This window comes from Scomber scombrus, chromosome 3 (assembly GCF_963691925.1).
Source record: "Scomber scombrus chromosome 3, fScoSco1.1, whole genome shotgun sequence".
Lineage (NCBI taxonomy): Eukaryota > Metazoa > Chordata > Actinopteri > Scombriformes > Scombridae > Scomber > Scomber scombrus.
This window is the reverse complement of record NC_084972.1, coordinates 26,334,242-26,464,897: the sequence shown is the minus strand read 5'-3', so window position 1 is coordinate 26,464,897 and position 130,656 is coordinate 26,334,242. Positions and strand designations below refer to the sequence as shown.

The following is a 130,656-nucleotide window of genomic DNA, read 5'->3' as shown; positions in this document are numbered from 1 at the left end:
ATTATTATGTTTCTCTAACCTTTTAGGTCAGAACTGCAGTATCGGTCAGTCAGAAACTAACTGGCTCCAAAATCCCATTTATTTGACAAAGGGCACAAAACAAGAATAGTTAACATCTGCCCACTGTCTATGATGAAGCTCTGCCTCACTTCATTCACCCTCCCCTAAGCTCTGCAACCAGAGCTACTGCAGGACAATGCCAACACGTCTAAAATTGGGACATCTGCTTGCCTAATCTCTTTTGTGACGTGCCTATCAAAAAGGACTGATAACCTCATCTGTATGTGCGCACACACTCACTCATTTCTATTTAAACATGTAATATCACACACACTGATAAACCTATCCACTGTATTGTCACATACCTTCTAGGCAACACAATAGGCAATATCTACAGTCAACATGAATATATATTGTAGTTTAGGACTGTCTGCTAGATTTACCTTTGCACAGTGCATTCCTTACAGATTAAAGGACAATGGTTATTCTGGTGGGAAAGGTAATAATGAAGAACAGCCAGGGGCAACATGGAATAAAAGACCTGAGCCCTGATTATGAAAGTTATGTGACTTACATTTCATTGCAAGGAATGCTTCACAGGGGTTTGAAAATCCAGGTGGGTTAGGGTTAGAGTTAGGGTTAGGGTTAGCGGAGGCCACCTCCTGTTGGTAGTGTTGCTATTCTTCACATCACTTACATCATCCAGTCAAGAGCCACTGACACAACAACAAACTAACAGTAACTGCAATGTCATCATTAACAAGCACAAATGAAAAGCCTCAACCACAATCATAGACTCTAAAATAACAGACTCCAATGCATAAAAATTATAATCAGTGTTAGCATTGTATTTTTGAAGTTGTTTTTTCCTTGCTGTTTAAACTCTACATAACTTTATATGATGCAACGTGCATTTCAGCTACAATGAGTTGTGTAAGTTGTGTATCTAATTACATTTGACAGAGCATTGTGCTGATGATTACTGATAACCTTTTACCCACTGACCTCTGCCCTTGGCCTCATCTGAAAATGTTTATATGCTTTCACAGCTTTTAAAATAAAAATATTACGAAAAGAATGCTCCAAAAAAGCTCTCCTTGATTAAATCCTCCACTTCTCTCAGAAGTGCCTCACAATTGAACCTCTGTTGTGACCTTCTAAAGCTGCATAAATCTGAATCCCTCTCAACTGCTTATAAATGTGGCCCTCTTCCAAGAAGCCTATCCCGCCACATTCAAGCTAATTCAGTTTTTAAAAATTACTTTTCTAAATTGATTACTCCTCCAACATTGGGACAAAGTGCCAACGGGGTTTTTCTGCTAAATTTAGTGAAAAGGAGTTTGTGGAGAGAAGGAGGAAAAGCTGTAGATGTTTCGACAGGTCTGCTTTGCTTGTTTGTTTTCATGCTAGTATTATTTGAGTGGCAGGATTAACACTAAATATGTTGCACAACTGAGTTGGAATTCAGACTTCCAGGAAAACAATATAAGCGTATGTTCACCCAGCTTGTGTGAGCAGCGATTCATTATCAGTCATTAGTTTACATGAAATTTAATGGTTAAATGCCCAGCTTGTTGTAACACCCAAGTGATTCCTTTCATACATAAACAACCACTTAAGTCTCCACATTCTCGCTGTCTTCATTAACACTTGTAAAGCAGTTAAGCACATCTGTAATTGAGATAATGGTCTCATTTAGGAGAGATGAGTTAAAGCATGAGCATGCATTGATTTTTATTACTTGTGCCAAAGCCATGGTTTATGACATAAGAGGGCTTAAAGCTGTACTTGGCAGAGTTTCTGCTCTCTCTTTTTGTTGAAAACAAATGCCAAGTCTTTGCTCAGTGCTGACTAACCCACAGTCAGGTGATTGCCTGCTGGTTAGACTAGGACCATTTTAAATGCAAGGAGCTGTCAGATTCATATTATTGTTTTAATCATTTCCATATTTACTATGCTTAACAGGAAACGAGTTGGGTGGTCTGTGAGCTTAGCAGCAGGTACTGTATGTCCAGTACAGATTAGTCAAATTCAAAGTTAAGCAACTCCCAGGAAGGCCCCCAAGTGGCCATCAAGTTGTATCTTCATCGTCTGAAAAGGGGTTTTTCTATTTAATATTAACTACTGACAGAGCACTAAGTGGACAAATACAAGAAATCTTCCATATTTTTGTTAGTTATTCCCATCAGGGACAGTTGTGTTGAACTTTGAGACACAATTTTATAACATTTGCTAATCCTCCTGGCAGTGCAATCTTTTTTTCTCAGATCTCAATCTGAGAAAATGCAGAAAAGCATACAATCTTTATAATAGCCCTGCCTATTCATTCATTTTCCTGTAACCCCAAACGTTGCTCTGCTGAATAAGAAACAACACAAATAAAGCATTCTTCTCCATGTTCATTTTGCCACAAATAAAACCTACAGTACTGCATGATACAGAAAGGGCAACTACATCACCATGTTTCCAGCACCGCCTATTTAATCCGGACTCGCCAATGAATTTCACCTTTTGATGTAACAGGCTACTAATGCCGTTGTGTGCTTTATTCACGTGTAGGTGAGAGGCTCAAAAATCGGAACTATGAGAAGCATTGACGTGCATGCTGTTGGAAAATCCAACCCACAAGCCATTCTTTAAGGTAAAAATAAGCAACTAAAACATATTTTTGCTATGTACTACAAGGAAATTTGGTATATTTTATTTGCATTTCTCTATTTTGCATAAATCATCCCAATATTTGACAAGAAAGGAAAAAGAATCTGTCAGAGGACTCATTGTTTTCTATTGTTACTGGATATCAGATGCTGTAATTCAGCTTAGGTAAAGGAGCAGCGTGGACTGATGAACATATTCACGTGGCAACACATGGGCATTGTTTCAGTATTTGTTTACTCCATGTCTGCTAAGCTATTTTCTCACTAACACAGAGAAGGTTTTTGTCCTCACACATTTGTTTAAGTTTCTGAATAACTGTGGATACAATCTCTTTACACTTGCTGATGGTGGTTAATGATGCATATTAGATACAAAAGAAGAGTGATTAACATCTACAGTAAAGGGACCAGGGAGTAGTTCTGTATATTTGTTAAGACCTTTGGTAAGTTTTTACACTTTGGTGCAAGAAAGCTGACATGTCACCCAGAAAGTTTCAGACCACTTTCCCCAGACTTCTGTCCCTGCTGTTAATATAGCGATTCAAGAGCCAAATAGTAAATGACCTATCACACAGCAATAAATTGCGATGTTCATAGATAAATATCTGTAATTATTATTTTTTATATACTGTAAAACCAAAACTGTCCTTTTCCCCATTGTTGGGATACTGAAGCATGACAGATTATCCTGACCACCTATTCTCAAACTTTTTTACGTCAAGATCCCCTAAACTGATATAAATTAGACCATGGACCCCCATTTGATAAGATTTTGGTAGAGTGATTAAACTCTAAACGCCCAATGAATGAGTGGCTAAACATCACCAATAAAGACTATCAATAGCGCAAACTGAGGAGTTTTAAGGTTAGTCAACACGTTTTAAACAGAGTGCATCAGTTCCTCATAAATAAAGTGTTCTTACATTCATGATTGAATCCTGGTTCAAATACCTGACTGTCAATCTGTTTATCTATATCTTATCTATGACAAAGCTGCTGAATGAAAGTCAGATACATCAGTCATCACTTTCAGCTCCTGCCTTTAGGGAGATGGTAAAGAGTCCTCTTTGCAAAGAAAAAGATCTATAAAAGATCATTCAACCCACATGCCATACATGAGCTAAACCAGTAATTAATGGAATAACATGCACCAGGCCCTTTATTTTTTAAATTGGTTTTAAATTATGTCAAATTATTTTAAGCAATTTATTATTATTTTCTTGTGTAGTTGCATCTAATATAGTGTCAAATGTGTTTTACTTACTGTTTTTGTAACATATGATATGAATGTTGCCATATTGGTGTTAATTATCATTCAAGCTGGTGGAGAAATTCTACTTTAGGCAATAAAGGTGGGCAATAAAGTAAAGTTAATAAACTTTCATGCCACATTTGTATTCTTTATGGAGTTTTGTGTAGCATTTAACACATATTTTTCAATCAAATAACACCACCTAGAAATAAATGGATGTATGAATACTGAATAAGGAGTATGCAGTGGTAATTATTTTATTGTGGTTTATCACCAGTGCCTATCATCTTAGGCAGTGAACATTTAAATAACAAGGCAATTCATAGGTGCTTCACATTGAACATAAAATCATCAAGAAAAAATATAAAAGCCACACAATGCATATACAAACAATAAGTATAATTAAAAAGTACTAAATACGAAATAAAAAATAAGGTGAAATTGTATGAGATTAAAACAGGAATAAAAGTTACAATGCAGTGTAAGATATTAATCAATAGCCACAAACGAAAGGTAAACACAATCGACTTCAACTGTGATTTAAAAGAACTGAGAGTTGCAGCAGGCCTGCAGTTTTCTCAGGATTTTTTTCCAGATATGTGGAGCATAAAAACTGAACACTGCATCTCTATGTTTAGTTTTGACTCTTGGGACAGAAAGCAGACCTGTTTCAGGCGACCTTAAAGGTCAAGATGGTTTATAACATAGCAGCAGATCAGATATGTATTTTAGCCCTAAGCCATTCAGTGTATTTTTAAAATGAATTATTAGATAGATGGGAAGTCACTTTGAAAATCAGAGAATTGCAGCGATAAGATTCACTTTCTTGATCTTAGTGAGGGCTTGAGCATCAGCACTCTGAATCAGCTGCAGCTGTCTGATCGACTTTTTAGGAAGACTTCTATATATTCCTAAAGTGTTAGTACGTTGACTTTGTAAATGTCCTTATGTGGCTGTTTTTTAACATTACAGATTGACTGTGAATGTCCTCATTCGTCCAGGTCATAGTTATCTCTGGGCAATTGAATCGAAAGCAACTGGACTTTTTATATGTCTATGAAGACATTTCACCTCATATGTGTCTATCTATCTTGTAGTCGTACACACATGAACTGATGAAGCCCCTTGGATAAGAGGCGAAGTAGTCCCTGCTCTTTAAGTAGGAGTCAAACCAGTTTAGTACTGTGTCAGTTTCCACCCAGTTTCCAGTCAGTCCAGTAACATGTTATGGTCAACCTGAAATTCTGCCACTGTCTTTTGTTTAAGTAACATTCAAGACCTTAACAAGAGCAGTCTCAGTGCTGTGGTGTGGTTTAGTGCCAAGTGGTTTAGTGCCAACGGCTGTTTTTCAACAGCCGTTGAAAAACATCTTTTTTATTTTACTTAAAACAGGAGGTTTGATATAGGCCTATAATTGTTCATTTGTGACGTGTCTAGATTGTTTGATGTTTGATTGTTTGGCCATGCAATTTGAAAAAAATCTGATAAATCCTGTCGGAAGAACATCAAGACAACAGGAGGAAGATTTCAGATCTTGTAAAATATCCTCCATGGCTTTGTGGTTGATAGGTTAAAATTGTGGCATGCTACTTGTACACATTTGAAGTGGACAAAGGAGACAAATTCATTGCAGGTCCTGGCAGATAGAAGTTTAGAGACTACTGATACATGAGGGTTTGTTGGCCTGTCGACAATAGCAAAAAAGGCAAACAGTAATCTTAAGACAATAATATAATGATTAAAAATCAGATCTGTTTATTTGCTCATTCTGTGAAAAATATTTACTTGTTTAAGTGTAATGAAATAATCTCCAAACAGTTTATGAATATCAAAATGTTGGTGTTATATAATTTGTATGGAAGCACAAACATCTTGAGAAACAGGTTGTGCGAGATGCAACTTGTGTGACACATGAGGTGTGGTAAAAATTAACATGCACACCTCAGCTCAGCAGAAATAAATAACACCAAAATTCACCAAGGCAACAGACAACAGTGTGATGCAGCATGCCAAAGTGTGTGGAGGCCTCTAAAAGAGTTGGCATTTCAACTACAGTCACTAAGGATTTCTCAATTCTATTCATTTCACTTCAACTATAGCCAGAGAGGTTGTGAAACTGAAAGATAAAGCACAGCAGTTAACAAAAGATCATGTGTGGCAAAAAGTCAAAAAGCGCCATTGTGTGGCCCTAACTAGGCCACTGGCCTCTCCCAATCATATCCTTTTCATTTTGCCCCCATGTCTGTTCTACTTTTAACTGGTACGTTCCCTTAATACCCTTGTCCTGTCATCTTTTCAGATATGCTAATTCTGGAAAATGAGTAATAGGAAAGTACTTTACTGTCTGAGGTTTTGCAAGTTGTTGATTTAAAAAAAACAAAAAAAGTTAAATATGTATGACCTTATAATCACTACACTTTTAGAACAGATACAAATTCACATTAACCAGAAAGATTACAATATCAGGTCAACGTATTAGCTGCATGTAAAGTAATTAATATCTTAATATTAATCTTGAAGTATTTTGCACAACTTAATTTTTAACAAAAGGCCTCAATGAAATAACACACATGGAAAACTTGTATTAAATGCTGCTGCTGTCTTGACAACATTTTTATTATTTCATTGTTGAACATACACAATAGAATAGAGAAACTGAATATATAAAATATATTCAGATTAATCAGGAATCAATACAATTAAAATTCAGAAGAAATTAGTAAAACTGATGGTCAGCAATCATTAAACTGTTAGAAAATGCAATTAAAACATCTTTAATGTCCATCTTTAAAAGCATATAATTGGAATAAGTACATTTCCTATGTGGTCTATTTATATTCATGAACATGCACTATCTGAATCTGTGTATCTTTCAACATCACAATAACTACTTATAACTACTTTTAAAATATGTGAAGGCTCCCATGATCAATCTTCTTTTGGTCCACAAAAATGCAGACAGGTGTTTATTTAATCTAAAATTTAACCAAACAATGTGCCAATTTAGATAATAAGAGGGTACTTTATGCCTTTGGAGACTCAGTCCTGCACATGCCAGCATAGCACCAACCAGCCAACATGAAGGAACGGAACAAATGGATTCAAGCATCATTCCTGGCACTGTGATTAACACTGAAAACCAACCAGAATAAACCGGCTGGCTCAGAGGCAGCCAGAATCACAGTGTGGTGACTAAATGTCCATTCTTATTCTCTCCATCTCGCCTCATCTATCTTTGCAAACTCACCTACATCCAACAAGGTCTTGATTCACTGTAACTGCCCCTGTCACTTAGCCAAGTGCCCCTGCTGAAATTCAGTTGACCAGGCAGCAAGCGAGAGGCCAAACCGGGCTGTAGCTCTCTGCTAAATCGCTGACACACGCCTTTCCTTTCTTTGCAGGGCCCACAAAGGCTGCACCCCTGGTGCCACGGGGCCCCTAAGTTGGTCCCGATTAAGACGCCCATGAAGCACTGTAAGGAAGAGGGAGGTGGGGAGAGCTAAATGTGTCTAATCCCACAGTAATTAAACAGCCAGAAACAAAAGACCGCAGTATGAAATATCAGACTTAAATTTAAATGTTAGTGGTAAACTTTCCCATGACCCTGTAGCCATTATTTGACTTTGCCTCTGACATAGATTGCCCAGAATTATTTGTATACATTTACATTTCTCTACTCTACTGTGTATCTGTTAGGTGAGTTATTACAGCAGCTTGGATGGAGTTAATTCATTAGTATCTGTTGAAAAAAAAGGGGGTCTCTACTGAGTATCCCCTAGTGTCAGTTTCATGCATGTAGTCGGGGTCTTGCACACCCACAGTGACACAGAAAACTTGCATGGGAAATATTATTTTCATAGAGAAGAAGAAGAATTTTAAACAGTAGCGCAGCAGAATAAGCTGAAATTCCTCTTAAGTAGCAACGAGGGGCAAAGGTCACAAGCAGAGTGCCTGGAAAACATAGGCCGGCTTAGATGTAAGTAAAAGAGTGAGGGCAGGACGAGAATGGCGTGTTGACATCTGATTTTGTATATAATAATATAATAATAATATTATAATAATATTTTGTGTATAATATTGATGACAAATATATGTGTGATATGTGATATTAGCTCACGTTATTACTGTAGACTGCACTACTGGCAGGAGAAAAGCGGTATGAAGGAGTTAAAACTTGTGCATTGTCCTTTATAAAGAGAGAGAAATGGGTACATTATCTCAAAGAGGGAACCCACCCCGGTCTCTCTTCATCATTATGTCCAATTATAAAAATGTCGCTCCACTACCGCCTCCACAACCGTGCAAAGTAGAAAAACAGAATGTCACATGGCATTAGCTTGGTAATGTAGTGTTTTCTGAAATTCACTGGAGCATCTCTGAGGGCTGCAGGCTGAGCCAAAGTAAGAGTGGAATGAAGCAAAAGAGAGGCCATATAAACCTGCTGTCTTCTTGTTAATCCCTTTTTTGGTAAATCACTGGGTCATGTGACTGTAAAGTAATGTATGACTAATGTCGGTTCCACTGAAAGGTGATGCTGAAGTTCTGTGAATAAAGTTTGATTCTCAAAATAACTTTACAAAGAATGTCTTTGCAACACTGTACTGGTGCAAAAGGGTGGACATAATTTGTCAATAGCATTTTTACTTGGAAATACAGTATTTTCAACATCTCCATTGGTGATATTATAATACATAAACACTGCCTGCATGAAAGGAGAAAATCAAACTATTGTATGTAATATTTATATTATGCATAAACAGGTATAAAAAAATAATTAAACCAATAAAATCAATAACAAACAGGGATCAAAAGTTTGTAGCCTGCTCCTTCATGGATGATGCAGCTTGGATTCATGCTGCAGCAGTTATAATGAACTCAGATGGTTGGGGTTTTTTCACTCATAGATTCTCCGCAATGTAACTAAAAGACAGTATTTATATGTCATGTTATTGTCTCCTCATAGCTCTGAAGCACAGCATTTAGGTCTGGTTGATTTATTGTTGAAGTGAGAATTGTTTGGAGTTACTAAATAGCTGTATATGGAGTTTAATCTTCTGACTACAGATACCATCCTCCATGAAGGAGGAGTGAGCCACACATTTTCCAAGCCTACATGGTGTGACTATTTGATCCTAAAATGACAAACAGCACCACAATGACACAAAAGGGTGGGTGAGTTTAGAGATTAGCCTTTTCCTGGAGTGGGAGTTCATTTATCACCTCATGAGGGGATATTTCCCTGCAATGACGTTAGGAGTGTATGACATTTTGGCGGTCATCCAGGATTCATAGAACCGTAGTTACATACGTAACTTTCGTTCTACTTCATCCTGACTGACCGCCAGAGGCGGTGCTTCAGCACTGGATAACCCATAACAACAAAGTCACGAGGAATGCCAATACATACCTCATTGAGAGGTATGTATTGGCATCCCCATCCACTGGGTGGGCAACAGGACCACACCCAGTGGATGGGGAGTGGCCACATTCACCCGATAGAATCTGGAGAAGGTAGTCGGTGATGCCCACGATTCCGCATCACATATGTCCTCCAGCGGCACGCCATGCAGAGCCACCCATGACGTAGAGACAGCCCTAGTAGAATGGCACCTCACCCCAGATGGCAGGAGGTGAAAACGTATTTTATATGCGTGGGTGATGACATCCACAATCCAATGCGAGAGTTGCTGTTTGGAGAGAGCACAGCCTTTCTTAGGACCACCATAACAGAGGAACAGCTGTTCTCACCGTCTTATGCTTGTGGTCGAAGTTATATAGACTCTTAAAGCCCACACAGGGCTTTGCCGAACACAACACGCTTTGCTGAAGTGATGGCGAGGAGAAAAGCAGTCTTAGCAGACACCCACTTCAACTCTGCCTGTGCCAGGGGCTCAAAGGGAGGCAGACACAAAGCATCCAGCACCAGGGGCAGATCCCATGCTGGAGCTCTCTGTGCCTGTGGGGGTCGTAACCTCAAGGCTCTCTTTAGAAAAAGGGACACAAGTCTGTGGCACCCCACCGTGTTGTTATTAACTCGAGCATGTCGAGAGGAAATGGCTGCCACGTATACCCTCAGAGTAGCAGGGGACCGTCCGCCATCAAAGAGTGACTGTAGGAACTCCAGAATTTCAGGAACCTTTTCTCTAATCAATTTTCTAAGTTATCCAGTTTATTTTATTCCACTGTTTTGGTAACCAGGGGTTATACTTAGGCTACCAAACTTCAAAGCCTATCAAAAACCACAGAAGCATCCGGACCCCACCCAGTTCCCCAGATTTGGGTATACTGGCTCCAAACAATTTATAAGATTTCAACCCTCAGGTTTCAAAACATCCCATTTAGAGACATTTAGGTCTGGTTGCAGGCGGCTCATTCCACAACTTTTGTAAATAACAAGAACAAAAACTTTGCTCAAACACCTCACAATTCAAAAGTGTTGAACAAAATAGAGTCACCACAATACGGGGGATTTTTGTCATGTGTCATCAAGTTAACTCTATAACATTACAAAAACAGGTTGACTGGGCAAGTGGCAAGTAGTCAGATGATCATACAGGTTGCAAACAAACCTCCCAGTTAGCAAAAGTTATTCAGGAAAAAAAAAAACTATAAGACTATGGCCCATGTTACCTGTAATAAATTTCCTGGTTCGACTTATTTTACCTCCAAATAAAGTGGTTTATAATCTGACTAAACTGCTGGTTTGTTTACAATCTGTCCTATCATCGACTAATTTTTAAGGATCCCCTCCAGACATATTTTAAAATGTATATTGTTTTTTCCCCCACAGAAAAGTTCAACTATCTTATTAAAAGCCTTAAAATCTAATTTACCCCTTCTCAATCAATAATTTATAAATATACAAATATATTTCATCTCATTGTATGTACATTGGAGACTTCAAGTTGCCTCATCATATTTGTGTGGGCTGAATATTGTACCTGGATTTGCTCTAAACTAGTTGTGAATCACCTTCACAGACCTGCCGCTTACAATCATGCTTTGAGCGAGCACAGACAAACTTCCAACTTTCAGCAGATGAATGTGAAATCAGCCTCCTGGTGTCAAACTCATCATTCTGCGCAGTGATGCTCAAACACTAAGGAAAAAGAAAAAAAATTATATTTCAAATAATATCATAGGTGACTTAATCATCCTTAGGCCTGATGATATGAAAATATTTGTCACACTTTGCCATGTGAATGGTGGATCATGGAAATTAAAAGGAAACCTGAGGCCGGCTGTTGTGTCAGGATGGTGATGCATTATTTAAACATTGAGAGTAAAAAGGAACCGGTGTAGCAGCCAGGACATTCAGGACCGCACTGCTTCAACCTCACTCACTAGCATGTGACTGTGACTAGTCTCAGACAGCCCTGCCTCTCTCTCTCGTTCTCTCTATTCCCTTTTCTCACTCTGCATTTCTGACTCCTTGCACTGAATTTATTCTTTTCTCATTTAGACCCCATTTCTTCATATTTGTGCATCTGTGTTTCTCCTTTCTCTTAATCCAATTTCTTTGACATTCTCCCCCTCTTTAGGGCTTTACTTACTGTCTTATTTATGAATTACTCTCCTCTGGGGAATCAAATAACAGTGACTGTTAAAGTACTGTGCAGAAGACACTCACCAGCATACATTTCTTTCCCTTAATATTTAGCAAAAAAGGTGGATGATGCACACATCCAAGTACAAAAAACAGCAACGAGGCAAAGGAGATGCTGACCACACACTGAAATTTACAATCTCCCAAGTATTTATTGTAGCATTTCGACATGCAAGGTCTGCATCAGGCAAGCCATCTCTCAGTATTAACAGTGCTTTAAGAGTGTGTATTTGTACATTGGTCATCATCTCCTTATTTGTGCAGCTATGCTCACTCTCATGCCGATGAGGAGACAACCATCATCTTCTGTCGCACCCACATCCTTCAGCCCCTTTCTCTGTGTTTCAGTTGAATCAATTTAATTTGATGCAGCTCAATAAAACAGAGAAACATCTCAGAGCACTGGAATTTGCAGCGAAGGGTGGGAAATAGTTATATCATTAACTACTCTCTACTCTAACTGTGTAGCATTGAGACATCTTTTTCTAAACTAGTGGCTTACAATTATTCTGAAGAACTGCAGCAATTTAGTATAAACAAATACTCTCAACTCTGTGTACTTCCTTGAATCTCATTTGATTAGGAGTCCATGGTAGACGTGCAAACTGCCTCATGTTCACTCTCTCATTCTTTCTGGCTGAGTCACTGGTGGTTGCCAGACTACCTGACACTTCACACTTCTTTTCATTCTGCCTCTTCACTGTTCGCAAGTTGCTGTGGTTCAAATCCTAAACACTCTCTAGCAGTGACAGACTGGAAATAGAAGATGCGTGCGTGCAGACAGGCATGTAGCACTCGCTGTGGAACCTACAACCGACTGCCCTAGTTAACCACTTAACTTGCAGTAGAAAAACTTGGTAGACCATGCTGCTCTTTCAGGAAATGTGATTTGGTTTCTAAAGAAAAAAGGAATTGAGCGTCACAGTGGGTCAAACCACAACATCATTTCAATCCAGAGCTGCTCTCATGCTCCACCTACCGTACACTCTCCCGTCACCTCATTTAACCCCAAGTGCTCAAACACACATGTGAGCATGCACGTACACACACACACACACACACACACACACACACACACACACACACACACACACACACACACACATACAAGAAAAGACTTATAAAATGTGCTTGTTTCCAGTAAAAACAACCAATCCAGATGTCTACCATGTCTAATAGGGCTTGGTTTATGCAAAACAGTTGTCAGTTGTCATTGCCCATACTTGGTTTGTGTAAACTAGAATCAATGAGCAATTTAAAAGTAATGTATCTTTGTTTCCTGCAGTCCCTCCCACTAACTTAAACGTCATAATATTATTTTGGGTTACTATTTAAAAAGATGGATATGTTATAATGAACTGATACACCTACCCACCTTTGATGTGGTCTACAATTATAATATAGGCACATTAAAATCCTCAAACTGTCAAGTTTCATTTTGCGTGCTTGTGTGTGCAGCTTTGATGTATTGCGTTGCTTTTAAATGAAGTTTCATCAGTTTAGATTCAGAATGAGACACCAATCTGCATATTGAGAGGAAATGAGAAATGGGAAACTCTACCACAGGATTTACTTAAATAATAGTGCACTAACAGATTCCTCTTTTTAGCTTGTGTCAAAGCAATTAGTGAATAGCAAGATATAAATAACTCAACCCTCAAACTTATTTAAAGAATGTTATCGCTGTGCAGCTGAGCTTCTTATCGTGACCCTTGCAAGACAACTCACTGAGGATTGTATGAGATTTAATCACCTGCCTTAAGGAACAGCGACATGTTTCTAAATACCACTTGTTGTCATTGGAATGAAGTTGTGCTGTACATGAATATGAATGCCTGGTATTTAACACCTGGGGATGCAGGAAGGAGTTGTGAAAAATTATCATTATCATTGAGTGCTACTTATGTCGTGGACAAATAACTGGGAATAATGTTGTTAGAAATATGCAAATCACAACATTGATTGCATTAATAATATATTCAATTATGCTTCAAATACTGTACATGGCTTACATTCAAATATGATTTGCTGACAACTGCAAGGAGAGGGTTGAGATGAGAGTGAGCTTAGCTAAAACACCGGCACAGGCAGCCACAGTACACAAACAGTTGCATGGGCCATTCATTGGCAGTGAAACACCCAGCAAAACACTGGACCCTTGTTCTTCCACACACATCGCTGCACACCACACCAGCATGTTGTAATTTTGATGGCAAAAATCCTATTATTTTGATCGGGTGTAAGGGAATTGAAGTAATGAGTGCGTTCAATGTACTTGGTCATTCAGTTTCTGCCAAGAAGGCGGAGACACTTTAAGCAGCTGTAATTCAGCTACGGGGGCTGAGGTTTTCCATTAATGGAACTATAAAGGACCACATGGTCTTATGAAAGAAACACACACACACAAACACACACACACACACACACACACACACACACACACACACACACACACACACACACACACACACAAGGAGAAGGTATGAGGCTGCTCAAGCACAGGTATGAGGGACCAGAAAAGGCCACGATGCAGCGGAAATCCTCTTCAACGTTTTCTATGATGTGAGAAAGGCATCTTAATTCATTCTGACATGTGCAGAACAGTGACCGGAAAAAGCCTTCAGGTCATCTCTTAGTTTGTGAGGTTAATTCTGTTCTTGTACGGTATAGGCCTGGCAGTTAGTCCTTTAGTTTTACACTATGAATAAGTGATATAATATTATTGGTAATAACTGTGTAAGCGCACTATGATTAAGTATCCAATGCAGAGGTCAACATACAGGATGTCTGTAATCTCCAAACCTTTTTTGTGAAGTCTGTGTTATGCCGTAGGGAGGGGATGTCTGCTGGGGCCGAATCAGACTAAATATCCTTCCTCACAATAGTCATCCCTGCTGTACAAACACCGAGTGAGACAAATCGGAGAACTACACAACAATGAGGAGAAAACTGAGTAATTCTTGAACTAATAAGCAAACTTTGATGCAAGAGGCCACTCTATGGCCATTCCCAAGCGCTTTCATGCAGACACACAGTTCAAAAAGGCATCAAGGTGGTGGTTTAGACTCTTTGAAGAAAATAATACAAGCAAACACAACAGGATTAGCCAAAGAGGAAGCAACCGCACACAGCCTTTGACTTCAGGAATTTTCATTGTTTCAAGGGAACAATTAATCCCGTTCCTGGATGCTATTTTGAACGCCTTTCACTACCCTGAATGATGACAACTGAGTACAGAATTCTCACAATAATTACAAACTTTAGCTCAAATTTCGCAAGGAACTGAGATTACAGTTTAAACCTTTATATTTTAAATGTGAATACATACTTGAAAATTAAATCTTTACACATCCGTTTTTGAAAACCAAACAAGTAGTATTTTTGCATCTTGTTCACACAAACATTTCCATTATATTTATTCATATTTTTTAAAGACAACAAGATTATGCTTAACTTAAAAAATAATCTGGAAAATCAGTCTTAATCACGAGTGATGGAATACTTTAGTGTCTGTTACACATCTAAGAACATCTCTCTTTTTTCTGACGTCTTTGGTTCCTTGTTTGGATTTTCATTTCCCTGTACATTTTTGTCCTAGTGAGTGTACAGCTTGGCCTTAGAGCTCATAATGTTTGCAGACTGGTAACATAATGGCACCCCCTTGTGGAAAATAAATGCAATAACACAACAGTATTGCATCAAGTGTTACTTGAATGTCTTGATAATTTAGTTAAACAGCATTTGATCATTTAGATACAGCAACAAACAGCAGCAATGAAAAGTTTATTTAACGCTAGAGGGGTTAAAAAAAAAAATCTAAAAAAGGGACAAAAGGTTGTAAAATCAGTAAAGGTTTTCTGTGTTGCCCTTTAGTGAGAGATTTACATTACTGGCCAAGTTGCAGCTGAAAGTATATCTGACCCATATAGAGAGGGGAATTTCTGAAAGGGAGAATGATACGTGCCAGGCTTTTCCTGGATGAATAAAGGTGGCAAATAATTCACCCCTCACCTGTATAGCATACAGACCAGACATAGCCAGGTCTATTGTATTTGTTATAGGTGTGGCACATTTCAGAAAATGAATGTAACGTCACTTCAGATAATCCCAGCCTTAATTTTGACTCAATGAAAGGCGCTGATGTCTCACTCTGTTGGTCATCTGATCAGTGGTGCAGTTGTAAACCTAAACTAACAAATAACTTAAGGACCACATTTCTCATATGTCTGTATTATGGTCTTCAAGTGAAGTGTGGTTACTTAGGGGGATAGGGGATAACTATTTGAAAGATATGCTGTACATACCATCAGTGTACACAGACAGGAATTACCAGAAAGGTCAATCAGTCTGCTCTGGAGGAGTGGCATCAAAGTCTCACTTCTCTGTTTGAATAGACACAAACATATAAAGTAAATCAGTAAAGGTGGAAGTTACTGACTAGACATTGGGGTCAAAGGTTTCTGTGACAAATTATGACACTAAATTTCAAATGCAGTATGTGCACGTAATGGTTGCAGTGAGTTCGATATGAACAGTGAACTATCCAAATGAAGGTCAAGTTATGTCCTCAAGTATGAACATCACATTACCAACCAACAGTGTAAGAGTAGTATGTATAGTATTTCTTTTACCACCAAAATATCAGACCATCTCCAGCTCCAACGTTTTGCTTAAATCTGTCTGACGTGTAACAAAGGAAGATGGAAATATTATTTCCTGTAAACAACCACACAGCTTCCTTTTAAACAAGTGCAAGGGAAAATTACGCAAAAAATGTCTCTTACCTTGCTGTCATGGGGGCCTTTTACTGCAGCAGCACTCTCTGTTGCAAAACTCCATCTTGTGTAATAATATTTATCAAAGATTTTTTTTAAAGGAGAACAAAATAAAAAAGAGAGGAATTAAAGTGGTTTTAGCATCCTGGTTGTACCCATTTCTGTTCACTCACAGACAGTCCACTGTTCCCTTAAAGAGTCCTTTTCCTTTTCCCCCATCAGCTGATTTATTATGTATTTGAAGTCATTATCATGTTTCAGGGAAGAGCTGGCCCATCATGGGGTCTGACTGAGGATCATTTCCTTTGACCTTTACCTTAAGCAATTCAGCGAAGCTCTGACTGATTTGTTAAAGCCCCTCTCCAGTGATGTATGTGCTGAGTTTGACACTAGAGGGCTGTTTTCACATTCATCTACTGAAGAGGTGAACGTTTTTTCTGTGCTCACCTTAAATCTGAGTTTAACATGAGTACCAACAAGCAGGAATTGTGACTTTAATCTGGAGCCAGTAGTGGTCCATTACTCTACTTACACAAGTGTGGGAACTTGAACCCTCCAGTGCACATTCACTGAGAATCTTTCTTAAAAAATATATCAACAAAAATTACTTGATCAAACAGTATTCCACCAGCAGGGGGCTGCACTGTTGTGTAGTCACAGAAATCACTTCCTCAATATCCCACTGCCTCCCTAGAAAATAAATGCTTAAATAAATACAGTAATTTGATAGGCTGCATAACTATACCACTTATAGACTGAACTATTCCATATATTCAGGAAAGGCAAGTTTGCTTATTGGCTATAACACATTTCAACAACAAAGGAAATTCCAATAATTTCATAAAGGCATAGATATTAATTAAGTAATACAGCATAAGATTCAAGATACAAGACTCAAGATTCAATTTTATTGTCATTCAGCATATCATCCAAGATAAAAAAAAGAATAAAACAGAATTCAAAGAAATTTAAAGGATAAATAAATAGATTTATAGAAAGGCACATTTTTGTATCTTCACATTTGAAGATGATCTTCTGGAAGTTTGTTAAAGCTCATTGCAACAAAATATTGAAGTGTAGTCACATAGTTGCTTCCCCATGTTTTGTTGGACTCTGGAGGGTTCATTTGGAAAAAGACATTCAGAAATGTACTTTGGTCGGAATCCATTGTGAGATTTATTGACGAGCAGCAGTATTTCAACAAATAAACCATTTCTCTTTGTATGTGGTTTTGGTTTAAAATAACAAATAATGAGAGGTTTGGGAATTCATTTGTGTATAAAAAAAAACATCCACCACCAACCCCAAAAATAGTCAGAAGTTGCTGGCAGCATCAACCAAGAAAAACAATATTTTCACTTAAGTGCTCAAATTCAATGTTACGCTGAATCCATTTTACTTTTGTGCTCTTTGTGTTCTGTTTAAAAGCAACAAGCAGCGCTGTGCAAATACAGGGACACTTGGTTGATGGGACACAGGAAAACCCCCATCCCTGACTTAGTAGAAACGTTGGCTCAACCAAGCTGAACGGGAGCCCACATAAATAATCCATTAAGATTCTCATGCATTATCTACACACCATTACATTTGGTCCATGATATTGTGTAAACATCAGTTTGAAGGTATGTTCCAGCCCAGCAGAGCTGTGTTCGAGTTCAGGTTTACCTTTGCTGTACAGCATTAATATCGCACAATCTGCCTGGCCGTGAGACCATAATGTGTCTCTAGGGATTAAAGTTACTGGAATGATACTGTGTTCATCCTGATGCTACGAGTGAGGTGTCAAGGGAGCTATGAAAGACCACATAATTAACTCAGGGAGCCAACCGAATAAGTCATATTCTGATAAATTATTCAGTATTTGCAGGCAGATGAATGCACTCCCTCCTCATATTACAGGCAACACAATAGCAACTCCCTGAAACATTAGCAATTCATTGCTGTCCATTTTATTACCATGCTGGGTCATTTCCATTTGTATGTGCATTATGGATTCAAAGCTTGTACACACTAGTCTGGCACAGTTTGAAGATTATTGAGATCTGATTAGTGCATTGTAGAAAACCACCCTAAACTAAAATGAGAGAATAATTTTAACTTCATTAACTCTGTCAGCTCAAGTTAGCTAATTGTACCTATCTCTCTTTTTTTCCTGTAGATTTGTCATTATCAGGAAGATCTTGTGTTACCTTGTGTGACCTCGTCTCCGGTTGTCATTTTTGGAATATCCACCTGGAGGTTTTCATGGAAAAAAACCTGAAACAAAACAAAACATGGTAGAGAGTTGTCAGGCTGTGGGCTTATATTTCAAACTGGAGGCAGACACTTGCAGATACCAGTATTTTTATTTTAGGGGGACTGATTTCAAAGACCCTTTGCTCTGTTTCTGTATCACATCGACTGTTTTCTGATGCTTTCACAAGAAACTTTGAGTAGCTTCCTTTCTGGCAAGAACTTATTTATGCATATAGTTACTAAGATTCAGGAGCTACATTAATTTTAATCTTGGTGTGTCAATATAGTTTTTACTCCAAAATGGGTGAAATTGAAGAGATAAAACTAGAAAAATGTCGAAAAAGAGACACATATATCTAATCTGATGTTAAGGGGGTGTATTTATCTAAGATTCCCTGACATCTGATTTTAAGTTTGAAAGTTCACTGTGTATTTTTTTAATTTGCTAAAATACATTTGAGTCACTACTATACTATTAAAGTTTGAGGTATATGGAAAGCCATCATTATTTGTGTTTATGAGATGGTAAGAATTCAAAATATGGGTCTGTTTTGGTGCAAATCTTTCTACATATGCAAATTTCTCATTTCTTCCATCACAATGGAGCATTTGATTTGTCTAATGTTTGTTTGAAAGACCTTTCAAAGTGTGACAGTACATGCTATTTCTGTGTTATGAGTTTTGGTGGAGGGACTTTTATTCGCTTTTGAAACATATTATGATTCATCACAGATTATGCCTTTAATTGGTTGCATTTGGAAAACATGTTTTTCTTGTTTGTTGTCACCTAAACATTCCTTTCCTACATTTTTAATATAATAATGGCTGCAGTCCAGTTGTAGAGAGCCCCTTGTCATGCATGTTGCTGTGATATTCATCAAAATGAGATGTGTGTGGGTGACCACAAAGAAATATTTTGCATGTTGACTCGGTAATGTTTTATTGGCCTGCCTTAACGGAAAGGAGTAGTCATTAATGTTATTAGTTCCACCTGTGTTTTTCCTGCTGTGACTATTCAAATGTTTACTGAGGAAAAGGTCTGTAGAGCCATTTAAATATTTATTTTCTCAAAGCTTGTTGAAAGTGGAAGATTATTTTGAAAACATAGTGAAGTGGACTTTTGAGTCAATGTGGTGTCTTAGTGAAACTGCTGTAATGCAATAGCAGTGCTCAAGGCTGTGAGCAAGAGTATATTTACTGTATATAGTCACAATTCTACCTCAAAAAGGCCTTAAGAATGTACTATTGAGCGATGACTTCTTCACATGTAGGTTTTGCAATGTATCATGCATTCCTTACCTCTTTATTTTGTTTTATTTACCCATCCCACATCTTTAGATGGTTTTTCATACCGCTATGACATATTAAGCTAACCTTTGGAATCACCAGTCTTGTTATACAGACTAATAGATAATAACTTATTATCTAACTTCTTATAGTTATGGTTATATTTTTAATCTCTGTGCTATTTTTATTTATTCTATGTATTGTTTGTATTTGAAATTTCTATTTAGTTAGCCTTTAATTGTATGTGTTTCTTTTACCTACCTCATTGTATTTCTATTTTGATTACATGTCAAGTGGTTGCTGTAAGCATTTATCTATTTATTTTATTTCATCTTATTGTATATTATTTTTCAAAACCTACAGGGAAAATACTTCAGAGTTACAAGTGAAAGTTAATAAGCCTTTAAGCTGGCAAACATCTGACCTGCAGAGGTGCCCTTCAACAAATCTCTACCAGCTCCAGTGGTGTTGATCCTGACCTCTGACCTCTCCTGAAGGAGACAAGTACAATGGCATAGCATGGTTTACAAAGGGGACAATAAGGTGTTACATTATCTTTGAAAGTGTTGCTTTGGTCCTCCCGTAACACTATCGAGGATCAATGGGATGTCGGTGAGCCGCAGATTGAACCACTGTTTACTGTAGCTATGGAGCGAGAGAATACAGTGGTCACTATTCTTGTCTGGCTGTTAGACTGATGCTGTCCTTACTATGAATTTACCAGGAACACTGCACACGATTATGCATATAATCTCACTTCTGCATATTACACATTTATACACATGGGCCTAAATTGTGTCACAGTACCAATTAAACCAATGCCAGACTTTTGACTTTTTTCATAAAATATCTTTATTTTATTTTCCAAAATCTACATGAACTAATGAATACATTTTCAAATGAGTGATAAATCTTGCTATATAGCAAATGATCTCACTTATAAATCATGTCAGTTACCATGAAAAAGATTTTTTGTAACACTTACTGCAACAGTTAGAATATTAGAAAAGTAATCAAAAAAGTAATCAAATGTAATAAGTTACATTACTTTGATTAAGTAATTGAAATAGTTACATCACTTATTACATTTTAAACAGGGTAACTAGTACTCTGTAACCTATTACACTTCCAAAATAACCTTCTCAACCCTGCTCACTTGAAACGTTGTGTGGGTTAATGTTATTATTATTATAGTCATACAAATCTCGCGAGAGTTTACTATGGTTACCATCTAGACGTGACCGGATACAGCGCAGGTAGTCCTTGTTGTTACCATGGAGATCAAGACAACGGTCGCAACTTGACAGCAGGCGCGTGGAACGAAAGACAAGAGCAGGGGGGTGGAGTCTAATGTCATACTGTGCGCTGATTGGTTAGAATTCGCACCACGTGGTCAGTTTGGAATGCAAATGAAAAGAGTTGCTATGGCCCGCCCCTGCTCCGCTCTGGTCTGCACTGCACTCCTCTGCTCTGTCGGATACAGGCAGAAATGGTGTAGTATATCAGGAAAAACAACGAGGGGAGAAGGGCCAGAAAAGAGAAGGCGAGTCTACACGGCTTACGGCAACGGTATGTGGACGACTAAACTGCCTCTCTTGGCACGCTGTGACACGCTTGGCACCAGTGTCAGTCACCGTGTGTGTCGGAACGTCGCACTAATGTTAGCTAACGTGTTAAATCAGGCCCCGAAAACAGCAGCAGGCATTAGTTTTTTAGCTGGTGTGCTAACGCTGGTGTTTGTTTAGGGGCTAACTTTAGTCTGCAGAGCTTCTACAGGCCTAACTTAGTTAATGAAAACAGCAGTATAGTGACAAACAACAACCTACTAACGCTAGTCGGTGATTTACCAGCATTCACTACCTGCTATTATGGTGAATTTAACTATGAATGAACATTAGCGTGTGAGCAAAAACGTCTATATGAACTGTTCACACAAGCGATAAGTGTCTGTTCTTTTGGTTGTAGCTTTTTCTAGGTTTTGCATTGGACTCGGCACCCTTGAAAGTGTTGGCTAAAGTTAGCCAGGTGCTTTCCTGAGGGACTTTGGTCCCATAGGTCATGACCTTTTGACACAGAGTAGGAGTTATTTTGACAAGTGTAACGAGGATAGCCCCTAATCCTCCACTGGCGCTGGAATTATGTGCCCATGGCCTCACAGTGACCCAGATGTGGTCAAAATAATACCACAGTTATAGCTAGTCTGCCCTTCACTGTGTGTGTGTGTGTGTGTGTGTGTGTGTGTGTGTGTGTGTGTGTGTGTGTGTGTGTGTGTGTGTGTTCAGCCACACTGTGTGGTCGTGTGTGATTGACTGTACACACTAGAGGTTCACGTAACTATTGTTTTCATTACTGATTGCACGTTTGGTCCATAAAAAGTCAGAAAATAGTGGGAAATGGCTGATATTTTCCAGAGCACAATACAACACATTCAACATGCTTGTTTTGTGCAACCAATAGTCCACATTACTCACATTTGAGAAGCATGTGAGAGCAGTTATGTTTGGAAAAAAAACCCTAATTATCAAAATAGTAGCTTATTTAGTTCTCTGTCAATTGACTGATTAATTAATCTTTTCAGTACTACACTATGGGTTGCCCTAAACATCACACGATGTGTAAAGCCTTAAAACTGCAAATAAAATCCAGATCGAGTGGGTTTACCCAAACATATTTTACTCCCAGGCTGCTGTCACTTGCACAAAGCACACTTGGATGCTGGATCAGTACATTAGAAGCTATTTAAATAAGTCGAAGTGCAATGCACCGGACCAAAAATGCACATTTGATCCAGACAAACCACGCTAGCTACCGGCTCTCACACCAGAGTTATAATGCTGTCCATTGCCTGGCATTGCCGGTATCACTTGGCAGATCAGTGCAAGTCAACACAGTTTCCATCTACGTTCTTTTAAAAAAATGTTTTTATTGAAATATATCCAGTTCTTCAAAATGTCTGATTGTTAATGAACAGAGTGAGTTGCTGTTAACTCACTTAGTTTGCAAAGGCCTTGGTTTGGAAGTTATTGTGTGCTTGTTTAATGTGCATTCCGTAGAGCCAAATAGAGGAGCTTTGGTTCATGAATTAATGTACAATTATGTGCTTTGTATCAGTGTATAAAACCAACGACTAGTCGAAACCTACAAGGGTTAGAAAACATTGAGAAAGTTGGAGGTTAGCTAGTTCACTGTGTCCTATCCACTATTTATCTTCACTGAAATAAACAGTGGAGAAGCTCATAGATATTTCTCAAGGCTGCTGAGGTTAATTGCAGTGGGATGATTGCTTTATTTGCTTTAAAGCATGGTATACTATTATTATAGAATAAAGGGACTCCTTTTAAATCTTTGATGGCAGGGCCCAGGGACGATTTATTACATGCACATCTATCCCTATCGCAGACATGGTCTAATGTGGGGATTTGATATTCAAATGATTTGCTCTGTGCTATTTATCTTATGAAAAGGCTGATTTGTTTATTTCATCAAAGAGTTAGAGTTGCGTTATTATGTTTTGTTAAGATATGTGATCATTTACATGTGAGATGGCCCTAATGCTCCGTCATCTATATAAATATTACTTTCATGTGCTTTATTCACAGGATGTTTAGGGAGAGCAGACAGAGGTAGACCTGTTGCTATGTGCTGTGATCAAGCAATCATACTTTATTTATACAACACCTTTCATACAGGCTAGTGTAATTCAAAGTGCTTTGCAGTTGTTTGACAAGCTGATAATATGACAGAACAAGTGACAGCATAAAGAAAAGGAGTAAAAAGGATGGGAGAACAACAATAAAGAACAAATTAAAAAACCAAAATTGAGACCAGTGTATGCAAGAGAAAATAAGGATGATAAAATGTCGAGAAAAAATTTAGTAGGTGAGTAAGTAAAATAAATATATATAAAATAATGAAACAAGTAAAATGAGAAAGAATAAGAGAAATGGTTTATTAAAAGTTAGATTAAAAAAAAAAAAAACTAGGTTAAAATAGATTAAAAAGACAACAGAAAAGTAAAATGACATAAAAGATATGAAGGTGGACTAAAACTAGGTTAAGAAGAGATTAAAAGACAAAAGAAACAGATGAATAAAATCGATAAGAAGATAAAAGTTATAAAATGATAATAATAATAAAGTAAAAAGGAAAAAAAGATGTAAAATAAGTCTCTGATCAGAGTCTCTGATGTGAACAGAGCAGCTGTATTGATGACAGTCAGCTGACTCTAGCTGATCAATAATGAACTTTAAACTAACTTCAGTACGATGTATTGGATGAAACATGTGGCCACTGGCCAGCTGCTGATTATCTATATAACTTCAGCCTTTTACATTCCCATCTGACTGTGACTGACTGCATAGTACATTTATTTATTAATTTATTAATTTATTTGATCACTTTTAGATTCTTACGAGTGTCGTCTTAATGATTTGACTTTTGACACACTGCTAATGATGAAAATCATCTTTTTAGAAGCCCTACTGTTGTGTTAATAGTCTATGCAGGGGTGTCGAACTCATTTTAGTTCAGGGGCCACATGCAGCCCAATTTGATCTCAAGTGGGCCAGACCAGTAAAACCATTGCATATTAACCTACAAATAATATATGTGTCATCACCATTCAAACCTATACAACCAGTAGTTAAATTACTAAAGCACTAAATTGTCAAGAGCAAATTGTTTTTTCTATATATATATATGTAACCTCTTAATTTTGCTCTCAGAGTGCACCAGAATAATGCATTTGACTTAAAAATGTGCCCCCGGACCCCCCGGATGGTCTGACTGAGGGCCAACCACATATAGTCTCTCATAAGTCTGTGGGAAACACTGATACGATATGTATAATTTTACTATAATAAACCATATAGTTACTCTGAGAAATGAGTGCAATTTCAACAATATTCAGTCTCAGTCTTTCACAGATTATTTTGCACAAAGCTGCTGATTGATGTTCAATATATGAACGGTTTAAATACGACCACAGTATGTATTCATTGTTTTTTCTGGTCAGGGTGGAAAAAAACCCCAAAAACCTCTGACGCAGCCGAAAAATTGGATTGACTTTTCTGCAATTTTTATCCAGTGGACCGAATTGAACCCCTTGGTGGGCTGGTTCTAGCCCACAGACTGTATGTTTGACACCCCTGGTCTAAGCAGTGGCCAACCTTTTGTACCAGGAGGATACCACCATCATTTTTATTTTGGTATAAAAAATAATATATGAGCAAATTTAAAACTCATCTCATCATCAGGTGAGAAGAAATTGAGTGTAGGCTTTTTTAACCTCATGAAATAACTCTATGCTACAAACATTTTGGGGTCATTAGTCTATAAAAGTGTAATAAAGACCTATTATCCTGCACATACCACAATGAAGTTCCCCAAGCCACTTAAAAGTTATGTGTCCGCACTGCAGCGACCCCGAGGCTTTTCAGCTCTCCTTTGGATTAGTGGGAATTTTAATGACTGGCTTGTCCACTTGTGGCATTGATATAAATTTAAACTGCTTGTTTCTGATGAAAGTAGCGAAGCAGCTCATCTCATCTCATACCTGACCTATTTTTTTTTCTTCTCTCTCGTGGTGTGAGCGACGACTGAGATTGATGCCTCAGAGACCGCCCCTCTGATAGGAAGATCTGAATTGAAGAGAGTTGCTAATCAGCGAGCTTTGCCAGAACTATTAGACTGTAATATTTATAGATTAGAGTGAGAATCTGTCACTTTTCTGTCAGCCCCTCTCACAGTGTGACTCTGTGCTTTTTTTTCAGTTTGCTTCTCCCGTGTTTATTTTGGGAGTCATTAACAGTCCGGGCAATTTTTAGCATCGTTGTTATTCTTGCAGAGCGACTTGCACCGATACAGGCTGGGGGCCCTCGCTAAATGAAGCTGAACGGTAAAAGACCACAGTCCTCTGGGCAGCGTCAAGTGAAAGTGTTTTGTATCATCACAGCGAGAGGCCACGTGTGCTGGAATGACACACACACACACACACACACACACACACACACACACACACACACACACACACACACACACACACACACACACACACACACACACACACACACACACACACACACACACACACACACACACACACACACGAGAGCTCGGCACACTTAACCTGGAAAGCAGCCAGAGTGTCTTTGTGCTGGTCTACTCAGCTGCGTAAGGCGAGGTCCATCTGAGTCAGATGGCTCAATTACGGCCTCCCGACCAATCTGGCCTTCGGGATCGTGTGGAGGGGGGTATCTGTCTTACACACTCTCACAAAGGCGATGCCCTGCTTTACTGTGTTTGGACAAGACCCATCAACCATCATCAGCCTCAGGGGATGACCTCAGCATCACCGAACATCCCTCGGAGGAGATGCTGATCTGTGAGGCGCAGGAAGAGGGTGCTGACGTGTGCTGTTCAGACTCACGCAGCAGACGCTGTCAGCTATTAGATATCTACCAGAAAGTGGGTGACATGCCGCGTTTTCTGATAGTAAAAGATTTGAGACGTGGATAGGACTATTATTAATATTAGTAGTAGTATTTATTATTAAATATTATTAAAAAAATAACTTTTAACTATTATTCAGTTATTAAAAGTAGTCATTGAATAATTTTCTGTTAATGAATAATCAAATAGCTCTGAATCGATCCTAAGGTCATACAAACATGGTCGGTCTTATTGTTGTTTTATTCATTATAATAAATAGTTCCTTTTAAGATTCCTTCAAGGACTTACATGGATCACCACATTAAATAAACACTGACACATCTGCCAGTTACAGTATCTGCATTTTGGAAAGAATAAATAAATAAATCAACCAGAGCAGAAACAATTAGAGAGATTCACAGACAGTCAACCAGCAACTATTTTGAATAAGGTCTCATTGTTTAAATCAGTTTTAAACAATAACTCCAAACATTAAGTTCTTCCAGATTTGCTGCTAGTCTCTTTTTTAATGTATTGTAATAGTAAATTGAATATATGTGAGTTTTGGCTTATTGGTCAAACACAATGAGATATAAAAAAAAATCATCCTGGGTTCATCTGGGAACATTTTACAGACCAAATGATCAATCATATTAGAGTAAATGGAGTAAATAATTTGCAGATGAATTGGAAATGCAAGTAAACATTAGTTGCAGCTCTAATTTCAACCAAATCTGAATACACAGTGCATAGAAAATGATAAATCTGTGTCACCCTCGTCTCCTTTTTAAAGACACCCCTAACACAAAATTAACAGAAGGCAGAAAAAGAGAGACAAACACATCCATTGAATGTAGTCCGCTCCTCGAGAGAAGAAATTATTGGCCGTCATAAAGGATTTGAATGTTAAGCTGTTCATGTTTTAGATATTTTTTGTTTCTTTTCTAACTTCTTAAATGGATCCTAATGACTGGAGTCGAAGTTCGTTTTCAAGGAAAGTTTTTTTTTCTTAGTGCATCAGCTGGTAGCATCTTTGATGTAGAAATCTAAAAAGCTCAAACGGAGCCGAGATCATTTATTTTTATACTGCTGCTCCCTTGAAGAGCTTGTTAGGCTTCAGCGTTCCTGAAATTGATAATAAGCTTGAAATGCCCTTTGAACAAAAAGGTGGGGTTTGTTTGTTTTTTAACCCCCCCCCTTACGCCTGACTTCACTGCGACCGCTCTGTTTACTCTTGTATCTCATGACATCACAGTGTGGGGGTCTTTGAGCAGCTCGTATCAAACTGAATCATCCCATCTTCACCCTTTTCCTCCTTTTTTTTGACCCCTTCTGCTGCACAGCTCTCTCATCCAAGTGCGGGACCCCCTCCTTCCCCCCCTACCCCTCTCCTCAAGGCTTGTGTTTTCTGCCCGTGCTGCCAGCTAATCTATATGCTAATGAGCAGATAATAATCAATGAGGTTCGCGCATGGTTGGCCCCAATCAATACCACATTGCACCAGCAAACGACTCAAATGGCTACATTTCATAGAAGCCGACATTTCGGGTGGCGTGTTAATGTGGTTGGGTCAGACCATAAGTATGCCATTATCCTCTGGTTTTATCTACCCTATTTCACATAAATGAATACTGTTGTCATTAAAGCAAGGTTTGAATTAAACTGCAAAGCTATCCTGTTTCACTTTTTATTAGGGGGATTGCAATTTTCTCTCTCTCTCTCTCTCTCTCTCTCTCTCTCTCTCTCTCTCTCTCTCCCTCTCTCCCCCCCTCCACCCCTCCAATATTGTTTTGTATTTCATTTCCATAACTGCTATAAATAGGTGGTTTGTTTCTTTTCCCCGCTGTGAGTTGGCTGGCATGTCACTCATAGATTCAGATTTATATCGCTAGTTAGAAGCTTTAGTGGCGCCGCTTCACCAGGATTAGGATCACTTTTGGAACAGTTACCTCACATAACACTGCTGCTGCTGTTAGGTTATATTCTTCTATTGGTAGATGACAGCTCCTTTTTTTCCCCCTCCTCGAGCTTCAGTGACACTCACGTCTCAAAACTGGCATTGATTACTGTCCTGCTAGTAAGATAATGGGTTAGATGTTCAGTCCTGCCAGAAGTCGCCGCTCCTGTGCTCTGCTGAATGTTGTTGATACAAAAATTGGCCCACTCGGAGCAGCAGGGTTATTTGTGGAAATGGCACTTTCTATAAATGGTTGAACAGCTCTCCTTGTAGACCTGCAGCCTTCAGATTTGAGGCACTGAAATGAAGCCTTCAGGTTTTTCAGCCCTCCAGACTCAGACCAAGCAAAATAGGAAATACCTCATTACCTCAGATTTGTCTTTAAAAATTAAAATTAAAATTAGGTGATGATTACAACTTACCTTATGTTAGAGGATCTATGCATGCCCCCCGCCCCCCCTAAAAAAAAAAAAAAAAACAGTATTCAAGCAGCAGCATGGGGGGGAGGGGAGAGACCTGAGTAAAATCATTACCATCATCTTCATTAGATAGGATCCTGTCGTCCAATCAGCACGCCGCTCTGCATGGGGATTCCGTAGGCACCCCGTTGGCTGTCGCTAGGAAACCACATAATCAGGAGGCAGGCCGCGGCCTGGTTGGCGGAGAGGGGTGTTGATGCTGGGACGACGAGCTAGCTGTGTGTTGGGGGTAGAAAAGAGGGGGCTGAGCTGAGGGGGTTGGGGGGGGGGAGTTTTTGATAATATAGCAGAGGAACACGCTCGCACACGCTCACTCATTCAGTCACTCAGCCGGCCGACAGCCACTCAGTGAGGCAGACAAAAGAAGGAGCAACATCCTGCAGGAGGGCCGCACGCTCCCAAGGGGATGGGGCATCATACCCCTGCATCGCGTTGGGGGGGCCGGAGGAGGTAGGAACACCACCAGGGTTAGGGGGCTTTGTCTTAGCAGTAGCCGCAGCAGCAGAGCACCTCTCTCCACACACACACATAAACACACAAACAAACACACAAGCTCACATTTCTCCGTGGATGTGCCGGGCAATCGATTTTGTGTAGCTGACAAATGCTTTCTCGTGGTGTTTTTAATTTAAATGCGGGGTCATCATAGTTTTTCCTGCATGCGGACTGATGGGTGGTCACTGATGGAGGCTCCTGCACTTCCCGGACTGTGATGTGAGCTCTGTAGAGACAGACAGTCTGTCTGACAGTCTCTTAACGGCTCTCATCTTCCTGTGGGCTATGCAAATCCTCCACGCACGCACGCACGCACGCACATCTGACAGTGGGATTGTTGCGGTCTTGTAGTGCCAGCACGAGTCGATCAGTTTTGTCCTCTGGAGACGGTTGTAAAGAGCTCAAATTGTGTTATGATTTCGACTGGCTCTTTGCAGTGTAGTACAGGCTGCTGGCGCCGCTTTGATGTGCTCTCAAACACATTGGCTTCACCACTTTTTGGCTTCGTGGGGTACCAGGTTTCTCCCAACTCATGATTGTAGTTGCAGATGTGGAAATGGGATTCAGGAATCGGAGCGGATGAGCCGGGGGGAGGTGGTGGTGTTCTCCATCGCACATCTTCACTGATGGATGCGTGACTCCTCTCAGAAAGACAGGGGGCCAAGGGCATCATTACCAGAGGGGATTCCCTCCCCTCTCTCTCTCTCTCTCCAAACACACACACACACACACACACACACGAGGAGGCAAATGGAAAGCAGGCTCTGGGATGTAGGCTAATGACTGCACACAGGCCGGCAGACAGGCTCTGGCAGTGGTGATGCTTTGTTTACAACCAGAAAGCCACTTTGCCTGACTGGAAATGGCTTTTTTTTTTAATTCAAAGGCATAAATATTATAAGTGATGTGAAGATTTAAATTCACATAAGATGCTGCTGAATGCAAACTCATGATTTCTTTATTTTTATTTATTGTTCTTTATTCTTTTTTATTGATGCTCTTCTAATTGTATTATCTGCTTTGCTGCTGTAATACTGTACATTTCCCCATTGTGGGAGTAATGAAGGAATATCTTCTTATCTTATCTTGTCTTAGTCTTGGGCAATTTTAGCATTTACCTTCATTTTTTTTATTTATTTTTTTTTACTAAATGTATCTTTTATTTTCATTGTGTTTTGCTCTGTTTAAGTCTCAGATTTAATGCAACAAACCTTTAGATTAATGCTCTGATGCTCTTAAATTTGATCTGTTTAATATAAACATATATGTATATGCCGACTGCCTGGTAGGATTGTTTTCTGTCATTGTTAAAAATCATCTTTAGTTTTGTGGTAAAACACACGTCACGCTCCAACTCAAAGTCTCTTTTTTCTCATTTAGTTATTGTTTACTTAAACATCTCAGAGCTGCATTTAACCTTAATCCTATAGATCCTACAGACTGGGGTATCCACAGACAACAGAGGCGTACATTTTATCATATCTCACAGCTGCTTTATTCTATCATTACAATTTTTCACGACTATATCAATCAATTTGTTTTCCTAATTAGTGCTTTTTAAAAAAAAAAAAAATACAAATATATTGGGCTCCTGGGGGATTCAAAAGCATCCAATTCCACTTATGCAGTTTTAATAGATTAAACTATTTATTGTGTTTGTGTGTATTGCCATGAGTCTTAATTTAAAGTATCACACACTATCAGGGGGGTAGGGGTGCTCTTTAAGTCATTTTTAAAGATTTGTTGAAAGATTGAACTTAATATAAAAGCTGCAATTTGTATTAAAGAAAAAGTAATAGTAAGAGTATTTTCTTTTTTTACACAATATGCAAATTAACTGTAACTTTGCTAAAATAGTGGTAATCTTTTTGTTTTATTATGATGACATAAATTGTATAACTAATAATATTTTGAGAAGAAATAAGTTAACATTTTGCTACGATTGTTCCTTCCTATAGACTTTTCTTAAGGGTCTCTAAGGACTCAGACAGTTCTTCTGTGTTAAATATGTTGGTAGGATGAAGGTTTAAAGAAGTAACAAATGGTTTATTAAGATTGCAGTTTGTTCTGAGTCTGCTTTGGAGCATAAGTGGGCTATAGAGCTGTGTTCTGGCCCCTAAGCCGCTCAAACGAATAATGAGGAGGAGGAGGAGGAGGAGGAGGAGGAGGAAATAGCTTAAGAATTGCAGCATGGCAGCAGCATTGCTCCCTTATTTAATTACTTCCATCACACCCTCTTCCCACTCTGACCTATTTAAAATCCTCAACCTGCTTACTCAACCTTCACCCCTTTTCCTCTGCTCTCGCTTGCTCCCTTCCCGTTCTAGCTTTTTTTTTTTTCACCCCCTCTATATCTTAATGCGCACACCTCTAACCTCAAGGCTAGAAATTCCTCCCTCCCAGTTTTGGCCTGTCAGCTGTCATGCTGTTTGAATCCCCCACCACACACACACACACACACACACACACACTTGGCAGGCCCCCTCCTCCTCGACAACACCAGCATCTCAAGTTCTTAATGAGTTCGGGATCCTCGTCTTGTTGTATTACAGCTCAGCTTCATCAAAGACTTGTGAACTTTTATCATCTCCTTCTTAACAAAACATAATCTTTACACCAAAGAAGGATCCTTTCTTCCCACCCCCCCATGCTCTCTGTGTCTTATCGTCACCTGTCACGCTGAGGCTGTCTCATCTCATCTGCCTGGGCAGCTCTGAAGCTTTTCCTCCTCTGCTAATGGATAGCAGAGCATCAGGGGACCAACCTTTTAAAAAAGGCTTTTATGGAAGGGGTTTAAATCATTCGTTCTTTTCTCCCTCATTGTTCATGACTGTCGAGCAGGAATTGATTCAGAAGTCTGAGATGTTGCATGTCATATAGTCCAAAAAGTACAAAAGAAATCTGATTTTTCGTTTTTATTCAATGTAAAAATGTAGCACTTTGGGGGGGAAAAAAGCACAGACGTTTCAGCTAGGCCTTCTCAGTTGAAACGATATTTGACTCTAATCAGAGGAGTTTGAGCAATAATTAGGTCTATTCACATATTAAAGTTGATGACTTGGTGTTTGGCTCGAGGTTCGGATGGAAACGGGTTCATATTTAGAACAGCCATCCCTCCCTTTCCCCAATTAACTTGTGTGTTCTTGTTTATGTGAAATTGCTCCTGTGTTTTTAAGATATAATTTAGGGGAAGCTGCTAATCTCAGCCAGCTAGTCGTCCCTTTTTCTTACTAAATTCATTGGATTTTCTCGAACTTCCCAAATTGCATTTTTGTGTGAGTCTCCAAACCAGCTTTGTTCTGCTTCACCTCACTTTTTGTTTTTTTGCAGGGTGAAGTCAAGACGGGCCATGTTGTGTTTTTGAAAAACCAAGTTTGTCTGTGATGAAAAAAACAGTGTGGGGATAGTTTGGCTATTTGAACAAGCTTCCTAAATTTAGTTTTAATAGTCTGTTCTGAATTTGTGCCTGAAACAGACTTCAAAAGAATCATTTATTTCCCAGCTGACACTTGTCCTGCTGCACATTTTGCATAATGCAGAACTTTTACTTAACTTTAATATTTGCAGCAATGTGGCCATCTGCAGTCATATGGCAGGTCTTACTCTGGTGATAGAGTAGGTGTCATTTTTTCTTTTTTTAGCAAGATAAATAGAGTAGAGTTTAATAAATACACAAACAATCAAATCATCAGATTTCAATTTTGGAACAGAAACAACAAGAAACTTATTCAATATTGAGTATTTGAAGCAGCTAAAAAAAAAGACCCAACACCAACAAGAAGCAAGCAATAATGAATAGCTTTGTGCGGGTCTGTGTCTGTGTCTATTATTGGGACATTGATTGGTCAGATCAGAGCCTGAAATAGATCCAGTTTTTTAGACCATTTTTAGAGGTACACAATACTTTATACACAGTAAATATAATTGATTACAGGTTATGCAGGAGCTTGCATTTGCTTATTCAGAGTTTGCTTACTGTGCAGCATTAGATTGAAATGATTAAATGTTTTATCTCTGGCATGCTCATACTCATACTTCCCACATGCTTTCTTTATCAGATTGAGTGGATTTCTTCATTTACATTTATGTGGGTTGCCACTCTCACTTTCCCCTGAAGTTGATCCATTCATCAACCGTCATATAAGTGTAGTTCAGTTTCAGCTATTGAATTCAGTCGTTTGCTCGTCAGTTGTGTTTTCTAAACTAGATAAAAGTTTTTGGCGCCAAGAGGTATGGCCATTTTTTTCTCATGTGCTCTCCTTTTTTCTGTCTTCCAGGCACAGGAGAGCCATTCAGAAGAGTCGGGGGTCAAAGGTGAGAAGAGCAGAGGGCACCATGAGTGAGCCGGGGGGCCCTGCCTCCACGGCCAGCAATACTGGGACCAGCACCTCCTCCACCACCACCAGCTCCTCCAGCACCACAGCTGCCAGCAGTAATAGTACCTCGAACACTACTTCTACTACTACTTCTACTCCTCCTGCTACTACTTCTACTAGTAGTAGTAGCAGCAGTAGTATTAACAATAGTAGTAGTTCCAGTAGTAGTACTACAACAGGAAGACAGGCAGTGCCGCAGATATCTGTTTACAGCGGGATACCTGATCGACAAACTGTGCAGGTAAGTTGTGGTAACGTTTGTAACATGTGCTGACATGCTCAGATGCCCACAAACCTTCAGACAAAGTTGGTAAAATACAAATACACTTAAGTTCAGCCTGCAATCCTCTGCTCTACTGCCCTCTGTTGGTGCATCTAAAGCCACATACAGACCTTAGATGTGCTCTGCAAAATGTTAAAACTGAAGTAAATGAATGAAATAAGAGGCAAATCTGCTCGTCTACTGATGAAGGAAACTCAAATAAATTTCACAAGATGTGTCCAAGTTGAAGGAAGGAATGCTTTCTGTGCTTTAGTGCTCTTGACCCACTGACCCCAGGATTAACCTCGACACAGGCTTCTCTTCTCTCTGAATAAGATCCACTCAGATTTTAGTGCTGATGCTTTGACAGCAAGGTTTTTTTGTCTATTCAGCCCTCCTTTTCTTGTACTCAATCTGCTGACATTTAAAAGACAAGCACTATTGTCTCCAAGCAGCTCTTTGAGCGTTTTTGTTGGTCATTTATGGTCAGTGAGAGTTGAATGCAAGTAAGTGTCGCATCTCTGCTGATTTTAACCCTAACTAATTTAAGAGTGAGGGGAGTTATTTTCAATGGCAGAGGTTTAGCTCTGTTATAATTTTAAAAAAGACCCACTTATAAAGACAGGCATTTTTATGGTATTATTATGTTATTCTGTTAATATTGCTTTGTGTGAAGCACCTTGTAACTTCGGTTTAGGTTAGGTGCTATAGAAATAAAATGTATTTATTATTAAGGTCATGGAGGAGTCAAGACTTTTCTTGCTGACAGTGATTTGCTCGGTTATTCATCTCTGTCTGCTTGCAGTGATCAGAAGTTTTTAGAGATTTTCAAACACTCGATACGTTTCCAGATGCACAATCCACAGTTACAGAAACGATGCAGATACATTTGTGGTAAAAACAAGTTGCTGCAATTCAAATTCAGTTAAATTCATGGTTAGGAATTGATAGTTACTTTTTAAAATGACAACAAATGAGACTAAAATGAAGCTGATTGTTATTTCAAATGAATCAGAAATGCCCAGTTAAATAGTCATCTGCCACATAAAGACATAGGCCATAATTCACTGGATCACATTTTAGCCAGTCCCAAAGGAGGATGAATTTTCACTAAAATGCTGCCAGCTGGGTCTGTGTCCGTGTCATCCTCATTCATTTTCCTAAAATAAATCCGCACATGGCTTGAATAATTGGAATTAGTTGGGGCCAACTGCAATTAACATGAACATAGTTGCTAATGCTAGAGCTCCTCTGACTTCACTTTCAGAGCACACATCTCCCTCTTATATGAGCAGTGAGGTTTGATAAATCAATTTGTTCTCTGCTAATTTTCATGTAGGATTTGGGACTGATTTGTGGTTGTGTAAAAATATAATCAAATCTCTATCTTTGATTCATCGTTACACCCCCAGTCATCTAAATTTAATGTATGCACACTCCCAGGGTCCACTAGAAGCTTATAATTACTTTTCTCAACCACCTCTTGTCTCTTTCTGTTCTTATTGGCAGGTATTCCAACAAGCGTTACACAGACAGCCTAACACGGCAGCACAGTACCTGCAGCAGATGTACGCTGCTCAGCAGCAGCATCTGATGCTACAAACTGCTGCCCTCCAGCAGCAGCACAACCTCAGCACCGCTCAGCTTCAGAGCCTGCAGGTCAGCACACAGTCATCATTCTCACAGTGAACAGATGATTACTAATGCTGTTATTGTTGACATGCTGCGAGACATGTTTCGGGAAATTGTACACTTACCTCTCTCTTGGCTCACGATAGGCCAGTATTGCAGCTGGCCGGCAAAGCTCCTCACAGAATGGTACTTCATCTCAGCAAACGGGATCCACTCAGGCTACGGTAAGTGCAGTTTTGAGTGTCGGGTCTGTCTCTTAAAAGCCTCTAAAGTTTAAGTTATCTTTGTCCATTAGATTATCATTGAACTATGTTGGTTTTAGCACCAAGATGCTTTGCTCTTATGCACTCTGCTCCTTTTACATTTGAAAAGCTTTAACTTTTTGTAAAATATTAAGTAATAATATTCTTTTGTTTTTTTTGAGAAATGTGTGGTTTTGTGTCTTTAGCATGTCCTTTTAAAATAAATGAGTGTATAGACATCAGAAGAGGAAGGGCAAGTATATAACTTAATTATCCTGTTCATCTTCTCCCTGCAGATCAATCTGACCACCTCCCCAGCAGCAGCTCAGCTGATCAGTCGGGCTCAGAGCATTAGTTCCACCCCCACCAGTATCTCCCAGCAGGCTGTTCTTCTGGGCAGCCCATCCAGCCCCACTCTCACGGCCAGCCAGGCACAGATGTACCTGCGTGCACAGATGGTGAGATTGTGGACACAAGGAGCACAGCCACTGGCACATTTACATCAGCGCGCATATATGCATAAACACAAGCACACACACATACTGCTTGAATAAATAAGCACACTCCAGCACAGATTTTTTCCCTCAAGAGCAGTGGTTCTCAAAGTGGGGTCCAGAGACCCCCAGGGATCCTTGAGGGGTTTGTATGGGCTTCCCAGCAAAAAGGGGAATAATATATTTTCACCATAATTCCATCCATAAGTAACCCAGTGACACTGTGTGACTATTTCAGTCATCTGTTTCATTCATTTTCTGTAATAAAACATTTAAAAGCTAAAATCTTATCAAATGGGGGTCCATGGTCTAATTTATGTCAGTTTAGGGGACCTGGACCAGGGTTATTATAGTTAACTAAGACTAAAACTAAAAGTAGCAGTGAAAAAATAATTCAGTTAACTGTAATAAAAATAAAAATGATAGTTTGAAAAAAAACAACAAAAAAACAAAATAAAAACTACAATGAACAATGCAAACAAACTAAAACTAAACTGAATTGCAGATAAAATCAGCTTAGTTTTCATTGTCGTTTAATTTTTCTCCTTTTTTACTGTGAGCTAACGGGCTGCTTCCAGTAGGTGGCAACATAGCGGATGCCAACTGCCATATAACGCACAAGAAGAAGATGATTACTTGCAATTTACGATTTTCTAGAAAGAAGAAGTAGTTCCAGGCAAAAAACATCACAGCCCAATATGGGAATATTTAGACTACTACCCTGTTGTAGATAAAAGTAAAAGTGTGGTGATGAAGAGTGATGGGAACATTTGTGGGATACAAGTAGAAGGGAAAAATCCCACTAATGTGGTAGTCCACCTTTGAAGCTCTGACAGAGAAACTCACATTGAGCAGGAGACCGCTGACGTAAGCTCATAGTCAGATAGCTGCACCACAAATGGCAAACCATACCTAAATGTCATTCATTTGTTCATCCTTTTCAGCTTCTACAAATCAAGGCTTTCTTCCTAATACCTGAAAAACTAAAATTAGACTAAAACAAAAATAAAAACTAAACTAAAACTAGTCATTTTGCAAAATCAAAACTACACTAAAACTACTTAATAACTTGTTAAACTAACTAAAACTAAACTGAAATAAAAAGCAAACTGAAAAACTAAATAAAAACTAATGAACATTTCTTGAATAATTGTCTTGAATAAGCTCAGAAAAGGTCACAGTCACAAAGTCATTTTTCGGTAGCCAGGCTCATTGATCCACCATTTTGGTACAGCTGGTTGTGGGAAACTTGTCGGTTCTTGTTTGACATCATTTGTGCAGCTGGTACACAGACTGTTCCTGCCACCTCATTATGACAGTACACAGCATTATCAGGTGTGAGTGATGGCAGACAGCAAAACAGGTTTGTCTATTGAGGTTGGCATGGCTATAGTTACAACCCAACTGTTGAATCACATGTTCAGTTCTGTAGACACTTTTTTAAAAGAAAACAAAATAGTTGCACATTATGTCCAAAGAAGCGATTTAAGGTTCTTTTCATTGTTTTTGTATTAATGTGCTTAATGGGTTTTATCATTAAGTTTTGTGCTCTGTTTTTTTTTTTTACCATTACTCACTGAGTTCTCGTTTTTGTTTTGTGTGTGTGACGCTCTCTAGGCCCAGCAGAGCAACCTGGTGCAGGTGGCCAGGAGCCTGGGCCGAGCTGTTCCTCTGTCCCCACAGCTCATCTTCACTCCCACAGCTACAGTTACAGCTGTCCAGTCAGAGAGCTCCGCGCAGGCCTCCTCACAGGTAGAGTTATATCCTAAAATTCGAATTACAAAAAAGCTATCTTATCTAGACTGAATCTGTCAGTCAAGTACAGATTCAAATGCTGAGTTAAGCATAACATTTGGAGATTCAGAGAAAGTTGCTTCAGTGACTGGAAATGATGCTAAGGGGGATGTGAAATTATAATAGAATTTTTTTTTTTTCTTATTTAGAAGATTAATGGTGAACAAAATTGTACCTACTGCTGTGATATTAACAAAATTTAGTTTATATTACTATTATCACACCTTGACAAACTTCTATGCATCTCTCTCCAAGAATCAGGTCCAGAATCTGGCCATCCGTGGCCAGCAGGTGGCGACCACGTCCTCCTCTCAGACTCAGACCCTGCAGGCTCTGAGCCTGAAGCAGAGCCCTGTCCCCATCCAGCCCGCCTCACTGATCAAGAATCCCAGTCAGGGGACCCAAGCCTCTGCAGGAGGGAAGGCCAGCTCCTCCGACAGCTCCTCTGAAGCAGGGAAGAAGGGGGACAGCGCAGCGGTCACAGAGGTCCGAGCTATTAACATGAGCCGCAGTTTCACAGCTGTCAGCGCTCAGCCTCTGATTGCTCCAGGTAGGTGAAGTCTGCAAACCCAAAGCTGGAAACTTAAAATGATGTATAAATCTGAACCTATTGATCATGAAGCTGACAGTGATGGTGCCTTCATCAGGTCAAGACTCCCCTTTAAAAGGGCATTTGGTGTTTGCTCTAGTCTAGGTAATGAAAATAATTAGTAATATGGGTACTAGAGCTGAAAAACTTTTTCGATTGATAGACAAGTTGATCGATAGCAATTTAATAAGAAACTGTTTTGATAACTGATAATGATTTTTCAAGCACAAATGACAAGTATTCCTTCGTGCCAGTAGATTTTGTGCTTTTCTTCACTTTGTATGGCGTAAACACTGAATATTGTTTTTAAATTTTGTTCGGACAAAACAAGCAATTAGAAAACATCACTTTTTCAATCATCATTTTTAATTGAATAAAATCATTGCTGCATTAATCAATATTGAAAATTATCGTTAGTCGCAGCCCTTATGGGTACCAAACCTAAATACGCTGAGCGTTCATCAAATGTGTCCACATAACCGATAAAGATTCTGAGAGGGGCCTCAAAATTCACCTAGATCAACTTTAATTTAAGATATCCAGGTAGAACGTCCTTTAAAGTGCTTTTATCTTCTTCTGTCAGACTCCACACTGGTTTACAGAGTAAATAGTGTGTTAAATTTTCAATATAAAAAATCCACTTTTTATGCAAGGTACATTATTTCTTGTTATTTCTGTGCAGACTAATTCAATGGGAAGTTTGTTTTTGTTTTGCGGGCAGATAAATGAAGCTGCCAAATTGTGCGACAGCTGCTGCATGTTTCTTTTTTGTAACAGATGTACAGTACAGTTTAAACATCAACTCAGCCAGCTGTTATATAGAAATAAGCTCTTGTGCTTATAGTAAGATGTTATATTTTAATATAGTTAGACCAGATTAGATTACGCTTGAACATTTAATAGCTCTTTCTCTGCTGTTATCGTGACATGTCAGGGCCTGCATCACAAACCCATTCACTCACTGTAGGGGTGAAACCAGCCGGAATGAAGACAGAGTGTTGCGTTGTGTCTGGAACAGTCGAGCCGCTTTTGGAACTACAAGCTATGAAAGGCACACTGCCATGTAAGAGGCTCTTTAAACCACTTACTGTGTAATTGAAAGTTCTTTTCAATGTGAATCAGGCTAGTGAATCTTTGACACTCTCACAATCCAATTCTGATTCTTGGTGTCCGATTTGATTCAGAATCAACCCGACTTGATTGAATAGAAAGAAAAGGAGGCACTGTTTTCAGTCTCTGGCTTCAGTTTACTGTGTCCCAAACCATTCACTGGTGCCCTCAGTCCACAGAGATACGATATGAAACATAATTGCAATTAAGATAAATGGTCCGCAGCCTTTTTATTTTAAAAATTAACTGCATTAATTAATGAATGATTTAATTTGAAAGCATTTTACAGTCTCTTGCCTCTGTGAGAATAACAAAATGAGGGGGAGGTGGAGTGCTCTGCTGTGTTATTATTAGCGTTATATCTCTAGCAGTGCAGAGCAGCCTCTCTGCTGCACCGTTAGCTCCGGGGAAAGCCATCGTTGTAGAAGACGCTGAGAGGGTGCAGGGTTTTTGAGGTGAGACAGGCTGAGCACCAAGTTATTTTCTTCACTTCAGAATTGGTTTAAGTTGTTTAATACTGCAGTGTGTGTTGGTCAGCTCATTTTGTTTGTTACTGCTCGAGTTTACTGCCTCGCTAACGTTTGTGTCTGAGTGATGGCGTGGAAAGTTCAAAATATACCTCACTTTCATCTTGCAAAGGTAATGAATGCTTGCCTTGTTTGAAGATGAGCTACAAAATAACTGAGGTTCACCTTTTTCTTTCCCTTTTTTTTCTTTTCTTTTCCAGTATTAACTATTATTTTAGAAAAGTGATTTTGACATTGCTAAATAGATAAGAATCGATATGTGAGCTTACTTTTTTTTTCTCACCCATCCCGAGTGTGAGTGGTTGTTAATATGACAGCAGTGAAAGCTGATTTAGTCCAATTAAGTCCAGTTTGTTTGCAAAATGAACTTGAGACACATGTCTTGAAAATTAAATATTTGTGTTTACGTTTGCTGTGTAACTCTGTGCTAGAGAGTGTACATGACTGTAAACCTCAGTGTTTATACACTGCTGCACGGTGGTGTTTTTGTGTGCCTGTTCAGATTGGAGTGTACGTTTTACGGTGTGTTTGTGTATCATGGAGAGAATGGGGGGGTGTTGGGGGGGGGGGGTGTTGGGGGGGATTATTTGAGCGTGTCAGTGCACAACTGTGTTTTTCTTTGTTGCAGTAATGGATTCACATAAAATAAGAGGGAGGATGGAAGCTGAAAATCGGGCTACAAGCTGTCTGAAAAAAATTAACATGGGTTGCCATAGCAGCAGGCCATGAGGGACAGGTGTGCACATGAGATGCTGGGGAGTTAATACACGGTGGATCAGGGAGGAGGAGAGGCTGTTCAAAAGGCTGATAGGATGCAGATTAGCATAAAAGCTTAGATTCAAGTTGACTCTGACTGGGTTATCATGCACTTTGATTTCTAATCTAAAATCAGAGAAAACTTCTATTGACATGACACTGTAAAATGTACATTTACACTACTTTGATAAATGATTAGTTTCCTATTACAGTGGTTGATTGAATAGACAAATCTAATTAAAGGAAAATTCCAGTTTATGTCAAGCGGATGTATTCCCCATAAATGTGGCTCACGGTGACTCTGGGTCATAATAACTTTGTATTCCTTGGCTCTGTAAAAGAGGGAAAAGGGGAAATGAGGGCCTGCTAGCCTCTTAAGCTTTCCATATAATTCATAATAATAATACTAATAATAATAATTTCTACATGAATCATTTCAAATTCATATCTCTTGCCAGCTAACCATTGCTTTGTCCTCATTTCCTCAACTTAGGATGAAGCATACAGTTAACAATGTCTACAATTATGTGAAATATGTCAGATTGAGATAAACTGGAATTCACCTTTAAACTGACAGAAACCAGAGATTTAGTGGGTGGCTGATACTTTCACAACTTGTCTGTAGCTTTAACCTTAAAGAGAAGACTGTAGATGCACCCAGGTTCTGTGTCTTATTATCATGTTTAGTGTTGTTTCTTGTAATAGGTTGTAAATTAAACATTATTTGTTACAATGATTAGAAGAAGTCCATTACTCTTATTTGGTAACAGTTCGTCACCAATGCACTATTTTACAGTTGTGTATTTGCCCTATCAGCTGTAATAGATTGTGCTGAACTCACATTTATAGGATAAATAAACAATACATCAATACATAAATAGACCTACTTTTCTAGCATAAATGGGTTAAATAATGACAGACAGATTCTTTTTTTTGGTGTCAGTTCTTTCTTTTTGAGACTTAACGTGCTCTGCTCAGAATTCAGATAATTCTGACATAACTTGGAAGGCGAGATTAGACCGGCAACATCTTTTTGGTTATAAAGCACACCAGCTAAAATGATAACGTGATTATTAAAAACTGGAACAGCAATGCTTCACTTCACTAATCCCAACATTGTTAGACTTAACTGATTTATGAACGTATTAACTACACCACTGGATCAAGAATAGATGGATGCAGGGAAAGCATCGGACACGTCTTTGCTTCTCTGGTGTTACTGACTCAACAGAGATTAGTCTGGTCTGATCTGGGAAAACAACACAAACGGTGGAGGTGTGATGAATTGAGGCTCGCTATATTTGGTCATCAGTTTTCATCTCGCTGTCCAAAGGATGGCAGGTAATTTTGGAGCCATGTTTCTGCTTGTGTGAACGCCACAAATATTATGAGTCAGTCACTTTCTCTTGGATAAAAATTGGACTGGAAACAAATGTTACGCCGCTTGGCTTGTTGCAGCGATCACTTGTCATCATCGTCTCCTTGGCAAGAAAGAGCGAGCGAGCACCTTACTATAAAAACAACAGCAGGGAACCCCCAAAAGCCCCATGCTTACAGATGAAAAGAATAGATCTGGACACGATGTCTCTCTTGGCATATTTATGTAGCTACTAGCAATTGTATGAGTTGCCAGCTTCACTTGTCTAATTACATAAAATCGTGGAAGGCAAGAAATGAGATGCTAAAGAAGCCTCTTTTTTTTTTTTACTTGAGCTTTATGCAAAACTTTTTATTGTGTTAATAATTCATCTACTTTTATATCTTTACTTTAGTCTACTGACATTCAGTGTACATATCCTCACTCTAGAGTATACCTCCTACTACAATGCTGAGATGAGTAACTTGGTTTTCTCCCTGAGGACCTGCCAATGTGGTGTTCGCTGTTGAACATGAGACGTGGCCTTGTTCTCTATATGACCAATGTGTATTTAAATCAATCAGCAACTGGATTATTTTAGTTAGTCTTCTTAACACTCTTGCCTTCTTTGATAAAGTATGTGCAAACCAGATTTTGAATTGTGTGTTCATCTGAGGAAAGATGGCGTACGGCCCGCTGTTGCTCTGTTGTTTTTAGGTCGGAATGTGTTTCATGACAGTCGACCACAGCGGCAGCCAGTGGGAATGTGGAAACTCAGGGATTTTCCAGGCCCTGGTGCTACAAACTCATCAGGAACGTATACTGTCCTCATCCTCAGGACATTGTGCAACAGGGTACAACAATAGCGTAAGCAGTCCACAGAAAACCAAAGCGGGGCTGCAGACCACTATCACATACCGAAGATTGTATGATTGCATGTGTGGGTGTGGATGTCTGAACCATTCCGGTCCTTAATCCCAAGACCTTGAGGCAGAATAGCATTGAAATTAATTCCCCTGTCTTCCTGTTCTTCCAAGACTTCTCTCTGTTCCTCATTAACAGGCTTGAGAAAGCTGACAGGATTTATGGGGAGGGCCGCTTGTATCCGGTGTGCACCAATTCAGAAATCCCCCTCCTTTGCTCAGACCGGACCGGATCTTTAGCTACCTCACAATTTGGCAAGATTGTTGATGCATTTCCACTCTGGTGTGGCAGTTTTCCATTGTGTTTCTTACTTTATGATCAGATTTACAACAGCATGAATATTAATCATGAAAAACATCTGATTAATTTTCTCCCTTTTATTATTAATTTCATTAAGTAAAACGTGTCGCAGTTTATCTTCATTCTAATGTGATTTACACTGCAGAAACTCAGGTGTTCACTGCCTAATTCTAAGTGTGGATCCCTCGCAGCTTGTAGTTTAATAACATTATCTAGCAATAACTTAATAAACTGACAATAATCCCAAGTCACAATTTATGTACTGGTTTTTTCCAGTGCACAGCGTCAACAGGTGATGGAGTATGCTCGGTTGTCATGGAGATGAATCTGATGTGTGGGCTCAGTCTCAGTAGCTGTTAGGATTTCACCCATAACACATTTTTTTAGCACTTTTCATCTGTGATGGCTTAAAAGTTATGCCTGATAGTTCATTATTGACCTCGTAAATAAAAGTTTAACAAAACAATCCCAAATAATGATACTCATTTTTCGTGATTACTTTTTAAGCCAACAGGTTAGAAAGAAAAACTAAACAAACTTCATCCACTGATAAAGACTGTATGATAGAAAGCTCTGGAATAAGCTTGTAAGTGGACATTGATCGTTTTGTCAAACTCGTATTTCCAACGTCAAAAATGAACTTACATTGCCTAATTTTATTTATGTAATATTATGTGTTCTCTTCATCTTTAGCAAAGTAAGTACTGCTTTGTATCACACATTCTCTTTCATTTAAATGAAGTTGTATTCATACAGCTGCTACTTTAAAATACCATATATGTAGATTTGTGTATTGATGCTGAGTCTTTCAAGTGAGACCCATGATACATCTAAGAATAGATTATTTTTACTACCTTCACCTCAGATTCAGCAGTGCTGCAAAACTAACAGATGTTATTATCCCTTGAAGTGCCTTTTAAATTGCTTTTTCGAGCATCCACCTCATTGGCTTAAATCTTTGATTATCATACTGCTGGCCGTATCAGGCTCTTATCCATCCTGCTCTGAACACCAAATATTAACCGAAGGTCTTTTCACATACACCATAGCTAACCAGATTTTCTTTTGGTGGGTTCCAGTGTGTCTCACTATGTGAAAAAGAAAACAGTTTTTTAGCGGATCCTGTAGCATTAAAGAGGCTAATGACATGCAAACTCTGCTGGATAGAAACATCTATATTTTCCACAGCAGGGTACAGACTGCGGTTAGTGCCTCACAGGGAAACTTTGAAACCAGATGGAGCCTATCCCACACAAAACATCATGAAAAGAACAGGGGGTGAGGAGGAGGGTGGGGGCAAGGGGGATTTGAGACAAACACTTATGTACTTGGCAGTTTTCCATTCTTGGATTTATTGGAAGTGGGGGTTATTACCATTAGCAAGCACACCTCCATGTTCACACGGCTTATACAGGAGCTACTGCACAGTGCTTCTGTGCAGGAGTAACTCATTTTATGTTTGGGTTAGGGTAATAAGAACGACTCAATTAGTTGTTACTGATTTCCTGGTAGAGTTGTTAGAGATGAAGGAAGCAGCAGAGGGCCCGGGACCTTCTGACTCACCATTAACTTTATGAAGAGTGTCACAGACAGTTGGCTCTGCATACTCGTTCCTGAGGCATTGCTAATATTAGACTAGCCTCAGGCTACTTCCACTGAACACTCTCCCACTCACACATGCTCCCACAATACAAGATTAATGTGCTGTGTCTTGGGCTTCGGGGTAAGTTATGGGCTTAGGATGTCTTTTTACCCACAACATCACTGACAGGTGGTGACAGGCCATTTTTAAACGATTTATGAGTAATGGTAAGGCCGAAACTGTAACAGCATGCCTCTCTGCGCACCTTTCAACAAGCTCTTAATATTACATCCTGTCAACAAGGGGCACACAGGTGAAGGGAGCGCTACAAAACAAGCTGTTTTGTGCAAACGTCTACATTTTTCACTGTTTAAGAGCCTGAGGTGCAGTGTTCATGATGTACACTGAGTCCGGACAGTTGTGAGCATGTGTGAAATAAATAATAAACCAGTTTCTTAATGAGTCAAAGAAGATATTTCTGAATTACCTCATAGAAATAATATAAGACGACCTCTCAGGGCTCTTCCAGGCAAACTATGAGCCAATATCCTCAAGTATAAAAGCTGATTTACACTGATTGAATCTGATCCCCTTCTTGAGCCTTAGTTCTAGGATAAGTTGAGTTTAGATGAATATGCTCCCCGTCTACTTTACCTTTTTTAGAAACTTGCCTATAGAGATGAGTGAAAATCAATTCAGGGAGTGGGACAAATGGATCTCCAGATTTGTTTGGCAAGGCCGGAAACCAAGGATTAAGTATGCCACCCTTCAACTCGGCAAGGAAAGTGGAGGGTTGGGTCTCCCTTTTCTAAGGAATTATTATTATGCTGCACAAATAGCTCCCCTTCTATACTGGTGTAATGAAACATATATAGCTAGGTGGAAGGAGCTGGAGTCCAATCTGTCAAATCAGTTCCCCATCCAAGCTGTAATGGCGGATAAGGGTCTAATGTGTCACTTGGAAAAGTTGGGGAACCCCTGGTTGTCCCACACACTTCAATTCTGGCAGAAGGTAATTAATACTTGTGAGATACATAGAATGTTGAGAATCTTCAGATGGTTTGCTTATGACTCAGATTTTATTCCCAACAGACAAGACTCTAGCTTTAAATCATGGACAATGTATGGTCTCACAACACTCCTTTCACTTACTCAAAGAAACAGTGTGCACAGCTTTGAGACCTTGCGGGACAAACATGGCTTGGCACAGAACGAATTTCATAGATACCTGCAATTACGATCATATATTGATCATGGATGTAAATTGACTGACCTTTCAGATGTTGAATCAGAATTTTATCACATTCTGAAAAATGCCATGACCATGACCCCTTCTAACTCCATTTCAAAACTGTACACAGCTCTTTCCCATGCCAATAATAATAACACTCTATACATTAAAGGTAAATGGGAAAGGGAATCGGGGATTGAGATTTCTGAGGAGGCGTGGGGCAAGATCTGGTCCTTCCAGTGGACAACATCCAGCTCCATGAGCTGGAGAGAGCATTACTGGAAGAATATTATTAGATATTTCAAGACACCGTATCAGGACAGGTATAAAGGTGCACACATGCCATGCTGGAGACAATGTGGCTCGACTGTTACTAACCATTATTGTATCTTCTGGGAGTGTCCCAAGTTAAATGTTTTCTGGAAGGGTATCCAGGCTTCCTTAAGCACGGTCTTTAACACTCAAATACCTCTGAGTTTTGATGTTCTGTACCTGGGTCTTGTCTCTTTTTTGGAACGTAGGAGCGAGATAAAGCTGCTGCAATTACTCCTGGTGGCAAGTAAGAAAACAATTACAAGGAAATGGTTAAGCCCGATTCAGCGTACCCTGGATGATTGGATTGGAATTACTCTAGAGATATTTAGGATGGAAAAATTGACCTATCAATTAAGAATCCAAAAGGACAAATTTTACCAAATTTGGAACAACTGGATTTTATTCATAACGAGAGCAGCCTTTATTTGATCTCACTGGTAACATTGTTTTGTAATTTACGTATTTAATTTCTGACTGGTTATTGATGATTATTTTTATGACAGCAGCAGCAGGCGACCACCCTGGTTTCTGTACATAGTTGTTGTAGATAGATGTAAACTGTTCTACCTTTAATTAAGTTGTATCAGAGTTCTCTCTGAGTGAACATGTGAGCCCCATCTGGCTCTGTTTATCCTGGGCAAATTGTCAGTACTGTCCTTAAGAGGATAATGTGTATCCACTGATGTTACTCTATCACTATTGCTGTGAAATTTAAAGTTATTAGAGTAGAGTGGGCACTACAAAGGACAAGCAAAATCTGATCCACGATCCATGACTATACTTTCTTTGGACTCGTATGCCTGGATGGCCGGTGATGTGCTTTTTCTGGACTCAAAACAAACAAAACTGGAAGGACATTAGTTTTTATTTCTACTAATGTTGCTATGCTGGTGTATTTACCTGTCCGCTCCAAATAAAGATACAATTTAAAAAAAATAATAATATAAGACTGTGGTATGCAATTTTAACTGTGCAGTCTCCAATTGTTAGTTTTCTTACTCATTAGTCTGATGTTTAATCAAAACTGTATCCATAGGCCCAAGGTGTGATGTCTTCAAATTGCTTGTTTTGTCCGTTCAACAGATATTCAACTAACAATGACTTACTAATTCAAAGGCTTTAATTTAAAGGTATTGACTTGCAAGTAGTCACTGGCTGCTGAATTTGGGATACATAGTTATCTGAATTAATAATAATTGGTGGTGTTGATCTTGTTGCAGCGTACACTCAGATCCAGCCACACTCCCTGGTTCAGCAGCACAAGCAGCAGCAGCAGCAGCAGCAGTTTGTGGTCCATCAGAGCCAAAGTTCCCAAAGGACCCCAGGCCAGCTGCTGCAGACAGCATCCATTCAGCCATCACAGCACCCCGTCCCTGTGTTGCCCAAACCTGCCCCACACCAACCCTCGACGCCAAGCCAACAGGCCACCATCTTCCACTCCACCATCAGCCCCCACGCACTCCACTCCTCCCTAAATAATGCCAAAGCCCAGCCCGTCCAGCTCACTGCCATCAACCTACAAATACAACCAACAGTAAGTACCATTTAGTTGAATCAATCTGTCGCCAGCACAAAATAAAAGGGATACAACCATTAGTAAGTCTAAAAAGGAGATCTAATGTCGTTGTTAACGCAGGCGGGGAGATGCACTTTGTCCTTCAGCACAGTTATAGGCTGTTGTGACACATTTGACAATGTTTGGACAGGTAGCTCCTCAAAATGCCCTGCGTAACATGATACTATTAGTTTGTTTTGTAAGGAAAAACTGCAGGAACACGTGAATTTAACATCCTGTTTGTGAAGACAAATATTGGTGCTACAAAGGCATATGAAGGTGCAGTACCATGGTGCCAGTCTTCCAGGGAAGTAGTTGTAAGTTCAAAGCAAAAATTATGTGTTTGGAAATAGTTTGCTTTGTTTCGAACCTTCACACAGGCAAATAACAGTCCGAAATATCAAGCCCAAGTTATTTTCTCAATTAATTGATTAATCTATTTGCATCCGTGGAATGTAACTACTGTAAATGCATTTAATCAAGTACTGCACAATTTTAGGGTACTTGTCCCTTACTAAGTATTGTCATTTTATGCTACTTTCTATATTTTCAGAAGGAAATATATATAGTTATAGTTAACTACTTTTTAGATCAATATTTTATACAGTAAACATATGATCACTTTATAAAATCACTATAAAATAGCATTGTTATAGATTAGACTAACCATCAGTATAAATTGTAAAGATAAGCTCGACCATGACAACCTTAAAATGTTGCTTTCATGTACATGTTGATAAATCAGTATTTATATTTTAATATTTATGATAAATATGACATTTTTAAATGAGGACAGTGAATTCACATCATTTTTTAGGTCCCATGGTGATGTCTTCAGAAGTCGTTTTGTCTGATCAACAGTCCAAAATCATTTTCAGTTTAGTATTATACATTGCACAAAAAAGCTTTAGATCTTCATGCTTCTGTTAGAAGCTGCAACCAGCAGATGTTCAGTAGTTTTGCTTAAAAAAATGATTAAAACAATTATTCAATTATCAAAACAGTTGCTGATTAATCGATGAAGTCTATTGACTAATTGCTGCAGCTCTGTACCTTTCCCACACCAGAGGAAGGCCCATCTCTAACAGTAATCTATCATACATCTTCCATTGTGGGTGTTTTCAGAATCTCCCAATGGATGTGATCCATTTCTTTCCTCAATTTGATTCTAATGGGACGTGGCTTTCTGTCCTACTTCACATACTGACGTCTTTTTTTTTAAAGCTGTAACTAACAAAACAAAAACTGATACTCCGACGACACCCACAGTATCAGTTTGTATTCCAAGACATACATGTTAAAAAAAACACAGGGGTCTTCTGAGTTTGTGATTCCTACTGTAATATTTTCCCAATGGTGTGATATTTTCCAAGTCAAATGTTTTGAGTCACTGACATTCAAGGACTAACAGTCCTTTTATTTGGGTTTTCATTACTGTCTCAGATATCATTTCTCACACTTTCCTTTTGTTCCTTATTCACATCTAAGGCCTCTCGACTGGTTCAGGACAGTAAAGATAAGCCAACCTCGCTGGTGGTGAGAGAGACTTGTCCAACACCAGCCACACAGCAGCAGCAGCAGCAGCATCAACAGCAGCAGCAGCAGCAGCAGCATCAACAGCAGCAGCAGCAGCAGCAGCAGCAACAACAGCAGCAGCAGCAACAACAACCTGCAACATCACAATCGCCATCACAACCTGCCAAGCCTGTCGAACAGCCCAAGGTTGACCCAGTCACACCAGCTGTTCAGCCACAAGGTAATGATTCAGCATGATTTTCTAAGCTGCTAAATTACCCTTTGGGGAGCGCTCAAACATTTTGGTAAATTAACTGTTAAACCAATTAGCCACTGGGACAGGAAGACTGCTAGCCGTTTAAAAACCTTGTTAAGTGTTTACGGCTCCAGTATGCAGCTTTTGACACCGAAAATGTTTCATTGTATCTGCCCTGCTCTCTTGAGGTAGACAGTTGTTTCAATCTGTAATGGAAGAGACGGACAATCAATGCTGATGTTTGTTCATATTTGAGTGCATGTTGTGTCAGAAGCACCTTGAGCTTCACAGTTCTGGCTCTTACTTCTTTGTAGTTATCTTTGTGATATCCCTGTGCTGTGTTAATTATATTGGGGACATTTTGGCACCCTACTTCCTGTGGAGGTGTGTAGTATTAGCTTGGTCGGCCATACAGGGACATCACATACTATGTCCACACACCATTTACATACAGGAAAGAAAAAGTTATAAACTTATCACATCTTGCTGTCTGCAGCCCTTTCCACGCGTGTGTTAACAAAACCTGAACAATATCGAGCAATAACTACCACAGTGTTAAGCTGAAGCCAATGTGGAAGTACCTTAAAGTGTAATACCACAGACGGCCACTAGATACTGTCTTGAAAGAAATCTGTGGCTCCTATAGACTCCCATTCAAAAAGCATCAACTTCTCTCTAGAAATACTGAGTCACTATGGTCTCAATCGCTAAATTTCGTCTTTCTGATAAGTGTGCTGGTGGTCATTTTGGAAGTCATTGCTCCAAAGATTTGAAGACTTACCGTAGCTTTGATGTCTGCCATGTGGATATTAATTTGAGTTTGATGTTACTTGATTATGATACCTGCACCGACCGTAAGCAACAACTCTGGGCTTCAAACCCGCTTTAATGCAAACCAATGGATGGTGTCACAGCTCGCTACATACATCTTTACACCTCACATTAAGAGAAGATTAACAGGTTTACATCATGGCTGTTCTGCAGGATTGAATCAGATTGTACAAGCATACCTTGTAAACTGTAAAAACAATGAATTACAGTACATGGCTACAAAATATCCTGCCTTTTAAAAGTGTTTCCTTTTTTTTTTAACCTTTAACTAAAATAACATTATGAGTCATTTGCAAAGAGCAAGTAGGGAGGACTTTACCATATTCTTTAGTGTCACTTGAAAAACATACACGGCTGTGGATATAATCAATGGTTTTCTACTTACAGAGTAGTATTTGTCCATTAGACAATGTCCGACTTATATGGTCAATACCTTCAGACTCTGTAAGAGGTAGTGTGTCATCATATAACAGCGAAACTCTTCCTGCTGAGCCGTAGCTATTTTGGTATAGTTTATAAATGCTGACATGGATCAGTTTCTATAGTAACATTCCTCCTAAATGGTTGGAAATAGTGCTAATGGTGTGTTTCTTGTAAAATGAAACATTCTGTAAAGCCACAAATGGCTGTTTAAGGGCAGTGATTTGGGTGTGATGTGCAGCGGGGGTGCTCCGTTCACCACCAGAGCAGGAAACTATTTTGGTAATCCACTGACCGCAGAGGCTGATGAAGATATTCCTGAAGTTTTCTGCTTTTTTCTCCTTTTTTTCACTGTAGAAATATTAAACATTTAAGAAAAAAAGCCTTCAGGCAAAAGTTGTTCTTCAGTCAAAGTGATTTATTGATATCACAAACCAGCTCCCAGCCACACAGATTTTCACTACTTTTATTTAGGTTTTGATATACTTTTTTGCTTTCAGAGAATCTGTTTGTTGTCTTTTTAAGTATTAATGTACTTGGATAAACTGTGTAGAGGGAATGTGTTAATACCACTCTAAACACACATTAGTTTCTAGTTCACAATTTATTATAATTGAGAGACTTTGGTCAGATTTGCTTTCAACGTGAAAACCAGGGCTGCAGCTACAAGTGAGGACTCTGAGGTCATGTCCTGTCTTCTCTCTCTGTGTGTTTGGGGTTTTCTGAATTTTAAAAAATATACCCTCCTGGTTAAATCATCAGTGCAGAAGATTAACAACTTTGTGAGAAAATATGCTGCATTTTGGTGAGAAATGTACACACATAAAATATAAAAATCTGTTGTGTGGATGCCACTAATGGCTATTGGAAGATAAAGATTACAGCATCCAGAAAACTTATTTTACAGTTTGCAGTTTTTAAAATATTTACTTTAAAGGTGCAGTGTGTAGAATTTAGTGTAACAGACTTGGAAGAAATGAGGTATAATATTCATGATTATGTTTTACTTTGTGTAAAATCACCTGAAAATAAAAATCATTGTGTTTTTGTAACCTTATAATGAGCCCTTTTTATAGCTACATAGGGAGCGGGTCCTCTTCAATGGAGTTCACCATGTTGCACTGCCATGTTTCTACAGTACATTTCTTATTTTTCGTGAGTTTTGAAGCCATCGTAGGCTCTCTTACACAGCTAGAAGCCCCACTGTACCTTTTTAAAATGTACTTTAAAGTTTGGTAACTATGGCCCAGTGTCTTTTTTACAACTGCGATGACGTAGTGTTTTGAATTTGTAACCGCTCTGATTCGCACCTCTGACTCACTTCTCCACGACAGCAACAGCTGCTGAAACTGAATCTGAGTAATCATTTAAATGGACAGAACTGAAACTTAGTGCAAATAATTAAAACATGTGGCTATAAACACAAACCGGTTACATTATCCAGCAGACCTCTATGTTACTTTGTTAGACCATTAACTATAAAATCAAATAAAACAATTTATAAACTTGGGAGAAACATTTTTTTGGGACATCAGCGGCTCCTTCGACACAACTCTATGAATGTTTTATTGTCCAATCCCAGTATTATACTGATACTGTAGCTGCTACAAGGATTGCTGCTAAACAAAATTTCATTGTATCTCGCTGTGCGATGACAATAAAGCTTCTTATCTTCTTATCTTCTCATTTTTAAATTTGGTATATTTGGTAAATGTTATTTTGCATCAGTAAATAAACTAATAAAAGTATTTCTTCACCATAACGTGGTTTTGTATTTGAAGATTTTAAACCAGTACATTTTGACCTTATTGGGAACAGACTAAGTTAAATAATGACAAATAATAAATTAGGAAACAAGAAAAAAAAGAGGAAAAATTCTAGCTTAATAAAACAATTTGTTGCACTTTTTGGTATGTGGTTACATTTTTATCTCAGGGGGTGAATTGGGGGGCTCAACATCTCTAAAATCTTGGCTACGGCCCTGCTGAAAACCTGAAAACATGGGAGTTGTGTTACTTCTTATTTTGGCACTTCAATGATAGTGATAGTTTTAAAACTTTGGTTACACTGGTTGGGATAAAAGCAGTGATTTTAAAATGATTCACAGGCTGAAACAGGAGGCAGGGTGCGGGATTTAAACATGCTGATGTGGGGACCGAGGAGGACTGAGGAGATAGCTGCTGGGGGAAGAGGGAGGAGGAAGGGAGGCGGATCCTGGTCGCATGAGGCGTTTCATTAACAGACTGTAGTTTAAACCTTCCACTGAATACAGTCCCGAACAACAGCTCGGTGTCTGTCGGATCATTACAACAACAAACACACACCAAAAAACCCGCACATGTTGTCTGCGTGAACAGAGCAGGAAGTTGGCGCGGTAAGGAAACTCTTCTCATTCAGCGCTTTGGTGGCTTCTTTTGTTTTTGTTTTGTTAAGATGACAAAGCATGGCGACTTTTTAATGCGTACTTTCGCTTTGTGGAGGGTTTTTTTTTTTTTTTAGTGAAAAGAGGCGAGGGCGTCCCAGCAATGATGGGTTTTAGTGTTTGTTATTGAGCAGCATTCCGCCTCTGGGTCTCTTCTCATTATGTTGATTTATCGTCGACAAGCAGAAATGATATTTAGATAAGCGGCTGATGAAGATAAAGATCACTGGATACTGGTCTGCATGTAGATAATGTGATCAGTACAGTATGTGTGTGGTTTGCAAACAATAACGATATAAACATGACATAGCCACGTCGTCTGTGCTATAATCTGTAGAAATATGAGGATAAACTATCACTAGCTCTCTGATAACATTAAAACAGATCATATAAATAAAACATTAGCTGTTCGTGCTATTAGTATAATGCATTTCACCAGTTTGATGCTGGTTATCAACTCATATAATTGAATTAATACAAGTAGGTATACAGATTATTGTCAGTGTTTACCTTCCTCATTCCTGGTATTAATATTTTACTGTGGTTTCATTCAAGGCTGCAAATAAGTTATTTCCATTAAAGGTAAATCGGTTGATTATCTTCTTGATATATTGTTTGATCATTACTATTTTTTCAAAAATACTGAAATATGCCCCTCACAAGTTCTTTAAGAAGACTTTTAAGGTCTTTTAATATCTTACTTTGTATGATCAGCAGTTAAAAACACCAGTTTACGTTTATAAAAGAGAAAGAAAAGCAGAAAATAATCACAACTGAGAAGCTGGAACCAGAAAATGTTGAGATTCTTACTTTAAAAATGACTTCAATAATCAATCAATCAACCAGACTTTATTAGTAAAGTATAGCACTTTTCATTCATGGTAATGTAACACAGAGTGCTTTACATGGTAAACAAACAACAACCCCAAAACAAAACAAAAGAAGAAATAAATAAATAATGACTCAATAAAAACAGGAAGAGAAGAAATGATCATCTTTCTAGAGCTTCAACTGACATTTCATATTCATTATCAATAATCTGATGATTGTTGTCTCAATTACATGTTGTTTTGTCTATAGATTGTCACAAATAGGTATTGTATACTTGTTTTGTCCAACCAACAGTCTGAAAACAGTTTCCCATGACATATTACAGGGAAATGAATCATTCCTCACATTTGGGTAGCTTAAACTAGGCTGGCATTGTTCCTGAGAAATGACTCAACAGTTAGTCAAAATAATTGCTGATTCATTTTATGCTTAGAGAATTGGGTCAGCTCTTATTTCAATCAATCTGAACTCATAAGTGACCATCTGGGCATTATATCAATATTATATGGATAACATGATATGAGACCAGATATTGACATATCTTATATTTTGGATATCGTAATATAAGTACAGTAAAGTGATATCATTTTCTGAATATACCAGACTGTTCTAACTGATCTATTGTCTGTTTTTACCTACTTACTCATTATATCCACATTACTTATGATTATTTGTCAAAAATCTCTCTAATTATTTTGTAAAGCACCAATAATCATCCCTTCAATAGTGTCGCAATATCGATATTGAGGTATTTGGTCAGAAATATTGTGGTATTTGATGACCATATCGCCCAACCCTAACAGGATGTTGTTGTATTTATTTCCTGGTCAGGAGGGGGCTCAACAAAGAGGCCGAGCACTGCACCTGGGACCCCACCTCCAGCCATGACCTCAGGAAACGAGAGCGAGGCGCCCACGATAACGGGCAGCACGCCTCAGAACGGAGAGAACAAACCGCCCCAGGCCATCGTCAAGCCCCAGGTCCTCACGCATGTCATCGAAGGCTTCGTCATCCAGGAGGGGGCAGAGCCGTTCCCAGTGTGTGTAAGTACCCCGATCTCCGCTTTACTGGCGGCGAGACATAATAAACAAGCCTGAACCACCACAGTCTCCAGTGTACACGCCTGCAGGGAGCTGTCAGCGAGCAAACACAAAGCCTCTGTCTAGCTGTAGTGACAGCTCACAGCTTCTGTTTGATTCAGCCATTAATTAATGTGAAAGAATACAGATGGATGAACGTGTTTCAGCGTAATGAGCTTCACAGTGCAGTTCTCAGTTATCTCAAAGCACAAGAATCCTTAATCTATACATCATCTCACCTATAATTGATGTTATTATATTTTATATTGTTAACAGTGTATCTGTATGCATGTGTATGACACCTGTATCACCCATCTTTATTATAACAAAAACAAGGCAAAAAATGTCACACTGAACATTTTGAGGTGGAAGGTAATGAGCTTGTTGTCATTTTAAGACTTTGGGCTCACTGCCTCCTACTGGACGTATGCTGTAAATGCACAGTTCATTTACATACAAATAAAACATGGTAAACGTGAGAGAATGCAGTATCTACATTACAAGGATGTTGATGTGGTATTTTCAACTTAAAGCTTTAATTTACTGCTGCTTTTATTTTTGATTACTCCATTGTTTATATGATATATGATTGATCAACACTGTGCAGGATTTTTTGGTTCTTTCTATGAAATTATTTAAAAAGGTGAAAAAAATACTTATTGCAGGTTCAAACAGCCAAAGGTGTATATTCAGATTGCTGTTTTCTCCAAACCGCAGTCCAATATACACTTATTTATACACATTTAAAATGATATCAACAGGGAAAAGTAGAAACTTCTCATATTCAAAAAACTGAAAACAGCAAGTTTTAGCTTCATACTTTACTTCAGAAATAGCAATGAACAACCAAAAATAGTCATCAGTCAGATAATAGATACAGCACTATGTTAATCCATTCATACACCCTCATTTCATCTCATCAATACTGCAGTAACGTGTGTAGCAAAAGGAGATTGATCATTAGCAACTGGTCAGAGGGACACTGCTGGTCTGTCAGGATGAACACATGCAGAGAAGTCTTTACGCTTCATGTTGCTGTTGTGAGCGTGTGACATTTCCTTTTGGTACATTTGTAAATATTTTCTACCTTTACGACAGGTGGAGCGTCTGCCCATTCTGATCGACAGCCCAAAGAAGCTGGATCATCAGCTCTCATCTGACCCCGACAAAACCCCAGTCAGCAATGCGGCAAACTCTGACTCGGAGCCTGAGGACATGAACCAGCCAGGTAAAAAAAAAAAAAAGAAGAAGGAAAGATTAGACAAGTACATCAGGTCTTGTAGCACTTTGCTGGAAGTCAAAAACACCGAAAACTTCATTCAGTCATTTTAAATTAGACTGACACACAATGGTTGATGGGTGTTTGTGACAAAGAATGAAGTTAAGAAATATTGTGAAGTTGTGAATGTTACCAACACGCTGAGTGTCAACCATCTCCATCTGGAGTAGAAGTAGAAATGTCACTTTACGTGATGTATAGCTGTATTTGACACCTTACTTTAATTTATACAAAAGTATTGAATATGCTCATGATTAAATATATATTTATAATTCTGTTTGATAATCACAGACAGTTTAAGGCTTTTCAAAGAGCGAATATTGTACTTACATCTGATATTTTTGCTGTTCACAGAAAAAGAGCAAGAGCCCAAGCTGACGTGTGAATACTGCGGCTGGGTCGACTTCGCCTACACGTTCAAGGGCTCTAAAAGATTCTGCTCCATGGTTTGTGCGAAGAGGCAAGTCACCTTTTTAGTTTACAATTTTTTTAAAGATCCTCTTAAGATGATTTTTAAACAATTGATGCTTCTCCATATATGAAAAAGAAAAGCTCTTATGGACCTTTCTGAACAGGTACAATGTGGGCTGTACGAAGCGGATAGGCCTTTTCCGTCCAGAGAGGAGTAAACCAACAAATCGTTGGCGCAGAAGATCGCAGGGCCGCTCGAATATAGAAGCTAAGAAGCAGGTACAGAGTCATGCGCACTTCTTCACTGTTGTAAAGTTCCTCATCAACACTTTTACTTTCATCAGATACTGCTGCCAATGCACATTTTATACCCTTCACGCCTCGTGCTTCTTAATGAACTAAAGCATTGTTTGTGTCAGTGCTGGATTATCTCCCTCTGTCTTTGAAGGGTCATTAAGTACTTTATGATCTTTGTCAACCTTTATTGGTGAGTGGAGGTAATGGGAAAGCATTAGTAGAGATTTTCTGCCTCCTGAACAAGTTATTTAGACATCAAAAGCAACTTGGTTTGTAGTTTTTTTTGACACTCATCCAAGTCTTTGACATACTTCTTTACAATAGAGGCAAGTACTTTGGATAACTAAAGAATTAAAGCATAAATTTTACCAAAATGTCGAGCAAAGAGATAATATATCACAATACTTAATGCAGAAAATATCACTTTTTTTTGGCTCAAGTCTTTTTATAGCCAGAATATCTTGAGTTATGTCCTGTGGATGGGGCGATGAACATCCATTGGGGGGTGCTTTTGTCTCACATTTGGACCCATAAGGGAGCATTATAATCCAAAGGGCTCAGCACCTGACAAAGTAATCTTCCAGACATTGGTATCGATCCAACAAACCTATCAACTGGCTGCAGGTATATTACAGTCATTTGAAGCTTTTGTACAGCATAAATCTTACTTATTACCCCTTAAATCTTTGCTGCTATTCTCACAATGTCCCAGCAGTGTTTAACTGATGAACCATTCATTTCTCAAATTATGAGCCTTGACGTCATACCTAAAAATGTCCCTTTCCAGAAGCTGTCCCCTTCACCGCAGCAGCCCCAGGGGGGTTCTGTATCCTCACCGCATCCGTCGCAGCCCAGTCAGGAGGAGTCGAGCGCATGTTCGGACATGTCCAGCTACGAGGAGCCACCGTCTCCTCTCTCTGCCGCCAGCTCGGGACCCCTGGCTCCTGCCCCGGCCCCAGCTCAGGTCTCCGTCCATCGGCAGCCGAGCAGGGCCTCGGACCAGGAGGGCTGTGCTGGCAGAGACACACCTTCGCTCTGTCAGCATTTCTTACCAAACGATCCCGCCAAGTGGAATGTGGAAGAGGTGTACGAGTTCATCTGTTCACTGCCAGGTCAGAAAACAGAGACCCCCTGTTGGTTCAGGCAGCACACTCGTAAAGCTTCACGTACTTATTGTGTATGAATCCTGTTTTTAGTGCGATTAACTGCAGCTTTCTTCTTCTGCTGTTCCAGGTTGTCAGGAGATAGCAGACGAGTTTCGCTCTCAGGAGATCGATGGACAAGCGTTGCTCCTGCTAAAGGAGGACCACCTCATGAGCACCATGAACATTAAACTGGGTCCTGCACTCAAGATCTTTGCACGCATCAACATGCTTAAAGACTCTTAACAGGAAAGTGTGTGTGTGTGCCGTCGCGCACACATGCATCGATCTGAGTGCATACTTATTTGTGTGTTAGTGTGTGTGTGTAAGTGTGTGAGAGAAGAGTGTAGGACTTTGGCACAGGGCAAAGGGGGTGTCATCATAGTACTGGCAACACAGTATTAACTGCACTATGACTTCACTTCTCCACACTACTTGACTGGTTTCTTTCTCTCACTCCAGCTGGACTCGACCCCACAAACTACTCATACTCACTCATATCAGCTCTATAACCATGTGATCATTTAAGCTCTATGGTGGTTTCATGTGAGTGGAGCACTTGAATAACACTGACCCACAGTGTGAGGAGGAAGTCTGAGTTTACAGCACTCACAGGAGTTAAGCAGCTCTCTAGGCAGTGGACTGAAATGAAATGAGTAAATGATCCACATTGACAGTGGTGCCAAATTCTTAAAAGTGGATTCTTATTAAATGAGCGAATATATGTGGAAAAGACAAGTGATTCATGGACCCCATTAACAAGGGATTAACATTTATATATCTGGTTAATGTAGGTGTAAATGCACACAGTCGGGGTGGATCTCATTTATGCATATTATTATGCTTTTTATTAGTGAGTCGACAGTTGAGAGATCACCTGAGCTGAGGGGAGAGATGTAAAACAGCTGAGGGGAGAGATGTAAAACAGCGTGCATCAAAGGATGCCGTCAACAGCAAGGTGAAAGATCACCTAACATCACCTGCTATCTCAGGCTGCACATCAGAAAGCTACAGACGACCCCTTCTGAAAAAGGGGAAAATGTGTAGAAGGTCGAGCTGCTTTCCTTTACCTGTCACAGACTGTGCTGTGCACCTGTTTTGCATAATGAAATCCGATCAGAATTGAGAAAAAGATAACAAGCTCTTTATTAATACCAGATATAGATACAGATTCCATGATAATACCAGATGTAAATGTGGTCTTGGATTTGGTTTACAGAAAAATAATCTGTAGAAGTTCAAAGGAAAACAGAGAACAAGCGAGTGTCAAAAGTGTACACTACCTGTTCAATCATGCCTGGGTTGGGTCATACCGCAACGCAGACGTCGCTGAATCGAGGCATTGAGACAAAACATGAGTGAAGTCTAAATTTATTATTTTTATTATATTGTTAGACATGTTTTTTGTACAGTTTTGTTAGCTCGGTAATGAAAGAAAAATGTGTGTGTGTGTCTGGGAACAGAAGATTGCATTCATTAATTTGCTCATTTTTATTCAGCAGATGCTCCTTTCTGCCTTTTTCTCACAATAAGACTCGCACAGCTCTTGAATACAAAAGCTTGAATGCAGAGAAACCATTTAAGCAGCTTCTTTTGTGACATCGATTTTCCTTTCATGGAGGGGGACTCGCCAGTTTTCTCCTGTAGATTTAAACTGCTTAAAAATGATTTATTTTTTTTCTCTGCTGTTTTTTTTACCGAAATGATTCACGAAAAATATGACCATCGATTTCCTGTCTCAGTTTCGTAGAACACCCAAGTTATCCATCCAACAATCTGGACATTGTGCTTTTTTGACACAGCCCTGCTTTTTGGCACTTACTTTCTTTGTGTTTGCTTTAATGTCACGAGGAACTCCAACATTATGTGGGAAATCTGAAAACCAGTTTATATGTACATAGCAGCTCAAGTGAGGAAAAAGACTGAAAGTGTGAAACTGTCTTTTTTTTTAAGTTATCCTTATTATTTTAAAACAAATGAAATGGTGTTTAATATTTTGAAATATGCAAATGTATAAATATCATGGCCTGGGGGTTGTTGTTTTTTTAATGTTTCTTTTTCTAATGAAAGTATGATCATATCTATTTGTGTTTTTGTGGCTGTGATGGAAGATTGACTTTTTTTAGATAATGTTTTGTCAAATGCTTGTATTTATCAAAACAGTTTGTTACACAACATTTTGCAATTATAAATAATTTGCAATACAATTCTGTCTTAGACTTTTTTTCTGTGATTGTGTGTGTGGGAGAAAACAACACCTGTACAATGAAGTGTAGCGTGACTCAGCAGCCCTTCAACAAACAACAGCTGTATGAAGCATCTGTTGATCTATTACTCTGCTGCTGATATTTCTTGTGCTACATTGAAGGAAATATTTGTTTTAGGGCTTCGGAGAGTACTGTATTGTACACTTCTTACATTTATTGTGTTCGCTGTTCACCTGCTGTAGTATGACACTGTCTCTCAGTAGAATTAGAGGTTTGTGGAAAACCAGAAAATTGACACCTCAAGATTAAGTTTTCAATGTTTAAAGATATTTAAAACAAAAAGCAGCAAATCTACGAACCCTGGAACCAGCAAACGTTTGACGATTTTGCTCAGTAAATGACTGAAAACAGTTATAAAAATCTAAGTTTTGTTTGCTATCAATCCATCTACAATATATTTTAGCCTTACGTAAGATTATGAAATCCCAACAAGGAAATGAAAGTGTTAAAACAGCAAAAAGTTTGTTAAACAACTTTTAAAAAGTTACCGTTAAAAAAAAAAGTCTTCAAAAAAGTTTTTGTGAGCTATCAATTGATCTACAGTTTGTTTTGGCGTTACATAAGATTATTAAGTCCTCGCAAAAGCAGCACAGCAGCAAAAGGAAGAACACAAACCTAACCTTTTTAATTGTATTTGTTAAACAGGTTTAATAAAAAGTGACAACATTACAAGAGGGACGGCATGTACAAACAAAACTACTAATGGCAAATAAATTGGATCCAATACAAAATTATAAAATGGAAAAAAAATACCAAATCATGACTGCTTCTTTTAAAAAGGGATTCATCAAATCTGAAACATAAGCAATGCACAGTAAAGTAGGCACATATAAGGAAAAATAGGTGAAAATAATATACCAAAATTAAAAACAGATGTATTACAGGTACCATATACACTGCACCTAAATAGTATTCACAAATAGGTATCATTGAGAAACTACAGATGACTCTAGGTATATGTTCATCTGCAGTTGTAGCTGTATTTCTGTCTCTTCTCGTTTGCATTAGAAGTTCCTGGTTTGTGGGAAATTTCCAGCTGTTAACATGTGATTGTCACACGCTGCGTGTCTCATACAATTGGTAGCTTTCCATTTTGTTCACACTGAAGCACAATATGAGCACATGAACTAAAAAGAGGAAACCTGTGTGGTGGCTACTGGCTAATTTAAACGCAGTGACACGCTGCAGTGTGTGAGCAGCACGGACACGCCCACTTGTTTTGATTCAAGAAACGGACCAAACCACATGAAGCGACTGTCATTTTCCTTTTTTATAAATTAGGATTGAATAAAATATGACGTTTAAAGCATTCATACTTACACGTTGTACCATAACATTGTCCCAAATGTAGGTTTAGATAATGTGTTAAAATGTTACTTATGCGTGATTTTTAAAGCTCCCCCTCCGTATCTCTGTTAAAATGGTTTGGCCCAGTTTGAACTGAGGCTCTATGTGGTTTTTAACGGCAGTCAGTGATCGATACTTTTATAAATACCTTATTAAATTCACCTGCACAGCAGCAAACAGGTAAGCCAGTGTCTTTAAAAGAGTCCTACTATATATTAATTTAACTCTTCTTACCTGCCGTGTGTCTTATGTTGACATTTGGGTGTTTGTTTTGGATGTTTTTCTTCATTTTATGGAAGTTTTTAGGTTTTTTCTAAATCTCATTTAAATCTGCTTTTAAGTGTCATGATGTTACATTTGATGCATTATAATATTTTTACGGCTGCAACTATTATTTTCATTAGATTAAATTGCAGCTGATGAGTTTCTCGATTAATGGTTTTGTCTTTTTAAGAAAATGGGAAAATGCCTGAGAAAGCTTGAAAATATTATAAATATATCATATGTGTCAAAGAAAAGCAGATAATCTCAACATTTTAGAGCTATAATATTAGTAGATGAATTGATCCAGTTATTAAATTAATCACCAATTATTTTGATCATCAATTCATCGTTTTGAGTCACTTTTTAAGATAAATAATGTCCAAATTCTCTTGTTCCAGCTTCTTAAAAGTGAATATTTTGTGGTTTCTTTTGTCCTTTATGACAGTAAACTGAATATTTTTGGGTTGTGGGAAACTGATTGAGATATTTCACTATTTCTGACATTTTATGGACCAAAACAACAATTCATTAATCGAGAAAAAAAACAGCAAACTCGTTAGTTGCAGTGCTATAACATTTAAAAAGCTTGAATGATCAATTGTTTGGCTTTTTTTAAATTATTAAAATGATTAATCTCTTATCAAAATTTAGCTGCTAATTAATTTTATGTGGACTGGCTAATCTATTAATCAACTAATTATTGATGCTCTTTTTATTGGACTTTAGTGGACCAATGAGTTTAATTATTGGGTAATTTATACATCTAAACAGCTTCTGAAATGCCAAATCAAAGAGACGAGGCCCCCGATGATTCCCACGGTGACCTTCCCTGTCTGGAAAAGCTGGACTCTCCTACAGGTATGAAGCTTTATTATAGTCGTTATTGTCTTCAGTAATTGAATTATTACCAGCTTGGCAGGTTGAATTATCTGTGGGTGTGTGTGTGTGTCCTGTCTGTGGGGTCAGGGAGCCCACCCACCTCCTCATTGTCTGGTCTGATGGAGCTGGAGAACTGTGTTTCCAACCTGAGCCTCGCACATGAGATAGTGGTGAATGAAGACTTCCGCTTCAAACCCAACAGCCCTCCCACAGAAAGGCAAGAAAGAAAAAGAAATATGACCTTGCTTATTCTAATTTCCTGAGTGAATGGAGAGTTTCGTATCTATTGAGATGTTTTTTCTTTTGCAGTCTGGAGGGCAGAGTGTCGGAGATTGTTCACCGGGCATTTTGGGACAGTCTTCGTGAGCAGCTGAACAGCGACCCTCCAAACTATGATCATGCTGTCATTCTGCTGCAGGAGGTCAAGACTGTAAGTGTGTTTGGTACTAGGTCAGAGGGAGAGGGTATACTGTGACCTCTGACTCCAGTCATTCTCACATGCTTTGAGCATCACAACCAAAGTGTTTACAATGTCAACAAATGTGAAATAAACACAAACACAACGTCAAATTTCCAGGAGGAAAAGTGGGCGGCTGTGGCTCAGGAGGTAGAGCGGTTGTCCTCAAATTGGAAGATTGGCAGTTCGATTCCCAGCTCCTCCAGTCCACATGTCGATGTGTCCTTGGGCAAGACACTTAACCCCAAAAAATTGCTCCCGTTGCTGTGCCAACGGTGTATGAATTCTCCCTTGTAAGTCGATTTGGATAAAAGCGTCCGCTAAATGTAATTTAATGTAAAAGTGTGATTTCAGACTTCATTAGAAATATGTTGCTGGTTATATTAACACTCAGAACTATTGAATATTTACATCACTAATAAATTCATAATGCTTTATAGTGAGAGAAAGAGAGAGAGAACACAATGTCTGCATTGTAAAGACAATGATAGTATACCTCCAAATGTTGCTTTAACTTATGACTTGATTAATCTGTCGAATAAAGCAACACATACTGTATTTGTGAGGCTGGTACTGATATATGAAAGTTCAAAACATCAGATAAAGATACACTGGCCAATATTAGAGGCTTAACAGATTTCTTGCAGAGAGTTAAATGAGAAGATTAATACCACTCTACTGTTTGTACATTTAATATTAAGCTGGAATTAACAGCCAGTTAGCTAAGCTTAGCATAAAGACTGAAATCAGGGAAAACAGCCTTCAAAAGCTTGATTGAACTTTGATTTTTTTATCACATATCTGAGTATCCCAGATAAAAATGAGTATTTTAAGCACTTTTCATAAAATATGCTCACATAACTATTTCAGGTGACCACTTACAGTTGACTTTACGTATTAAATCCAGTGATTTAATGGGAAATAAAGTGGATGCTGCAATGACATTGATGCCATAAATCCTTTTATTGTGCAGGTTCTGGTAACAGCATGTCAGTCTCTGTATCTGCTTGTGTAGAGGAACCTTGTAGTTATCAAAAAGACACCAACTCCAAACTACATGAATCCAAAATGTTGTATGTGTAAACTACAATAAACATATTTTCCATCAGATGCTTCAGTCCCTGCTGCTGCCCGGTCACGTCAGGCTGAGATCTCAGCTGGACGAGGTCCTGGACATGGATCTGATACAGCAAGAGGTGGATCACGGAGCTCTGGACCTCCACAGACTGGCAGGATACGTCATCAGCACCATGGCGTCTTTATGTGCACCTGTGCGTGACCCAGAGGTCAGGGCACTGAGGGACCTCAGGGCCCCCGTGGAGCTCCTGAGGTGTGTTTGAGTCTTCACCCAGTTTAAATTAAATTGTTTTTTTTTAAGATGTTTTGTTTTTTTGACACATTTTAATCTGTGGTTGATGTATTTTTATATCCTCTCTCCCTGTGTCCTTTTTCCTTCTTCTGTAAATACTTCTTCTGTTTCAAAATGTCCTATATAAGTAAAGTTTGCTCTCTCACTCAAAAGTAATCCCCTCGTTCTTTTCTCAGGGAGATCTTTCGCGTGCTGGGGCTCATGAAGACTGACATGGTCAACTTCACCATCCAGAGTTTGAGGCCTCACCTCCTGCAGCAGGCAGCGCAGTACGAGAGAGCCAAATTCCAGCAGATTCTGGACAAGCAGCCAGGTGAGGAAGGATCCAGTGTTGTCAGTCTCTAACCCGACTGTTACAGCAGGAGAGATGAATGATGAAGGTGACTTTGTGACGTTAGGGTTTATGGTCATTGGATATTTAATTATTTCAATTAAACAATCCATGATCCCCCGTCCTGTCATTATTCAAACTCTGTTCGATTGGGTGAAGAGCTGGACAGCCAATCAGTGGCTTTTGACTCAGATAATCCATCTCAGTACATCTGGCTAATCAGAGTCACTGGCAGAGGACAGAGCGCCTCATGCTGAGATAGTCAGGTCAGCTGGGGTACTAAATATCCTTTAATAACATTTCTAATAGTCATATTTTCCTAGATAACAACTCTGTCTTCAAAATATATGTTGTATTGTTGTTTTTGTTTGCTATCAATTGATATACATATTGTTTTGGCTTTAAAAAAAGATTATTAAATCCATACAAGGAAATTAAAGTGCCACAGCAGCAAAAGGAGCTGATTTTTATATAGGTAAATATATGAATCTTTTGGTGTATAAAATGTCAGTGTGACATCTTCAAATCGCTCGTTTTGTCTGACCAACCAAAACCTAAACCCAAATATTACTATTTAGCAACTATATAAGTTTACTATTGTAGAAGACTATACGGAACAGCCAATATTCACATTTGAGAAGCTTAAACAAAATGAATTTAGGCATTTTTGTTGAAAAATGACCTTTTTAAAGTAACCTAATTAATTGATCATTGACTGATCATTTTGCTCTAAGTAGATTAGTATTATATATGTTTTCCCTTAATACCAGCCATTATGGTCTCTTTTTTTTTTAAACTTATCTTGGAACTGAAACACAAAACTCATAATGAATCTATTTTGTTCTGATACTCTTTAAACACTAAATCCACTATTTACTCTGTTATGTAGGAGAAATCATTATTGTATAGTATTGTATGTCTTTATCACTCAAAATATCTAACCCTCTCATATTTGTTACATTACAGTTCATCTTAATCTTGTTGATTGTTAGATTTTTTGTTTTTTTTAATGTACATGACTTCTTCATTATGTTATTTCTTCAGCCTCTCTGGACAACACCACAGCTTGGCTTCAGGCAGCAGAGTCAGAGGAGGCGTCGGCCGTCAGCTCCCGCTCTGAGTCTCCTGGTCCTGACAGCCGTGGCCCTGTCAGCGCCTCCGCCATCCTCATCCGGGCCTACATGTGTCTGCTACACTGGGATCCGCAAGACCAGAAATATCCAGAGGTCAGCTGCAGCCTGCGACATGACATCACACTGCGCCTTTCATTCGAGCGATATTTTATTGATTAAGTAGAAATGTTCAGCCTCCCTACACACTCGTTCTCACACTGCTGCCTGTTAAAACATGTAACGACACATTAAAGCTCATGTAGTGTTGTAGAATATCCAGCGCAGCGTTTTGTATCCACAACCAGAACGTTGTAAACTAGATATTGATTTTCTTTAGACTGATATTTTTTTTTTTAAAACGATATGGATAATCATGTGACAAATGACCCTAACCTGACCTCCACTTACAGACTGTGCTGATGGACCGGGCCCGTCTGGACGCTCTGGGCCGGCGGCTCGAGATGCTGGTCCTGGAGGCGTCGGTGCTGCTCCTGACCAAAGCTCAGTGTGGGGGCACCGTTTTCTCCCTGCAGGGGTTTGTAGGTAAACTCAGGCAGTCCGTCACTGCCCTGCTGGAGGGCAGTCACACCAGGTAAGGGGAGGATGTGGTGATGCATGTACTCGCTGTCATGGGGAACAGGTATCGTATGAGGAGGAAACCAAGGGGGGTGACAGGCAGCAACCAGCTTGTCAGAACGGATCCAGCTAACCTCATTCTTTCTGTTCAAGAGAAGCACTGTCATGATTAGTGGATAAATGTGGAACAGCAGCTCGTGGCCTGCTCACACTCTGGTCCCAGCTGCAATAATAGGCACAATCTATTTCTCCCCTTAATCACCTTTATTAAAATGTATTTAATCTAAACACCTTCTGAGAGAACTAGATGTTATTAAATCCTCTTATTTATTGACGAGCCCCAAGACCCTTTGCGCTTTATAAATGGACAGATTCATAAGCCCGTGACCTATTACACATCTAATGAAGTCATTAGGTAATTTGCCTCATGCTGCTCTCTGGTGCTACAGGGATGCTGACCTGAAGGGGGCGCTGCTAAGTGTTGGGGAGACGGTACTGCAGCAAGTGACCGAAGCTGTGAGCAACCAGGGAGGAGCAGCGCTGCCTCAGGAGTGCCAGGATCTGCTGAGAGGACAAATATCTGACCTGTGGAAGCACAACAACCCTGTTCGCACACTCATAGGTCAGCCATGAATTCAATGAAGCACAACAAGGCTGCAACTTTCATTTTAATGATCAATTGATTATTTTCTTGATTAATTCATTCATTGTTTTGTCTGTAGAATATCTGCCCACCACAGCTCCCCAGAGAGCAAGGTCACCTCAAAATATTTAGTTTGTTGTCATATAACAAAAAGAAAAGCTGCAGATCTTGGCATTTTAGGAGCTGGAAGCAGGAAATGTTTGACATGTTTTGCTTGAAGAATTACTAATATGATTAATGGATTGTCAAAATAGTTGGAGATTAATTTCCTGGAAACTGAATAATTGTTTCAGCTCTTAAACACAAATATGCTGAAACTATATTTTCACATGTAAGTTTCCAAACATTCATTTCTGAAAACTTTTGGTTGCTCTGGTAACTCTGATAACCACATGGTGTTGATTGTCGTGTTTTCACTTCATTTTAAGATGGGATTTAGAAAATGCTGATAAAAACTGCTCAGAGCTTATTGACAATATTAGTTAAAAACAGTTTTATATTTGGAGATGAACCATTTTCACTGGACAGGAAAAAACAACAAGGCTGCAACTAGTTCTTTTCATTACAGATTACTTTGCTGATTATTTCTCTAATTAAAAATGAATAATTCATTTATAAAATGACAAGAAATGACTGAAAAATGACTATTACAGTTTCCTACAGCCTGACGCAGGGTCTAATTGACTTTACTATCAAATAAGACAAAGAAAAGCTGCACATCTTCACATCTGAAAGGCGGGAAACAGAATATTTGAAATGTTTCTTCAAAAAAGAGAATAAAATGATTCTCCAAATGGTTTCAGATATATCATCTAATTGATCAATTATTTAAGCTCTAGCACTAATGGAGACAGTATTTTATTCTCACACATGAGATTTAAGTTTCCATATTGTTAGATCCTGTTGCTGGTAACAGTTTTCACTTCATTTAAGGTTTGGTTTAAGCACTTCTGACCTTTCAGGCTGATAAAACAAACCTTTCAGACTTTTTAGGAATACATTTGGATTAAAACAGGATTATATTTTTAGTTGACGACTTGGAGATTAAACATTTACTCGACGGGAAGCATTCCTTTTAACGTCATTTAGTTAGTTTAGTAGTCTACATGGATGTTTTTAAACTTGAATGTGTCCTCCCTCTCTTTCTCTCCCTCTTTCATTGGATCGAACATAGGAGAAAGGGTACAGGGCTTCCTCCAGGCCATGCTGGAGGGCGGCCCCGCTAAAAGGAGTCCAGAGCTGCCCGCTGCCCTCAGGCTAGTGAGTGCTGAGCTAGCTGAACTGGGGACGGCCTTTGGGCGAATCACCCACTTCAACCGAACGGTTTTTGGTCCTTTCTACGCACCCATCCTCAGGAAAATACTGTTCCCACAAGGAGAGGCCGAGACCGGGGAAGACTCGCGCTAAGCTGAGGGCGACCTATACAGGAACATTGATGACCTTAACATAAGCTCCCTTATGGCATTGTGTATATATAGCTTTAGAGTGTAAATACATTAAGCGAGACTGCTCGGTAGTGAGACGTCACACCCAAAACATGAAAGTGTTTGCCTCAAAAAGGAAGCTAAATTAGGGAGTGACGTAAGGGCATCTCGCTGTTGCTCCTTTTGTTTTCTAAAGAGACATTTATATTGTGTTTTATATGATTATATTTTTTTAACCGTTGCAAGAGGAAAATCGAACTCAAAGCATGAGGCAGAAACAGTTATTATTAGAATACATCTTAACCAAACATTTGAGCAGAGAAAAACCTCACAGATTGTGTGACAGAAATGAAAAATAGCTTTCACCTTGATAAGAGTAACTAATAGTTTCTGTAGCGTGTTAATGAGGACATTGTGTATGAGTCATATTTAGACATTGCAGGAGACTGATTGTAAATGTTTCTGACATGATCAAATGTTTGGAAAAAGCCTCGGTTGGTTTTCACTCTCAAGATAAACACCCTCAGGAGAAACACAGAGTACCAAAGATAATATGCTAATAGTTTGTAAATAATACTTCCAAGTTTTAATGTGTGGCTGGTTTATGTTCTTATCTGTATGTTGACAGACGTGTTTATGAAACTCTTTCTTTTACCAAAGATTATACGCACTTTTTAAAACTCTTTCTCAAAAGCATTATTTTTCCTTGCACCTTTGATAGCAAACCAAAAATAAACTCAGTGTTTCCCCTGCAGCAGTTGGTATCAGTGGTCGCGGGGCTCATTTGTAAATAAGATACATACCCAATTGATTAATTAAAAATTGTTTGCCAGGCAGTCAAACAAAACTAATGAAAATATAGAATTTCTGTAACAAATCATTGTTCACCTTGCTGAATTTAAGCAGTATTTGGTGAAAATCATTGCTGAATAGATTTAATGAAGTTAAACACAAAAGCACTTTCAAAGGTCAAACTGAAAGCTTAAACAGAGTGCTTCAGAAATAATAATGAAATAATGGTTCAGATGACTGTCATACTGTTTACATTGCAAGTTATATTATTGAAACTAAAAGGGAATCATGAATCCAGAAACAGTTTCCAGCATATTTCAAATTTCTACAAGGCTAAAACTATGAATGGAGCCCGTGATGCGAACACAGCAAAATATTTCTGATGATTTTGTGCATTATTCCTGCAGTTTGATTTGGTTTTCATGTATTTTCTGCACACTGTGGAAATTGTTTATCAGTCTCCCTAAAACATATAATGTGTAATCTATGACGGTGTGAAGTCTTTTGTAGGTGTTACATTATCATTGTGATGTAACGCAGTGTAAGACAGTTTTTTTTAACAGTCTGCGCTGCATCATTTCACAAAGATAATGTAATTTAGACAAAAAAAATGCTGCAGACTTGATGTGTGCTGTGAGGGATTACACAACTCCAGATATTTTCCCAGAGTCAGTGAACATATTTTCATGTTGTGCACAAATAAATACAAACCAATGGATACCTGAAATTATCCTGATGTCAAAATACATACAAATTTGCACAATGGTGAGCTTTGATTGAAAATATAAGTAATATCATCCTTAAACGTTGACTAATTTCAGAGAAATGTATTTTTCTGGTATTGGCACAAGAAAAATACATATAATATAAAGGTAAACTAGAATTAACAAATATAACTAATAATACCAATTTGGGAAACTGTATAAAATAATAATGCTTTTTATTGAGATAGTTCAAAAGTCTTTGAGGATGCTGGAAATACCTTCAACTGTTGTTAAATGACCTTCTTAGTTTTATGAAAGAGTCGCAGACATTTACCTTGAAAATATTTACCTTTTAGAAAAACAATGTTTAGCTCTGTGACTTGAATGTAATAATACACGAAAGGCACAAACTGGTTTTAGTCATTTGGATGAGAGTAGCAGATGCAGCGCCCACTAATCTACAGCAGGGGAAACACTGACGGTATAATTGTACAGTCATTACCATGTTGTTGTAATTGTCACTTTAAATTTTAAACAGTTGATTTAATGTTTCTTTTTGTCTTTTATTACTCAACCATTAAAAAAAAAATCAATACTGACAACAGACTTGAGAGGGATTGTTTTGTCATTGTATTATTTAATTTCATTAATATAATATTGCTTTGAAATTTGAAACAGTATCACATTTTTCATTGACAAACCATACTCTGTCCACAAACATGGGCAAAGCATTGTATGCTGGTACAGTTTTTTTTTTCTCTACAATTTTGTTACATTTCTGTTTACCCTTAACTCCCACAGTTACTATCTCCGATAGACCTGAATCAATAGAAATGTTCATTAATGGTCTATATCATTAATGGTCTACAGTGCTCTAAACATTACAGTACCTACATGACAAGATCAGAAAGTCACATGGAGGCCAGGAAATAGACTGGACCTTTCTGACTGACCTTTCTCAAGACAGGAGTGATAAACAGGTCCTGTTAAGCCAGTGATGTGGGACAACAGGTTACCTTTCAGTCCGTGTGTTGGGATTCATATCAGGGGCAGTGGAGGAGCAGGGGATATACAGAGTGAGATCTAAATGTCAGAGTCCGTACTGGTTGGCCCTGCACGTTGCGTAAGGCTTACCTCTCGTTTTCTCTCTCTATCTCTTTCCACTGATCTGCCCACTAACTCAACACACGCACACACGCTCACATCGGCTGCTCCCCTTCAACTCACAGCTTGGTATCCGGAAACTTGAACGCTGGGGTGAGCTACACAAGGAAAACACCAATGTTAAAAGACCGGTACATGCACAGCCATATCATGCCACCAAAACTTGCTTTAAATAGCTGCTGCTCATTAAAATGTAATGCTTTTATATTATGCATCCATACTTAGAGCAGGTTGTCTTGGTGACACACAAAATGGAAGATACATAACGTGACAAAATGTTGGAGGAATGACGACAATGGAAACGTGTTGGAGGGATGGAGATGAATCGCCGTATTTGGTGGTGTAACAAAGAGAGGGGGGGGAACATAAAAAGCAAATGGCAAGATGAGTGAGAAGAGACGAGACACTGCTACAGTACATACAAAGACTGCTCAGGCCAAGTGCATCAAAGGGTACAAAACACAAAAAACACTGCCAACATGCATCAGTCAGTGGAAGCTAACAGTTAACAGTCAGAACAGAGTGGCAATGACACAGCCACGGTACCGCACACAGACCGGTTACATCTTAACAGTCGGTCTCCAGACACACCGTTTTCTGGAGAGGAGCTCAATAGCTCACTTCTCCTGCAGCACACAGAAACAAGGACAGTGGCCAGTGATGTAACAGTCCAAACTCCCATGAGGACAAGACAGAAACAAGGCATACAGCACGCACAGCAGGTAGTGCACACACAGGGGAGAACCCACAGATATGTGTCGACTCCACAACAAGCATTTTTTTTTTTAGTCACAGTGCAGGAAGAAATTCTTAAAAATTAAAATAAATAAATAAAAATGGTGTCACGTTCTCAGCATAGCAAATCCATTAGCATCGACACGACACCAGAACAACATTTAGATTTGGCTCTTTTTAATGGGGTGGAATTAAATCTTTCCCGCTGCCATTTCTTCTCTAGTGACATACTTTGCGCGTACTGCACCTAATTCTAAATTGGTGTGTGTGTGTGAAACGGCATGGATACCGACCCATGTAATCATGATAATAGGATGCTATGTTGGAAAATGTGCGCCAAATTGTGCTTGGGGCTCATTATTATATTAGAATCAAATGAAATCGTGTTGAGGATGTTTTGTTTAGATTACCAAAATTGTGAAATGTGAAACCACTGTCAGTACACTCAATTTGGTGGCATTTTCTCACTCTTTTCTTTTTTTTCTTTTTTGCTTCTGGTTGTATCAATATCGGGATCCTTCATGATCCCTTCTTAATAATTTTGTCCCAAAATATTTCAGTCAGCCCCAGTCTATCAAAAAGTATCACAAATGTCCTATTTGCACCATAAGAAAAAGAAAAGAAGGTATTCAAAGGGATAGTGCCATCTTTTAACAGTGTTTCTTTGTTTTTCTCTTTCTTTTTTTAAATTGACAAGAAGAAAATGCTGTGATTTGCAGTCTCTCGGTGCTACCATGAATGCTGAGAGGCACAGGGCAGTACAAGGCAAGAGCAAAGACTCTCTTCTGGACAAAACTGTACCATCATAAGAACACGTCATCCCAGCCTACGTTTTTCTCAGTCTCAATTCAATACACCAGGAAATCAGAAGTGTTGTCTTTTGGTCTTTTTAGAAGCAAAAAGGGGGGAAGGCGTGCAGTTGTTGGGTGGTGTTCAGGGAGGTTGGGGGCAGGGTATGGGCTTCGTTGATTATAGATAACCGAAATGAAGTAAGGCTGTTGTCCTCGGTAAAGTGTAAGAGAGTCTTCCCCCTGTGTGTGTGTGTGTGTGTTTGTGTTTGTGTGTGTATGTGTGTGTGTGTGTGTGTGTGTGTTGTGTGTGTGTGTGTGTGTGTGTGTGTGTGTGTGTGTGTGTGTGTGTGTGTGTGTGTGTGTGTGTGTGTGTGTGTCTGTGTGTGTGTGTTTGTCTGTGTGTATCCGGGGGAAACGAGGGTTTCAGTTCTTGGTCCGTTTGAGTTCAGACATCAGTGACAGATTCACGATCAATCCATCGTAGTGTTGGATGGATATGAGTATTGTACAAATGCGTAGAAAAAAAAGATTGTTTGCTGCATGTTGCGGTTTTTGTCTTTCATTGATTAATTGTCCGTCTTGCATCCCATGCTAGCAAAGCAGCCTCCTCATAGTGCCTCACAGTGGTAGATGCCTGGTAAGACAGGACAGGCTACAGATGGAGAAAGAAAAAAATAATAACTGTCTTGAGGCAAAACAACCAAACAATCAAATCATTCAGTAAAATGAAAATGTTGTAAATCATGGTAAAAAACTTAAAAGATAAATATAATACTTTTACTCAACAGATTTAGAATCTGTTTTATACCAAAAGGGCTTGTTGGCCCCAGTAATTCAATAGCAACTTTAAACTTGACCTTAGTCGAAGCCAATGTGGATGGCTTCAAACTGAACAAAATCAAAACTGAACATGCTTGTTTTGCCTGTGAAGAATCTTTTTTTAAATGGCATGAAAGAGGAAGAATAATAAAGATGCAACCTCTGGGAGTTATCAGGGGGTTGGGGGCATATGCAAGCTGTCAGGAGGAGGAGGATGAGGAGGAAGAGGCAGTTTGGTTGAGAGAGCAGGGCCACTGTAAAAATTTGATCAGTCCAGGATCATCCGTTCCAGGGCTCCGTCATTGGCTGCAGCAGCAACAGGCGAGGGAGGCTGCCAGGGGTGTTGGGGAGGCACGGGAGAGCCGCAGGAGTGTTTGTCATGGCGGGTATGAGGTTGGTGTGGGTCACTGGGCAGGGCAAAGGAGGGGTGCAGGAGTAGGCAGCCCTGAGGGATGCTATACCATCACAGTGAGAAGGCACGGGGCTCGCATGTTTATATATGTGTGTTTGTGAGAGAGAATGGAGAACCGGATGCAAGGGGAAGAGGAAAGTACGAGGGGGTGAAGAGGGGCAGCTGTGGGGATCCGGCCTCAGAATATGGTGGTCTCGTACTTGGTGCTGACGGGGCGCCTGTTGGATTCTCGCTGGTCCAAGAGCCAGGTGGTGCTGCCCAGGGACTGCATGTCTGGGTCCATCTCCAGGGGGTCGATCTGCCGGGGGGAGGGAGGGAGGAGGGACGAGAGGAGGACGTGAGACGGGTGGCAGTGAAGGCCACTGCGCCACACTGACAAGTCCTCAGCTCACACACGTGCATGTGGATTAGAGGTACAGTCCAGTGATCATGTTATAATCACAGACACTCAGGGCTCAATCCACAACATGGATGATGTCTGACAGAAAATACACTCAGCCTGATGCTCTGTAAGCCACAGCAATAACACCAAAGCTACAACCCTCTGGGAGTTAAGAATATACTGATTAGTAGTTCAAAAGCAACATGTTGCTCTACACCAGTGGCTGATGCCATAACATAAGCAGTCAAGACATACAGTGGCTGATTAATTCACTTAAAGCTACAATTTAAAAGGTAAGTAAGGATTAGAAACTATTTAAATTCTCTGCTTATGGATGACATCTTCAGTTCAACATGTCTTAAAAAATTTGGATAAACAAAATAAGTAGGGTTAAAACCATCCAACAGACACCACTCCAACCATCTTGTTTATGAGCACTAAAGAATAAACCCTTACTGGCACAATTAAGCCGACAGTCCTCGTACAGAGAAGTTAAATCACGTCAAGAAACCCTCTCTTCCCTGATTGTGTTTTACCACAGCACTAATTGCATCTTAAATTCTATATGTAAGATGAAGATGAGAAATGGGAAAGTAAAGGGATGTGGAGAACGCTTATGGTTGAAGTATTAGGAGCACAAAACAAAGAGGAAAAAGTGCACTGTGGCACCCCAACAACAAGAAAAAAAGTAAGAGGGGAGGGGTGTGGAGTGGTGTGTAAGCAGATGTGTGATGATTCAGGGTTGAATAGAGGAAAGGAAAGAGAAGGACCTGGACTCCAGGGCTAACAGAGTGCAACGGGAGGAAGGAAGGACGGTGGGTAGTACACGTGTGACAGTGACAGCAGCGGCATTCGAGCAGAGGGGCACCCTGGGAGGCAGGAGGACCAAGAAGACAAGAACAAAGACATGTTAAAAAAAGGACAGAAAAGAGGGACAGAGTATTTCAATGCACCGAATGGACAATGAAAAAATCCAGTAGCAGCAGTTCATCACCTGTTTAAAGTTGAAGAAGGCAAATTAATTGTAATTGACCATTAGCCAAACCAATCCCACGTATAGCAATTGTCCAATCCTAGCTTAGCAACCGTAACTAGGCACAGCAGGCCTGTCAAGCTTTGCATTTCTTAACATGTGGAGGCAGTGTGCGCGGGGCTGTAGTAAGAAATGATGGGGATTTGGAGGATGGTATGCTGCCTGCCAACTGGCTTGCTACCTACAGTAGTAACCAAAGCCAATTAGCAAATAAGCTTTATTAGCTTATTGGCTACTTATGTTGTAACGTTTTTTTAAAGCAAATGTGTATCTCCACACACAAGCCGGTCACAGATTGATTTCAGAATTCAGGCTAATATTAGCAGCTCTATCCTGTTCTTTATTGAAGCTAAATTTACCCGAGATAGCCAGACACATTGGTTACTCCTCATCAAAATTGAAAACATGGCTTAAAAATATGAACAAGTATAACAGGGTCATGTTAGGACACAGTTTTACATTTCATATCATACTAATAATAAAAGGACTAACCAGCTCTTCACTGCAAAATATTCTCGTTTATGCAGTTTCTTTATTAACATGGATCATCAGCTGGTTATGATGCTAACTGGAAAATGTAGCTTTATCCTCAGACTCTTAGCACAATATCATTTATTTAGCCAAGACCCTTTTTAGAGGATGTTTCTTTTACAATGAGTCAGCTGGAAACATTGGCTGTAAACAGAGTTTTCCACCAACTCACGGAGCAACCATTACCTTAATTAGCTAGTTTGCTACCGCTGATAAAATCTGTCAGTGATAGAATAGGAGAAATCGCATGCTAGAAATAGGAAGCTGTTTCTCTCTTCCTTTGTCTGAAGACTTCTTGTTTCAGAAATTACAAATAATTCGGAGTGGTTCATATGTTAATGTTATTACTGTAATGGAAAGCTAGGTAATTCAGAGAGGTGGGGCTAAGCAAACAGTCAATTGCTTGTTGTGGAACTTACAAAAAGAGTGTCACAGTTCTTAAGCCAATTAAATTTGGTTGCATTCTCATCGCAATAAAACGCATCAAAGCAAATTGCAGCGGAAAGGAGTCCCTGGCTTTCTCTTCTCAAACTTAAACAGCCAGCCAAGGCTCATTATGCAGCTCTGTGATTACTCCATATATTATCTTTACAGGCAGGTAGTAAAACAAAGTGATTTGTGTCTCTGCATAAGCATGTGGTCCAGTCGTGTGCGTGCTCCCAGCTGTGCAGCTCTCTCAGGTGACAGTGATCACTGAGTGCTCAGTGCAGCCTGAGAGGTCAATGCATCATAGCGTAGCTCAGGGTGTATGCGAACATTTATGCAACACACTCAATCAGTGGTGGGGAAGAGGTGGATGGGTCCAACCAGTGGGGACTGAGCCCCCAGTAAAGTCCCAGAGGAAATCATGTGCCAGCCTGTGAGCAACAAATAAACTCTTCATTCATCATGTTTCGCATATGCACAAAAAGAAAATCTCTGCTGATCTCAGTGACTCACAGGGTAGGGGGGTGGGCGAGATGAAATTGGTAACAAAGTAATGACTCATCACTTAGTTTCTACCACACACATAGCAAATATTCTATTGTCGGTGGCCCATTGGGAATTCAGTGGTGGGGAAAAAGTCGGTCACGAGGTCTGTGTACCTTTTCTGAATTATGATTGCACAATGGTGTGTTTCTGCTCGCTCTCTTTCCATTTAACAATTAGAGCAAATTTAATGCTCTCTCTCACACGTGCACACACACACTCCCATTTACACACATACACATTTATTTTATGGTTTGTAGGGTGGTACTCACTGCTGATCTCCGCATGCTGCTCCACGACTGAGATACAGGACGGCTGGTTTTGGTCTCTATGACCTCTGAGGGCAGAGATGAAGGTGGGACATACTGTCTTGCCCTAGACTGCATCGCCATCTGATAGGCCACCTCGAATGCCTGTCCCAGTGTCAGGATGATCTCGTAGGTCTGTGTCTGTGTGACCGAAAAAATTGTTAAAAGTGTCAAAGTGTTCACCATAAAGTACAGTCTTGGTAACAGAATCAAACAGTGATGGTCAACATTTCAGCATTTCTGGTGCTACCAGACACAAAACAACTTCCTAACAGACTTTGACTTTTGATTTTCCTCAATTTATAATAACTTTAAGACAAACCATTGACTTCATACAATTTACTTGCAATACAGGTGTGCTGTGGAACGATTTAACATAGTACTGTAGCTTGGTCTAAACCAGTGGTACTTACACTTTATAATGACTTCTTTTATAATCACCATTATTTCATCGGGTTTGTACATGTTGTAATGTTGTGTTGCTTGTTTTTCACAATTTGTTGTAGTGGGTTTTTGTAGTCACACATGAAAACACTGTGCAGCACACAAAAGCAGTGTTCCTCACATTGTTAGGATAATTACTTGGTGTAATTATCCACTGGCTCGTGGTTGAATATCATGCACATTTTCACTAAAGGGCAAATGCACATTTTTGAACATATTGCGCATGAAGCGGTTGTGTTAAATGCAAATAAGTCAGGCTTAAAATTGTGTTTTGGGATGCCACATAACCGCAACATCCACGGTTTGATTCCAGCCATGGATGTTTGTTCCATTTCATACCCATCTCTCTAACCTTGTTTCCTGCCAGCCTTTTCTAAAAAAAGAAAATTGTGTTTTGGCCTGAAAACTTTGATCATTACAGTTTAGTTATGGTTATTTCCCTGCAGTTAACTGACACTCCACAGTGGTCCATCTGCCAGAGATGAAAGATTGTCGTCAACCTTTACAGGAACCGAGACACAAATTACTACATCATTTGTGCCTATACATGGAAATGCCATGCATAGCGGGAGAGAACTTCAATCAAGCCGTTCAATGAGCCAATCAAGGAAAATAATGTCCATAGGATGTTGCATGCAGTTTTAACTGTGGGATCTTTCACTGATGAATGTACAATAAGCTCAAGTTTAAAGAGGTTTAAAGGTTTCCTAAATGAATTGTAAGGCTGTTTATACTATTACAGTTATGTGTGCTGTTATCTAGAGAGCTGAATAATATTTTTTTAAATCAAGCAAAAGACTGAACACAAGACTAGGTGTGTATCTTTTTTTCAATGGGACATAGTACTCACCACTTCCACAGTGCTGAACACATGACAGAAATGGTGGCCACTCTTCAGATCCTTGGTGATGTAAGCAAAAGTGCAGAGGTCATCTGGGTCTTGGGCAGCGCACGAGATATTCCTGATCTCATGTTCTGCAACTATGGTCTAATGAAAGGAGAAAGAGAGATGGACAGGAAGGAAGTGAGTGCTAACTGGAAGCCAACCACTAATGGAGATGGAGACAATCAAGTGTAATGTTTGGAGTGGACAGATCAATAAACACAGAGACAAACAGAGAGAGACATACAAATATACTTCCCCATTACCTTTGTGGCTGCATCAATGAACTTGACCCCTCTGTAGGTAATGGACAGTATGACAACCGGACCCTTTCTTGAATCCTTTGATTTCTGTAATGGACAAGGATAAAAAAAAAAAAAAAGAGTGAGAGGCAAGTGCATTGAGTGCAACAAAGCAAAATAGTTCATGAATTATAAATGGGATAACAGAAATATGAATATTCAAAGATGTGTTTACTGGAATTAACTACATTTTACAATCCATAAAACACATTTCAGTTGTTTTTCAATAGTGTGAAGGAAAATGGAAGAAAATATATTCTTAAATGGGACATGATTCTTGTGATTTTCTGTCATTTATATGTCAGATGTCTTTGTTAAACATGGTCAAAGTTCCAAAACTGGTGAATGTCGCCTTCAAGTCAGGCTTTCCTCTACTTCCCCATCAAACTGACAATGGAGCGCTCACACACGTCCACAAATGGCCATTCAATAGCCTTTGGGGCTAAGGCCACAAGTTGTACTCTCATGTTTTGGATCAGATTCAGGCTCAAACATGAATGGATGTATTTGAGAAGTTTATATTTCGAGTAAAAAGCGGAAATAAGAAGCAAAGTCTCACTACTACTGTTTGTTTATGTAGCCTCCGGTACTGAAAGAAGTCTGATGAAGGGCAGCTTCCAGTTTATTGAACTGTAAATTATGCAAAGATATTCCAGCAGTGCTCAAAAAATAAAAATAAAAATAGAGACCTGGAAATGTGCATGATGTGTCCCCGTTAAAGCTTTTCAGTAATACTTGCCCTAATTTTAGCGCAGGCATCTTGTGTGGACTCAATCCCTCGTAGATCCCTGATTATCATTGATCCTAGGTACTAGGAAAAACAATAAAAACAGACACATCTTAACAAACTGCAAGTCAACACCACAGTACAAGATAGAGATCCTGCTCAGTTTACTTCATGGTTAATGGTGGGCTCGCTTAATATTTTCTTTGCAGTGAATCGTCTTCTGCATCTATGTTGACGATAGTAAAAGTGACTTACAGTCGCCTCGTACCCGCAGGAGTCCAGGATGAGTTTCTCAGGCTGGTGATGCCAGGCGGACACCGTGGCGTAGGTAGCAGACTGGCTTGGTGGCCGGAGGTTTAAACGAGAGTCTTTGTGTCGTTCGCTCTGTCTGTCCTGCAGAGATGCAAAATAGCTGGTTGGTGAACGCAGTAAAAAGAGAATACACAACTAACACCAGTGATATGAAACGTATCAAATTCTTCTGTGAGACAGTGGAAAGCCTCTGATGTCTTTGTGTCAGGGCCCTGTTTTTCACAGAGCCACATCTCAGTCGGTATACAAAATAAAGTGTGATGGCACATTGTGTATTGTGCATCTTGCTGGAGCTGAAAAGCAGACTTGTAGCCACACTGACTCCAAATATAAATCTGTGTGTCTTGTTCAAGGTGGTGAGGTAAAAGACATCTGACTGCTGTACATTAGTGTGAAGGCAAGGGAAGACTGCTGGGTCAGCACTTCAATAGAAGTCCTTTTTTGATCTGCTGCTTATAAATATTCATGCACTGGGTCAGGCCTTTAGGTTAATGTGCACTGTGCTCAGCTCTTCCATTAAACACTTGTCAGAGTAAAATATACCAATCACAATAATCTACTAAGCATTTGGGAAAATGATAAATATTGATTTTACATATTATGGACTGTTGAGTACTGCAGTCGTGCAACATTTCCCCTTCTTTGTGGTCGCTCCTCACCCTTTTTCTCTTTGGCCTCAGTGAGTCAGCCAACCATGCATGCTTGACTGGCTGTGTGTGAGCCGTGGTTTGACCTTTAGCAAATGGTGAAACTTGATCAGCGAGTTATTCTTAGTTCATTTCTTTTATGGAGGAACCAAAGAAATTCAGGGATTCGTGACAGTGAATGAGGATGCTGCATCAGATTGTTAGTTATTAAAATATTTCTAAAATCTCGAGCTGCATTGAAGGCAAATAATGACCCTTGATCTTACTGGCTGAGTTACAATTCTTAGCAGAATTCTTCTCTCCAAATGATCATATAATGACAGCCTGACAGATCTAAGTCAGTACAGCATCCTCTTCCTTACTCTTCATCTCATGGAGAGAGAAAGTCTGGTGGGCTCACGGAAGATCATAGAAGTCAGAGAAGGTGGAACTCACTACAGATCGCGGCCTCTCACTATAGGAACGCAGAGATACACTACAGTCTTGGTCGACTCCTCTCCGCCTCCGGTCTGACTCAGTCAGAGGCAGGAGCATGTCCATGGAGCGACTGGTGTAGGGGTCCATCTGACTGAGGGGAGATGTGGTCTGGGACAGGAGGTCATGGAACTGCCACATACACACACACACACAGAGATACACACACACACACAAAAAAAAGCAAACACAGACGAAGACGCACACCACAGATGAATGTTTTGACAGCACTGTCTAACATGGGCTGGCTTCCCCTGATCTACTTCCAAGCTTAATCCCTGACAAAAGAGCCTCTTCCATGGAGATTCTTAATTCTTTTTAGCCCGGTTTAATCTGCCTGGGAAATCAGCCCTGAGTATTTAACTGTTGTGAACATAATGAAATTGAAAAATCTCATTCCAAAATTAGACATCCACTGCTGAAAAAACAAAAAAAAATTGATCCATTTTCTCACAAAATGATGTTGGCATAGAATTACAGCTTTCCATGCAACATTGTCTAACTTCCATCTTGATTGTAAGATAAGGGAAATAACAGGGTGCAAACATGCATTATACACTATTTTCTAAACAAATCTACTGTATGAACTTTATATGCATATATTTCTATAACTTTCAAATGCATGCTGAAACAATATGGCGTATACTGAGGGCATCTGCAGAATTACTATTCTAATTGGGCATATTGAGCATACACTATCTCTTAACGAAATAAGCGTTGACAGTATATTAAATAATAATATGATTCCCATTGGTGGTACTTAAGATAAAAACTTCGCTCTTGGATTGTGCTGTCTTTCTGTGGATTCTAGTAAAGACATTGAATCAGTGCCATGTAATGGACAGCTTGTTATGAAGACCTACAATAAATGTAAACAATATGACTTTCTACATTATGCATCTTACCATAATTGGGGACAGACGACGTGACTTAGTCGGAGCCTCTTCATATGGTCTCTCTGCTAGAGAGGCAATGATCCTCTTCCTGTGGCCCAGCGGACCAATCTTAATAACCTGGAGAGGACAGTGTCAGGGCACAATATGAAGCAGATTTTCCAGTACATTGTCACATCAGTAACTCACACGCAATAACTTATCTAGACTAAACTAATAGAGATATATCCAAAATACACTGACACAGAGTTGGTGGCATGCACCCCTCACTGGCAGGCATCCACCGGCAAACAGAAATGACTCTCGTCAATAATTCAGCCTCAATCTGTTTTGCCGTAAGCTTGAAGTACAGCACTGTCTCCTTCCTGGCACACTCCATAATTCACAATCCATTTTTGGACATAGTGCTTAAATAACAGAGAGGAACTCGTGGTTTATAGGACAACAACAGGTAATATGCAAATAAGTGTGTGATTTATAGATAACGGTATGGCATAGATCTCCTTCATTTGTCACATTTTTTAAATATATGTTTTCAATTTACAGTATTTTAAGACTACTCGTTCACCTATCCACAGTATCTCTGTCTCTTTAAAACCTTTTACAACAGCCATCTCAGCTTGTGTGGCAAAAATCCTCAGAGGATGAAACATATTGTAGGTTAATTTTATGTAGTCAAAACTCATTATCTTAATACTGTATATTTGCATAATTGGCTATTAACATTCATGCTCATCCAGTAAAGGTGGATGTCGAGTGATTAATGTTACATTCACAATTATGTTGCCGGTACAAAATATTCGGTTACAGGCTCATATGGTTCTTTGTCTGAAGGCTTCAATTATTTATTCAGTGAGAGTCAGAGGCAGAAAAGGCAACTGGTCTGGATTTCTGGTGCTGTTTTCATTATTCTCATGTACAGAATCCCAAAGAGACCAGAACAGGACATTTAAATAGTAATAAAAACCCTTGGGGTTGTATAGGAATGTAAACCAGCTCATAGATCATATTGAAGTTTGATACTCTTTTCTGTAAGATGCTGAAGAGGATGAAGGAGATGTAATGGGCGAAGCGAGTTCTGCCAAGAGGCAGTTTTGCTACTCTGCTCACTGAAAGTAATGTGCCCTGCTCTCACACCCATCTTTCTGTACTGCATCGCAGTGAGCTGGACGCCGTCCCTCATACACTGCATCTACAGTATGTTTGGCTGCTGCTGCTGTTGCTGCTGCTGCTGCAGCTACTGCAGCTGTTGCTGGTTTCTGCCATTTTGCCACCGCTGTCTTTGCGTGTATCAACCAGACACATATAAGAATTGATGAGTGAGAAAAATAAGATTGCTTTAACATGCTCATCTTCTGCTCCTAAAACTCAACAATGCTAACTTCTACATGACTGGTTATCACACATGTAACAAACTGGTATCTAACATTACAAGCATGGTTGGTTTTTACTAGCATTTCACAGTATGAGTAGATAGTATATGAAAAGCATGTGGTTAGTTGTTCCCAACTTTAAACTGCGCCTACTAAAAAAAGATACAACGGCTGCTTGTTGCCCCTCACCACAGGCTGTATACTGAATATCTGAATAATTCAACCTACATTACATTCACCAACATGTGGTGTGACTTTTCCTTCTAAAACTGGATCACTGAAATACTTTTTAGAAGCCAGAAGAGGTTAAAACTATCCAATATTTCACAAGTCATGAATCAAAATTTGAGAAAGTCCAAAAAAATTAAACCTAATTTAATGTAGCAGATGGAAAAATGTTTCTTCTTTTCTATTTCTTTAATCATTTCAATTCATATTGAACCAAACTGGTACATGCGTTTCTCCATAACAACCACTGATTTTTACCACAAAGAAATTAGTTCTTCTTTGTAATTACAAATTATCACAAAATGTTACACTATTTCCATGAAGATTAAACCAAATTACATATTTCCCTGTCATCAGTCACCACACTTCTCCTTAATTTACAGTTATCTACTAATGACTCAGTGATTTTGAAAATGTGTCTGCTACATTTCTATGCAAATGCACCCATCAAAGAGCACCTCTCTGTTATTTCAGAATTGCATTTTAAAGTGCTTCTTAACCTAAAAAAAAAAATCCATAATATAAGGTGGTCATGTGATTAAGGAGACTGTTGTATGAAAAATGGTTCAGCGTGGTCCAGGTTTGACAGTTCATGGCTATGTAGAGTCCATCACCACCCATGAACCTCTGCTAAATGAATGAGTTAGCAATGGGTAAATGTTAAATGTAAACCGTGGCTTCTTACATTGACGATCTCCAGCTCCCACAGGTTCTTAACACACTCCAGTGTGCGGTAGCCGCTTGAAAGAAAGTTGGGCAGATATTCATGCAGGCCAAGGCCATCAAGCCAGGAGGAGAGAGACGTGCTCCCATCACAGCCCAGTGCTTTTACCTGAAGTGTAGAAAAACAAGTGTAAGAGGAGCAAGTACTGTAAATAACTTTTGTCTCCAGAAAAAAGATTTAACATAGAAAAAATATACAATATATTAATATTGTTTTCCAGTGCTGCCGATAATTCTGCCTCACTTGCGACTCTTTCAATATTTACAGACTCATAAATCTAACGTTGGATATATTCTAAACATTTAGACTTTTTATGACTACAACCCATGTCTAACCTTTTACATTTACAATAGAGTGTATGAAATTACCCTTTGAAATTGTAATGCATTTAACAGGACTGCTTACAATTTGAATTAGCAACATACAGTAGGCTACACAATAAGTTTAATTTAGTTTTCATTTTTTAATAAGGCAATCTTATTACACTAACACACTTTTCATCAATATCACCATCAGCACTGGTTTGAGCTAAATGGTAACATCAGCACGCTAACATGCTCACAATGATAATTGACCATACTGATGGTAAGCAGATCAAATGCTAATTAGCACTAAACAAAGACCAAGCACAGCTGGGCTGATGGGAATGTCATTAGTTTTGCAAGTATTCAGTCATAAACAGAAAAAGTATTGGATAAATTGAAATTGTTACCTGATGATGGCACCAAATGAAAAGTGTGTGGGGGCTATTACAATTCATCTTTAAGGGCACATTAATGTCTGTACCAAATTACATTCCATTGCAATCCATACGATAGATGTTGAGATACAATATATTACTCAAAACCAAAAAATGTCAACCTTATGGTGGCACAACATGAAATATATTAGGATTCATCCTTTCAGGACCAAGAAGGTCTGGAAAAAATGTTGCTGTGATATTTCAATCTTGACCAAAGTGGCGGACTGACCAACTGATGGATGACCAACTTTATCGCGCCATTGGCAGGTCTAAAAGTGCTTTTCCATTGATCTATTTTAGAACTACAACCCATGTTTAACCTTAACATTTACAGTATAATGTACAAGTTTTCCATTTAAAATTGTAACTAATTTAACGTTACAATGAAAATTAGTATTAGCAACTCACAGTAGGCTATGTAGTATATATGTAGTACTACTGCACTACATGCAAAAAACCACCAACAATATTAGGATTTGTCCTTTAGGAACCATGAATGTCTGAAAAAAAATGTGATGTAGATCCATCCAATGGTTGCTGAGATATTTCAGTCTACTCTGGACCATAGTAGAGGACTAACCAACTGATCAAACAACCAACCTTTCTGCGCGACTAGCATGTCTAAAAATATTTTTCCACTGATCTATTTTAGAAGTTTTCAACTCTGAACCATTGTTCAGGTGAACAAAAGGACATTAGTGATTATCTGCAGTCAAAAAACTGTTTTTCCCCTTATTCATCTATTTGTTTTGGCTTATCTGTAATTTTTATAAAAAAGACTATCAATTGAACTTTCTTTTTCTTTTTGAGATACTGTTTCTCACTTCTCCTTCCTCAGTGCTGAGGTTAAGTTATGATGTTAAGTACCTTTGGCAAGCCGCGTGCCGCATGGAGGATTTTCTTTCTATGTCCTGGGTCTGTGATCCCAATGTCTCTGAGATCCTGGTCCTCCATCACGTTACTCCCCTGCATATGCAGAAACGCAAGAGACACAAATACAAATAAACACATTCACACACAGCCACACTCGTACACACACGCATGTAAACAAATAGTCACATACACACAAGTACACACATAATACAATATGGACATACAGTAGTACAATACAAGAAATCAGTAATTGGTCATACGCTATATCAGAGCAATAATTTAAATGACCCTACTTACACACATGCATCTACTTACACATAAAACACACTATACTGACATGTGACACATAGCTGTGTAAGATTACAGGTCAATTAAAGTATTATGGCATATTCCACAATGTAACTACCAGGGCTAAATTGTATCTGTACAAACTCACACACACGCGGAATATGCAGATCTCTGACACAAGCAGTAACACCAGAGTGGGAGGACAATGAAGTCAAATAAATTGTGCATGCCAAGAGTAATCAATCTGATCTGGTGCAACTCTGAGGGAACAAAGCGTTCATAACAGCAGCAGCCTCTACCGGATCTCTTTGCTGCTGTGTTTCATTGACGGAAACTAAACAGTCCACAAGGAAAATGAATAAAAATACTCCACTACGGTTTGTAACAATGCCTTAATTTAGGAGGAAAATAATGAACAACAGGAACAATGAACAACAATAGTTTTCCGGTGCCTGAAATCTTGACTGACAAGCAGATTCTTGTCTATTTCATGTAGCTGTTCATATCCACAGCTTCAGCTGCTTTGTCATCTTATTCCGGTTTATAGGCAGGAATAAAGATACAAGGGGAACCTTGAAAATGTGGAGCTAAGCGTTTTTCCCTGTGGACTGCTGCAGATTGATTCTTCCTGGCCAAGAATCTTAAAATGTTCTGTAGTCTTTATTCAATCTGCTCTTACTGGATTGGCTTCAGAGCACAATGCAGCAGTATACACAGTCCCTGAATCAGGGTGCTGATCGCTAGAATAAAGGTCAAAACGAAGCGGGGTCTGATGTAAGGGAGTCCCGAAATAGATTCTCCACTTCTATTAACACAGTTTGAAGTTTGATGATGCCTCGGGAGACTCTGCAAACTTATTATTTCATGCTGCATTTGAAACATGTGACAGGAATGTATGGTTCAGTTCTTACATAGCTTATGAGCTATGGTAGTTTGATTTAATCTGATACGACTTGTAGATGTAGCCATGGTAGAAGTCCTTCATCTCACTGAATGCACTCAGTTAATGCAATAGTGAATTAGAATTGCTCCATTGCTCTGCCCCACAGAGGAATTGTTTAGAAAAAAAATATATCAAATTTTGTTACTTTTTAAAGAGACAGCAGACATGACAATGATCTGACAAAGAAAAAAAGACTTAATTTATGTGTTACAATATGTATGTTCAGTTCCATATTATAACATTTGTGAAAGAGGGAGCTGCAGAATCTGATGCAATATTAATGCAGGATAGATGCAATGTAAATGCCTGATGGGGAACTTTTAAGATGTTTTGCAGTAGACAATTTTCCTCATCGACACATTAGTTTGGACATCAGAGCAACAAAGTGTAACACTTAAGGAGAGAGATAATGTGGAATTTTTTGACTGTAAATGAAATGTCTGGGCATGAAGGCCAAGAGAATGAAAGCTACGGGCGTCCCACTTCTGGTAGCATGAAAGGAGCGCAAAATGATAATCATTGTGTAAAAATGATGAGAATGGGCACACAGCTGTTCATAATTTATGATCCCTCAAAAGCTGCATCTCAGGGCAATCATCACATGCAGAGAGCCTTGCCGACTCATGTGAGTGCTTGCTCTCTTGCTCTGGTGGGTGGACCCAAGGAAACTTTCCTTGGCGGCACTGTGCTAAAGCTGTAACTTTGGTTGCTTGCAGGTACAGTACGGCTCCATGCTGAAATCCCTGCCATTGCAGAATTAGAGTACACCCAGTAGGAATTGTGTCTTACTCTGGCTCACATGGATAGTGGGATTTCTAAGGATAAGAATCTGCATCTTAATTGTTATTCCTCAGTATGGTGAAAATGTATTCAAACATAACACTGGATTAAACGATGAGCCAAAGTGAAGTGTGCTGCTCTCTTCTCTGCAATGAATCCCCACAAACAAACTCTGATGTTCAATCTCAGCCTGAACTTAGATTGATCACATTTAAAACTAGTCTGGCAGATTCTAAAAGGGCAAAATATTAAACATTCACAATGTCTGCCTGACTACTCTGACCTTTCCCTTGTTTGCAACCTCCACATCTTTGTAAATATCCATGTGTAATTTGCCTTGTGAAACTAATGATTTATCTCCTTGATGCATCCAGTCCAGCAGACACATTAGTCGTGGCATGAAAATGAACATCCGAATGCCTAATGACCCATAGTCTTCATCCTGTGCCCTGGAAATCATGATCAACATGGAATCATCCAACCAAATTGTTGAAACAATACGGTGGCTTTGTTTTCTTTTAAATTATCTCCAGATAACTGCACACTTGTATTGGGCGATATAACAATATAATAACCTGAGGCGATAAAAATCAGTCAACTGGAGGAGATTTTGCTGCACAGTTCATAGCGAGGTAGCTCTTCCTTTAATATCTCTGGTAATATTAGGCTATTGTGGGCGGCGTTGCTAATCAGTGAGAAGGACTGATTTATGGTGGTGTTGGATTTACAGATTTTTGCACCAATTAATTATGAACGTTTATTTTCCATTAATTAATGAAAAACAGGAATTTTATCTATAAACTGTTTCTCAATTATTAATGTCCCAGAAGATGTGATATATCACGATAAAGTATATATCTCCATATTACAATATAATAATTACAAGATTTGTATCCATATTAAGGCAGACAACGATATTGATTATGATAATGATATATAATGATATTGGCAGATTTTCTTAAATAAATAAACTTATATAGGAGCGTAAACATACATTTTTGATAAAGATCCTTTACATTTTGGGGGCATCCAAGTGGCGTCATGGTTAAGATGCATACCATTTACTATGAAGGTAATGTCATCTGTTTGATTACTGGAAGGGACTTACATATTAGTCACCATCTGTCTCGCCTCATTTCATGCCACCTTTCTACTGTCCCCTATCAAATTAATTATAATGATAAAAAGATCCTTGAATTAGTTTTTTCTAAATGTCACTCATCTTTAGTATTTCTGTGCTGTAGTTTTCGGCCAACGTATACAAATATACAAATATCTGCAATAAGCTAATATTGGCTGATATATCAGTTTATTGGTCCAGCTATAATCCATATCACTCACTCATTCTCTCTTCCTTTACTATGACTACAGACATCAAACCCTGTTGGCATGCTGTCACCTCACGAACAAACACAAATCTGAGTGTGAAGCTTTTATCTGCACAGCATCTCACAGTAGAAGTGATCACATTATGCTGTGATCTCATGCCTTACCCAAAAGAAAAACCAGATCAGAGAGTAACACTCCTCAACTGGAACGCTCTGTGAATACAACCACTTTCCCTCTGAGCTTACTGGTTTCACTTAACTGAGCTCAGCTGTGACAAACTGATGTAACATATAGCCCATAGTGCTAATGCAGTTCTGCAGTCTGAGAAATGTCCATGTTTACCCTTTGGGCCTAGTTATTTACGGTGTACAGCTATGTTTTTCCGAATAACATGACCGGGGCACTAAATGGTGTTTTCTACAATCATTGCCAAACGCAATATCAAGTTTCCTTGCAATGTTCTTTACAGGGAACACGATAACGCTTTCAGCCATACTGTAGGCGTTTTTTTAGCTGCAGTCAAATTAATTCATCAATATATAATCTGATGGAGATGTTTAAAAACTGCAAAACACTCCTGCAAAATGTGCCAATTCTTTCCAGAAACACTAATCTGTGTGATGATTTTTTTCCAAACAATCACAGTGGACAGATAATGTGGCTTTTGATAATCTACTTAGTGGTGAAATGATACATTTGTAACCAAAATGAATGTCTGCATGCAAGCATGTGTAATTAAAATCTAAAAATTACAAGTATACAGTATCTAAATACAGCATTAGAGCATGCTGCTGCAGTGTAATCATACATTGTGCAGTTATTGCAAGACTGTCTTATAAGCACCACAAGCAGAGTACAAAGCAAAATGGGTAGAGGATTTAGTGAGATTTGGCAAGCAACCATGCAAAGTGTTTTCAGAATAAAGCACAGTGTATTTAATGTGAGGATTGTATGTCAGGTTTTTATGCAGAGGTCAAGTCCAGTGGCTGTAAATCAGAAGATTCAATACAGGGGTTGGTGGGGGTGACTGTAGAATTGTACAGTAAATGAGATAGCATGATTGGGAATGCAGGAAAAAAGTTAATGGCTTTTGGTTGTCATTTGTCTTGCCATTGATGACAGCCCATATTCTTTAAAGGGATTCAGTGAGGGGCCATAAATCTTAGCAGGGTCATGCATTGCAAGGAGGTGAAGAGGAGTTATGAAGGGGAGAGTAGAAAAGGAAGAGAGAGGGTGCAGGGGTGAAGAGAGAAAAAGGGGTGGTGGGGGTGGTAGAGTGGAGCTGCTAAGAGACAAGCGGAGGGTGAAGGAGCAGAGTGGTGACATAAAAAGAAAAATGCAGCTTGGTTGACGGAGGGAGAGACTGAGTGATGTAAAGTGGAACCGACCCTTGAGATGACGTGCTGCAGGTGACTCACCATGAATCGTAGGTCGTCGAAGCCATTGAGCAGGAACTTGCTCTCGTACTGCGGCAGCCCCACGTGCTCCAGCCACTCTCCCACCGGCTGGTCCAGGGCTTTACCACAGGCCCCATCTGCCGAGAGAGGGAAGCGCTTCAGCAGGGAGAAGCCGTTCAGCCGGTAGCAGCGGCACTCAGAGGACGACACATGGCATTGCCACATCATCCTCGGCCAGCAGAGGCAGAGCCGAGTGCAGCAGCACCAGGCAGGGTGGGGGGGAGACAGGGTCCAGGCCGGGGGTGAGGGGCTCCCACGGTACAGGCGGGGGCCCGGCTAACTCAAACACAGGAGGAGGGTAGGAAGTGCTGCAGGCCCAGCTCAAGCCCTGCAGGGGACTGACTAGGCTAATATACACCCACTGGTGTTAGTGTGACTGACTGGAAATGTCAGGCGAGGGTGGAGGTAGTGCAGGGAAAGAAGCCCATCTGAAGCTTGGTACTGTTAGATATTTGGACTGAGCCACTACGGCATCTTCCAACAAACAGGGTTCACTAAACATTCCTTTAGTGAGCAGATGAGCGGGTGTAAAAACAAAGGCTTGGCTAGTACAAAATCATAACAATAATGAACACTACAAGTAATGAGACTAGATCATTTTCAGGTCGAGGGAAAATGGAAATGAATTAATTAATCGCTAAATCAGACATTTTCACATACATCACACATTATTTACTCTACTAAAATTATCCCCTTCATTCTCTCTAAAATCAGAAAGTACTCCATCAGAGTCTAACACAGAAATATTTAGTTCCCCCAAAATAAATTTGTGAGGGTTTTCACCACATACTTGTAAAGCTCTGGCTGAGTCCCATGGCTTCATTGGTCAACCTCTTTGAGAGCTAGGACACGGCTCATACAATGAAGGTAGCAGCATTTTTTAAAGTACTGTTGAGGTACTCATGTTATATTTCGATCAAGGAATACACATTTGCTTAAATCATTTTTCGTCCTTACTCCAGTGCCACAAGGGGTACGGTTAGGTAGACATATTGTAAATCCTACATCAAAAAAGAATTGTTGGCTTAGGATTTGCTGATGTGCTGATTCCAAACTCCTCAATTCATTATCAAATCCAAGTATAGATTCCTTGATAAAGCTCCAGGTAAACTGTCTGCCACTGGAAAAAAGCTTGGTGTCCTTGGTGGTGCCAGTGCTTCCTGTGCTGCCCAGCATTCACACTCTTCAGCAGGCTGCTGGCTGGCTGGCTGGCTGTGCGACTCCGCCAGAGAACGTGCTTCTCATCTCTCAAAGCAGTAAATCCAGGTTCAGATCCAGCAAGCAGACGGCAGGTGAGTCTCTTTACTCTGAAGCGAGTATCACTGCAGGACCATAGTGCAGCTTAAGCTAGCACCTTCTTGAAGGCAGGCACCCCCCACTCCCACCCTAGCCCACCTGGTTCTTCTCCCTGCTGGGTACAGCTAGCAGCCTGTGCGCTCAGGGCAGAGGTTTGCTGCATCCCCTGCCTGTCTGAGACATGCAGGCAGTGCAGATGCAGTGACAGCAGCTGCTCCTGGCTCACACACGCTACCCCTCACTGCTCACAGAGCATAACGTCCTGATGCCGGCTACTTCTACACAGGAGACCAAAGATCTACCTCAACCTCAGCTACTGCTGCCACGTCCTTACCACATCCACGACAGGCAACAGACTCAGTGATCAACCCCCCCCCCCCTTCCTCATCCAAGCAAATCCCTCAAGCTCTTCTTTTTTAACTCCCCTCCCTCCTTGCTCTCGTGTCTCTGCTTTCTTTCTCTCGCTCTCAATCTCATAGACCCATTCCCATACTGTGTGATCGCACTGCAGGGCTGCCGTATGCTGCCTGATGAAGTGGGGTGCTGCTCCACGTAACCACCTCTCCCTCTCTCACTATATCAATTCCCCTCCCTCTGCCGCTCTCTCTCTCTATGCTTGCACTCTCCCTCACTCTCGCTGCCTGCCTCTCGCTCTCAAACACACAGACAGATGCACACACACATATGCACTCTTCATCGTCTGTCTCTCTCCTTTCCCCGTCTATCTTACAAATGCACATATACTTGCTCCTCTCCGTCTGTCTCTCTCTAACCTTACCTCACTTCTCCCCCCACTGCACTGATTAGAATTGCACAGAGACACTCTGATCTTGCCAGTGCAGAAAGGACACCACCATCAGAGGCAAGGAACAAGCACTGAGAACCCCAAATTACAGTCCTTTCTGCAAAGAATGACTAGAATGTAATGGGATGACAGAGACCCAATCCTGTTCTGCAGGAGCTACGCCAATTTTTTAGGTTAACATGGGATATTGAAATAAAGAGCCTTCTCAAGCCCCTGCTTATTAGCAGATGGCTTTAATTCATTTACATCTTACTTTGATGATAGAACGAGGGGGGGCAGCATTGATTCAAGTCAGCAGAAGTCTCTAATGCACTCATACAGAAAAGGAAGAATGGGAAAAGAGAAGAGAAGACATGCACACACTTCTTTCAAGTCCTGTCTCTTCTCCATCCCGCGAAGTCATACAGCATGACAGAAAAGAAGCAAATTCCATTATGTACTTCCAGCTGCTCGTGTCACATCAACCATTTTTCAAGCGCAACGGTGGCTACTTACAGGATAAAGCCTGGATAAAAAAGTGAGATGATATAAAATTCAGATAGATGTGTGTGGGGTAAAAAAAAAAGAAAAAAAGAATTGCCACAGTCAACACAGGGAGTGATAGACCTTAGCATCCACCTATGCAGGGCTGCTTACTGCGTCCGTCACTGGTGTTATCTGGGTACAGCTGCAGGCAGAGCGTAATTATGCAGGCTTTCAAGCTGCTTGCAGTCACCTCACACATTCCCAGATGGGTAGTCAGCCAGTCAGTAAGACAGTCAGGGCAAAGAGAAGCAGTGCCAACAGAGGAAGGCAAAGTGAAGGGCTATTGATTGAACCTCCTCCATAATTGGCCCGCCTGTACCGCTGTTGCTCTGCGTTAATGATCAGGTAAAAGGCCAGGTCAGGTCTCCGTGACCCGTCAGTCATCCACGAAGGACCAATGCTCATCATTCGTTATCAGGAAGAGAGAGGCTGCTGTCAAATTTGCTCTGACTGAGGAGAAGAATGATGGAAAGAGGAAGAGAGGGAGAGAGAGAGAGAAAATGAGCAGTAGACAGATAAGAGACAGAAAAAGACTAATAGAGGAGGAGGCGATGAAACATATGGGCGAGATAAGATGGTAATAGGAAGTAAGAAGGATTGAAGTGGACTAATTATGATTCACTACGAGATCCCACAACTCCCCTTCCTCCTTCTTTACTCTTTCCCTCCTGAGCCTCATACCAAAGTCAGCTCTTACACCACAATACCCAGACAAAGACTGATAAAAATACCAGCCACCCCTTCCAATTACTTCCATTCATTTGGGACAGCAACACCTCCTACTGTAGTAGGACCTAATTACTGACTGACAGAGTATCCAATGCTCCTCCGTGGGGGGGAACTGGGTCACTGTCTTATCCCCTGTTAAACAGGCCAAGCTGTCAAATCTATCCAAGTGGCTTTCTGTACTGTTTGAGCATTGCTAGGTCTAGACTTGGCTCAGAGGAGCGCCCAGAAGGACCTATTTACAGAAGACGAGGTAAAGGTTGTGCCTAGATAAAGTCGTGCCTCTTTATCAGAGCAGGAGAAAAGCACTAGCTCCTTGTCAACACACCCAAGCACTGGAGAAAATGAGCCGCAAAGCTGAATTAATTCAGGGAAACTGAAGGCGGACTCTTTTCCTTTGAACGTCAGAGTGTGCCTGTACACAAACCGAGTCGATGCCTCCTGTGTGCTGTTAGCTGAGCTCTCTCTCCACTCCCTCTCTCTTTTTAAGCTCATTTACTCAGTGCTCTCTTAGCACACAATCGAGGCACTAGTGATGGCCACACAACACAAACAACCTCATCCCTGAGCACGCAGAATGGCGAGAAATTGCAGGGCTGGTGTTTGTAGTAAATCTGATGTTCAGAAATGTGCGTCTTCAAGATGATTTGGGCATTCTCGGGTCTTGATATTTGAGGGACGATATACAAGAAATAGGTGGAAAGAAAGAAACTACACAAAAATAAAGGATAGAGGATAAGGTTTTCCCAGCACTGTCACAATAGAAAGATAAAGGTGGGATGAAGAGTGACAATTTAGGTTTCTATATTTGTGTAATCCTCCTTTCTATACTTCTTCTCTCCTCTCCTCTCCCTCTTTCCCCTTCTCCTGGTGATGGCTCTGAAGGGTGCCTGCTTGTTCCCTTTCGTTACATTGAGCAAAAAAGACACATGACCTCTTTACTATGCGACAAATGCAAAAACAGCAACAAAAGTATCCTTGCAACCTCTGGAACTACTTGTGCACAATCTCCGATTAAAATCGGAGCAGCAACTGCATGACTCAGCTGAATCTGGGACACTTTCAGCATGCTGTTCTTCAAACAAGGCCTATAAATAGCACACACCTATATGTGCAAGCAAACAAACAAACAAACAACATATTTCCTCTTATGTAATGCGGAATAACCTCAGGTGTTAATTGTTGGGATAGCAATTAATTTAAAAACGCTTGAAGTCAAGTTACAATTAAAATCATGAAATAACACAAGCTTGTTTTAAGATTGCTTTGCTGCTCCTTTTGGGTTAAAATAACAAATGTGAAAAATAATTTGGTTAGAATTACATGATGGTTAAAAAGATAGTAGGATGATTTTGTATATCCTTTATAAATTAACTGGGGAATACTCTTTGCAACGTTCATCTACATCTTATATTCATAAATGAAACTACAGTTTATCATGTGAAATTAAAAGATTTGTAGCTTCCACCACCTCATCAGTCAATTAGATGAAATGAGTAACATCCTTGACATTTTGTATATTAATTAAGTTAAAGTGCCCCTCCAGTCATAAATGTGTTTTTTCCTCTTGTTCCTATAGTTGGATGTTTGAGCTTCACTGGGCAGAATGATGTATGTGCACAGTTTGACACTAGAAGGCTGTTTTCACATTCATCTGCTAAAAATGGAAAGTTGCTCTGCACCCACGTTAAATCTGAGTTAAACGGGTGCATCTATAAATATGATTTGTGACATCACACTAGTTTGGATGCAGTCGAGGGCCCTTATACATCACAGAAGACATGATGCGGTCTCTTAGAGCCTGCAGGGCACATACACGAAAATGGATTTGTACAGTAACGAAACAATTAAAAACACTATTTGCATATTAATAGATTCTGTATTTTCCAATGAGGAAGAAGAAGTAGATGTAATTTACAGAATTTTTAATAAGCTACCTTTTTTTCTTTTTTGTGTGGAAAAAACATGTCAGACACAATTTATTCTTCCAAGTTGAGGATTTTTATGTCTTAAAACATGTCTGGAGGGGATCTTTAAATTGGTTGCACACTCAATCACTGAGATCTTTTTTCCATTAAGAGTATTGCCATTTAACCTGCATAATATACACCGTCAGCCATTGTAATGGGCCTCTAGGAAGACAGCGATGTAAGAGATAATATAAGGACCTCATGACCTCACTGTGGTGCAGCACTAAGAGTCTTAATTCTCTTAATTCCACTGTCGTTTTTTTTTCTTCTATTCTTACTTGATATCCATTTATCAAAATCACACATTTTATCATTAGCGTTCTGTCTTTCAGCTTGAGTGGAATTACACCTTGCTGTGGTCAGCACACTGTTAGCTAATGAAAATGTTAATCTAAATAAATCTAATGAGACTTGTAAAAGGCAATCCTGTGCAGACCTGCAGAAGCTGTTACACAATGCCCTATGATGAAACCCCCTAATGGCAGAGTATCTAATGGAGGTAGGTTTACACTGTATCTACTCAAGAGTGTTATCTAAACAAACTGAGTTCTTGCCAGCTGGCTTCTCCCTCTGCGCAGCCTGGAGGACACTTGATGAAGCGTAGTATCAATTCAAGCCCTATTGAGATATACAGTAACACCAGGAATAAAAAGAAAATATGACAGTGAATTTGGAATTAGATTTCCCGTAAACTGCAATCCTTGTGTGTAACGAATAACAACAATGGTGTGCCAAACAAATGTCAGTTTGAATCACTGTGACTTATAAGGACAACAAAACTACCCTCCGTCCTTTCAGGTGTCTTTGAATACTGAATAGCAACTCTTAGAAAATCTGTTGACGCTCAGAAGTGCAATCAGTCACATGGCTACAGAGGTTGCTGCTTATATTACATATATTCCCCACTCTATAAACTCTATGGGACTATAATCAATACAGCATTGGTGCAATTAAGAGTTATTTTGCCTTAAATGACCAATAAATTACACTTCATATCTCTAGAAGAAAAAATGACTCCATACTGCCTAAATTACATTCTATAATAATGGAAACAGAATAGGTTGTTAAGTGTTACCTGAGCTTGGTGTGGGCTGTTTGCTTTTGGACGTTGCAATGCCTGCTCCAATCAAGTTCATGATCTTCTCGATCTGTTAAAGAGAAGAAGTATGAAAAACAAAAAAAGATCAGCTTTGCATTTGATTGAAATGTCAATAACAACAAAAAGGAAGAAAAGAAAACAGTAAAACAACAGTGATGAAATGTTGAAATGTGCATTAAACTCCTATAACTCCTGTAGCCAAACCAATTATAGCCAGGAACACTGGAGAAATGGCACCGGGTGAGGAGTTGGGACAGAGTGTCAGAGTGCTGTAGCGTTGGGAAGGAGGCGGGTTACTTTGCAATGATGGATTACAAGCAACAGTGCAACGTGGACAGCAATTCAATGACTAACTCACCACTCAGCAAAAACACAGCGGGGTGAATTACAATCTAGAAGACTTTGAAACTTTAAATTATTGAAGCCTGTAAGTCCGGTGGTCAAGTCCATGCGGCACAACCTGAACCTAGAGAGATTCAGATCTATTGCTGACTGTTTCTTAGTGAGTATTTGATTGCCCTCCCTGACTTGTATTATTTAAGCTTCACAGAATAAGGCAACAGCTTACTGCAAGGTTAAGTGAGCACAATGCTGCATCCATGAGATTACAGAGCAACTCAGAGAAGAGTTGTTTAGGGGCTTAGAGCCAAAAAATGTTTATTTAAGTAGTCTCTGACTTCCCAGGAGAACCAAAATACATTTCCAGGTTGTTTGCTTTTCTTTATTTGACTGGATAACTGAATAGAAACTCAAGCTCCAGGAAAGTGCTTTTGGTGTTAGATGCAGCATGTTTCATCAAGTGCTGATAGTTGATACAATAGAAGTAGGACAAAATATTAACATTTAATGTTTTCACCCCAAACTAGGATTGAATACAATACTCTGGTTTAGTAACATCCCTGATGTTATATCTTATATATATATATATATATATATATATATATATATATATATATATATATATATATATATATATATATATATATATATATATATATATATATATATATATGTTAGAATATGGTTAATAAACCAAATCCAAAATACATTTTATTGTCAATGTCATTATAAAATTTCCACTATCATTCATTCATTGCACAAACTAAGATTTTAGTGTCAAAGCAATCCCTGAACTCATGTTACCTTAAATAAAAATGAATCTCAAAGATTTCCAAGCTGTTAAGTATAAAGATTTAAAACTTTGAAAAAGAGGGCATTAGTATTGGAGCTGCATAGGTTAGGTGATTAATAGATTAGTAAGTATTTTGATAATTGACTAATTGTTTTGTATTTTGAAAACAACTGTCTTACAATTCTCTGGTTCCAGCTTCTTAAATATGAATATTCTCTGCTTTCTTTTTTATGATAGTAAACTGAATATATTTGGGTTGTGAACTGTTTGTCAGGACAAGACATTGTAGGTTGTACTATCAGCTTTGGGAAACAGTGATGGACACAGAAAATAATCCAGCAATTAAATGACAATGAAAATATCCGTCAGTTGCAACTTCAATTATACTTGGATTGGTAGTCTGAATCTGTAAATACTATGGGCATTTGTATTAAGAGAGAAAGAGTTGTATGAGTGCATCTCCATAAGCCACAATCGGTCCATTCTCATTCAAATGCAAGGACTGCATTGGCTTGATTGCCAATGTCATGTTTCACACATAACTCATTGATACAAAACAGTATATTCATGATTCCTGACTGTTCATATATACTGAATATTTGAATAATGATCACTGTCATTGATTGTTAAGTGTGAGCAATCTGTCTGCACAGCACTTGCTGACACGTCACTGCTCAAGGACAATAGGACCGCATGCACTGAAAAAATGTAACGTTGACCCCATTATAAAGAGAACATAGTATAAATATAGATAGCTTTAGCTTTTGAAGAGAAGAATGTAGCTCCAAGTACATTTTGACAATTTTAAACATGGCAATTAGCAGGCCGGGGTCACCAAAAAATCTCTGTGCAAACTATTGCAAATCAGGCTGGGAACTAAATTTAGAATTACTGGAGTAGTCTTTTCACAATCGGCAATGAAGATTTTGAGAGCCTGAAAAGCTGATTTTGCTTTCACTAGTGACACCAGAGACACAGCCAGGCTTATTTGATGTAATATTTAGTGTTTGAAAAAGCCCTATGCACTTTGCTAGTGGCATCAACACTGTGGAAAAGCCTTGATTCATTTAGAAGTCAGGCACGTGGGACGCATGGCATATGCCTCCAGCAATTCAGACCTCACATTACTCTTTGAATTAACCCAGTTACATTCTATATCACACACACACACACACACACACACACACACACACACACACACACACACACACACACACACACACACACACACACACACACACACACACACACATATTACAGCATTACATCTAAGCTAAAGTGCACCTTTATTAAAACCTGGCATCAAAATGCTGCTTCTAAGGAAACCAGGGTCCTTATGGTCAAAGTGCTGCAATATTTCATAACATCATGCACACACAGCCTCATCCACTGCAAATAGCTAAACATTTGGCACTGGTTATGGTAGTAATATAATATATATTTTGTTATTCAAATGAGAAAGTTGGTGAGAGCAGTGTTGTTTTTGACAACCATCTTAGATTTAGTCTTAGTCTTAGTCTTTTGGACTAAAATGCTTATTAGTTTTAGTCACATTTTAGTCACTTCTATATGTGATAGTTTTTGTCCAGTTTTAGTCGAAGAAAACTCAAAAGGGTTTTAGTCTAGTTTTAGTCAAGAAAAAATAAGTATAGTCTTTTAACAAATTAATTTAGGTCAATAAGTATTGGAGATTGCTGTTGGGCAGTGTCACACATAAGTTGTGAAAATAGCAGCAGATCTATAAGTTCAACACTTGCAGATCTGCTATTTTCACAAATAATAACAATAATAAAGGAATGGTTTTAGACATATAAGGTTTCCACCCAACGGCAAATTTCTGATCTAAGGATTGTGTATTAAAAATATATAAAAAATATCCTTGTGGCGAGCCTTAAGGTGCCGCTTAAGGTTGGTCGTATTTTTTCCGCCTACTTTGTGGCCACATTTGTCACCGTCTTCCTTCACAATACACTCTGTTTTATTATCTGCTGGGTTATATTTAAAATACACCCATATGTCGTCTCTTCGTTTGCGACCACCGAGCCCCTGTTTTGAAACTGCCGCCGCCATCATGGTCCATTGTCTGATGAGTAACAACAGTGTGACGTGTTGAGCACGTTGTTCGCTGTACGCCAGGTGGTGGGCGTGACCAAACAAGGATAAACTGCTGCAGCCAGACTGTAGGCAGCAGCAGATACTTTTTAGGTTTTAATTGACACACACAATAAGAAGAAATGTCATGCATTTTAAACGTCTGACAGATCACCCACTAACATGTTCGTCCATTCTCGTCTCGTCAACGAAAACTCACACACGTCTCGTCATGTTTTCGTCATCAGAGAGCTATGTTTATCTCGTCACCGGCTCGTTATCGTCATGAAAAAAAGTGGCGTCAACGAAATGATTTCGTCATCGTCATCGTTGACGAAAACAACACTGGGTGAGAGAGGTGCTGATGGGTCAATTGTTACTTTCGGACAGAGCCAGGCTAACCATTTGCCTCTTTCAATCTAAATGCTAAGATAACCAGCTGCTGGTTGTAGGTTTAAATTTACTGTACAGACATGAGAGTGGTATCGATCATCTCATCTTACTCTCAGCACCAAAGATCTATATTTCCCAAAATATGGAGTTGTTCCTTTAATGACTACAGTATAACATTTACATATACAAAATAATAACTTCATGTAAAAGCATGATATATAAATGGAATTGAGTTAAGTACTGGACATGTATTGAAGAGGGAAAGGTCCAGTTACCCTGACCATCAAACCAGCTCTCAGTGGGAATTAATTTGATACAACACATTGCAAAGCATGCACTTTCCAGAGAATGTCTAGGAGCAGGATGGAAATAATCAACTGAAAAGATCTGTTCACACAGAAATGTAATTGATAGTACAGTTATGAAGCACATGGGGCTCTGAGTGGACTGTATCATTAAATCAGTGGTGCTCCACTCTGAGTGATAGCTCCACATCCTGAAGTGATTTACATGTTAATACAGGTTGATCTGCTCTTCAATCCCTGCACACGCACTGCAAAAATTAACCATTTTATGTCATCTTTTCATGTTCATGTCTTAGAGCCAAAAAGATATGGCAGTAAGGTGAAATCTTTTCTATTTCCCGTACTACTTTTTGCAGTCAATTAATTGCCTCTAGATATCAAGACTTTTTCTTCTCAAACTCAAAAGCAGGTGCAGACACATTGAGAAGAAGAAGAGAATAATTTTAGACTATCAAATGTAAATCACTGAGCAAAGGACAAGTTCAAACAGACATTTGTTAGAGAGCACTGCTAAGGTCTATTGCAGCACCTCTCTGTTAGGAGTAATCTTCTAAAAGGAAGATGAATCTTCTGATGATTGGTCTTGATTTACCTTAAGAGATTAACATTACAGCACAAGTCCTGGGTGTTCAGTCATTTCATTCTAGTATAAGTAAACCCTTAGCAAGACCTTCAAAAAAGATGACGTAAAGCACTGGAGCTGCACTATCTAAAAGAGTGTTTACTAAAGGTCTTCTGGCAGATTTGAGCCCTAGAAAATCCAAAAAGCAAGCCTGACCAAAACTAGGACTTGGTTCCACACTTTCTTGTCCACCCTGAAAGTTTACAAAGTCTAATCTGACTTAAATTGCACTGATCATTGGTTGGTTGATTGAACAGAACCCAAAAATGAACAACAAAGGCTGCATCTTCTGTTGGGTAAAATTTTACAAATTGTTGACTTGAATCAATGAGGCTTCATCATGTTAGAAAGTGTGCTTGTTTTTTTTTGTTTTTTTGTGTTTTTTTTTTTACAATTTTACCCTGAGTCAGCCCCTGTGTGTTTTTCTACAGGCTTTATTATACCTACACTCATTAAGTGCATCACTGCCTCTGAAAAAATATAGAGTATATATGTGGCAATTCTCCAAGAAAGAATAGTTGAAATCCTGAAATACTAAAATTAACCAGAAGAGGAATATTTGAATGTATAAGACAAGTTAAGAGCTCATTACTTTTAATTGGAAATGTTGAGCTGGGTAGAATAAGGAAATAGAGGCTTAAGACAAACTGGAGGCAAAACACAGCAAATGGTGAATGTGATAATGCTGAGGTTAAGGTCTGGTTTGGTTTACACACAAAAACGAATTGCTTAGGGTTAAGAAAAGATCATGGCTTGGGTTCAAATTTAAAATAATAATTTTAAAAAACTGTCCCAGCAGCTTGCTAAAAGTACCCAGTGTTGTTGGTTGTTCCCTGCTGCTTTGATGCTTTTCCAAATCTCCATGTAAGCTTCTAGGCAACCATCTGACCCCTCCTCCTCTTTTCTGGGTTTATTTATTAAATGTCAGTGTGGTAAAGTCTGATAGCTACCTTGTACATGGTACCATTCACCCAACCCCAGGCACCCCGCTGACATACGACAGCAAGCAGACAAATATTAACCCATAAAAAACAATGACCAAAAAGGTTGTGCATGAATGTTGCCGAAATAAATTAATTTTTTTAAACTTATTTTATCGAGTTTTGTTTTGGAAATATGAATATGATGTACTACTTTGAACTGTATATGTGCATGGTGCATGCACATGGAGGAAAAATGTATCTTACTGAGCACCAGGTTCCAAATGTCATCTGACAGGTTAAAATCTAGGTCATGTTCCCATGCACTTCTAACAGTCTATAAGGGGGAGCAGCTTAAATTTGGAATGAAGAATATAGAGTTGACATTGAACCTTTCAGGGTAGGGTTTAAAGACAAAAATGTGTCTATTGGATTGTACAGTGTTTTTTTCTGGAAACTGGGTGTAAGATGTTGCAGGAAAATATCTGACTTGTAGGTATTTTGTGTATACCAAATTTAGTTGTGAAAAATATGTGAAACAATTATTAAGAAAGAGGTTTTCAAAACATTTCAAGCCAAACATCAAGTCAAACATTTCCATATTATGCCAAAACTGGAATGAGACATTGAGAGTGGATGAAACAAACAAATGCTTACCTGCAATTGGACTACGAGGAGAGGGCGCCTGATAACCAAAGTTCTTTTCGAAATTGAGTCCAAATTCGCAGGGAGTGAATGCCTTTTGGTATTTATGAGGCAGAGGTAAGTGATACAGAATGGTAGGTAAAGAAACTGGACCGCCCACACTAGCCTCCATGGAGACCCAGGCTGGACATAAGGATCTAGGTGAAAATGTACCCAGTAGAGTAAGCAACGGATGTTTGCCGCCCAATAGTAGAATTGAAAGTTAGGTAAAGCCATGCGCCCTACGGATTTAGGCTGCCAAAGGAAAGATTTCAGTAAACAGGGGTTTTTACCATTACTTATTAATGGAGAGAATCAAGGGGATATAGGAATATAAACCAGAAGACATTAATAAAGAAAAAGAAACTTTGGCAGAAAGATTAACTTTAATGAGAGGGTGAGTTGTTATCATTTGGAGGTGTTTTGCTTAGTCAAGTGAAACAGAGAGGTTTGATTTAAACTAGTTAATTAGTTAGTAGCACAAACACCAAGATATTTAAAACTCTTTGGCAAGCTTCATTGTGAGGTCTTAGTAATGTAGATCAAGTGCTTCTTTGTTTATCAGGAAAGTTTCACTGTTATAACGGTTAAGTTTGTAACCGGAAAATTGACTGAAAAGTCCTGAAAATTCAAAGGTGGCAGGTAGAGAAGTGGCACACATAGAGATGTATAAAAGCAAGTCGTCAGCATATCAGGAAACTTTATGTTCAATGACCCCCTCCACGCCCCAGCCATCTGTTAATTATTACAAATAGCTACTGCGAGAGGCTCTATGGCAATAAAAAAGTGGAATGGGTACAGAGGGCACCGCTGATGGGTCCCACAATGTAATTAAAAGGTATTGGAATATTGACCATTTGTAAGAACAAAGGCTGAAGGGGATATCTATAATGATTTAATCAAAGAGATGAAGTTCAAACCAAAAACAAATTTTGCTAAGGCCATAAAAAGATAGTTGCACTGTACTCTATCAGATGCCTTCTCCACGTCCATAGAGATAAGACATTCAGGCTCAAAAGCTTTCGGAGAGTATAAAATATTAAATAGACAACGAATATTGAAGAATGAATGCTGATTTTTATAAACCCAGTTTGATTGGGGGGAGGGGATTTTGGGAAGAACAGTCTCAAGTCTATGTGCCAAAACCTTTGCAAGGATTTTAACATCAGTATTTTATAAGGAGATAGGGCTGTAAGAGGTACAGTCCAAGGGATTTTTATCCTTTTTAAATAAGAGAGAGATGCACGCATGGTTTGGTGAAGAAGGGAGTGAGCCAGTTTCAAAGGACTCAGGGAAGACAGAAATGGGGCCAATTGATTAGTACATTTTTTAAAGAAATCTGATGAGAATCCGTCCGGCCCCGGAGACTTGGCAGATTGCATAGAAGATATGGCAGCTACGATCTCCTCCTGAATAATAGGTAACTCAAGGTCAGCTCACAAATCGTTAGGAGAGAGAAGGATTTCCAGAGTATTAAAGAAGTTATTCATGACATTACTATTTGGACTGCGGTCAGAAGTATATAACTTTGAATAAACAAATTATTTGAATTCGTCTTTAATACATTTCTGCTCCGAGGTAATTTCCCCAGTTGCTGTATAAATTCCTGGGATGATTTGTTTTGCCCTCAGACCACGCACTTGATTAGCCAACATTTTGTCAGCCTTATCATTGTGTTCGTAGTACATACTCCTACTCCTGAGTAAATGGCTTTCAATCTGATGAGATGAGAAGGTCAAACTCTGTCTGAAGTTTTAAGCATTCCTTGTATAAATCTGATGATGGAGAGTTTGCATATAATGCATCTAAACTGAAAATTTGAAATGTCAATTTGTTTCTGCCTCAGGCATTTGTTTTTAAATGCAATAAAATAAATGATTTCTATTCTTATGTAAGCTTTCATGGCCCCTCTTTTGGTTTTACTGGAGACATCACCAATTGCATTAGTACTCACAAAACGTAATCTGCACAGGAATATGGGCAAGACAGCACTCACCTTTCAACAACAATAGATCTAATCTCCAATGCTTCCTTGAAAAATTTGAATTTGGGAAAGGTAGTTGAAGAACGAGAGGTGAATAGTCTGAAATTATGATACTTTGATAGGTACATGATCTTAAATTAGAAATAAAACTATTAACTATGAAAAAAATACTCTCTCCCTGTAGGGTGAAGAAAATGCCACAGGTCTGAAAGACCATAATTTGCAGAAAAGCTTTAATGAGTGGCAGATTTATTAAGAGAGGTGGATTTATGAGAGTAGTGGTTTAGGACTGCATCTAAGAAACAGTTGAAATCCCGTATCGAGATTTAACGAGTAGGAACAGAACATCATCTGAATTTGGGGCATGTTAACCAGAGTCCCCCTTTTACCGGGACAATCATAAAATGCCCATTTTTATTGGAGACGGTAAGGGATGGTTAGAATGGTATACACCTATCAATGAGGACAGCAGTGCCCCTAACCTAGGGCTAAAATTGAGAACAAAAAAGTTGCCCACACCATCTATTACCCTAACGCCACAGGTCAACATCACACAAGTTGATCAGCCCAGCCTTCAACTGCTCAAGGTGAGCCAAAACTGTATTCCTTTTTACTGGATGATTTAGTCCCTTGACACTCCAGCTAATAAAACCAAGATCACCAGCCATATAAGTCTAAGAATGGACTGTGAGAAGTGAAAAGGACTCCAGATCCTCCCAATACAAATCAGGGAATAAAACTGATGGCTCAGACAAAAAAAAGAAATACAAAAGAACAAAATAAACACACTGCAAAGACAAAATATATGAAGAGGAACACAAAAGAGAAACAAAAAGAAAAAACTATAACAAAACTAATGGTCAGCATAACCCTCTTCCCACGTCCTGCCCTTCTATTCCCCAACGTACCCTCCCTGTAACCAAACCTATCTAATGCTGAGAAAAACAGCAAACTTAAACTCCTCATCCTTCTAACAAGAAAGTCAGCTCATATAGATGTAATCTGACCTATATCACTTTAAAAGTTGATATGATATGTATTAAACATATTGCAATGTACAGATTTAACATCTCAGATTTCAGGTTTGTAGAAATGTACAATACCAAAATTTTATTCAGGCGACGGGGCTGGGGTTTTGGATAAGATGGTCATGGATCCTTTTAGGATTTGGTCTGACTGTGACTGTGTTGTCAATTAATTACACATTTTTACGGAGCCCCTCTAGTGACATGGTCAAAAAATAAATTAAATTGTGGCCACAATATAGCTATAGAGTGCCCACGAAATACTAATTTGTGGCCACGAAATAAGTATAACGTGCGCACGAAATACTAATTTGTGGCCACGGAATAGGTATAACGTGTGCACGAAATACTAATTAATAATATTAACATAATTCCTGGACAGCTGGGTAAGCAAATCGAGCGCACCTTCTCTAGAACCTGCAATATCCTACGTCCGGACAAAATTCTGTTCACAGTTTCAGCTTGAAATCAGCTTAAAAGGTGCCTTTTTCACTGATCATCTCCTTTGAAAGTAGCATCATGTGTGTCAGACTCTCAGCTGAGGGAATACATAGGTTATATGAACCGCAGCGTTTAATGATGCCACTGGACGAAGCCGTGCAGTTACAGTAGCGCTCACTGTATGTATCACGTTGCCAAGGGAACCTATAGCCTATCAGTGATCAGAATCTAGTTTGTAGTGATTTGCAGGTTGTTGTTGCTCTGACTGACCTACTGAATGTGTGTTTAGTGTTCTCTGGACATTTGTCCTTCAATAAAATCACAGAAGATTAAAAGTTCACTATATTATTGATCAGTCTGACGTTTACCTGCAGATGAAATGTGCTATAATTCTTTAAACCATTATGTTAACACTTTGATGATGTTTTTATGCTTGGTCCTGATTTGCTGAAGTCCGTTTTACACTGCTATATTACAGCTAATAGAACCTCGTGCGCACGTTATACTTATTTTGTGGCCACAAATTAGTATTTCGTGCGCACGTTATAGCTATATTGTGGCCACAATTAAAACATTCTTTTGACCATGTCACCAGAGGGGCTCCATACATTTTGTATTTCTTGTGGGAAATTTTAAATCTTGTTCTACTTTTAGTGGTTTACATCATTTACTCTGACATGAATGTGTACAATAAAAGGGCAGCTGTTACCACTGATTCTGTATCTTTAAAATGTTCCCTGATTGTTCCTGACAGTCACTTTGAGCCGAAGGTTATAGTGCACTGTTGTCTCTATTGAAATGGCAAGGGGGCAAGAGAGAACTGACAAAATGGTGAAAACAGTGCCAGCATAATTTAACTGTGGAATAATTGCATTACACCCTTATTGAGACAATCAATCCCAGCAGCTGGTATCAACAACAGTGACTTCCAGTTCTTTACCCTATATCCAACCTCAATCATGATTAATCACAATCAGCTAGACGCTGTGAAGTACAATCAATACATTTTTAAATGCTGAGGTCTGAGTACACATTGTACTGAAGGTGGTGTCCCAACTCCTTATTGCACATTAATTCTATATAACATGCTTATCATTATTGTACTTTTTTGCAGTTAGAATTTAGGATTTATTTTTTACAATTTATTTTCTTTATCGATTAAATGTCCATCAAGGTTTCCCGAAGCCCAAGATGCAAACTAATATTTTTTGTCTTGTCCTGACCAACAGTCCACAACCCACAGAGATTAAGTTTACTGTCATAAAACAATAGAGAAACCGGAAAATATTCACATATATGTAACTAGAACCAGAACATTTTGACATTTATTATTTAAAGAAAGAAAGAAATCTCTGCACACCTGAGTAGTGGCAGGATGAATGTATAACCAAAATTAGAAAAAAAAATCAATCATCCAATGAGAGGACTTGAAAGATCACTGGCTAATTGATGATCACCTGTCAGCCAATAGAATGAAAATTACATGTAATCTTTAAAAAAAAATGACTCAGTACTAATCAATAATCAAAATAAGTGGTAATCAATTTTCTGTCAATTTAGACTAATTAATTTATCAACTATATATCACAGTTTGTACCAACTGAAAAGACATGCCCTACCAACTGAACTTTGGATTTGTAACACTACTGACAATTAATCTTTACAAGAATAAAGTTAATTTCTTTTTACGAGGTTTTCCTGAAGCCGTCTCACCATTCAAGATCTGATGAGCTATGAGTGAGCAGCTTCTCAATTTCCTTTGTGGATTTTATTGTCAGGCACTCATGTTCAACTATTAGATCAATGAAACGTTAAGCAGATTTAGAAAAGTGAAGTGTGTATTTGAGTATACTAAATCTTGTCACTTTTCCAGGGTGAGGAACACATGCTAAACATCCGATTGATCTAGTTAAGAAGTTGGAACACAGCATATGTCTTTCGAAGGATAAACAAATTTAATTGGCTTCACCAACAATCACATTTTTCTTCTCCCTTTACATTAATTTCTTTTTTTTTCTCCAAGGCGAATTACAGCACACTGTTTCCCATGCATGCACACCCATTATGAGTAACTTAGGGTTCAGTATCATGCTTAAGGACACTCTGATATGGAGCCATGGATACAACCACCTACATTTTCAGACCTGCATAGTAGCAATTCAGTAACTATGTGATAACTCTAAATTTATCTCTCATGTGTTTTAATCTAGCTTGTCATCTCTCTTCCCCCATTATATAGTCATTATATTTGACATATAATCAGATTACAGGTGCCACTCCTTTTGTGCTTTAAAGACAATAAAAACATGACAACCAGATAAAAATAAGACTCACGCAGCTTAAAAAGATGACATAGTCGGCTATTTTTAAAAAAAGAAAGAGATGCAGCTATGATAGCACAATGTGGAGGGTATTGCACTTAAATAGAATAAATAGAATTAAATAGAATAAATAAAAGCAGCGGTCAAGAGAATGGCACAAGATTATTCCATGCTAGCTAATAAGATGGAGGTAATGTGAAATAATCTTAAACAATATGCTTTAAAGATACAAAGTACAACATTGTCCACTGAGCCTGTCACGTAGGGCAGAGCAGGTGGAGATAGAAACAAGGGATTTATTTTAAGGTGGGGGAAAGGGAATGTAGGCCTAGGGAGGCTTAGGCTGAGAAACTGGGGCTGAGGCTTGGAAAGGTAGCTTGAAACGTGAGGTTGAGGCTTGAAGCTGGAATCTGGGTAGAGCAGGGGTCTAGGGCAGGGAAGAAGGGCTGACGAGACAGGAGACATAATGAGCAGAGGCTATGATCTGGCAGTGTGGATCCTGACAGATTTGAGTATAAGTAGATGTCTTGATTATAGAGCTGGTTGCAGTTGGTGGGGCTCTGCTCTAACACCAGCACACACAGGGTCAGACCCACTTGGGGAAGTGGCAACAGGTAGGGATACACAGGAAGCAGAAAAAGTGCCAGTGTCTCCTGTTCATAAACAATGGCAGTGAGCCCAAAAAAGAACAAATAATGGAAATGACGTCTGGATATAATAAACTAACCCAAAAGACTGCCTGCTTCACTGGCGCTGGTCTGGAAAAAGGATTACTGCCTCACTATTGTCAATAAAGACAGATGGGCCATTCGCTCTATGCTATACAAGACCCAGATCACATAATTCTATCCAGCAGTGCTCATGATTTGGATTGATTTTTATTTATTTGAGTTTTATTTCAAGCCACACAGTGTATATAAAGCTAATGGGATTGATAAAAGTGAAGTTATGATAGCCATCATGGTGTACTGTAAATGTAATGAGGTGCAGTGATGTGTAAAGATTGATTTATTAATGTGTTTGTGAAAAAAACATTCATTTCATTTTTTTCTCTGATTATTTTGTGTATTATAAAAACTCCTATTATTATATAAAAAAGACACAAACCCACATCACCAGTGTTAAAGGCAAAAGGCTTTATTCTATCATCCATCACACTGCACTTCACACTTTCCGTTTTTGCTTTGGAGGTTGATAATGAACATAATCACTGTTTTGCAAACTTGTTATAAAAACAGTTACTGGTTGGTAATTTGCTTCCAACATAATGTGATTTCCAAATGTAAATTATTCACATCTGACAGTAATTTGTATAAAAAGCAGCTGCTGTCGGACCAGCTAAGCTTGTCATAAACTGCATGCTGTTTTTTCATCGAATGAGAAGCATCAGTTTCTTCGTATGACAACAGGAAAGACAGATTTCAGTTTCTGAATTTTTATTAATATCAAACTAGAAATACTGCCTCAGGGTTGTATGCCTCCGCCAACCAGTCAATCTATGTGTGTCAAGACTCTTCTAATATCTGTAGTGAAGACTGAGTTGTGCTGTTGAATAATGTCTAGAAAAGTTCTTTTGCATAACATAATGATGTCACAGTGAATTTGACATTTGAACTTTTGGATATAAAATGTAATCACCTCATCATTTTATCCTATTAGACATTTATGTGAAGCTAATTAGTTTATGAATTTTTTGCAGGGTCACTGTGGCCTTGACCTTTGACCACCAAATTCTAATCAGCTCATCCTTAAGTCCATGTGGACGTTGGTGCCAAATGTAATGAAATTCCCTCCGGGGTTTAGGGTTACGAGAGAATAGGACGGATGTGAGGTCACAGTGACTTTGACCTTTGGCCACCTGAAACTAATCAATTCATCCTTGAGTCCAAGTGGACGTTGATGTTAAATTTGAAGAAATTCCCGTAAGTTGTTTCTGAGATATCGCGTTCACGACATAACACCTTCAGCCACGTCTGTCACTGGCGCGGAGGCATAAAAACAGTTCCTTTACTAAGCAGCGTAATACAAACCTTTAATAGTTTGTCACTGCTATGAGATGCAGAAGCCACCACGGCTGTACCTTTAAATTTAAATCTACTCACTGCTATTTTCAACCAGCAAACTTGTATTTTTAAAGGCACACACACACACACACACAGACACACACACTGCAGTGTTTCCCGTGTTACACCTGGTGAGAATTTTTACACGCAATGTGGCAGGTGAAACAGGACAGAGCCTCCACCTCCACCCATCCCCCTACCAGCACCATCAACATCACCCCTACTCTCATATTCACATTACACAACTGTCTAACCAGATCTTGCAATGTGTTCACTCTGCCGTAGCTCTGTATATGAATTATATACCAGCTTACACATACTTTGGAAATCGTCCCTTATAAATTCTGAATAACCCCATACTTTAAAGATTCCCATGCACATCTGAGAATTTAAATTTAATATTAAAAGATTAAAGAATATTAATATTAGACATTTTTTTACATTTCCCATGAAACCTTTCCATGTGGATATTTTCATGACCAATCCCGTTATACTTGTCTTATATAAAACCACTAACATTAGTAAGTGAAGAAGCATATAAAAACACACACACACACATACACTGTATGCACTTAAAAAGCTTGCATATGTAATGACCTCAGGAATACCATCAGGAAGTTTAGAGTACGCACATGAATGAAGACACTCAAGCGTCTGTAAGATGTGGTCGTGTTGTCGTGGTTAACTTTTTGCCTTTTGGGTATTGAACAGATGTAGTGAGGACGTCAGGCACCTTAATCATATATGCAATTTCTATTTATAGTAAGTGTGCACTCACCAATATACAGGAGTCTTGCGTAATAAGGTTATTTGTGGTGGTAATCTTAAAAGGGAAAAAGGGAAAGACTCCACTGTAAAACATGTGAATACACAAAGAACGCTAGAAAGAAATCAGTGTTAGTGTCGTTGCATCCATGAATATATTTTGTGGTTTAGTGTCGCATGTTTCCTTTTTCTGTAGATAAGTGGCCAAACATAGACAGGAGGATGTTAAATTGCTCCATGGCAGCTACAAAGCAGTTTAACAGGAGAAACAGTTACATTTGCTAAATGACTGATATTTATGACAGCCTTTAAAAAATGAAGACAAAATTAATGATGGCTTGATTAACCTGATATGTAGGATGGTAACATGAACTATTAGCTAATTTTATTGTGGAGGAGGACATGTAATGTGCACATGATGTAGTTAACCATTTGCAAAAACTGGAATATGTACATCATCATTATTAGCTCTTTAGCGTATGTGTGGTATGTCTCTATCTAGTCACAAATATTTAATTCAAATCATTGACATTAATCCTTTCAGTCAAACTCAATCAGATTCTCTAAAATTTGAGGCTTTAATTGTCCATAATTCAGGAAAGCTGTTTGACATGGCAAAGCATGCTCATTGATTTTATTAATATGTTCATTATTATTACTAATTCGCTCTTCCCTGTGTGATCTTGTCCTTGATCACAAAAAGATTAGCTACTATTTACCATTAATGTTATCGTTAGCACATCGGTGTGGCCATTTTGCCAGGTTCATCAGGCAAAAAGTAAATGTTACATGCACAAACGGATAAATTTGACATTTTGATTTGACAGTTTGAAGTAGATTATATCCATCTTTACTGTTTGAACAACATATGATCTTGTTTTCTGTTTGTATTCACACTACTACGATATGAAATGTAACAATTGATTTGGCTATTTCATGCGGAAAGTTTAAAAAAGTTTCAGGAATAATAGAAATTGATTTATCTAATGTATGTATATCTATGTTTGTGTAATGTCACATTAATCTTGCAAATGTGGTAAAGCAACTTCTTCAAACAATTTTCCTCAAATAAATGACTCACTTGACGTAGTAGACTTGTTTACACTTAATTGAAAAGGTGTTTTTAGGCTACACACTTTGATCATACATTATATCATACAGTAATGCAGAAGCAGCATCCGCATAAAAGCCTCGGTCTAATGTCAAAAAAATGATTTACTTATCTGACAAAAGCTGACAGGACAGGTAGAGGACATCACAATGCACCTCCATAAATCAGGACCATCAGTCAGACAATACAGCCACCTACGATTACAGGGGTGGTAGTGGATGTGCTGAATGTCTATAAGGTTTTCCATTTTGTACTATTTTCCATTAATGTTTCATTTAATTAGACTAATTAGACAAATGACACCTACAAAAGATCATGATTTGAGGTGTCCCACATCCACCTCTCTTTACATCCTGTAATAGGCCACCTAATGATTTTTGAAACATAAACTGTCTCATCACATATTCTCTCTCTTTGTATGAGCCCCCCTCAAAATCGTCGGCAGTTACACAAGCTGCCAGAAATAATAAAACAGGAAATGTATATGCACCAAAGAAAATGTGTGTGTGTGTGTGTGTGTGTGTACTGGCATACGTGTGGGTTTATGTATGTGACCTAAAGCCCAGACCCCTCCCCGAGCCGTGAGTATCGCTTTAATGTTTGGTGGTGGCTGATCGCTTCATGAGATACACACACAGGCTGGAGTCAATTTTTGCCCTCGCCCCACATACACACACCCATATCCCCAAACCCAAACAAATCCCTTGAAATCTGGAAGAGAAACAGACACTGGAGAGCAGCTGCAAAACAGGATGCCCTTGAGAACAGGACACCCCACCCAACATGGCCTGAATAAACAGTTCTGTCAGAGAGCAGGGGGGTGGAGCAGAGAGCAGGCACGGGACAGGGGGGAGATGACTCAGAGCGGCACTCAAAGCCAAGCAGAAGTTCAAGATGTCTAAGTATTGTGAAGTGACTCTGTAATGCCCCTGTTGTAAGATGAAGCAGGTACATGTTGCCTCAGCGGTGCCCTGTTCATGTGACCATGACCTGAGCAGGGCTCAATCAAGAATGTATGTATGTATCTTCTGGTGCACCTTGCTTACTTAAGGGTTAAAAATCACAAAAAAAATATTTTTCACTTATTTATTCAACTAAGTACTCTCCGTAAAGTTTATTGCCTGGTATACCTGGTCTACATGTTGCTTTACGCTTTCTCTATACTTTAATAATAATTTAATAATAATTCTGTTGGACAATTAATCCCTTTAATTGTATTTAGCTTTTTTTGCCTAAAAACTATCTAATCTAATGGCGTTATGTCTGAAATTATATCAGAATCAGGCAAACCCAATATGTATAATATGTGTGTAATCATAAAATGTGAAGTCTTTTCTTTTCAAAGACCGTGTTACAGAAGACACGACATGTTGAGTGCCCTGACCTGGAAACCAAAGACTGTAATAAGGTGTCTAGTGGCCTCGACTGATACGAATCAATGTCAAAACACCCACAAGACCGAGACAAGTCCAAGGTGATAAAGGATAAATGTTACCTTGGAATCATGACAGTTCTGCCCAGGCAATATGCGGTCCTGTGACTCACTTTCTCAAGAATATTATTTGCGTCTTTGGTCAAACATGCAGACAGAAACGCATTAAGTCAATGGAAACAATTACAGATAAACAAGAAGCTTTCCTAAACTGAGGTTGACTTATATCACAATAACACTTAAATATTTCCATATGGCAACACAAGACAATGAACTCACTAGCATATTAGTTGGGTATGACAGATATTTTGCTGCAACCTAACCTAATTCATCCTGAATGTGAGCTTTTTATCATTGTGATAGGGATTAAGAACTCAGCAGAAATTGTCGGAAATGCTCCAGCCTGCTCTTTTGAAATAAATAAATTGCATAATTTAGCCTCTAAGCTGTGCGCCATAATCATATCTTGTCAGTCATCAGCCATTGTAGCCACAGGTTTCAACTATTTAAGTGCGTTTGGAAGTTATGGTAAGAAATTACTGTATTATTAATTTCACTGTTTGCAGTGCTTCAGGGTGTGCTGCATTGACACTCCAAATTGCTCAAAAATCACAAGTAAAGGCTTTTGGGGCTGAAAGTAGATGGCGCAAGACGAAGCAAAGGAGCCAGAGGAGTGCAGGAGGAGACAGTGGAGGCGTGGGTTGGCCCCTGAGACATGTACTGAGTGGATGTGGAATGACAGCACAAGCCCAATTAGTCTTGGATGCCAGGGCTGCTACAGGGGGGTCAGTGCAAGTGATCAAGCCATTCATGCATTCAAGCACTCGCCCGCAGGCACTCTATGCCGACTGCCTGGGTAAACTTACTATATTCTATCACTGCTTCTGCGGGACCTGATCGCTCTAATACTGCCGCCTCTGCTCTCCCCCCTCTTTACTTCCTTCCTTCCTTCCTTTCTCCTGAAATGTGCTGCCTCGCCCATTTTTTTCTTTTTTCTTGCTAATCCCCAGTTGCTCCTCTTATCGGTCTCTCTTTTTTTCTCCGTCTCACACATTCACACTCACAAAACACACTCTCTTAAGGACATAACACACTCCACTTGAAAGCCTGTCCATGCTTTAACACTGACAGTGCCACTCCCTCTGTCGTCTTACACCCTCCCACTTGTTTCCCATCCCCAGAGCTCAAGTATTACCTCATCCCACTCAGAGGCAAAGGACGGCATGCGTTCCATGGATGGCTGCCCAGAGCTGCAGTTAGACACAGATCCACTGCGGCCGGCCAGACCTCCATCCTCTTCTCCTACTGGTGAAGCAAGCAAGTCAGAGTCCGACTTGGACAAACTTCGAATCAGCCCCAGGTCTGCAGGTCTGGTTCTGACTGCTGCCGATGCAGACTCAGCTGAAACTTCGTTCAAGTCCTTAACGTCTGCCTTTGGACTCTGGACCACCTTGGTGGGATTGGCATCCGGCGTGCACTGTGCCATTGTTTTGGAGCTGCCAAGTGCAGCAGCTCAGGGTCTTCAGTTTCCTGCAGTGTTCTGGCTTGTGTAGACACTGGTCAGTCCAGAGAGTGGTCCGGGGTCTTTTACACTTCTAGTTGTGGAAAGCCAGTTAATGGTAGTAGCTGTAAGAGACAAAAGAATGAAATATATAAATACTGTAGACTGGGGGGGGGGGATCTGCCTGACGCCAACTCATACAAAGTACTCCTGTTTGAAGGGAAAGGGAGCATGTAAGTGAGAGACTTGTTGTGCACAAAAACAATCATGAAGGTCCACCCTCTAGTTGTATCCTGTTGCCCTCCCCTTAGTGAAGGGGCTGCCTCAAAGAGTCCCCCTCCTTTGTCTTATCAGCTGTGACTTATTACATACTTTCTCCTACCCAAATATTTCATTGTTCATCACATCCTACGTTGTCATGCAATTCCTTGAAGAGAATATTCCCAGTAGACTCTGAAATAAGGATGAGAAGAAACAAGAGCTATAGATATAATCCCAGTCGTATCTACATATGGCAAACACACAAGTTCAAACTCCTTAAAGACACACAAATACATCGACATGTATCCACAGCACTTGTCTGAGAAACTTAAACTCATCACTATCACCTGAAATCAACTGAGCACAAAACCTACACCACTTAAAAAAGTCCTCATTTCTTCTTCCTCTTACCTGCTGACTTATTTTAGCCTCTGTGTTTTCCTTGATCTGTGTACTTTGTGGCTGTCTTGTTCCGAGGTTGTTTCCAGACTCTTCAGGAGGACCGACTCTGTCCCGTATTGAGCATCAGAGGACGGAAGAATCCAAAAGCCTGGCCTTATTCAGACTGACAGCTGGGGTAATCAGGTTACTGATGCACTGGGTGGCTGCTTCGTTTTGAAAGGAGGGCGAGACGGGATTCTTCCTTTGCTGTCTGAGAATGTGTTTAAGAGTGTGTCTGTGCTGGAGACTGGGGACTGACTTGGACGTAGTTTTGTTTTGTAAGGCAGACGTGGGGTAAATGGTATTTCCGACCTTTATTGAGTCATCATATCGTGCCAAATGATTGTCTGTTTATCTATCTGTAGGGAATATTATTTGGCCCACCTTGATTAAAGCATCAGTGTTTTCCTAAAATCATAAAATTTAAGATGTTCCCCTGGATTCTTCCTCTTATTTTCTTCTGTACATTTTGCCTGATCAGGAGCTTAATCTCTTATAGAACCTCATGCCCATATTTTACAGTCACAAATCCAGCTCAAGCCAAAGTGGTGACACTTCACACTGAATTTGATGCCAAAATCATTGGATCATTTTCTCCACTCTACTGTGATATATTTGAAGCAAAATATCTTTAAATGATATTATAAATGATATAATTTACCAAATCATAAATGCCATTAATTGGGTTTTTTTAAACTGCGTTCTTTGACTTGGTTTTAAAAGAGATAACATGAACTCTAGGGCTCTGCAGAGGTTAAAATATCAGGACAGGAAATGTTGATGATATGGGAGGAATGTAGAGAGGATCTCACACACTCTGCTATTCACGACTCTTCTCAAAGGGAGTTGATGCTGACAAAAGGATCTCCTGTGAGGCATCTTTAGTATTCACAGGCAACCGTAGCCGTGCACAGCGCGTCTCTGCGCCCTGTGCCCTCAATCAGCCAAGTTCCTTGCACGCTCACCTCTTCCCTATGGGTAGTGCTGGTACTGGTATGTGCATGACAGAAAAGATAACATCCTTCACCCGCCAAGGAAGGTTCATACAGCCACACACTGCTTAGCTGGCAATAACAAAAGCCACATCTAATGAAGCATGTTGAATTGAATTGCACATCTAATGATCTCTATGACTATGCTGAGGATGAAACAGTTTAAGTTATCCATATCCACTGTGCCATTTTAAACAATAGAGGCTCAGGAATACAACATGTTTCAAGATAATGATGTCTTCACGGCATATTAGAGGGACTAAAATAAAACATGCATCCCCTCCTTCAGCTGGCTGGCTGCTGAGCCTTGGGCTAAAGACAGTGGTGACTCATGAACACTCTTCTCTAGCGAAGACATGCACACTGTGCACGTCACAGAGAGGCAGCACGTACAGTAAACACACACACTGGAGTGCAATGTGCACAGCGTTTGTGTCTTTGTGTTTTTGGTTGTGTGCTTCTAAATTGTTTGCTGCTCCTTGACACACAGATGCCTTTTCAGGATGCTTGTGCGTGTTTGTGACGTTCTTTACACCTGCTGATGTGTCCCCAGGTCCACAATTGACATTTTAATAACACTGTGCAAGTTCTAAAACCACTTTTCTCAGCACTCCAGCTTATAAATCATTATCCTTGTCTGCAGTTTGGTGCCCTGCAGTTCTCACCTGATCAGCCAGCATTACAGACCCAAAGAATGAGGCCAGTGGGTAAAAATATAATAAAGTTAATCAACCTCGGAAGCTATTACCTTCAGATAGACAGATTGGTTTTAAAACAAATCTGCAAATTGCAAGAAAACTACAAATGGTGCAAATCAGCATCCATGGGAATCTACAGACCCAAATGGCAGTCATATGGTTCATTCTCTCTAGTCCCATTGCATTTTATTTGGTTTGTGTGTTTCTCCTTGGAGAGGCTGAGAGGACGTTAACCCAAGAGTCACAGACAAGAATGCTCTACTGCTGACCTTTGAGGTCACTTGTTCCCCGGGGCAGTAGGAATGCCATTCATTCAAGCTGTCATTTCCTGAGTCCTGCAATGTGGGAATTCATACTTTTTATCACAGGAAAAGCTACGAAATCCATGAAATAATAATGTACTAAATAAGGTTATGCTCAGAAGTCTATAAATAAGGAGGTCATTTAAGGCCAACAGCACATAATGATAGTAAACTTTGTTTGTATAGCACTTTTTTCACACAGGAAATGCAGCTTAAAGTGCTTTACAATAAATAAATTACATGCACCAAACTTCACATGAAAAAGCACATAAAATGAACATAAAAATGTAAAAAACAAAACAAAAACATGAATGTAACATAAGGTGGAAAATAAAACCCAGTTGATAATAATAAGATAAATAACATGTATAGGATATGTTTTTAAAGAAACCAAAACCAATTTAGTATCCAGGCAGTAGAAACAATACTATTCATATTATTTTGGTGCTACTGACAACTCTTGTCTCGCTTTGAAATGACACTTAAAATATTACGTCATTGTGAAAGTTACTTCAAAGTCGAGGGATGAAATAAATCACTTCAACACAGAGACAACAGCAAAACTACCTGCTGTTAGCTCAAGATGGCTAAAGACACGGCTCCTGTGAAAGCTTTCCAACAAACATGAACAGAGCTGACCTCTCAGCAGGGAAACGGGAGGGCAAGTGTGCATGGCTGAATGAAGACGTAGCGCTGGATATCCATCAGTGTTAGAGAGGGGGAGCGAGAAAGAGAGACCGGAGGGTAGTGATACAATCTTTTCCTCATCGCCTAACTGGGTTTTAGTTGGTAATCTTGCTGGAAAAATCTGTGAATTTTCCTCAAACACTCTCTTATCTAATATTATCTACAACATCTGTATGTTATGGGAAAATCAACCAGAAGTTCCCCACAGAGAAGATCTGGCAATTTTTAGCCAGTTGAGAAATGCCAGGGTTGGTTATTTGGGTGCTTTGCCATAAAATGTGGTATTCATTGGTTTCATATGACTTTTGTGATCCCCTGACTTTTCTTCTGGTGCACCAATAATGGGGAAATTTGTGATTTGGAGTAATGGATTACCATGAACTTTGGTGCTAACATTCACGACCTCCTCAGGAAGACTTAACTTTGGTGACTCCCTGACTTTTCTAGTGCCATCATCAAGTCAAACTTTTAATGTGTTGGCTTATAATATCTGCAAAACTACTGACATTCAAGTTCACCTCGGCTGCAACTTTGTTATGTTTAGTGCTTAGTAGCAAATGTTAGCTTGCTAATACACTGCACTAAGATGGTAAACATTACTCCTGCTAAACATCACCACGTGAGCATGTTAGCATGCTGACGTTACCATTTCAAAGCATCTCTGTGCCTCAGAGAGTTGCTAACATTGCTGTCTCAGTCTTAGTTGTAATTGTCTAATGGGAGGAGCGATAGAAATATTCCTGTCCATTCAAGAACAGTTGTATTCCGAGTTCATTTCGTCCTCTGGCAGGTTGTTTGAACTCTTTTGTGAATAAAAAAAAAATTCAAGCTGAAAAAGCTTTGGCAAGCATCTTATCCTCTAACTACAGGAGCTCTCACACAATGGAATACTAATCACTGAAATAAGTAATCATGTTTGTAGTGTGAATGCTGCTGGACAACCATGGGTTGTGATGTGAATCTAAAGGTTTGAAAAAGTAGTGATGCCTTTGAACAAGATGTATTGTTGCTACAATGTAAAATAGAGAGCACTTAGTCCTGAGGGGGACATTCCTGCTTTGTTGCCATGCATTCACACCTTTAAATAATGGTTATCAGGGATGTTATTGGAGCACTTCTAATGCATTCTTGTCCAAAAGAAAAATGTTTTTTGGTCTACTATGATAAGGGATTGCTCATTCATTTCTATCATGCTGCATGGCATCATGTGCCACAACAACAGCTGCAGGCCACATAAGGATAAAGATAAATTTAACAGATACATTTAGCATGCTCGAAAGATCAGAATCAAAGTGCACCGTGGAATCCAGCTGTAGTTCCTCCATTTGTAAGATGAGAAACGATGGCATGATATCCTGTGTGCAGAAAGAATGTGTGTCCCTTCAGGTGTGTATTCATGTGTGTGCATGCATGTGCATTTATGAGTGCACATGTATGCATGCAGGGGTAAATGTTTGTGTTAAAGCCGGAGGCACGCAGAGCTTCCTGTGTTAGGTTAATGCTCTGTGCTCTGCTCTCAGAGATAACAATGGGCGAGGCTCCATGTTTGAATTTCCCATCAGAGGGGGTGATGATGACAATGTCCACTGACAGATTAAATACATTCTGTTTCATTGTAACTAGCCCAGAATTGAAGATAAAAAAGGCCAAAAGTTTTCAATTCAACATTATAACCAACAATCCGTTGCATCTTATTGATGGTACATGCAGAGAGAATTTAGAAGGGACACATTCAAATTCATAGGGAAGAAAGTACAAAGGGAATGAGTGAGCAAAAGATGCAGAGAGCCACAAAAGAGAGCAGGTAGACGGAGGATGAGTAGGCAGGGTAATTAATCCACAGATAATGCTGACGGTTCACCGCCAGGTCACTTTCAGTGTAACACCACCATAATAGCTGCCCTTGACAAGCTCCATATCCAGTTTGTACTGGAGATGTATGTCTTAATGATAGTAATGATATTGGCAGTCATGAATCAATCAGACATGCTCAATATATTCAGCCAAGAGTCAAGAAATGTATTCTCTGGGAAGTGATACTGTTAGACAATCCACTTCCATGGCTCACACGGCACTTTAAGATAGATTAAGAGCACACATATAGAATGAAGACATTAATCACTGGAGATAGGTGCAGGGAAAATCCATTAATAAAAGAAGGGTTTGCACATTCTCAAGGTACAATATACCATGAACGTCTCTCTGATATCGCTTTGCTCTCCCTGTTGCACACATCATATCCACTGTCTCAAATCAAATCTCTAAAAAAAAAGGCATTCTTTTATGTGCAAAAGTGTATTACTGTGGCTAAATTTGCCTTCATCTTCAGATACACGGCGCTTAGCCAAAGGCTCTTAGCCTTTTTAACTTTCAAACATCAAAGAATTTTAGAGAGTAAGAATCCTTCCTTAAAAATAGACTCCCTGCCCTTGACTGTACATTGAGCACATTTTTAGACGCAATTTTACTTGTTGCTGGAGTAAAAAGCAAGACAGCACTCTAGTATTCAGTCCGAGCTTGCTGTCATGACTATGCCAGATTTAAAAGGTGACATTACTAGAGGTTTTTGTTTTGACCTGGATTCACTTGGTCATTCTTAATTTAGTTCCTTTTGTTTTGTGGACACTGTTATTGTTTTGGAGAGCTTGGTGAGTAATGACTGTGAATGTGACAATGATCTAATATCCAGAGTAGCACAACTTGAAAACATGACTGCGTTAATGAAAATTGGTGGATTCTCGGAAAATGAATAAAACGTGGCTGGAAATGGTTTAGGGTTTGTTTTAAGTGCTTAAATGTGTTGATTTATTGGAGAGCTGACTATCTCTCTCGAATCTTTGGCAAAAGAAAGAAGGAAGCGAAGAAAGAACAAAGCCCAACTGTGGAAAGAAGTCTCCTGCTTAGATGGATTTTGCCCATTTCTAACAGGAGTAAAGTCCTTGTATTAAACACCATTACATGCATGAGTGAGATGGTAACAGATGATGAAGAGATTTTTCAATTTCACCTTGGGCGCATATTGACTGACAGGAGGGAACAACAGAAATTTCTGTAGGGGAGATAAGCAGAGACAGCTTCCCAATAGAAACAATTTGGAATACTTGAGGCATTTATGCGTTTGCCTCTGAGGTTGGAAAATAAGTGATTTGTAAAACTTCTCTTCTCCTTTCTGTGCGCTCAAGCAGGTTGGCAATCGTCCATGATCGTTATGAATAAAACTGCAGATTTTGCACCTTCCTTGTCCTTCATGTTAAGTGCTTTTGTTCAGGTAAAGAGGACTGAACTGAAAACTTCTAAGATGGTTCATTGCTGCTCCTAATGAGAAGAAATACTTAAAGCAGGGGGTAGAAGGTCAGAGGACCCAGTTTAATATGCATACACATTTTGTTTTCAGCATTATGGCAGAGAGCACCAACCAGCAAAGTTGAGAAAAAAACAGGTAATGGGTATCAAGCTGTCTGGCTAAATTAATATATCCACATAAATCACTGCCATTGAATTTACAAAATATCTAAAAAATACTGCACTCTGCCTAGTGATGAAAATTAACTTTATTTTGATTGCTTTCAGTACATAAGTCAATGGATTTAAATCTCTTTTTGTTGTGTGTCTGTCAATAATATTCATGTTGAAATCAATATAATGAATTGGTCTACAATTAAATAAGTAAATATGTGATTTAAAGGCCTATCACACCTCAAGTCAAAATCTGAGATGGCATATGGCCTTTAATATTACTGCTACTCTGCTAGTGGGAGGCGTTTAGCTTTAGCCAGATGTTTAGCTCCATCATAATTGGATTTATTGTGTTATGTGGAATAGTATAACTTATAGCTAGGGAAAAATGTAGTGTTAGCTTTAGCCACTTAAATTTGCTTTCACTTTATGTGGAGAGCATGGATGTATAAGAACAGGACACAGCACAATGACTTAGACTTGCAGCCAATTTTTCCCAGTAGCCATTTCCGGTACTGCAGTGAAAAATCCCCCTGCAGCTAAAAAAGCATTTTCCCCATAGACCACCATTATAAAACAGAATTCTGTAAAAGTGTTGACAGGACATCTTGATCTGCAAACATGATCCATTATGACTCTTTTTATTAAGAAGTTCTTATCCTTGGAGGATTTATATTTGTGAAACTGTTCTGGAGCCAAGAAATTGTACAGTATGTATTTAGTGGGCTGCATACGTAACCCTGGAAGCTAGACGTTTTTTGCCCTTAATTTTTTTCCCATCTGCATTCACCAATATCTCTGCCTCTGATTGGCTATTACTTGTTGACTTTGTTGGTTAGGTTGGTGTGGTTATGCATAAGGAGATGTTTAGGGTTAGGGTCAGAGCCATTAAGAAGCACAGTAGGTGCAGGTCTTTGCAGAATGAAGGTGGGGGAAAAATTATGTTTTTTTGGCATTTGTGTCAGGCGAGCAACTCTTATTGGATTGAATAGGCACCATTTTCAGTCCGGTATGTAGCTCTTATAATACATCCTTGAGACAGAGAGCAGTTACAGGTGTTTGTCTTGGTTTTTATCTATTTTTGTAGTTACTACACATTCCACCTTAAAAAAGGGTAAACTGTACATGCAGCTTTTTGTGTTGGATTAGAAATCAAATCAAGTCAGTCTAGCCTAGAAAAAGTCACATGAACCCAAATGAAGAATATGCTTTGGTGAAAGAAGAATGTCTTGCAACAAAGTGATGAGAAAGGCAAAACACATACATTTAAGGTGAGTGACAAATTGAAGAAAAAATCGGTATATGCATGGTTTAGGTCTACTTGTCCCCTTAGAGGGAAAGATCACTGCAAATCAATACAAAGTTGGTCTGAGTGGTCACCTTTATCCTCCGATGAAAAATGTCTATCCTGATGGGAGTGGTCTCTTCCAGGATGACAATGCCCCAATCGATGGGGTGCGAAGGGTCACTGAATGGTTTCATGAGTGTGAAAATGATGTGAATCTTGCTATGATCTTCACAGTCACCAGATCTCAACCCAGTTGAACACCTATGGGAGAGTTTGGACCAACATGTTGGACCGTTCAGAAACTTGTAGAATCAAAGCTGAGGTGCACTGCAAAGCTGTTCTTTCTTGCCCAACGCCTTACTAAGACACTTTAAGTAGTTTTTTCCTTCAATTCGTCACCTACCTGTATTTGTGATGGCACGTTAACTATGGGACAGTAATTTGCAACTACTTTTATATGCATATATGGATACAAACCATATGTGGGATGCTGATGAGGACCTTGATAAAAAATTCAAGTCTTTAAGTTAGAGGTGAGGTCATGAAAAATGTATTGAGTGAAGTTACACCAAATTTAGACTTTCAAAGTTGGGAAAAATAGAAAACATCCCAAAAATAATATAAGAATCTCACTACCTTATGTTTACTAGAGTGTTTTTTATTTTCATCTGCTTTTAGAAATGATGTTATTATATCAGACTTGTTGCCGGAGGGATATGCTGTTTATCTTACCAGGTAAACCATTAATCATAAGAATATTCTGTTTTGCATTGCTGATGATATAACAGGTGAACAGAATTTGATTAGTTTGAATTCACTAGATTGTGTTTAAGTTATTTAATAAATGAACATGCATTACCAGACACACCTTTCACCCCATTCACTTGAATGAGAAATTGTGTCTCAGCTTTCGACTGGTACTATATTTAATTAATGTGAATTTGAGACCAAGTCCAGCTCTATTTTAGTAACAAGAAAGCTGTTTCAAGAGAATGAATTATAAACACAGCAGCTTTTCTGGAGCTTTCAGTTGTATAACATGTTCTTCAGCATCAGATCAGATCAGTTTGCCGAGTTGTTATGAAATTGTAGATGTTCAAATTTCCATTTTTTCTGAGCACTTTAAGGATCATGTGATATGACTGAAAGCTAAAGAACAGAACACAGGGGTGTGATGGTAGCCTAAGCAGTGGTAGGCAAATAGTGGCTTGTGGACCAAATTTGTCCCCAAAATATTTAGAAGTTGAAGCATCAAAATAATTTTCCTTCTCTGAAAAATAACCTTGTTAGATCTAATACTGCCCCCACACAAGGAGAGGCATTAAAGCACAGTTGCACTGTGTTAATAGAACAGTACAAGGTGCTGAAATTAAATCTAATAATCATAAAAACTGTGAATTCTAACACTGTTTTAATTATATTAACATTATCCTATGTGACCATAACAGATTCGTTCTCCACATACGCACATTGATGGCAGTCAAACAGAAACTGTGTGCTGATGGCATACTTCCAATCAACTATAAATAAAACTGGCCACTGTTTAAACATACCGTATCTAGAAAATCAATAATGTACATCTTGAAGTCTTAAAATGAACCGACCTAACTTAGTAATGGGAAAATTTACATCTGCAATCAGATAAAGCCCTAAACAGTGTTATAGATCAATGTTTTTCTTAAAATATGATTCAATGACATCAACAAACCATGTAGTCTTTTACTGGTTTAAGGCATTGAGCATGCAATCATAACATCCCTAGTCCCTGGCGTTGCCGTATTCAGCCCCAGCCAGGTTATTTCCTGTCACCTCTATACTGTCAACTCTAATAAAGACATAAAATTGCCCCAAAATACACTTAAAAACAAGTATGAACTTTGAAGCTCAAAGATTATTTAGGTGTTAAACAATCACCTGTGAATCTGAGGATACCAGGCTGGAAGCATCACTGAATGCAGTATCAGACTTCACTTTAATTAATCTAATTTATTTTAATTCTGTTGCTGAATAAATATTTCCTTTGTGCCCACACACAACACTAAAAAAAACAGAAGAGTGAGTCGGTAACATACAGACTAGGTGGGTGGTTTGGGTGATGAATTTTAGTTTAAAAACCCTTTAAAAAAAACAGCACCCTCATAGCTGAGTGGTTACAGTTCATACCATATACCTGCAACATTCCTGGTTAGAGTCCAGCAAGGGATCTTTGTTGCATGTCATACCCATTCCTCTCTCTCCCCTTGTTTCCTGTCGGCCTTTCTGCCACCAACGATCCAATAAAAGGCAAAAAAAAGATAACATAAAAAAACAACTTAAAAAATATATGATATTTTAATGTATTTCTCACCAATTGTTGTCTTATTTCACACCAGTAAATACAATTCTGTAAGTTAATAGTTGTGTAAATTGTTTGCCTGTCCTTTTGACTTTATGAAACTCAGCTGTGAAGTGCAAAATACTTCCGATGCAAATGCTGGAAGATGAATATTTAACACGGTTATTTATAAAACATGGCATTGCATAACGTAGTGGAGCAGGTGAAGGAGAATCACTGTCAGTGTCCACAGTGCGTACTGCTGGCCGATGGCAGGCCACCGCGGGGTCGGCATAAGACGGTTAAAACTGAAGTAGGGCAGCTAACAATGTTATCGTGTGCACTGAATGTTAACCCAATGGTAGTGAGTGACTAGTTCTCACAGTCACGTTCATTTACAGCATTTAGCTGATGGCGTGTTGTCATTTTGCTCGAGGATACACAAGACTGTATATGGTGATTGAACTTGTGACGTTTCCTCTCAGTAAAGCCGACTAACTTGTGCTGATATAAATCAATGCTTGTGGATGATGAAATAATAATGTCTTCCTGGTCACTTGCAATGCCCCTTAATCAAATTAGTCTTAACTCAATCTGATTTTGTGTCACTCATTTGCTAACTGGCCAGGCGTTTCATTTCAACATCTGTGGAAGGCAGTTCTCTCTGTCTGTGAATGCTGAGAGAAACATTTCATTTTAAGGGACGAAAAGCACGACAACAAAAAAATGTTGAACATGTGAATTTGCATGTAAAGTTACGGCATCTTCAGATGTGTTTTCTACAGAAGGTTATGGAGAGATTAGATGTAAGCTTTGCTTTGTTTTCTCAGATACTGCGATGTACTACATCTGTATCAGCCCGCAGGCCCACGGGAGCCCCTACTAGCCAACACAACCACTGAATCCAGCAGATTCAAGAGGCTCTCCCTGAGGCCAAGGAAAATGGATATTGATCTGGAGGCATAACTAAATGGATTAAATTACAGAGTAGTGTTGGTAGCAGGTCAGCAGAGAGAATGAGACGAGAGGGAGGAGGTAGAATATAGATGGAGGAAGAGACAAAAGGCACGAGAAATAGGAGAGATTGGGGATATTATATTGAAAGACTCTACCAAAATCTTTGCCTTGCAGACCACTTCCTCTCTGTGATTCTTTTAATCAATAGCCCACCCAGCAGCCCAGTGCAATCATCCCCTGCATGTCATACTTCCAAGCACCATCCTGGTCTTCATGCAGTTATGAGCCAATTGGCTTTAGAGAAATCGACAGTCAGCGGATTATCATTTTCCATTCAACCAAGGCTGTTGAATGGTAAGAATGCCAACTGCATGATGAGAGCAAAAGAGACGCATCATCATGAATACAAAACCCAAACAATCCTTCAGAGAGTGCAAATCTGGGCGGATCTGACGGGCCTGCGGTCGCAGTTAGACCTGTTTGGTATAAACAGTTAATCAATCAGCAGACCTCCACAAACCCCTTTCATGCTCTTCTCCTTCGTGGCCTTGCTGATGGGTCTGTGGGCCGCAGAGAATCGCTTTCAGAGTGCCTCTGTGAGCATTGAGTGTTGATATTCGGGACATTAATGCGTTCACGTGTATGACAGGAATATCAAAGAGCTGAGTGTGAGCTGCACTGTAAAAATGAAAAAGTCGAGATTCAAATTCAAAAAAACGTTGACGATTTAATTCGATTTCAAGGTATAGCTGTTTTTCCACATAGATCGCTTCTCCTGCGACTGTTAACAGTATCTACGAACAACTGTGTTTGTTTTCTTCATCTAACACAGTATCTGTCCAAGCCAGCCAGTCACTGCTCTATGAGTGGTTTCCCTCCTGTAAGATTTATTCTAATACATATTTCTCATGATCAAGGCTTATTTCCCCAACTCCTGAGCTCTAATCACAAACACTTTTTCCCACTCCACTTCATTCCCTTCAGGGCAATGCTCCACTTCATGGCTAGATTGAATATTCATAAAGACTCTTCCGATTTCAGATGACACACGGGCATCTGCCTTTGCTCGACATATGCATAAAATGTGCATTAGCATGGTTTTATTCCTGTCTCAGTGATGTGGAGAGTGGATGTTTATAGGACATTTAATGGAATCCGTCCCTTAGAGTGGCCATCAGATTGCATGTAATCTACAAAAGTCTCTTTGAAGATCACAATTTACAACATGCATGACTGACAGCGACCAAAAAATTATCTAACGTGCTGCTTGGTGCAGTTTGGATTGTCTTTGCAGTCCCTCCAGTCTGCAAGTATAGGCTATAAATTGGCAAACACAGCGTGAAGGATATTGCCCCCCTCCCCAACAAATTTATTTCTTTTTTATATGTGGCCTAGAAATTTCTTAAACCATAAAAGCCACAAAAATGTCCTCTGGGAGTGTGAGATACAAAGAAATTTGACAATCCGTGGTAGCACATAATCAGTCATTGTACATCATTCCAGGGTCTTGAAGTTCTAATTGCAAAGCATTACGACTCTCTAGCTCCATCTGTTGAAGCGTTTTCATAACCGTGGGGAGACGTTTGTGATTACGGGATACAGAGGTTGCAATCCAGAGAGAGTAGAGTGCTGAATTCTTGCCAGGCATTGTAGATACAAATGTCAGCTGGGATAATGATTCAGGAGCAGCAGCAGCAGATTCTTATGTAAGAGCTGTGAGTCTTCAAACACGCTTCACTGAATAAACTAATGAGGGTTGGAGTCAAGTCTCGTGAAACAATCATTTTAACACCCTTTTTCTACATTGTCTTATTCTGTTCAGGGTCTTGGGATACAGAAGTATATCCCAGCCTGCACTGGGCAGGACTGAGGGTACGCCCTGTAGAGGTCCCTGGTCTAACACACCTGACAAACACATTAACACCTACGGGCTGAGAGAACATGTGAACACCACTTAGACAAAACCCCCAGGTGGTGAGTCTGGGTTCAAACTGAGGACTTTTTTGTAGTTTAGTGGAGGCACCAACCCTGAAAGACTAAAACAATTTGACAACTTCAGTCTGAAGCTTATTAGATTTGATTAAATATGCCAAGCAATTAATAGGCTTGATGTTTGCAGAGTGAAGATTGTTTTTAAAAAAGAATGACAAAGATGCTCCGTTTTGGCCAAGATTCAACTAAAAATGCATTATCTTACTCTGGCAGCATGCATCTCTTTTCAGTGATGCTTTGTGAGGTTTACAGTGAAAAAGTTGTGAACACAAAGCTTTAACACCTTATAGTTTGACACATTTTTACGTTTGTACTGGAAAGACTGATATTGAAGATACAGACAAGAAACCGGGAGAGAGAGAGGAGCCATTACAGGCAACAAAAGTCTCTTGCCAGTATAAACCATGTTCTGGCAAGACACCAGAATGTGTTTTAAAAGGGCACTCTAGTAATTTAGTGTTGCAACTCCACACAGTCGGAGATAGTCTCATTTTAATGTCTAGGTCATGATGCTACATGTCACACAATGCAACTCTACAGCCTCTGAGACCAAAATTACATAATATTCTCAGGTTTAAGCTCCTTCAGAGCCACAGATGACATTAAACAACCATTTTCATAAGATGAT

General features: G+C 39.2%; 3 protein-coding genes across 4 annotated transcripts; 2 read left to right on the top strand and 1 right to left on the bottom strand.

Moving 5' to 3' along the window:
* Window positions 1-21,241: 21,241 nt before the first annotated feature.
* On the top strand, window positions 21,242-60,902 carry phc2b (polyhomeotic homolog 2b (Drosophila)). The gene is made up of 15 exons (XM_062416178.1): window positions 21,242-21,381; window positions 33,450-33,789; window positions 35,320-35,469; window positions 35,589-35,666; window positions 35,981-36,142; window positions 37,796-37,930; window positions 38,228-38,522; window positions 47,884-48,197; window positions 49,707-49,974; window positions 55,325-55,536; window positions 56,671-56,800; window positions 57,206-57,311; window positions 57,427-57,541; window positions 58,347-58,671; window positions 58,793-60,902. The coding sequence occupies exons 2-15, from the start codon at window positions 33,508-33,510 to the stop codon at window positions 58,945-58,947; spliced, it is 2,727 nt and encodes a 908-aa protein (XP_062272162.1). The 5' UTR covers window positions 21,242-21,381; window positions 33,450-33,507; the 3' UTR covers window positions 58,948-60,902.
* A 1,546-nt stretch (window positions 60,903-62,448) lies between these two features.
* On the top strand, window positions 62,449-71,426 carry LOC133977677 (T-complex protein 11-like protein 2). The gene is made up of 10 exons (XM_062415923.1): window positions 62,449-62,495; window positions 63,351-63,437; window positions 63,546-63,675; window positions 63,768-63,888; window positions 65,025-65,245; window positions 65,461-65,597; window positions 66,660-66,841; window positions 67,138-67,319; window positions 67,753-67,925; window positions 69,121-71,426. Exons 2-10 carry the CDS (start codon window positions 63,359-63,361, stop codon window positions 69,351-69,353), a joined length of 1,458 nt encoding a protein of 485 aa, XP_062271907.1. The 5' UTR covers window positions 62,449-62,495; window positions 63,351-63,358; the 3' UTR covers window positions 69,354-71,426.
* Window positions 71,427-71,510: 84 nt separating this feature from the next.
* On the bottom strand, window positions 71,511-116,752 carry anks1ab (ankyrin repeat and sterile alpha motif domain containing 1Ab). Of its 2 annotated transcripts, XM_062415921.1 has the most exons (14): window positions 116,335-116,752; window positions 97,827-97,899; window positions 91,391-91,506; window positions 86,627-86,725; window positions 84,979-85,125; window positions 82,705-82,812; window positions 81,761-81,931; window positions 80,622-80,759; window positions 80,379-80,450; window positions 79,604-79,687; window positions 79,305-79,442; window positions 77,975-78,151; window positions 74,988-75,085; window positions 71,511-72,128 (listed from the first exon to the last, which is right to left on the bottom strand). In XM_062415921.1, exons 1-14 carry the CDS (start codon window positions 116,623-116,625, stop codon window positions 72,047-72,049), a joined length of 1,794 nt encoding a protein of 597 aa, XP_062271905.1. In that variant the 5' UTR covers window positions 116,626-116,752; the 3' UTR covers window positions 71,511-72,046. The 2 variants fall into 2 exon arrangements, with proteins under 2 accessions (XP_062271905.1, XP_062271906.1); XM_062415922.1 differs by lacking the exon at window positions 74,988-75,085.
* Window positions 116,753-130,656: the final 13,904 nt, after the last annotated feature.

What these genes read in the sequence shown, in the direction of transcription:
- phc2b (XM_062416178.1), top strand. Translation starts at nt 33,508, where the DNA reads ATGAGTGAGCCGGGGGGCCCTGCCTCCACGGCCAGCAATACTGGGACC. An exon ending in ACCTACAAATACAACCAACA is followed by an intron (nt 48,198 to 49,706) that starts GTAAGTACCATT and finishes TTCACATCTAAG; the next exon opens with GCCTCTCGACTGGTTCAGGA. An exon ending in GTTCATCTGTTCACTGCCAG is followed by an intron (nt 58,672 to 58,792) that starts GTCAGAAAACAG and finishes CTGCTGTTCCAG; the next exon opens with GTTGTCAGGAGATAGCAGAC.
- LOC133977677 (XM_062415923.1), top strand. Translation starts at nt 63,359, where the DNA reads ATGCCAAATCAAAGAGACGAGGCCCCCGATGATTCCCACGGTGACCTT. An exon ending in GATTCTGGACAAGCAGCCAG is followed by an intron (nt 65,598 to 66,659) that starts GTGAGGAAGGAT and finishes TTATTTCTTCAG; the next exon opens with CCTCTCTGGACAACACCACA. An exon ending in CCCTGTTCGCACACTCATAG is followed by an intron (nt 67,926 to 69,120) that starts GTCAGCCATGAA and finishes GATCGAACATAG; the next exon opens with GAGAAAGGGTACAGGGCTTC.
- anks1ab (XM_062415921.1), bottom strand. Translation starts at nt 116,625, where the DNA reads ATGGCACAGTGCACGCCGGATGCCAATCCCACCAAGGTGGTCCAGAGT. An exon ending in GTGAGAGGCCGCGATCTGTA is followed by an intron (nt 80,760 to 81,760) that starts GTGAGTTCCACC and finishes GCATCTCTGCAG; the next exon opens with GACAGACAGAGCGAACGACA. An exon ending in GCAGCATGCGGAGATCAGCA is followed by an intron (nt 75,086 to 77,974) that starts GTGAGTACCACC and finishes TCCCCCCGGCAG; the next exon opens with ATCGACCCCCTGGAGATGGA.